The sequence below is a fragment of the Mobula birostris genome, chromosome 26 (assembly GCF_030028105.1).
Source record: "Mobula birostris isolate sMobBir1 chromosome 26, sMobBir1.hap1, whole genome shotgun sequence".
Taxonomy (NCBI): domain Eukaryota; kingdom Metazoa; phylum Chordata; class Chondrichthyes; order Myliobatiformes; family Myliobatidae; genus Mobula; species Mobula birostris.
Genome location: NC_092395.1, coordinates 8,481,753 through 8,625,931, shown reverse-complemented (window position 1 = coordinate 8,625,931; position 144,179 = coordinate 8,481,753). Strand labels below are relative to the sequence as shown.

Genomic DNA, 144,179 nt, shown 5'->3' with positions numbered 1-144,179 from the left:
GTCTATGTATATAAGCAACCTTATGTGTTTTATATATATTGTGTTGTTTTGTGCTGCATCAGATTTGGAGTAACAACTATTTTGTTCTCCTTTACACTTGAGTACTGGAAATGACATTAAACAATTTTGAATTGAATTGAAAGAAGAGTACATGGTTAATGGCAGAATTCTTGGCAGAGTGGAGGAACAGAGGGATCTTCGGAATCATGTCCACAGATCCCTCAAAGTTGACGTGCAAGTTGATAGAGTGGTTAAGAAGGCGCGTGGTTGTGGGCCTTTGTTAGTCGGGGGATTGGGTTCAAGAGCCACAGAGTAATGTTGCAGCTCTATAAAACTCAGGTTAGACCACACTTAGAGTATCGCGATCAGTTCTGGTTGCCTCACTATAGGAAGGATGTGGATGTTTCAGAGATGGTGCAGGGGAGATTTATTAGAATGCTGCCGGGATTAGAGAGGATGTCTTATGCCGATAGGTTGAATGAGCTAGGGATTTTCTCTTTGGAGAGGGGGATGAGAGGTGACTTGATAGAGCTGTACAAGATGATAAGAGGCATAGATCAAGTGGATAGCCAGAGATTTCTCCCCAGGGCAAAAATGACTAACATGAGAGGCACAATTTTAAGGTGATTGGAGGGAAGTATAGGGGGGATTCAGAGGTAAGGATTTTTACTCAGAGAGTGGTGGTTGCGGGAAACATGGTGGAGGTTGAGGCGGATATGTTAGGGACATGTAAGACTCTCTTAGATAAGCACATAGATGATAGAAAAATGGAGGGCAATGCAGGAAGGAAGAGTTAGATTGATCTTAGTGTAGGTTAAAAGGTCGGCATAACATTATGGGCCGAAGAGCCTGAACTGTGCTGTAGTGTTCTTTTGGGTGGCACGGCAGTGTAGTGGCTAGCACAACGCTTTACAGTACCAGCAATCCGATTTCAATTCCCGCCTCTGCCTGTAAGGAGTTTGTACGTTCTCCCCGTGACCATGTGGGTTTCCTCCGGGTGCTCCGGTTTCCTCCCACAATCCAAAGATGTACCGGCTGGTAGGTTAATTGGTCATTGTAAATTGTCCCGTCATTAGGCTAAGGTTAAGTCAGGGTTTGGAGGGTGACATGGCTTGAAGGGCCAATAGGGCCTGTTCTGTGTTGTATTTCACGAGGGGATTCAGAATTTCACAAAGTTTCTATTGAATCAATAACTGTATAGAGCATAGAAACCTACAGCACATGACAGGTCCTTCAGCACACAATGTTGTGCTGGCCATGTAACCTACTCTAGAGACTGCCTCGAATTTCCCTACCGCATAGCCCTCTATTTTTCTAAGCTCCATGTACCTACCTATCTAAGAGTCTCTTAAAATACCCTATTGTTTCCGCCTCTGCCACCATCGCCGGCAGTACACTTCACCCACGCACCACACTCTGTGTGAAAAACTTACTTCCTGACACCACCCACCCACCCCCATACCTACTCCAGGCACTGTATAAAAGTTGACAATTTTAAACTGCAACTTCAGAACAGTTGAGTGACTGGCTGAGCTATTCTTGTTATCCACAAGTAAATGAACAGTGATTGAGGAATGAGTGCAAGTTGTTGGAGTCCCGTTTATCGATGATGACGGTAACTTCATACACTCAGTGTTCTTGTACTTACTAATGACTAGAGCTGTTATCAGGTGACCCATCACAGTGATCTGACTAAAGGTGGGGAACTGGGCCCGACACTGGTATCTTCCCGAGTGTTTAATGTGAACTGGAGATATCTGAAGTAAGGAAGTCAATGTACCAGACCCAAAATACAAAATCGTCTTGGTCCGATTTGCAAATTCATCCAAATGAAGCAATGTCGTACAGCCGTTAAATGTCTGCTTGCACCAGTACAACCTGGGTTTCGAGGAATTCTTCTCACAGTAGGTGGCGTTGCATTGGAAAGAAAGGACACCGCCTTCCACTGCGTAAACTGTGGATCTTGAGTAATTGAGCCTCAGTTGACATCTGCTGGGACTCTGACCTAAAAATGGGAACAAACAAAAGTAGTAAAGATTGCATAATTAATGGAATATAAATTAGGTTGGCTACAATGGTTGTAATATTTACTACATATTGCTTAGTTCAGTGAAGCAGTAAAGTTGACTGAAACCTCCACGTCCCCAACCATCAGTACTTCCTCAGTTCCTGTCAGTCACCTTATATACAGACACTCCTGTATCTAGCATCACTTCATGGATAAACAACCAATATATATAAGCTATCTTAGGTATCTATATTTATTCTGTTTTATAATTATTATTGTGTTTTTAATCTTTTTGTGCTGAATTGGATCCAGATTAACAATTATTTCATTCTCCTTTACACTTGTGTACTGGAAATAACATTAAACAATCTTGAATCTTGAACCTTGAAAATGTTACCTTGACTTAAAAACTTAAGATTGTAGAAATTATTATGTGTCCATGAGCACTACCTCATTATTTCACTTCTTTTTTTTTGTAATTTATAGTATTTTCTTTAGGTCTTACACTGTACTGCTGCCACAAAACAACAAATCTCTCTACATGGATACAGCAGGGTATTATAGTTGTTAGTGTAACACTCATTCGTAAGGCCAGTGATGTTGTGGGGATGGAACTGGACTCTCTGATGGTGGTGTCTGAAAAGAGGATGCTGTCCAAGTTGCATGCCATCTTGGACAATGTCTCCCATCCACTACATAATGTACTGGGTGGGCACAGGAGTACATTCAGCCAGAGACTCATTCCACCGAGATGCAACACAGAGCGTCATAGGAAGTCATTCCTGCCTGTGGCCATCAAACTTTACAACTCCTCCCTTGGAGGGTCAGACACCCTGAGCTAATAGGCTGGTCCTGGACTTATTTCATAATTTACTGGCATAATTTACATATTACTATTTAACTATTTATGGTTTTATTACTATTTAATTATTTATGGTGCAACTGTAATGAAAACCAATTTCCCCCAGGATCAATAAAGTATGACTATGACTATGACTGTGACTATGACTATGACTATGACTATGACTATGACTATTGCCTCCACAGCAACCCGGTTCAATTCCCACCACTGCCTGTAAGGAGTTTGTACATTCTCCCTGTAACCATATGGGTTTCCTCCAGGTATTCTGGTTTCCTCCCACAGTCCAAGGAAGTACACGTTAGGAGGTTGATTGGTCATAGAAGTATAATTGACAGAGCGAGCTCATTGGCCTGAAAGGGTTACTGTGTTGTATCTCTAAGTGCCAATGGTAATAAATCTGATTCTGAAGGTTGAAAACTTTAGTTTTCTATTATTGTCTGTAGGGCATTTTAAATACAATTTTTATTTCCTTTGGATAAATATCAGAGAAATCAGCAAATGTCAGCAGAGGATGGTCAGTATATGGAACAATCTGCCAGAATGAATTGGTTGAGGGCAGGTACAATAACAATATATAAGAGACATTCTGACAGGAACACGGATAGGAAGGGTTGCAGGGGTTCTCAGCCTGGGGTCCATGGACCCCTTGGCTAATGGCTGGGTTGGGAGACTGACACATCGGGACAGTGGGCAGTATGAACTGCTGTCGGAAGAAGGCCTCTGTTTTCTCTCTCTCTCTTTCTCTCTCTCCCTTTCGACAGTAAGTGTAACATTGGAACACTGAGTTGCTGGTCTCTGCTCTCATTGCTGCAGGGGAACAAATTCTCTCTCCCTTCATGGAGAGAGACAGCGTGTCTAAGATACGGAGGTGCTGGGTTATGGACAGTAGTTTTCGATGGACGAGATCATGGTCTATGGGGGCCTTGTTATTGCTTGTACGGTGGGGGGGGGGTCGAGGCTTCTACTGCTGCTTGTGCAAGAGGACGCTGAGGGGAGTACAGGGCTTTGATGTTTTTATCATTCATTCTACGCGGTTTCCTGTCTCGTGGATGTCTGTGAAGAGTACGAATTTCAGGTTGTATACTGTATACATTCTCTGATATTAGATTGAACCTCTGAACCATTTGAACCCGTGGTTTAGAGTGATACGGGCCAAATATGGGCAGATGGGACTAGCTTGGGTGGGCACTTGGTTGGCATGAACCAGATGGGCTGAAAGGCCTGTATCTGTGCTGTGTGATTCTGTCTCTAAACGAATCCTTTGGAGAAGTGATTCTGCAAATCTGGAAAACCGTGGAGTGAACATTGTGTATTTGTTTCTTCAAATGACATCTGATGCTATGTTTGTCACTAAAATCAATAAACTTGCTTATAAAGGGGCAAGGAATTTAAAAATTTAGATGAAGGAGGGAAAGATTACTCATTAATAAATGTTCTGAAAATGGGAGAGGTATAAAAACATTTGCTTGGCTCACATTTCAATGTACATGCACGATTTGGATGAGGTTGCAAAGGCAAATACACTTAGTGACTATTTTATTAGGTACCTCCTGTACCTAATAAAGTGGCCACTGAGTGTATGCTCATGGTCTTCTGCTGCTGTAGCCCGTCCACTTCAAGGTTCAATGTGTTGTGCATTCAGAGATGCTCTTCTGCACACCACTGTTGTAATGTGTGGTTATTTGAGTTACTGTCGCCTTCCTGTCAGCTTGAACCAGTCTGGCCATTCTCCTTCGACCTCTCTCATTGACAAGGCGTTTTCACCCACAGAACTGCTGCACTCTGGATTTTGTTTTTTGTTTTTCACACCCTTTTCAGTAAACTCTAGAGACTGTTGTGTGTGAAAATCCCAGGAGATCAACAGTTTGGGCCACCCTATCATCTGGCACCAACAATCATTCCATCGTCAAAGACACTTAGATTTTTTCCCCATTCTGATGTTTGGTCTGAACAACAACCAGATTTCTTGTCCATGTCTGCATGTTGTTATGCATTGAGTTGCTGCCACACAATTGGCTGATTAGATATTTGCATTAATGAACAGGTGTACCTAATTAAGTGGATCTGAATATATACTCAGTGGTCAATGGGAACCCCCATTTTCATCATTACTGGTGATTTTAACCAGGTTATCCTCAAGAGTCACACACAAAATGCTGAAGGAACTCAGCAGGTAAGGCAGCATCTATGGTAATGAATAAACAGTCAACATTTCGGGTTGAGACCCTTCATCAGGACTGGAAAGAAAGGGGAAAGATGCCAGAATAAAAAGATGGGGGAAGGGGAAAGAGGACAAGCTAAAAGGTGATGGGTGAAGCCAAGTGGGTGGGAAAGGTGAAGGGTTGGGAATCTGATAAGAGAGGAGAGAATGGGAAGGAGGGGGGCACCAGAGGGAGGTGATAGGCAGGTGAAAAGAGCTAGGAGGACAGAATGGGGAATAAAAGAAGAGGGCAGGGGAAGGGAAATAATTTTTTACCGGAGGGAGAGATCAATGTTCATGCCATCAGGTTGGAGGCTACCCAGACAGAATATAAGGTGTTGCTCCTCCACCCTGAGGGTGGCCTCATCATAGCACAAGAGGTGGCCATGAACCAACATGTTGGAACAGGAATAGAAATGGGAATTTAAATGTTTGGCCATTCCTGGCCTTGGAGTTTCTGTTTTTGGTGGATGGAGTACAGGTGCTTGACAAAGCGATCCCCCAATTTACGACGGGTCTCACCAATATAGAGGAGACCACATCGGGACCACTGGATACAATAGATGACTCCAACAGATTTGCAGGTGAAGGGTTGCCTCACCTGGAAGGACTGCTTGAATCAGAATTAAGTTTATTGTCACTGGCATGTGTCGTGAAATTTGTTAACTTAGCAGCAGCAGTACAATGCAATACATAATAATACAGAAAGAAAAAAATTAAAAAGAAATAAATCAATTACAGTATATGTATATTGAATAGATTAAAAATAGCGCAAAAACAGAAATAATATATATTTTAAAAAAAGAAGTGAGGTTCATGGGGTCAATGTCCATTTAGGAATCGGATGGCAAAAGGGAAGAAGCTGTTCCTGAATCAATGAGTGTCTGCCTTTTGGTTTCTGTACCTCCTTCCTGATGGTAACAGTGAGAAGAGGGCGTGCCCTGGGTCGGGGGTCTTTAATAATGAATGTTTCCTTTCTGAGGCACTGCTCCCTGAAGATGTTTTGGTTACTAAGGAGGCTAGTAACTAAGATGGAACTGACTAATTTTAAAACTTTCTGTAGCTTCTTTCGATCTGGTGTAGCAGCCTCCCCCACCCCCATTCCAGACAGTGATGCAGCCAGTCAGAATGCTCTCTATGGTACATCTGTCGATGTTTTCGGGTGTTTTCGGTGACAAATCAAATCTCCTCAAACTCCTAATGAAGTATAGCCATTGTCCTGCCTTCTCTATAGCTGTATCGATATGTTGGGACCAGGTTAGATCCTCAGCGATTTTGACACCCAGGAACTTGAAATCGCTCATTCTCTCCACTTCTGATCCCTCTATGAGGATTGGTTTGTGTTCCCTCATCTTACCCTTCCTGAAGTCCACAATCAGCTCTTTCATCCCGCTGACACTGAGTGCCAGGTTGTTGCTGCGACACCACTCAACTAGCTGGTATATCTCGCTCCTGTACGCCCCCTCATCTTCATCTGAGATTCTACCAACAATGGTTGTATCATCAGCAAATTTATAGGTGGCATTTGAGCTGCACCCCGGCACACAGTCATGGGTATAGAGAGAGTAGAGCAGTGGGCTAAGCACACATCCCTGAGGTGCACCAGTGTTGATCGTCGGCGAGGAGGAGATATTATCACCAATCCACACAAATTGTGGTCTTCCAGTTAGAAAGTCAAGAATTCTTTTGCAGGGAAAGGCACAGAAACCCTGAAAGATTGGGGCCCTGAATGGAGGTGAGGGAGGAGATGAATGGCCAGCTGTAGAACTTTGACCATTTACAGAGTTAAGTGCCTGGAGGGAGATTAGTGGGAAGGGTTGATTGGACAAGGGAATCACGGAGGGAGCGATGCCTGTAGAAAGCAGAGAATTGGGAGGAGGAAAAGATGTGTTTGGTGGTAGGATCCCTTTAGAGATGGCAGAAGTTGTGGAGAATGGAGAATGATGTGTTGGATGTGGAGACTGTTGGGTGGTAGGTTAGGACAAGAAGAACTCTATCCTCATTAAAGCAGTGGGAAGACAGGATGAGGGTGGATGTCCGGGAAAGGGAGGAGATGCAGGTGAGGGCAACGTCAATGATGGAGGAAGGGAAACCCTGTTCTTTGAAGAAGGAGAACATCTCTGATGTTTTGGAAAGGAGAGCCTCATGCTAGGAACAGATGGGTCAGAGACATAGGAAATGGGAAAAAAAGAATAGCATTTTTATAGGAGACAGGGTGGGAAGAAGTATAGTCATGATAGCTGTGAGAATCTGTAGGCTTATAAAAGATGTCAGAAGACACTTCATCTCGAGAGATGAAGCCAGAGAGATTGGGAAAGGGGAGGGAGGCATCACAAATGAATTTAAGGGCAGGGTGGAAATTGGAGGGAAGGTTGATGACATTGATGAGCTCAGCGTGGGTGCATGAAGCAACACCAATGTAGTCGTCAATGCAGCAAAGGAAGAGCTGGGGAGCATTACCAGGGAAGGCTTGGAATGGACTGTTCTTCAAGAGTGTTTCCTGTCTCACTAATCACCCTTGAACATTGCCACACAACCAAAGGTGTCTACTGAGCCATCCTCTGTTCACACTTCGGCATATCAGACAACCATGCTGTGTACTTTCTCTTTGCATAGCGAAAGAAGCTGAAACAGGAGTATCTAGTTCAGAAAGCTGATCTGTGCTGGTCCAGTTTAGAATGTTTGTTCAGTGTTGATTGCCTGACCAGAGGAATAATATCTAAGTCATAGACACACTAAAGGGGTTCTTTAAACTGATGCAAGTGTCTATGAGTGAAGAATGGGGTGATTGCAGCTATTGTCAATTAAAGAGGAAAGACAGAAGATTTTCCAGTGATAAAAATTGTACACGTTTTTGATAGATGAAATGTTACTTGGAATTTTTAATTATACGTGGAAATGGCTATAAAAGTTTTATGGCTCTTACAGAGAACAAGTGCAGATGCAATTGATAAGTGGTCTTGACTTGACCTGTATTATTTTATGATTCTCTGAGTGTTCAGATTATGTCTAATCCAATTTTTCATGAAGTTTCTTTGCTATAAAACACTCAGATAACTGCACTTATGAAGAAAAACACAAATTAACCAGGTGTAATATTTGTTCTTCATCAATAAATAAATGTAGACAACACAATAATTTTCATTTATCATTCATGTAACATTAGAGCTCAAAGTTAAAAGTAAATTTATTACCAAATACAACCCTGAGATTCATTTTCTTGTGGGCATACTCAATAAATTTATAGAATAATAGCCATAACAGAATCAATGAACGATGGTCTAACTTGGGCAGAAGACAGCAAACTCTGTGAGTACAAAAAGAAGAAATAATAATAATAAAAAATAATAATAAAAAATAAGCAATTAAAAATCAAGAACACCAGATGAAAAGTCATTGAAAATGAGTCCGTTGGTTGTGTACAAGTAACATTACTTATGTTACATGAATGATCATGCAGGCCATTTTCTCTTCTCATTGTTATCAAGAAGAAGATACAGAAACCTTCGGATCCACACCACCAGGATCAGGAACAGTTATTATCCTACAACCATCAGGCTCCTGAACCAGTGTGGATATCATCACTCATCTCAACTCTGAACTGATTTCACCGCCTATGGACACGCTTTCAACGTCTTTACAACTTTTGTTCTCAGCTTAATTGATTTATTTGTGTTTTTATTTATTATCTATTTATCAATCTATTAATTAATTACAATTGTTCTCTTGTATTTGTCCAGTTTCTTTCTTTTGCACACTGGTTGTGTTTCTGTCTTTGTGCGTAGTTTTTCATTAATTCCATTGTGTTTTAATGTTCTACTGTGAATGCCTAGAAGAAGTGAATCTCAAGATCATATATGGTGACATATTGTATATGTACTTTGATAATTCAAACTTTGAGCTTTTAAACTAGTACATAATTGTTTGCATGCCAGTTCTTACCCATAATTAGAAAGATTATCCTAACATCAAACAGAACAGGACAAGTTACAATTAGACATTAATCCAAAGAACACGGGCGTATTGTGTTGAATGACGTTCAATGCTGTAATTTTTATGATTTTCTACATTTTAATCAACTTATGAATACATACATGGTGTTCAGGGTTAAACAAGGTATTGACCAATATAAAAATGCTCTTACCTCGTACCATGTGCATCCACCAAATAATTAATAAAACTATCATAAGAGATATTCTTCCACTTTGTAGATGCAGAAGGGCCATCTCTAATTGGGTTTAGAATACTAGCTATAAGTAAAGCAGACACACAAGATCTGTTGGTCCTACTTTCATCTCAAATGTCAAGAAATGGCCAGCAGGATGTGGTTTTTTTTTTTGAAAAGAACTGTGACCAATATTCTCTAATTATCAGATGAAGCAATATGACTTTTTCATTTTTCCATTTAATTTTTAATTGACGTGTTATTTACTAATTTCTTCAGAAATAAGTCAAAGGTTGTTATGTATATACTTTTAAATTCCACTGCAGAGTTATATTCTGAAGTATAGAAAATGTAGCAAAAAATGTTGATTATTGCACTAATGATGGTGTTTACTAAAAGCTATGAGTAACAATAGCATAATGATCTTTGACTACCCCAGTATATCTTAGTGTCTTCAAACCTGGTATGGAAACACCAACGCCCTTGAATGAAAAATCCTACAAAAAGTAGTGAATGTGGCCCAGTCCATCACATTTATATGAAACGTTGTGGCAGGAAAGCAGTATCCATCATCAGGGACCCCCACCACGCAGGCCATGCTCTCTCCTCGCTGCTGCCATCAGGAAGAGGGTACAGAGCAACACGCTGGAGGAACTCAGCAGGTCGGGCAGCATCTTGTGGAAACGATCAGTCAACATTTCGGGCCGGAACCCTTCGTCAGGACGTGCTGAGTTCCTCCAGCGTTTTCTGAGTGTTGCTTTGACCCCAGCATCTGCAGAGTATTTTGTTTAGGAGGAGGGTACAGGAGCCTCAGGACTCACACAACCAGGTTTAGGAACAGTTGTCAACCCTCAACCATCAGACTCACTTTCAAGGTCTTTTCATCTCATTTTATTGACATTTATTGCTTATTTATCATTGTTGCTGCTTCTTTTTGGTATTTGCACAGTTTGGTGTCTGCATTTTAATGATACACTTGTAAGAATCAGAATCAGGTTAATATCACCGGCATATATCATGAAATATGTTGTTTTGTAGCAGCAGTACAATGCAACTTATAATAAAAAAACTATGAATTTCAATAAGAAATATATAATTAAATTATTAGTGCAAAAAGAGAGCAGAAAAGAAAGAAATACTGAGGTCGTTCATTCAGAGATCTGATGGCAGAGAAGGGGATTAATGTAAACATGGGACAAAATTTCAGTTATTTCCATGATAAACCTTCATTCTACCACAATATTTGTGTCAATCAAACATGCAAGTGGCTGATAGTTTGACTAGATATCAAGCAGAGATCCTTTTCACCAGATCCCTGTCGAATTTGAAAGTGTTCAGCCTTAAGTGCCAGCCAGTTCTATTTACCAAGAGAGCTCTCATTCATGATCTTGACTGCAGATTACATATCACCATAGGCTGATGGTAATCACACTTGTAGGAATCAGAATTGGGTTTAATACCACTAGCATATGTCATGCAAGTTGTTGTTTTGCTGCAGCAGTACATTTCAATAAGTATTAAAATCTATAAAATACAATCCTTTATAAGAGAGCAAAAAAAACAAAATAGTGAGTTAGTGTAGATGGTGTAATGCATGGATCTATTTCTTCTAAAGCAATGACCACCTCACCCCCACTCTTCCCCCCTGCACTATGTATGATCTGTTGTCTATTCATGCACATTGCTCTGTCTCTGTCTCTGTCTCTAAGAAAGCCAAAGGACCTGTGAGTCATTGTGAAAGGCACGCTAAATTTCAAGTGAAAATAACGTGGCGATGGCTTCATTCGGGAAAGTTGATGAATTTGATGGTGCTAATGAAGGCTGGGAGTCGTATATCGAGAGGGTTGGACTGTATTGTAACGCAAACAATGTGGAGGAGTGAAAGAAAGCTCCTGCACTTAGCTTAATGGGTGCTAGGACAATGCAACCCAGCAACACCTGAAAAGCCAGCAAGCAAGATATCTGGTGAAATTGTTACAATTTTATAAAAATCACTTGAGCCCAAAACCACTGGTAATAACTGAAAGATTCAGATTTTACAAAAAGGAACCAGTCAACAGATAAAAAGCTTTCTAAATACAGTGCAAAAATGCACAAACTTTCCCAGTACTGTGACTTTAGAGATGGACTTTCTGATGCATTGTATGTGACATGCACAGTCAAAGCACTCAAATGAGGGTACTGGCAGAAAGAGACCTAACCTTAGAACGGGCATTGACCATTGCAATATCATTAGAGACTGTGGCAAAGGGTGCAGCTGAACTACAGAAAAGGAGGTTAGAATGTGAAATGCACAAAATGTCCCTGAATGGTCCAAAGAGCCAAAATGTTATGATGTGGCAATCCCTCAAGGAAAAGTCTGCAGAAAGTGTCACAGACAAGGCCACATAGATCATCACAGCTTGTCACAGCAGACAGCCAGCCACTCTAGTGTTGTTTGGTTGATGTTGAGCAGGTCAGTGGCAGCTAAATCAGGTGGGAGTGGGCAGTTGAGCAGAACGTGTTCAATGTTCTGCACCCTTTCGCCACACTCACAGGATTCGCTGGTCTTTAAACCCCACTTCACCATATTGTCTCCTGTCCTACAAACTCCCGCTCTCGCTCTGTTGAGAGTGCACCACTTCTGTCTGTCAAGCAGTGCCCCGTCTGGTAACATATCTGTGGGGTCTTGAGCTGTATTGTTTGGTGGGGTTCTGGCTTCTGTTTGTTGCCAGAGGTCAATCCTCTATGTTTGGGGGGATGTTCTGTGCGGTAGTTCCTCCGCTGTAGCAAAACTTTTCCTCAATTTTAGGCGGTTGGGAACTGGCACATGATGATGTAGTGGGTGCCGTGGATCCGAGTTCTGTTTACCTTTTTCAATTTTTGTTGTAGTGTGTCTTCAGATCTCTGGGGGAGCAATGCCTGCAAGTCTGTAAATGATGTTAGTGGGTGTGGAGCGCAGTGTGCCCGTGATTATTCCGCAGGCTTGTTAAGCAGTGGGTCTATTTTCTTCGCATGGGTTGATCTGCCCCACACAGGTGCACAGTATTCTGCAGGTGCATAGCAGAGTGCTAGGGCAGTTGATCTAAGTGTGTGAGCATTAGCTCCCCATTTCGTGCCTGCTAATTTTTTCAAGAGAGAATTGTGAGAGCCAACTTTCCCTCGGAGTTTTTGGATGTGGGTGGCAAATGAGAGCCTCCTATCCAGTGTCACACCCAGGCCACATAGAGATAGTGTGTAACTGGAGCAGATCACAAAGTCATTTGGATCACAATAGATGTGTCTGGTGTAAAACTGAAAATGGAGCTGGATACAATGTCAGCTTTGTCCATAATTCCGGAGGCTGACTACAACAGACTGTTTTCCAAGATACCACTAGACTGGCACTTAATGAAAGCTCTCAGTACGGCAGCTCTCAACAGGCAATAGCAGCCCAAATGTTAGTGCTAACCAGAGACTGGCATGGCTGCTTAATGCTAATATTACATTTAGAGAAGATTTATTGTTCAATTTCTGAATCTCGTCAAGACTTTCAAACATTGTTGGGACCTTTTCTGAATTATTTTCAAAACCTTCTTCAATTTGTTGTTTTAATTCAGATGTTGGCTATTATTATTTTTTATTATATGAGAAGGTATTTTACCTTTTTTCTCCTTAATAAACAGCTTCGGTCTTGGTATGTGTTAGATTATTTTTTTGTAATAAATTAGTATATTTCAATATAACTTTTGATTAACTTACATGAATACAGGGTAATGAGATTGTTATTGAGATTGTTATTGTTAAGGAGGACATAAATAATCTTCCAGAAATAGTAGGGGACAGAGGGTCCAGTGAGATGGAGGAACTGAGCGAAATACATGTTAGTAGGGAAGTGGTGTTAGGCAAATTGAAGGGATTGAAGGCAGATAAATCCCCAGGGCCAGATGGTCTGCATCCTAGAGTGCTTAAGGAAGTAGCCCAAGAAATAGTGGATGCATTAGTGATAATTTTTCAAAACTCCTTAGATTCTGGACTAGTTCCTGAGGATTGGAGGGTGGCTAATGTAACCCCACTTTTTAAAAAAAGAGGGAGAGAGAAACCGGGAAATTATAGACCGGTTAGCCTAACATTGGTGGTGGGGAAACTGCTGGAGTCAGTTATCAAAGATGTGATAACAGCACATTTGGAAAGCGGTGAAATCATCGGACAAAGTCAGCATGGATTTGTGAAAGGAAAATCATGTCTGACGAATCTCACAGAATTTTTTGAGGATGTAACTAGTAGAGTGGATAGGGGAGAACCAATGGATGTGGTATATTTGGATTTTCAAAAGGCTTTTGACAAGGTCCCACACAGGAGATTAGTGTGCAAACTTAAAGTACACGGTATTGGGGGTAAGGTATTGATGTGGATGGAAAATTGGTTAGCAGACAGGAAGCAAAGAGTGGGAATAAACGGGACCTTTTCAGAATGGCAGGCGGTGACTAGTGGGGTACCGCAAAGCTCAGTGCTGGGACCCCAGTTGTTTACAATATATATTAATGACTTGGATGAGGGAATTAAATGCAGCACCTCCAAGTTTGCGGATGACACGAAGCTGGGTGGCAGTGTTAGCTGTGAGGAGGATGCTAAGAGGATGCAGAGTGACTTGGATAGGTTGGGTGAGTGGGCAAATTCATGGCAGATGCAATTTAATGTGGATAAATGTGAAGTTATCCACTTTGGTGGCAAAAATAGGAAAACAGATTATTATCTGAATGGTGGCCGATTAGGAAAAGGGGAGGTGCAACGAGACCTGGGTGTCATTATACACCAGTCATTGAAAGTGGGCATGCAGGTACAGCAGGCGGTGAAAAAGACGAATGGTGTGCTAGCATTTATAGCGAGAGGATTCGAGTACAGGATCAGGGAGGTACTACTGCAGTTGTACAAGGCCTTGGTGAGACCACACGTGGAGTATTGTGTGCAGTTTTGGTCCCCTAATCTGAGGAAAGACATCCTTGCCATAGAGGGAGTACAAAGAAGGTTCACCAGATTGATTCCTGGGATGGCAGGACTTTCATATGAAGAAAGATTGGATGAACTGGGCTTGTACTCGTTGGAATTTAGAAGATTGAGGGGGGATCTGATTGAAACGTATAAAATCCTAAAGGGATTGGACAGGCTAGATGCAGGAAGATTGTTCCTGATGTTGGGGAAGTCCAGAACAAGGGGTCACAGTTTGAGGATAAAGGGGAAGCCTTTTAGGACCGAGATTAGGAAAAACTTCTTCACACAGAGAGTGGTGAATCTATGGAATTCTCTGCCACAGGAAACAGTTGAGGCCAGTTCATTGGCTATATTTAAGAGGGAGTTAGATATGGCCCTTGTGGCTACAGGGATCAGGGGGTATGGAGGGAAGGCTGGGGCAGGGTTCTGAGTTGGATGATCAGCCATGATCATAATAAATGGCGGTGCAGGCTCGAAGGGCCAAATGGCCTACTCCTGCACCTATTTTCTATGTTTCTATGTTTCTATTATGGATAGATATGTGAGGATTTCAAAGTGAGCATCAACTCGGTGCTGCGTACTGTGCAGTATCACCTGCCACGAATAGAAGACATTTTTGCGTCTTTGACAGGTGGGGAGAGGTTTTCAAAGATTGACTTGTCACAAGCCTATCTGCAAATGGAGATTGAGGATTCAATCAGGAAGTTCCTCACAATCAACACACACAAGGGACTGTTCCAATATAATGGTCTTGTTTTTGGTGTCACATCAGCTCCAGCAGTTTGGCAGAGACCAATGGACCAAGTGTTCCAAGATATCCCAGGAACACAGCGTTACCTTGATGACATCATTGTGACTGTCAAGAATGAAGAAGAGCACCTCCAAAACCTTGGTAAAGTGTTTACCAGGCTGAGCAAGTATGGTCTGTGCACAAAGAGAGAGAAATGTGAGTTTCTCTAGAGTGAAATCTCATATTGTGGACATGTCATTGACAAGCAGGGCTTACATAAGTCACAAGGGAAGATTGAAGCAGTGCTACAGGCACCCACACCAGAAAATGTGTCACAACTCCGGTCATACTTGGGCCTTGTAATCTACTACAACTGGTCTCTCCCAAACATTGCTACAGTGCTGCCTCCATTGAACACACCGTTACAGACAGGAGCAAAGTGGGAATGGTCAGAAAGACATGAAAAAGCATTCAAGGAAACAAAGAGACTAATAATGTCGGATGATCTGCTCACCCATTATGACCATTCCCTGCCTATCAATCTGGTGCGCGATGTGTTCCCTTATGGCCTTGAAGCTATTTTGTCACACATTATGAAAGATGGATGTGAACCCCTGACTGCATTTGCTTCAATATCGCTGATGAGTGCAGAACGCATCTACACACAGATCGAGCAAGAGGCCCTTAGTCTAATATGGGGAATAAAGAAGTTCCACTACTACCTCTACAGACAAAAGTTGACGCTAGTGACAGATCACCAGCCCATTGTTGTCCATTTCAATCCCAGGAAGGGAATTCCGGTGATGACTGCAACCTGTTTACAACACTGGGCACTCTTCCTAGGGGCCCACTCTTATGACATTGAGTTCAAGGGCACCAAATAACTCAGTCACACTGATGGCTTGTAACGTCTTCTACTCTTGGCAACTGAAGGAAAAGAAGTCTTCATACCGTGGCCCCACAGGAGTATTCCACACAGCATTAGTAGATCAGTTGCCAACAGCAAATTCTGAGATACAAAGGGAAACAAGGAATGACCTGACATTGTCAAAAGTCTGTGACATCAGCATGCAAGGATGGCCAACTCGTGGTAACCCTGTTTTCAGAGTTCTCAGTGAGAATTGTCAGTATGTCAAAGAACGCTGATGTGTGGATCTCAGGTTGTGGTTCCCGCTAAGCTGTGCACCAGAGTGTTAGAGAATCTGCATGAAGGACACGGGTACAGTCAAGACGAACAGTCTCGCACGGAACTATGTGTGGTGGCCAGGAATAGATAAATAGGTTGAAGACTTGGCCAGAAGCTGTTCGGGATACTATTGCACGATCAGCAACAATGAATATATAATTGAGTCAGGTTTTATAAACAAACAAACATTTATTAAACTCTGCTCAACAATAGCGAAAAAAAATAAATAAACGACTAACTTAACCGGAAGTTAACTGCTATATGGCAACTCTGGAACAGTTCTTAAAGTGGTAAATTCGAACACAGTCTTAAAATGGTAAATTCGAAAGTCCAAGTGATTTACACAGTCAATAAGGAGTGACTTCTCTGGAAACAGATTTCTTCGAAGACATGACATTACTGCTGATTCTCCAAAGGATTCATGATGAAAGAAATAAAATGGCTTAAAGGAACTGTCCTTTCCCTGGCGAGTAGACACTGCACAAACTTCCCTGCTCTTGCAGGAGTTATCTCAGATGCATGTCACTATTTCTGAACGAAGACTCAATAAGGTCTATCCTTTAGAAAACCACCAAACGACTCCAACTTTATTCACTTCGTTCTTCACTCTCCAATCCTGGACTGTAAAGTAAAAATTATAGATGCAACACACAAAACAGGCAGGAATTGGCAAAACTGCAAGCACCAATCTTTGCACCTTAAAATAGAAAGTAAAACTCTGTTTTAAAATGAAACTGCGTCATGAGACAAATGTGCAGCATAATGGAATAACTGACGAACTAAAGAAAAGCCTGCATAACAACAGGGGTTTCCCGTTATATTCCTGTTGAGAACAGGTCATCATGTGACCTCACACTGGTGGGAAAATTACATCTTGTGACCTCCACAGACCATTACATCGTGCTCACAAGACACTCTATTACATCATGGTCATAAGACAGTCACACCATACCCGTGAGGTATGTAACAACACCAAAAAGTTCAAAATGCACCCCCCACAGGCACTGTTACACCCATGGGAGTGGCCATCTTCACCATGGCAAAGTCTATGTATTGACTTTGCTGGGCCATTCATGGACTCCATGCTTCTGACTGCTGTGGAAGCTCATTCGAAGTGGCTGGAGGCCAATGAAGCCAACCACCTCAGCAAAGACGGTCTTCGCTCTGAAGACTATCTTCACCAGAAATGGCTTACCAGAACAAATTGTGAGTGACAACGGACCCCAGTACACATCAGAAGAATTCTGACTGTTCATGAAGAAAAATGGCATCAGACATTTCAAGTCAGCTCCTTGCCACCCAGCAACAAATGGGTTAATGGAACGCTTTATTCAAATAGTCAAAAATCCATTAAAGTGATGGACAAGGAGGACATTTCTCCACAGCACAAGGTGAACAATTTCCTTTTTGTATATCGGAACTCTGTTCGTGCGACAACAAATCAAACACCTGCAATGCTGTTCATGAACCAGAATCTGAGATCTGGCTTAGACCTCCTGAAACCAGAGATACAGAGGGAAGTGCAGAATAAACAGTTCAGTCAGTCATCAAGTGAAGCAGTAAGGAGCTTCAAGATTGGACAGGAAATCCTAACGCATGATTACCAAGAAGACAAGTGGACACCCGGTAGGATAGCGACAAGAACTGAACCACTGGCGTACCACAGTGGATGTTGGAGATCAGACGTGGAGATATCATGTGGACCAGATACTGGATGCTCAGGTGAAGAACACATCTGAGTCGACTGCATCCAACAAGACAGACACATTACAGTCACCAGACCTGCCTCTCAGTGATGATCGCGTCACTGATGGCAATATGACACCGGAAACCGAGAATGCTGTCTTAGGTAAGACACCTGCCAAACCCAATGTCCCTCCACAGGTCCAGAGGCACGACGAGAACATTATTGTTGACAAGACACCTGCCAAACCTGATGCCACCCCACATGTCCAGAGGCGCTATCCTGAAAGAAACAGAACACCACACAAAAGACTGAACCTTTAGAACTGTGAAGTTAGTTAGTTATGGACTGTTAATGTTCTCCCCCCCCCCCCTCTCCCCCCCCCCCCCTCTCCCCCCCCCTCTCCCCCCCCTCTCCCCCCCCCTCTCCCCCCCCCTCTCCCCCCCCCTCTCCCCCCCCCTCTCCCCCCCCCTCTCCCCCCCCCTCTCCCCCCCCCTCTCCCCCCCCCCGTTAAAGCCATCTCCCGCATGCGTGTTTTTACTTTAATTGATAGGTAGTTTTACTTTAATTGATAGGTAGTTGTGCACACACACAACAGATAGATACATTGTCCAATCAAACACTTGAGATACTCCATACGGCGTCACCAAAAAAAAACAACCAACCTTGATGCTTGTTTCAAATCTCTCTCCAGTTATCATCCGCATACAACTTGTAGCACTAGGGGTCTCAATACACTCGGACACTGCTATACTACAATAAGGAATGGCTATTATTCCATATCCAGACCACCCTCCAGGAAATATGATCACCTGCCTGTCCTTCTCCTACCTGCATACATGCAGAGGTCAATGCCCTTGTGCAGAAAATCCTCCAAAACGTCCTCATGGTCTTCCCGTATCTCTTCATGCCCTGACCAATCAAGAATCTATCAACCTCTGCCTTAAATATACATAAAGATTTATCTGTGGGAAAGAATTCCATAGATTAACTGCTAAAGAAATTCCTCCTCATCTCCGTTCTAAAAGGACGCTCCTCTATTCTGAGGCTATGTTCTCTGGTCTTAGACTCTCCCACCATAGAAAACATGCTCTCCTCATCCACTCTGTCAAGGCCTTTCACCGTTCAATAGGTTTCAATGAGATACTCCCTCATTCTTCTGAATTCCAGTGAATACAGGCCCAGAGCCATCAAACACTTTCCATGTGACATGTTGTTCAAACCTGGAATCATTGTCGTGAACCTTGTTTGAATCCTCTCCAGTTTCAGTAAATCCTTTCTAAGGGGCACAAAACTGCTCACGAGACACCGTGAGGACTAACCAGTGCTTAATAAAGCCTCAACATTACATCCTTGCTTTAATATTCTACAACTCATGCATTGATGAAGGGTCTTGGTCTAAAATACTGACTGTTTACTCTTTTCCATAGATGCTGCCTGGCCTGCTGAGTTCCTCCAGGATTTTGTGTGTGTTGCTTAGTCCATAAGACATAGGATCAGAATTAGGCCATTCAGCCATCAAGTGTGCTCTGCCATTTCATCATGGGTGATCTGATTCCCTTCAGTCCCAATCTCCTGCCTTCTCTCCATAGCCTTTCACACCCTGAATAATCAGGAACCTATCAACCTCTGCCTTCAATGTATCCAGTGATGTGGCCTACGTAGTCGCCTGTAGCAACGAATTCCACAGATTCACCAAGAAATTCCTCCTCAGCTCTGTTCTAAATGGTGTATTAATATGCCAGATCTCTTAAAATCCCAGGAGTGGGTTTCAAATCCACTCTCCTCTCCTATCAGATTCCTTCTTCTCCAGCCCTAGACCTTTCCCACTCACCCGGCTTCACCTACCACATTCTAGCTATCCTCCTTCCCCTCCCCACACCTTTTTATTCTGGCATCCTCTGCCTTCCTTTCCAGCCCTGAAGAAGGGTCTCAGGACTGAGTCCTTCCAGCACTTTGTGTGTGTTGCAGTCGAAGGCATAACTTTAAGGTGAGAAGGGGAAAGTTTAAAGATGTATGAGGTAAATTTTTCTTTCACAACCACTCCCCCCCACCCCCAGCGTACACATACTGAGCAAGGAAAACACTGGCGGTGGAGGTAGGCCTGTGGAAATCGTAGGAAGGCACATGATCCGTGCAGGGAATGGAGATACATGGATCATGTGGCAGGCAGAGAGCTCAGGGTCAGAATCACTGACATACATGAAAGTTGGTGTTTCGTGGCGCCAGTACAGTGCAAAACAAAAACTGCACGCATTACACCTGTACACTTCAAATTATGTACACCTGTAAAACTGCACCTGTACACCTCATTTATGCAAATATCAAATCAGCCAATCATGTGGCAGCAACTCAATGCATAAGAGCATGTAGGCATGGTCAAGAGGTTCAGTTGTTGTTCAGACCAAACATCAGAATGGGGAAGAAACGTGATCTAAGTGACTTTAACTATGGAATGATTGTTGGTGACAGACGAGGTGGTTTGAGTATCTCAGAAACTGCTGATCTCTTGGGAATTTTCACGCACAACAGTCTAGAGCAGGAGATCCCAACTTTTTTTAATGCCGTGAACCAAGACCATTCACTGAGGGGGGCAAGGACCTCAGGTTGGGAACCCCTGCTCCAGAGTTTACAGAGAATGGTGCATGAAACAAAAAACATCCAGTGAGCAGCAGTTCTGTGGGTGAAAACGCCTTGTTAATGAGAGAGGTCAGAGGAGAATGGCCAGACCAGTTCAAACTGACAGGAAGGCAACACTAACTCAAATAACTGAACGTACAAAATGTCAGGCCTTAAAGGGGATGGGCTACAGCAGCAGAAGACAATGAACAGTCACCGAGTGGCCACTTTATTAGGCACAGAAGATGCCTAAAAGAGTGGCCACAGAGTGTTCATTACAATAAATAGTTCAAAGGAGCATCTCATGGACCATTCAGAAATGTGAATGTTTGAGGGGAAGAAACTGTTCCTAAAATGTTGAGTGTGTGCATTCAGGCTCCCGTACCTCCTTTCCAATGAGAAGAGCCATGTCCCAGTTGGTGAGGGCCCTAATTTGTCATTGTGGGTGGTGCCTACAGGAATGGACCCCTCGGCCCACAACATTTCAAAGTTTAAAGTAAGTGTCTTATCAAGGTACATACAGCACATCACCATATACAACCCTGAGATTCATTTTCTTGTGGGCATTCACAATAAAGGGAAAGAAACAGCACGGAATCAGTGAAAAACTGCGCACAAGATGGACAAACAAACGATGTGAAAATACTGTATAAAATAAAAATCATGCAAAATAATAACTAAATAAGCAATAAATATCATGAACTAGAACTTGAGATGAACAGCCTTTGAACGTAAATCCATTGGTTGTGGCTTTAGTCCCAGTAGCTTTCTCTAGTTTTATTTCTTTTTGAATGTTAATGACTCAAATTTCCTAACATTTTTAGTACTTGTTTGTGCTTTCTTTTATGACATTCAGAAACATTTGTTTTAAAAAATCCTGCTATTTGCTTACTTCCCATTAGCATTTTTCAGTCTCTGAATGTGCAGACCAAAATTTACTTTTGTTGATCATTTATGTTTGGAAATACCTGCAGTTACTCAATATGTTTTGCTTGTTTGCTCGTGTTCTATTTTCCCCATCAAAGGATATCCTTTTTGAAACCAAAAATAAGACTACTTCCTCTCCTCCCACCCCCCCCCCCCCCGCACTTCCTTCCAAATCTTCAGGATCACTATTTTTGATTTACAATATTTTAAGCCAGTACCATTTAAAAATTAATCCTAATTTCTTCTATCTCAGTATTTCCCACGTGGTTATACAGCACAGAAACAGCTCTTCTTCCCATCTGGACCATGCTGACTAAGATGCACCTTCCAAGCCACAAGATTGTCCCATTAACTAATCTTCTAAACTTTTTCAATCCATCCAGCTGTCTTTTAAAAAGTTAATGTACCTGCTTCAACCACTTCCTCTGGCAGCTCAGTCCTCATACCCTCTGCCCTCAGTATGAAAAAAAACGTTGCTTCTCAAGTTCCTCTTAAATGTTTCCCCTTTCACCTTAAATCTATGCTCTGAAGTTCTTGATTCTCCAGCCCTGGGAGAAAGATTATGTGCATTTTCCCTTTCTGTTCCTTTTATAATTTTATACACCCCTATAAGATCACGTCTCAGTCTCCTACACTCCAAGGAATAAAGTCCAACCGTGCTAACTCTCGCTATAAACTCAGTCCTTCAAGACCTGGCAGTATCTGGATCAATTTTTTCTGAACTCTTTACAGTTTAATAACATTTCCCCAGAGCAGAACAATGAAAACTGAACACAACACTCCAAATGTGCCCTCACCAGTGTTTTGTAGAACCGCTCCATGACTTCAGGATTTTATACTCAATGCCCTGACTTATTGTGCCAAAAGCCGCCTTCACCACCCTGTCCATCTGTTCCAGAATATTCCTTCCCTGGAGGCCTGCCGTTCACTATAAAGTTCTACCTCGATCTGATTACGAGATCCCATCATCAGCGAGTCCTGAGTTTGAGGGTTGGAGTTTGGGGTCCTGCATCAACGAGCCCTGGTGGCGATACCGGAGGTCAACCAGAAGTCCAGAAGTTGAAGCCCAAAGGTCCAAAAGGTGTGTGAGTACCCATGACCACCGGACGCCTGGAGGGAGCCTGTCCCGGGGTTGGAAGACTGTGTGTGTGTGTGTGTGAGTGAGTGAGTGTGGGTGTAAGTGTGTGTGTGAGTGGGTGCAAGTGTGTGTGTGAGTGGGTGCAAGTGTGTGTGTGTATGTGAATGGGTGTAAGTGTGTATGTGAATGGGTGTGTGAGTGAGTGTAAGTGTGAATGGGTGTAAGGGAGGAAAGAGGTTGATCTGCTGTTGATTTTTACCACTTTAATGTCCTTACTCAATCTTCTCTGCACCTTAAACTCATTTACCTCTTGCCTGATTATGGAGCATCAGACCTGAAATATTTACTCTTTCTGTCTTCATAGGCAATGTCTGAACTGACCATCTTCCAGGCATTTTAACAGGTTTCCTGTACACCATTACAACTCCAGCTATATTAAGAATTTAAATTATTGCTATTGCTTATTGATCTTCAGGTTCCTCCTTAAGGTTGTCATAGCCAGGGTGGGGGGTGTGGGGGAGGTGGTAGTGGCAATAAGCTCCCACTACCTATTAAATGCTCCCAGTGGCGTGCATCTCAAACAGCCTCTGACAACCAGGTCCAGCTCCTGGCTTCCATGTGTAGCTTAGCTACTAAACCCTGGCGGAACTGTTTCTACTGACAGGAGAAGAGTCAAAGGCAGGTTACTGACACCTTAAAACCAATCACTTCAGGCAGATGGGGCTCGTCAGTTGTGGGTGGCAGCTCATCTAGGAGAAAGAAAACTCTGATCTCAATCGTCCAGGGCCTTGCAACTATACCCACTCGGAGGAAGACTTTGGGAGTAAACCCTGAGGAAAAATCCAGAGCTAGAATCCCTAAGGCAGTACTTCATTCTGTTCAACACTGAGTGGCAGCTCCTGAGACAAACTGAATTGGTCTTTGCCGTCCCTTCGGCTTGCTCTCCATATCATACTGGCTTGACTCACATCTGACAGCTTGGATGCAACATCCATGATCAAGTCCGGCCAACAGTGTCCTACTATTGATCTTCATCATCCAATTTTCCGATTTACTTCAGTGAACTCATTCTCATATCTCCATAAGCTTCACATTTAAGCGTAGTTTCAGAATTAATCAAATGACTTTTAAGCAATGTGAAAGTCCACACAATCAGTATCACTTTTTTCTGACTAATTTCTTTACTAATAACCCGTTCTCATAGTGTGCAAGCCCAGATCTAAAATATATACCTATTTCCTTATAACGAATACATGACATAAAAGGCAGACATGCTCTTAGCTGCTCAGGGTAACTTTATAAAAGCTAAATTGGAAAGTCACAAGTCACAAGATCACAAGACAAAGGAGCAGAAGTAGGCCATTCGGCCCATCGAGTCTGCTCTGCCACTCCTCCATGAGCTAAACTATTCTCCCATCTAGTTCCAATTTCCGGCTTTTTCCCCATATCCCTTGATACTCTGACTAATTAGATACCTATCAATCTCCTCTTTAAACACTCTCAATGATCAGGCCTCCATAGCTGTATGTGGCAACGAATTCCACAAATCCACGACCCTCTGGCTAAAAAAATTTCTCCTCATCTGTTTTAAATGGATACCTTCTAATTCTAAGACTCTGGCCTCTTGTCCTGGACTCACCCACCAAGGGAAACAGCCTTTCCGCATCTACTCTGTCCAACCCTTTCAACATTCAAAATTTTTCTGAGATCTCCTCTCATTCTTCCATACTCTAATGAATACAATCCAAGAGCCGACAAATGCTTCTCATATGTTAGCCCCTGCATTCCAGGAATCATCCTCGTAAATCTTCTCTGAACTCTCTCCAACATCAGAACATCCCTTCTAAGATAGGGGGCCCAAAACTGCACACAGTATTCCAAATGAGGTCTCCCCAGTGCCCCATAGAGCCTCATCAACACCTCCTTACTCTTGTACACTATTCCTCTTGAAATGAATGCCAACATAGCATTCGCTTTCCTTACCGCCGATCCACCTTGGTGGTTAACCTTTAGGGTATCCTGCACGAGGACCCCCAAGTCTCTTTTCACTTCCTATTTTTGAGTTTTCTCCCCATGCAAATAATAATCTGTCCAATTATTTCTTCTTTCAAAATGTACAACTGCCATTTCTTTGCCCACTCTCCTAAACTGACCAAGTCTCTCTGCAACCTTTCCATTTTTTCAACACTTCCTGCTCATCCACCTATCTTGGTGTCATCCACAAATTTAGCCACAAAACCATTTAATCCATAATCTAAATCATTGATATACATTGTAAAAAGAAGTGGCCCCAACACCGACCCCTGTGGAACACCACTAGTAACCGGCAACCAGTCAGAATAGGATCCCTTTATTCCCACCCTTTGCTTTCTGCCTATCAGCCAATGCTCCACCCATTCCAATATCTTCCCTGTAATTCCATGGGCTCTCATCTTATTAAGCAGCCTCTTATGCGGCACCTTATCGAAGGCCTTTTGAAAATCCAAATACACAACATCCACAGCCTCTCCCTTGTCAATCTTATTTGAGATTACCTCAAAAAAATTCCAATGGGTTGGTGAGGCAGGATCTTCCCTTCATGAAACCACGCTGGCTTGGGCCTATCTTGAAATGCTTATCAAGTTCTTGAAACGAGGGTTGAGCATCAAGGCCTATTTATTTAGAGATACTGTGCAGAACAGGCCCTTCGGCCCACCAATTTGATCCTAGCCTAATCATGGGACAACTTACAATGACCAATTACTCTACTGACCAGTACGTCTTTGGACTGTGGGAGAAAATCAGAGCACCCAGATGAAACCCACACGCACATGGGAAAGATCGTGCAAGCTCCTTCCGGAGGATGCCAGATTTGAACTCTGAACTCCGACGCCCCGAGCTGTAATAGTGTAGTGCTTTTCTGGACACAGTCATGTTTCTGACATTTTAATGCAAGCTTCCTATCCTGATTCAAACTGCAGTAGCACGAATAACTGAATGTTTTTAATGGCATCCAAGGTTAGGCACCGGATTTTGGAAGACAGTAGCCTACAAATAAAATATCAAGCACAAAGGACCCTGAATGTCCCTGCACAATGTCCTGCTCTCCTTGTTCTGTTGATAATTATTAAGTCTGTTCACATGTTCACATTTATTTAAGTTTGATTGTTGACATTTGTGCATGTGACCATTCTGCTAATTAGACCATAAGACAAAGGAGCAGAATGAAGCTATTCAGCCTATCGCCTCTGCTCCGTCATTTGATGTCCTGACCGATCAGGAAATTATCAATTTTCGCTTTAAGTATACCCACGGTTTTGGCCTCCACAGCAGTCTGTGGCAGAGTATTCCACAGATTCACCACTCTCTGGCCAAAAAAAAAAATCTCCTTACCTCTGTTCAAAAGAGTTGCTCCTTAATTCTGAGACTGTGCCCTCTAGTTCTGGACACCCTCACCACAGGAAACATCCCCTCCACATCCACCCTATCTGGTCGTTTCAACATTCGGTAGGTTTCAGTGAGATGCCCACGCATTCTTCTAAATTCCAGTGAGTACAGGCCCAAAGCTGCCAAACACTCCTCATGTTAACCCCTTCCTTCCCAGAATCATCCTCCTGAACCTCCTCTGGACTCCCTCCAATGACAACACATCCTTTCAGAGATATGGGGCCCAAAACTGTTGAGAATACTCCAAGTGTGGCCTGACTAGTGTCTTATAAAGTCTCAGCATTATCTCCTTGATTTTATATTCTAATCCCCTTGAAGTGAATGCCAACATTGAATTTGCCTTCTTTACCACAGACTCAACCTGTAAATTAACCTTCTGGGAGTCTTGCACGAGGACTCCTAAGTCCCTTTGCACCTCTGATGTTTGACTTTTCTTTCCATTTAGATAATAGTCTACACTTTTGTTACTTTTCCCAAATTGCATTATCACACATTTCCCAACACTGTATTCCATCTGCTAATTTTTTTGCCCTTTTTTCCAATTTGTCTAAGTCCTGCTGCAATCACATTGCTTCCTCAGCACTACCTACCCCTCCACCTATCTTTGTATCATGTGCAAACTTTGCCACAAAGCCATCAATTCCATTATCCAGATCACTGACAAACAATGTTGAGGTCCCAATACTGACTCCTGAGAAAAAATGAGGAATGCCACTAGTCACTGGCAGCCAACCAGAAAATGCCCCCTTTACTCCCACTCACTGCCTCCAGCCTTCAGCCATTCCTCTATCCATGCTAGTACCTTTCCTGTAATGCCATAGGATTTTATCTTGTTAAGGAGCCTCATGTGATGCATCTTATCAAATGCCTTCTGAAGATCCAAGTAAATGACATCCACTGCCTCCCCTTTGTCCACCCTACTTGTTTCTTCCTCGAAGAACTCTTAACAGATTTGTCAGGTAAGATTTTCCTTTACGGAAACCATGCTGACTTTTACTTATTTTATCATTGTTCTCCAAGTACCCCAAGATCTCATCCTTAATAATGGACTCCAACACTTGCCCAACCACTGAGGTTAGGCTAACTGGTATATAATTTCCTTTCTTTTGCCTTCCTCCATTCTTAAAAAGTGAAGTGACATTTGCAATTTTCCAGTCCTCCGGAACCATGCCAGAATCAAATGATTCTTGAAAGATCATGACCAATACATCTGCTGTCTCTTCAGCAACCTCCTTCAGAACTCTGGGATGTAGTCCATCTGGTCCAGGTGACTCATCCACCATAAGACTTTTCAGTGTGCCTAGCACGCTTTCCTCTGCAATAGCAACAGCACTCACTTGTGCTCCCTGACACTCACGGACCTCTGGCACACTGCTAGTGTCTTCCACAGTAAAGACAGATTCAAAGTACCCCATTAAGTTCATCTGCCATTTCTTTGTCCTCCATTACTACCTCACCAGCATCATTTTCCAGTGGTCCAATATCAACTCTCACCTCCCTTTTACTCTTCATATAAGTGAAAAATCTTTTAGTATCTTGCTTTATATTATTGGCTAGTTTGCCCTCATATTTCATCTTTTCCCTTCTTATGGCTTTTTAGTTGCTTTTTGTTGTATTTTAAAAACTTCCCAATCGTCCAACTTCCACTCACTTTTGGTACATTATATGCCCTTTCCTTGGCTTTTATGCAGTTCAGAACTTTCCTTGTCAGCCACAGTTGTCTACCCTTGCCATTTGAGAACAACTTCTTGTGTGGGACATAACTATCCTGTGCCTTGTGAACTATTCCCAGAAACTTCAGCCTCCTCTGCTCTGCCATTATCCCCACCAGTATCCTCCTCCAATCCACCTCCTCTCTCATGCCTCTGTAATACCCTTTATTCCATTGCGATACTGATACATTTGACTTATGCTACTCCCTCTCAAAATGCAGTATGAAATCAATCATATTATGATTACTGCCTCCTAAGGGTTCCTTTACCTTAAGTTCCCTAATAAAATCTGGATTATTACACAACACTCAATCTAAGACAGCTTTACCCCAAGTAGGCTCTAGCATAAGCTGCCTAAAATGCCATCTTGTAGGCATTCAACAAATTCCCTTTTGCATGCCAGACCAACCTGATTTTCCCAAATCCTTGCATATTGTAGTCTCCAGTTACAATTGTGACATTACCCTTAATATATGCCCTTTCCAGCTCCCTATGCAATCTCAACCCCATATTTTGGCTACTATTTGGAGGCCTATATGTGATTCCCATAAGTTTTTTTTCACCCTTGCAATTGTTGATTGCTCATGGCTAATTGCACTATTGCATTGTAAATTGGTGTTTGCTATTGTGTTGTCTGTTATGGTATTGTCCTGTGTTTTATGCTTCACACTGAATCACAATCAATTCTGTTATGTTTCTCATATTGGCAATAAAGCAATTCTAACAAGAAAATCTGCAGATGCTGGATATCCAAGCAACACACACAAAATGCTGGAGGAACATCTATGGGAAAAACAGTAAACCGTTGATGTTTCGAGCCAAGACCGTTCATCAGGACTGGAAAAAAAGATTGGAGGTCAGAGTAAGAAGGTGGGGGGAGGTGTGGAAGTACAAGGTGGTAGATGACAAGTGAAACCGGGACAGAGGGAGGGGTTGAAGCAAAGAGCTGGTAAGCTGATAGGTGAAGGAGATAAAGGGTTGGAGAGGGTAGAGGACCACAGAAGAAAGGGAAGGGGGAAGAGCACCAAAGGGAAGTGATGGGCAGATCAGGAGATAAGGTGAGGAAGGGGAACAGGAATGGCAGAATGGTGAAGGATGGAGGAGGATGACATTACCAGAGGGCAGCAGCTATGGAATAAAGTACAGTCACGGTTTCAGGCTGAACCCTTAGGCAGGACTGGAGAAAAAAAGCTGAGGAGTAGATTTGATAAGTGAAATTTGGAGGGAGAGGGATGAAGCAAAGAGCTAAGAAGTTGATTGGTGAAAGAGATAGAAGGCCATGAATGAAAGAAGAAAGGGGAGGGGTGGAGCACCAGAGGGAGGCAATGGGTGGGCAAGGAGATATGAAAGAGGGACAAGGGGATGGGAAATAGTGAAGGGGGAGGGAGGTGGAGGCATTATTGGAAGTTTGAGAAATTGATGTTCATGCCATCAGGTTGGAGGCTACCCAAACGGAATAAAAGGTGTTGTTCCTTCAACCCAAGTGTGTCCTTATCCCGACAGTGAAGGAGGCCATGGATGGACATATCGGAAAGGGAATGGGAAGTGGAATTAAAATGGGTGGCCTCTGGGAGATTCCATTTGTTCTGGCAAACGGTCTCCCAACCTACGATGGGTCTTACCGATATACAACAGGAGGCCACACCAGCAGCACCGAACACAGTACATGACCCCAACAGACTCACAGGTGAAGCGTCACCTCACCTGGAAGGACTGTTTGGCACCCTGAATGGTAGTGAGGGAGGGGTGTAGCACTTGTTCTGCTTGCAAGGATAAGTGCCAGGAGGACGTTTAGTGGGGAGGGATGAATGGACAAGGGAGTTGCGTAGGGAGCGATTCCTGCAGAAAACTAGAAAGTGGGGAGGAGGGAAAGATGTGCTTGGTGGGATCCACTGGAGATGGCAGAAATTTCTGAGAATTATGTGCTGGACGTGGAGGCTGGTGGGGTGGTAGGTGAGGACAAAAGAAACCCTATCCCTGGTAGGGTAGCAGGAGGATGGGGTAAGAGCAGACATGCTTGAAGCAGAAGAGAAGTGGTTGAGACAGTGTTGATGATGAGGGAAGGGAAGCCTCTTTCTTTAAAAAAGGAGGACATCTCCTTTGTTCTAGAATGAAAAGCCTCACCCTGGGAGCAGATGCAGCAGAGACGGAAGGAACTGAGAGAAGGGGATGGTATTTTTTCAAGTAGCAGGGTGGAAAGAGGTATAGTCCAGGTTGCTTTGAGAGTCCGTTGGTTTATAATAGACATAAGTGGATAAGCGTTCTCTGGAGACAGAGACAGCTAGATCAAGAAAGGGAAGGGAAATTTGAGGGACAGGTTGAAGTTGGAGGCATGGGCGCAGGAAGCAGCACCAATGCAGTCATCGTTGTAGTGTAGCAAAAGTGTGGGACGGTTACCACTGTGAGTCTGTTGGGGTGATATACTGTGTTCAGTGCTCCCGGTGTGGCCTGATGTAGATTGAGAGACCACTTTGCTGGGCATGTCAGACCGCCAGCAGGTGGCAAGAGTGGGCTCCCTCACCTGTGTACTAAGTCCCCGTTCTTTACTCTCTGTATACCCATGACTGTGTTGCCACCCACAGCTCCAATCTGCTCATTAAATTTGCTGACAACACTACACTGATTGGCCTAATCTCAAATAATAATGAGGCAGCCGACAGAAAAGTCATCACCATGGCAGAATGGTGTCAAGAAAACAACCTCGCCCTCAATGTCATAAAAACAAAACTGCTGGTTGTGAACTACAGGAGGAATGGAGACAGGCTAACTCCCATTGACCTCAATGGATCTGGGGTTGAGAGGGTGATCAGCTTTAAGTACCTTGGCATACACACCACAGAGGATCTCACGTGGTGGTCTGTGCATACCAGCTGTGTGGTGAAAAAGGCACAACAGCACCTCTTTCACCTCAGACGGTTGAAGAAGTTTGGTATGGGTCCTCAGACCCTAAGAACTTTCTATAGGGGCACAATTGAGAGTATCCTGACTAGCTGCATCACTGCCTGGAATGGAAATTGTACTTCCCTCAATCGCAGGACTCTGCAGAGAGTGGTGCAGACAGCCCATCGCATTTGTAGATATTTACAAAGACAGGTGTGTAAATAGGGCCCGAAGGATTATTGGGGACCCCAGTCACCCCAACCACAAACTGTTCCAGCTGCTACCATCCGGAAAACGGTACCGCAGCATAAAAGCCAGGACCAACAGGCTCCGGGACAGCTTCTTCCACCAGGCCATCAGAATGATTAATTCAAGCTGACACAACTGTATTTCTATTTTACATTGACTATCAGATTTCAGGATCATTGGGACCTCTTCTGAAGCAGGTGGGACCTGTACAAGAGAGACGGGTTACACTTGAACCACAGGGGGACCAATATCCTTTCAGGGAGGTTTGTTAGTGCTATTGGGGAGGCTTTAAACTAGATTTGCAGGGAGATGGGAACCAGAGTGCCAGAGCTGACAGTGTGTCTGGGGTGAAAATAAATGATGTTGAAAGTTTAAGCAAATCCGCTGATAGAAAAATCTTCTGAGGTGTATATATTTCAATGCTAGGAGTATTGCAGGGAAGGCAGATGAGTTGAGGGCGTGGATTGACACGCGGAATTATGATGTTGTAGCAATTAGTGAAACTTGGCTACAGGAGGGGCAGGACTGGCAGCTTAATATTCCAGGGCTCCGATGTTGCAGATGTGATCAAGGCAGAGGAATGAAAAGTGGGGGAGTAGCATTGCTTGTTAGGGAAAATATTACAGCAGTGCTCAGGCAGGACAGAGTAGAGGGCTTGTCTACTGAGTCCTTATGGGTGGAGCTGAGAAACAGGAAAGGTATGGCCACATTAGTGGAATTGTATTACAGACCACCCAATAGTCAACGAGACTTGGAAGAGCAAATCTGCAGAGAGATAGCAGGCAACTGCAGGAAACATAAAGTTGTGGTGGTAGGGGATTTTAATTTTCCATACATTGATTGGGATACTGTTAGGGGGTCTAGATGGTTTAGAGTTTGTAAAATGTGTTCAGGAAAGTTTTCTAAATCAGTATATAGAGGGACCAACTAGAGGGGATGCAATATTGGATCTCCTGTTAGGAAATGGATTAGGGCAAGTGACAGAAGTCTGTGTAGGGGAGCACTTTGGTTCCAGTGATCATAACACCATTAGTTTCAATTTGATCATGGACAAGGATAGATCTGGTCCTAGGGTTGAGGTTCTGAACTGGAAGAAGGCCAAATTTGAAGAAATGAGAAAGGATCTAAAAAGCGTGGATTGGGACAGGTTGTTCTCTGCCATGGATGTGATTGGTAGGTGGGAAGCCTTCAAAGGGGAAATTTTGAGAGTGCAGAGTTTGTATGTTCCAGTCAGGATTAAAGGCAAATTGAATAGGAATAAGGAACCTTGGTTCTCAAGGGATATTGCAACTCTGATAAAGAAGAGGGAGTTGTATGAAATGTATAGGAAACGGGGTAAATCAGGTGCTTGAGTATAAGAAGTGCAAGAAAATACTTAAGAAAGAAATCAGGAGGGCAAAAAGAAGACATGAGGTTGCCTTGGCAGTCAAAGTGAAGGATAATCTAAAGAGCTTTTACAAGTATATTAAGAGCAAAAGGATTGTAAGGGATAAAATTGGTCCTCTTGAAGATCAGAGTGGTCGGCTTTGTGCAGAACCAAAGGAAATGGGGGAGATCTTAAATAGGTTTTTTGCATCTGTATTTACTAAGGAAGCTGGCATGAAATCTATGGAATTGAGGGAATCAAGTAGTGAGACCATGGAAACTGTAGATTGAAAAGGAGGAGGTGCTTGCTGTCTTGAGGAAAATTAAAGTGGATAAATCCCCGGGACCTGACAGAGTGTTCCCCCGGACCTTGAAGGAGACTAGTGTTGAAATTGCGGGGGCCCTGGCAGAAATATTTAAAATGTCACTGTCTACGGGTGAAGTGCCGGAGGATTGGAGAGTGGCTCATGTTGTTCCGTTGTTTAAAAAAAGGATCGAAAAGTAATCCAGGAAATTATAGGCCGGTGAGTTTAACGTCAGTAGTAGGTAAGTTATTGGAGGGAGTACTAAGAGACAGAATCTACAAGCATTTGGATAGACAGGGGCTTATTAGGGAGAGTCAAAATGGCTTTGTGCATGGTAGGTCATGTTTGACCAATCTGTTGGAGTTTTTTTGAGGAGGTCACCAGGAAAGTGGATGAAAGGAAGGCAGTGGATATTGTCTACATGGACTTCAGTAAGGCCTTTGACAAGGTCCTGCAATGGGAGGTTAGTTAGGAAAATTCAGTCGCTAGGTATACATGGAGAGGTGGTAAATTGGATTAGACATTGGATCAGCAAGTTTGCTGATGATACAAAGATTGGAGGTGTAGTAGACAGTGAGGAAGGTTTTCACAGCCTGCAGAGGGACTTGGACCAGCTGGAAAAATGGCAGATGGAGTTTAATACTGACAAGTGTGAGGTATTGCACATTGGAAGGACAAACCAACGTAGAACATACAGGGTTAATGGTAAGGCACTGAGGAGTGCAGTGGAACAGAGGGATCTGGGAATACAGATACAAAATTCCCTAAAAGTGTCGTCACAGGTAGATAAGGTCGTAAAGAGAGCTTTTGGTACATTGGGCTTTATTAATCGTAGTATTGAGTATAAGAGCTGGAATGTTATGAGGAGGTTGTATAAAGCATTGGTGAGGCCGAATCTGGAGTATTGTGTTCAGTTTTGGTCACCAAATTACAGGAAGGATATAAATAAGGTTGAAAGAGTGCAGAGAAAGTTTACAAGAATGTTGCCGGGGCTTGAGAAACTCAGTTACAGAGAAAGGTTGAATAGGTTAGGACTTTATTCCCTGGAGCGTAGAAGAATGAGGGGAGATTTGATAGAGGTATATAAAATTATAATGGGTATAGATAGAGTGAATGCAAGCAGGCTTTTTCCACTGAGGCAAGGGGAGAAAAAAACCAGAGGACATGGGTTAAGGGTGAGGGGGGAAAAGTTTAAAGGGAACATTAGGGGGCACTTCTTCACACAGAGAGTGGTGGGAGTATGGAATGAGCTGCCAGAAGAGGTGGTAAATGCGGGTTCTTTTTTAAACATTTAAGAATAAATTGGACAGATACATGGATGGGAGGTGTATGGACGTATATGGTCCATGTGCAGGTCAGTGGGACTAGGCAGAAAATGGTTCGGCACAGCCAAGAAGGGCCAAAGGGCCTGTTTCTGTGCTGTAGTTTCTATGGTTCTATCCTGTTGTACATAATATTTATTATAAATTACTATAAATTGCACATTCAGATGGAGACGTAATGGAAAGATTTTTACTCCTCATATATATGAAAAGGTATAAGTAATAAAGTCAATTCAATTCAATGCTACAGCTCCATCTGCCAGAACAAGCAGGATCTCCCAGTGGTCACCCATTTTAATTCCACTTCCCATCCATGTCGGGATAAGGCCACACTTAGGTTGGAGGAGCACCACCTTGTATTCTGCTTGGGTAGCCTCTAGCTTGATGGCATGAACATTGATTTCTCAAACTTCCAGTAATGCCTCCACCCCGCCTCCCCTTCACCATTTTCCATCTCTCATGTTATCTCCTTGTCCACCCATTGCCTCAGTCTGGTACTCTCTGCCCCCCCCCCCCCTTTCTTCCATGGCCTTCTGTCTTTTGCAACTTCCTAGATCTTTGCTTCATCCTTCCCCCTCCAAGTTTCACCTATCGCCTGGTGCTTCTGTCTCCCCTCCCCTTACCTTTTTCTCCTCCAGTCCTGCCGAAGGCTTTCGGCCTAAATGTTGACTGTACTCTTTTCCATAGATGCTGCCTGGCCTGCCGAGTTCCTCCAGCACTTTGACTGTATTGCTCAGATTTCCAACATCTGCAGATTTTCTCGTTTGTGAAATGAATCTCAGGGTTGTATATGGGGACACATATGTACTTTGACTAAAAAGTTTAAATAGGGAGGCACAAAGTTCAAAGTAACACTGTGGTTAGTGTAAAGCTTTACAGCGCCAATTGAAAAAAATTGAGGTACGATTCCCATCGCTGTCTGTAAGGAGCTTGTACATTCTCTCTGTGACTGCGTGGGTTTCCTCCAAAATTCCAAAGATGTCTGGGTTATGGTTAGTAAGCTATGGCTGTGCTGTCTTGGTGCCGGAAGCAAGGTGGCCCTTGTGGACTGCCCCGCACATCCTTCCTGCAATCGATGCATTTCACTGTATGTTTCAATGTGGAAAAAATAAAAGTTAATCCCTCTGTTAAAAATCTACTTTCAAGGATTTAAGAAACATCCAGTGCAGTGAAAAATAGACAAAAGTGCCTGAAAAAAGCAGAAGGCAGGACAGATTTTACATTTTTATTGGTTTATCGACACAAAAGATACAGCAGCTCATCAATTTTTCTCCAAGAGGGAATGTTTATAGTAAATTATTTTAAACACGTTGTTCAAAATCCTAGAATAAACACACAGAATTCTACAAGAGTATTTTACATGCTAATCTGACAGTTTTGACCATCAAACAAAACACCACTATTTGAGGAATAAACACTGAAGAAAGACAAATTGAAAGTAAATGTTCAGTCTCTGGACACAGGCTGGCAGACTACTTTGGGTTCAATGCTGTTTGCACAGCATCACTACAGTTCAACTCTTGAGGAATGCAGTTATCAATTTGAAATACACAAATCAAGTTCAATACACTCTAAGAGTCTGAATATTTAAATGTCCACTGGTCTCAGTAACCAGTATATAATACACATGGCTGCATTATGGGATCAGGGTGAAACTGTGTTGGTAGCGGCCAAAAGGAAACAAAAAAAAACGAACACGCAATCAGAATGTCTAACTGCAAATGATTGTGGAGATAAATAATGCACATGCCTTGTGGTATGTAGTTCATGCTTTCAAGGAAGAACATAATACAATTCTAGTGTGATTTACAACTGCTCAGCAGCTTTCTGTTAATGTCTGCTTCAGTTCGTCTAGTAGATTTCCAAGAAGAGTGGAATCGCTGCATTTCCCATCCACAGAGATAGAGTTTTCACCCTATAAAAAATGAAATTGCAATTCTTCAGTACAAATGCAGACCAGTTAATTCACACCCCAGTGAAGTACTTGATAAAGCCCACTTTTCAAATTCAATTTCATAACAGCTTCTCAGTATACAGAAAGGTGTCAGAAGAAGGTTGGCAATATTACAAAGGATCCCACCCACCCTGCTCATGGACTGTTTGTTCCATTCCCATCAGGACAAAGGCTAGAGCATATCTACTCCAACTCCACCTGTGAAAGGAGGGAGAGCTGGGCATGGGGCTAACAAAACCATCCTGTGAAAAACCCAGCTCTACAGAAATGCCAACAGAAGCTCCAAAGTTCTCACCCCTGGGAGAGGAAGGATCTGTGAAGTATGTTACACCTGAGGATAACTTGAAAGACTGGGCCAGGATAGAGGACTCTGGGCGAGCTGCTGTTGGCAGCCTATGCCCCAGTAGCAGGTAATGGGCTTAAGCAAGCATGCACTCCAGGACCACCAGACTCATAAACAGTTGTTTTCCCCCAAGCCATCAAGCTGATCAACACCTCTTCGCATTAACCTGCCTCAACACCACTACATCCACATCAACCTCTCCTCTGCACAGCTCCTCAGCACTATCATTTTATACTAACACTTCACACCTCATGCCTACACTGATACTGTCCTATCGTATTTTTATCAGCCCTGCTGCTACCTAGAAGAGTTCCTCTTGCCAAGAATCATTTAATCACTTTATCACTTCCCGTCAAGTGTCACCCTATGTTCAGATATCTTTGCTACCTTATATATAGATGGCCATACTCAGACAAGTACTTGTATATTGTGTTTTGTAGCATTGCTTTATATTTTATCTTTTTTTGTTTTTTAGGCTTATTGTGATGTTATTATATTGCATCAGATCGGAGTAACAATCATTTTGTTCTCCTTTGTACTCGTGCACTGAACAATAGACAATAGGTGCAGGAGTAGGCCATTCAGCCCTCCGAGCCAGCACCGCCATTCACTGTGATCATGGCTGATCATCCACAATCAGTACCCTTCTCCTGCCTTCTCCCCATATCCCCTTCACTCCGCTATCTTTACGAGCTCTATCTAACTCTTTTTTGAAAGAATCCAGAACAATGACATTAAACAGTCTTGAATATTCGGCAATACACAAAATGCTGGAGAAACTCAGCAGGCCAGACAGCATCTATGGAAAAGAGTAAATCAAATCCTGACCAAGGGTCTCGGCCCCGAAACATCCACTGTTTACCCTTGTCCATAGTTGCTGCCTGGCCCGCTGAATTCTTCCAGCATTGTGTGTGCGTTGCCTGGATTTCCAGCATCTGCAGATTTTCTCTTGTTTGTGATCGAACCTTTTGCACATTGGCTGTTTGTCTGCCCTGTTGGGTAAGGTCTTTCATTGATTCTATACGGGTCTTGTACTTACTGTATGCAAAAAAAATGAATCTCAGGGTTGTATATGGTGACATATAAGTACTTAGATAATAAATTTACTTTGAAATCCCAAGCTCCTGAATTAAGCCAGAAATTGCAATTACACTACTATCCTCAGCAATTAGAATGAAATGTTAACATTTGTCACTGCTGAATGAACTAATGAGACAATTAATTTCAGATCTACTCATGTATGCTTGTTCACCTGTGCACAATCTTAGGTTTCTATGATCGCATCTAGACCGCCAAAGCGTTATCAAGTCAGAGGAGGGAGAACCTCAGGCAATATGGATTGATATATGGTACCTACAGCCTTTCACTGGCAGACAACTGTCAGTGTCTGCAGAATAGCTGTCTCATAGGCAGATGATCTGCCATAGCTCATCTCACACAGGCTTCCAAGGAGGAATGATAAGACAACATCTGTTAACAATGGAATAAACTCTGGACTTAATTCTTATGAAGTAGAAAGGAGAGGAAAGCAACCCAAACGATTACACAAACTATAAAATATTGATTTGAATTACCTGTTCCATGCTCTCAAAACACACATCCGATTTGGTGACTTTCAGTGGGGGGGGGGGGGTCTTAAAATTTTTAAACCAAATGGATCTTTATTACCATATTAACAATGTCTACCTAATCCCAAAAAATACTAACATCTTTGAGCACAAGGACTATGCAGTTACTGAAGCAACTATGAATGTAGGGCTCTAGGGAGTGTAATACAATGGAAGGACTTTGGAATACGAGCCTTCATCTTTGGCCCTTTACCTTTTCCACCTGTCACCTCCCAGGTTCTCATTTCATTCCCCTACTTGTTCGTACATCCACTCATCTTCTTTCTTTGGCTTCTTGCCCCTTCCTTTCCATTCCTAATGAAGGGTCTCAGCCCAAAACAGCCACTCTTCATTCCCTTCCATTCCACTGCCCAACCTGCTGAGTTTCTCCAGCATTTTGTATGCTTTACGTGGAATACAAGTGCATAAATTGTTGAAAGTACATCTCAGTGATGAAAAAGGACCTTAATTATCGGAGTTGGGACACTACATTGCATTACATACAAATTGTTGTTGACTTGTACTTGGAATAACATGTACAGTTTAGGTCATCCTGTTGTAGGCAAGGTGTGATTAAACTGGAAACAGTGCAGAAAAGATTTACCAGGATATTGCCAGGACCAAAAGGCCTGAATCATAGGAAGAGGTTGGTCAGGCCGGATCTTTACTCCTTGGAATGTAGGAGAATAAGGTGTGACCTTACAAAAAAGTTTAAAATTATAAGACAGAGATATGAAGGATGGTCACAGTCTTTTCTGCAGGGTATGGGAGTTCAGAACTAGGGGGCTTAGTTTTAAGGTGAAAGGGGAAAGATTTAAAAGTGCCCCGAGGGCTAAGTTTTTCCATAAAGGGACATGGCTAGAGCATGGACCAATACCATTAAGCGAGGTTAAGCCCCAGGTTGGGAACCCTTGGCTTAGAGGATATGGGCTAAATGCAGAAAATTTGAACTAGGTGGTTGGGCACAGTGGACTGGTTTGGCAGTAGGGCCTGTATCCGTGCTAGGTTGCTCTGTGACTTTAAATAAAAAGGTGGGTCTATTCTGGAGCGAAGTTTGAAACTGTGCGTGCTTTCCAGTTTTAACCTTATTCTCAACCAACGTATGGGAAACAAAGCAATAAGGTCACCCTGCAACAAGCAAAGTAAACATCTATGAGAGATGCAAAATGGAAAAAAAAGATTGTTAGAGAGTTTTGAATGTTCCCACACCTCAAAGCAAGTACCTAATTCACATAGCCAACTTAAATGGGACAAAATGATCAGATTACAATGATGGCATCACAGGCTGGTTTTCAATAGCTGGTGGGGGTTAGGTAATGCTTATATCACAATTTTCCTGTTATTGATTCATACTCACCATTTTCACCAAAAGACACATGTGATGACCCTGGATGGAACGACTATACATAGACGCACATGAATTGATACGTTCCACAACTAAAAGAATGCAAAAGAAACATTTTACTGTCAAACTCTCCTGTTTTTAGACAAAATATGAGGTGTCTTTATAAAGTAGGGAATAGTAAACTTAAAGGAATTATTATTGTAGAAATTTATTACATAACTTAGGGAGACTAAAAGATACTGTGGGTAGTCACAACAAGTGAATATTGTTGTATTGGGATAATTGGAACCGCTCTTTATTGTAACCTAAACTTCCACAACCGTATTTAACCAAGATATCACATTCTTCAGAAGATAATGAACCACATCACATCCAGATAACAGCCTGAAGACTTTGTACACCAATAAAAAAAAAATGAATCAATAAAGCTAAAACCTGATCACTTTTCCTGTGATTAAACTGTAGACATTTTCCACTTTGGTGAAATAAGGTGCTGATGATCTTGAAAAACATCAATACAAGGACAATTTGAATGATGAAAGAGTGAGTGTGAGAGATCAACTTCCAAATGAGAACAGTTATCCCTTTCATTAAATAACAGGTCCCTGACTAAAGATTTGTTGGCAAGTGCATTTTGAGTGCTCATTTTCTGCACTATCTGCAAGGTAACATATTTCTGGCAAAATTCTTGCAAATATACAAGAAGCATGTTCTGGCCAGAATTTTAAGATGACTTTTACAATCATTTGGAACAGTGTCCAAACTTGGTTACATAAAACTATCAGTGTAACTATTATTAATGAATTGCTAGTATCTGAAGTAGAATTGAAAGATGATGCTTTGAATGCAAATAGATCAGTAAAACTGAGAAAAGAACTTCGGTCTTCACTGCTTTGGGAAGAATGAGAATTCAGTTTCACAGGAAATTAACAATATGCCAGCTTCATGCAAAGGGTTATGTTCAACCCACTACACAAGCCTTAGAATTACCTACTCTGATGATGAGTCTTTCTGTGACAATTGTCACGTTATGCATTATGAAGACTAAAAGTAAGGATGAGTTTCTATTGTATCATACAAAAGATGCACTAGATTCAAACAATTTCAATGGGAACCAGCATTTGGGCATAACAGATACAACACTGCATACGTGTCAAGTTCACGTATTATTGAAATCAAAAAAGAGCTAGCAAGAGAATGCATGAGGAGAGAAAAGGTTCAAGTTAAAACGTTAATCCAAAAACACTTTGTCCACTTGAAAGAAACTGATGACAGAGAACAGCATTCAACCAGTATGATCCTTGCTTCTTTCACAATGTTAAACAGGGAATAAGAGAGCGTTTTCTATGGGCCTAGAATGCTCTTCGGTGACTTGGAATGGGTATTTCATGCAGCTATTATTTCTATTCAGTGAATTTCCAGCCAACTCCGACAGTACTACGTCAGCTGTAAATGGGTCATGCACATTCAAATGATTCTCAAGTGGTTGCGAGGAAGCTCAAGAAACAAATCCAAACTAAGAAATACAAAAGTACCAGAGAAGTGGTGATGAAAGCAAATCTTTGCCAGAAGTAGTTGAAATGAAATACTGATTCTGTCCACTTTGATTGAACTCATCTTTAGTTCACCAGACTCCAGCAATTTTGCAAAGGCGTCACTGCAAAAGAGGAAGCATTTTAGAAACACAAATCAAACCAGAGACTAAGGAATAACATTTCTATTGGTACGAAACTCAGTGTTGCAATGCTGTGTTCATTCCACACTAACATATGGAAGCAAATGTTGGACAATATCAAAGCAAAATGAGGGAAAACTTGAGGCTACAGAAATGTGGTTTTTGAGAAGGATGATGACGATATCACGGAAGGACAGAGTAACAAATGAGGAAGTGCCGTGTAAAGCCGGAATAAGAGAGCTGAACTCAATCAGGAAACAGCAGCTGGAATTTCTGGGACATGTACTGAAGAAAGAGAAGCTCGAACATCTTGCAGCTATAGGACAGCACATGACGTTCATAAGTTACATCAAGGGATGGACAGGCAAAAGTTTTGAAGAGTTTATTAGAACTTCTCAGATTAAAGACAGATGGAAAACCATGATCACCCACATCATACGAATGGGAATATAATGATGTTGATGAATCAAGAATCAGAAAAGAATCACACAGCAATACTAAGGCACACACATTTTCAGTAACAGACCGTGAATTAAAAAACATTTTATACACATCTCAAACATTCCCAACAACCAGTCTAATCAGGAGAATGTTTCTACTTTGAGTTTATTTACACTTAACTCAGTTTGCAATTACCCATGTTACTAGAAACAATATGCCCAGCAGATTTTGCTTGCATAGTCTGAATTATATTTAAAACACAATGCAGGAATATCTGGGAGTTCTTGAATTCTCTGGTTGCTGGCAAAGATGGCAAAATTTGTTGCCCATCTTTAGTAATTAATTTAGTACGTTGGTAGGCAAGAAGGCATCTTCTTGAAAAATAATCACCTTCTGCACTTTTACATTGGACATTGAGAGTCAATTAGATTGTGAAATTGAAGGAGATGAGGGGGTTCCAGGTTCCCTTTCTAAAGGATTGCAATCAACCATGTAGGCTGTTACAAAACAAAAACTCCAATGGTACAAGGGGTACCTTCCTCCCGTTTGTTTAGAAGCTCAGAATTAGAATCAGTTTATTGTCCATATTTCATAGGATGTGAGATTTGTTACATTAAAGCAGCAGTACAGATGTGACTCATCAGCTGTGGTTGGCTGACCATCTAGAAGGAAACCTCTGATCTCCAGCCTCTGCTGCCTTGTGGCTATATCCACTCTTGGGGAAGGCCTAGGGAGTAAACCCTGAAGAACAATACTGAGCTGGAATTCCTAAGGCAGTCTATGATGAGTTCAACGCTGCTGGTGCCAAACTGCATCAGTCTCTGCCGTTCCATTGGTTCATTGGATGCGTGGAGAGGGGGAGCTTGCTACACGAGCAACAGTTTGCTCTCCATAGATGCTTGCGTACCTAGACAGCCAGGACACAATAACCATGGTCAACCCTAACCACTGGAGGGCCTCATCACAATGCAAAGACATGCAATTACTATAAGTTACAAAAAAAAGCAAATAGTGCAAAAAGAGTATCTACTCATTGGATTTATAATTTCTTGGCATTGCTTGCTCTCCAACATGACTGTCACACAGCACTGCTACGTTTGCAAGCAAACCCAGTTGATGCAAATAATCCCTGCTTATTTTGATAATCAACTCTAAAAGTTTAAGTTATTGATATGAACAGTTGTTTTAATGTTGTGCCCTTAAATTACAAGTTTGGAAGTGCAAAAGTTTGAAAGTTTCCACTTAATTGTTTTCATTCTAAGACCCTTTGCAAAGTCTTGTAAGTTTTTGCAAATTAAGCACAGTTATTCAACAAATTAAACAGTTTAATCTGTTTGATTTTTTATATTAACTAAGAACTCTCAAAATTGACTCGAGAAATGTTGGACTCATTGAAATGCCAGAGATGCCAAATCATGACTATTTTGGATAGATTTTCCAGATGCGTTAGGAGTTAAACTAGAAAGATTGATAAGGAAGTTCTCATTGAGCCACGGTTTAACACAATACATCGTTTTTCACAATTGACCAAATTTGATAGTTTTACACATTTCCTGTTAAAACCAGAGTATATATGCCATCATATCATTAATTGGAGGAGTTAATGATCCAGGATGAATACATATTGATTTGTATAAAATAACAAATGGAAACAAAAGTTAGTATGTATGACCAAACATTCAAGGGATCTTTGAGGCTGCCCATTGGTCAAGGTCGACCATGGATGTTGTGTTTCTACTGTCTACATAAGCAAGCTAGGGCAGTATGATACGGAGAGCATTGCCTATGCAGCAGGCTTCCCCCCCACGCAGCTGATGAATCCAAGACCGATGCAGAGACTGATACAGTTTGGCACCAGCGACATCAGAGGAGTTGTCAGTCAGTGTTGAATTCAATGTAGGGCTGCCACAGGGAATCCGGCTTTGGATTTTTCCCCCAGTTTACTCCCAAAGCCTTCTCCATGAGCAAGTATAATCATAAGCCAGCGGAGGTTAGAGATCAAAAGCTCAACAATTCTGACACTGCACCTAGATCACACTTTTACCATATAGGAAAGATAACTAATTGGTACTGTACATCCATCAGACATCTGGCCAAGTAGTAGGAGTTCTGAGTGGTGGATAGACCTTAACCAGGGTATCACAGAGCACCACAATAGCCATTCATAGTTTGTCTGCTATTAAAAGCTTATATAAAAAAAACAGTACTTTGCAATAGTCTTGTGTGTATATAAATAATTAGGATGAAGTAATAATTTTATGTGCTGCACTGTACCGCTGCTGTTTAAAAAAAAACAAATTTCATGACATACGAGAGTGTTGATAACCTTGATTCTGATATGGGTCTCTACTGTGGACTGGGAGTGGGAAAGGAGGCAGGGAGAAGGGAACCATGACTGAGAAAAGGAGAAGGGAGAGGGGAGGGAGTAGGAAGCACCAGAGAGACATAGGTAAGGTTTGTTTGTTTTTGTTTACATATACGCAGTTGTGGGTGCTTGGAATGCACTGGCAGAGGTAGCAATAAAAGCAGATACATTGGGGACATCTAAGAGACTTTTAGGCACGTGGTTGAAAGAAAAATGGAGGGCTATCTAGGAGGGAAGGGAAGGGTTATATTAACTCTAGCATAGGTTAAAAGGTTGGCACATTGCTGTATTGTTCTATGTATTGAGGTACAACAATGGATTGAGATAGTACAAGGGACAGCAAATTACAGAATGCACAATAAAGTGTTGCAGTTACAGAGAATACAAATAAAGTTAAATAATTAGCAGTAAAATACATTATCTATCAAATTAGCAACTGCGTTCAAATGAACTAGGTCACCATCGTATGTTAAAGGCGAGATGTGAATTGCATCCAGACTCTCTCCAGCACGTCACTGCTCCACTGCTGGGGTCAATGCAGTGAGGCAGACAGACAGCCAGCTGCACGGGTATCTGACCTCTAGCCTTTCATTGTACACAAGCTGATCAGCAAATATTTATTTATTTAGAGGCAGAGCACTAAACAGACCTTTCCAGCCCAAAGAGCCACATTACCCAGCAACCCAACTATTAACTCTAGTTTAGTCACACGACAATTTACAAAGACCTATTAACCTACAAACTGATAGGTATCTGAACTGTGGGAGGAAACAGCAGCATCTGGAGGAAACCATGCAGTAATGAGGGAAACTTTCAAGCTCCTTTGAGACTGCGCTGGAATTGAAATCCGAACTCTGGCACCTGAGCTCTAATAGCATCGTGTTGCTACTCTACCATGGCGCCCACTAACAGCTGACTTCACACTAACAAAATCACTATAATAGCTGATGGTTCCAGATGGAACTGCCGGCCACCAGTCCACATGTTATTAAACGGCAACTAAATTAGACTTTACTCTGTGATGGCAGAAGTTCAGATCCTCTGAAATTCACATAAAATGGAACCGTCCCATTAAAGCTGAAAAGTTTGAAAACTAACCTATAACAAGGCGTCGTGATCATGTACGAAGTGCAAGTGAAGTGCAACTTAAAATCCAGTTTTTCATGAGAAGATCCATCATCTGTCTGGAAAGAAAAGGTAATATAAAAGGCTGAACAACACCCACAAGAAATACAGAAATGAAAATGAGCTGTTGATTGAACTTACTTTGACTATAAATGTAAGCGTTCCTTTCAGCTTCTGCGGCATGACAATGCTTTCCACAGTAAACACAAACCGAGCTTCATTTGAAACATCTTCAGAAACAAATTGCAATAGGTTAGTTTTCATAAAATATAGAACAATACAGACCTTTCAACCTACTTCACAATTAATCTAACCCTTCCATTCCACACAGCCCACCATTTTTCTTTCATCTCTATGTCTTAAGTTGCTTAAACATCCCTAAAGTACATGCCTCTACCACCATTCCTGGCAGCGTGTTCCACACTCCCATCCATCACTCCAAAAAAAAAAAATCTACCTTCGACTACCTCCCTATATTTCCCTCAAATCCCCTTAAAATTATGCTCTCTCACATTGTCTATTTCCAACCTTGCTGGCTGTCCACTCTATGTCTCTTATCATAGATACTTCCAAAGAAGCAGTAGTAAATGTAACTGAATAATGATCATTTCATGCACATGCATCAAGTACAACAAATATATATTAAGTGACGCACACAAAATGCTGGAGGAAGACAGCAGCTCAAGGAGCATCTATGGAGAGGAATAAAGAGTTGATATTTCTGGCCAAAACCCTTCATCAGTCCTGCCTGACCTGCTTAGATCCCCCAGCAATTTGTGTATTACTCTGGATTTCCAGCATTGGCAGAATCTCATGTTTATATGCTTAAGCGATCTCAGAATTTAAGAAGAAACAAAGCATCGTCTTGCATGCATTCAGCATGCACACTGTTCCACTACTTTAAAGTGATACAGATTGCTGCCCCTTTTCATTTATTGAGATATAGCAAGAACAGGCCCCTCTCGCTTTCCGAGCTGCGCTGTCCAGCAATTCCCAATGTAACCCTAGCCTAATTAATCACAGGACAATTTACAATGACCACTTAACCTACCAACTAGTATACCTTTGGACTGTGGGAGAAACCACAGCACCTGGAGGAAACTCACATGGTCACAGAGAACGTACTAACTCCGTACAGACGGCAGCTGGAATTGAACCTGGGTCGCAGATACTGTAAACCACTGAGCTAACCATGGTGCTACTGTGCCACCCTGTGGTGTGTGGACTCCTTCACAGGCGCAATGAGTACAAAAAGTGTATGACAACAAATTAACGATGGACTGTAACTGATGTGGTTTTGTATTGCTATGTTTGTACTCTATTCTTGGTTGGTGCAGCTGTAACGAAAGCCAATTCCCCTCGGGATCAATAAAGTATGTCTATCTAATGCGACACCAAATCCTGTGGATTCTGGTGACGGCAATATGGATCTATACAGTGCCTGTGAAAAGTATTCACCCCCGCTTGGAAGTGTTCATGTTTTATTGTTCTACAATATTAAATCAGGGAATTTAATTCGGCTTTTTTGACACTGATCAACAAAAAAAATACTTTCATGTCAAAGTGAAAACAGATCTCGACAAAGTGATCTAAATTAATTACAAATATAAAACACAAAGTAATTGACTGCATAAGTATTCACCCCTTCAACTCAGTATTTAGTAGATGCATCTATGGCAGCAATTACAGCCTTGAGTCTGTGTGGGTAGGTCTCTATCAGCTTTGCACATCTAGACACTACAATTTTTCCCCATTCTTCCTTACAAAACTGCTCAAGCTCTGCCAGATTGCACGGAGATTGTGAGTGAATAGCCCTTTACAAGTCCAGCCACAAATTTCCAATTGGATTGAGGTGTCAATTCTGGCTTGGCCACTCCAGGACATTAACCTTGTCATTTTTAAGCCATTTCTGTGTAGCTTTGCTTTTAAGCTTGGGGTCATTGTCTTGCTGGAAAATAAATCTTCTCCTAAGTCGCAGTTCTCTTGCAGACTACATCAGGTTTTCCTCCAGGATTTCCCTGTATTTTGCTGCATTCATTTTATCCTCTACCTTCACAAGCCTTCCACGGGCTGCTGCAGTGAAGCATCCTCACAGCATGATGCAGCCACCACCATGCTTCACAGTGGGGATGGTGCGTTTTTGATTACGTGCAGTTTGGCTAATGCTAAACATAGCACTTATTCTGATGGCCAAAAAGCTCAATTTTGGTTTCATCAGACCATAGAATCTTCTTCCATCTGACTTTGGTCTCCCACATGCCTTCTGGTCTCTTTGCAACTCTCCCATAAAGCTGCGACTGGTGAAGCACCAAAGCAACAGGTGTTGTAAGCTCAGTCTCTCCCATCTCAGCTACTGAATCTTGTGACTCCTCCAGAGTTGTCATAGGTCTCTTGGTGGCCTCCCTCACTCGTCCCCTTCTTGCACGATCACTCAGTTTTTGAGGACGGCCTGCTCCAGTCAGATTTACAGCTGTGCCAGATTCTTTCCATTTCCTGATGATTGACTTAACTGTTCTCAGGGGATATTCAGTGACTTGGAAATTTTCTTGTATCCATCTCCTGACTTGTGCTTTTCAATAACCTTTTCACGGAGTTGCTTAGAGTGTTCTTTTGTCTTCATGGTGTAGTTTTTGCCAGGATACTGATTCACCAGCATTTGGACCTTCCAGATACAGGTGCATTTTTACTACAATCAATTGAAACAACTTGACTGCACACAAATGATCTCTATTTAACTAATTAAGTGACTTCTAAAACCAATTGGATGCTCCAGTGATGATTTGGTGTGTCATACTAAAGGGGGCAAATACTTATGCAATCAATTATTTTGTGTTTTATATTTGTAATTAATTTAGATCACTTTGTCGAGATCTGTTTTCACTTTGACGTGGAAGTATTTTTCTGTTGATCAGTGCCACAAAAAAAGCAATATTAAATTCACTGTGATTTAATGTTGTAAGACAATCAAACATGAAAACTTCGGGGGGGGGGGGAGGGGGAGACGAATACTTTTTACAGGCACTGTAAATCTTGCCTTGGTGAGACAGGTGGGTAAGCAGTTTGCGAAATGGTACACCTCTTATACTGAGCATGGGTTCGAGGTCTCCTATGCCATTCTAGGAATCAGTAAGGATGTTACGTTTTTATTTCTGTCCAAGTGGTTTCGAGAATATGCCTGAATGATTTCCTTTGCCCTCCTTGTAATTTTGTCCTGTGGCAAACTTTGGAAAAGTGTGTTTGCCGCAGAAAATTTGAAATTGGTACGGCATTCACGTAAAAGAATTGATCCAAGTAATGACAGGCATGTGAAAACATCTGAACAAATACAGAAAATAAAACCCCACAACTGAGAAATATTCTAAAAAGAAACCAGAACGTTCAAGGCATTGATCAGTCTATAACTATAAGCCCTCTCCCTCCCAGCAGAGATAACAAACCATTAACTGTCTTCTCTCCATGTTCTTGACTGAGATGATTTCCAGCACTTATCATTTTTCCAGCAACTGCAGAATTTTATTTATTTTTAAAGTTCTTAGCAAAGATCAGTTTCCTAATATTGTCTATTCTTTTTTTATTTAGAGATATATCACTTGTGCCAACAGGCTCTGGGACAGCTTCTTCCACCAGGCCATCAGACTGATTAACTCATCGCTGATTACTATGATAGCAAATTGCACATTTAGAGAGAGACGTAACATAAAGATTTTTACTCCTCATGTATGTGAAGGGAGTGAGAAATAAAGTCAATTCAATTCAAAACAGCAGTGTAATAGGCCTTTCTGGCACAACCCAATTACACCTACGTGTCCAATTAACCTACTAGCCCCTGTCTTCAGAGTGTTTCTTTAGAATGCAGGGAGGAAACCAGGGCACACGGAGGAAACCCACATGGTCACGGGGAGAACATACAAACCTTTTTTTCTCCATAATTATTGACTGGGATGATTTTCAGCCCTTACAGACTGCGGTGAGAATTGAACTTGGTCGCTGGTGCATGCCACCCCTCTTCTGGAGGCATTTACAGTGGTTTTGCAGCACAGTAAAATCCAGAAGCAAACAAAATTACTCATCACTGCACTTTAATGAAGTGTCTTACCAGGTGGAAGTTGAAATGGAACTGATATACCATCATGTATGGAGGACCCTTCTGGTCGGATCAGCTTAGTGTTTAGAGAATCTAAAACATTAAAGTCCATCGACTTGAGATAACCATTACTTTGGTTTTCAAAGATGACTGATACAACCACTTGACTTCCATCTTGAAGATTTCCTTGAATATCATACATCTAGCAAAAAAAGTTAAAAGAAAATATCATGTATGAAGTACTTTTGGAAAAAATTATTATATTTTATACCCTAGCTAACCGCCCCTGGTATTGCAATGAAGGAATCCAAGACAAAATATAGTACATGGGTCAAAAAGAACAGATGTGAAAGGGAGGGGAAAAACTGGGCACATAATTGCAGAGAAAGATAGCTAAGTTTGACTCGTGTGACCTTAACCTGTTCTGCAGTGTGACATAACACTTCAAAAATTTATCCCATAAACCAAAAATTACAAATATTCTTTAAAAAGGTCATTCATTGCATTAGAGCTGGATGACAACTGTACAACTCAAGACAAAAATATTCATACATGGAAAGTGTCAGAAGTGTAAAACGGTATGAATGAAGAGTGACATTCAAAATGCTGGAGTTTTATCTCCCTTCATAGATGCCACCTGACCTGTTGAGTTCCTCCAGCATTTTGTGTTTATTATTTTGGATTTCCAGCATCTACAGAATCTCGTGTTTATGAATGAACTGAAATTACCTGCACTACATACAATAAGATTCAAAACTTTGTTCAAAAACAAAATATGATACTACAAAAAACATACATTGTACAAAAGAACTGAATAATGGCACTCACCATTTTTACATAGGAATTTTCTGCAAGGAGGGAGTAACTGGACATTGGCTGTAAAATATTGAAAACATCACAAGAAATTATTATACAAAGTATATGAAAAGGAAGTATCCCACTATTACCCAACACAGCAGCAGGTGCTGGAAAAGTATTAAATTGGGCAACCCCTTGCTCAACACAAACACAATAAGCCAATGGTACTCCCGAATGTCATACACTTCCTGAGAGGAGAAATCCAGTAAATAAAAAACACAGATGGGAACTGGCAAAGCAACTAAGAAAATTAATCTCTGACCACCACAGGTAATAAAAACTATTACCTGGAATCACATAAGGCTTGCTTTACCTGAGAGAAATACAGAAAACCAATTTTTCATGGGTCCACAATTTCCATTGCATAGAAATGCTCAACTACTCAATCTCAGAAGCTTGACCCTCTATCTTCCTTAAACTTGATTAATAATGATTTTACACAAATACAATTTTTTTTAGTTAGACACAAGTACAAATTTCTCTCCTCTTCCACACTTCTTTTATTTCCCACTCTTCTCACCTGCCTATCCTCCTCCTGGGTCCCCTCCTCCTTCCCTTCCTCCTATGGTCCACTCTCTGCTCCTATCAGATTTCTTCCTCTTCAGCCCTTTGTCTTTCCTACCTACCTGACTTCACCTATCATCCGCTAGCTATCTTTCTTACCCTCCCCCATTTTTTTTTGTTATTCTGGTGCCTTCCCCCTTCCTTCTCAATCCTGAAGAAGGGTTTCAGCCTGAAACATGAATATTCATTCATTTCCATAGGTGTTGACTGACCTGCTGAATTCCTTCAGCATTTTATGTGTGCACGATCAAGCAATCCACAAATCAATACTTCAACAATATACAAGTTATTTTAATCTACCTGAGTAATTATAAACTGGAAGTTTGGCTTTGCTGTTTGTACTCCTTCTAAAGCTCTAAATGTTGTCTGCCCTGTGTGACAACCAACAAAGGATTCATTACTCTAACCGAGGATTCACCAGGAACAAAATAGCATACTTTAATACACAGTGAAAAGCCCTCTTCTGTTCAGTCGTTGCTTCAAAGCTAGATGTAGCTCTGTGAACCTTTAGATACTGCACCAATTCAAAGTTGACATTACTCTTCAATCACTAACGTTCTCTGATTGAAAATGACAGGTAAAAGTAGATCTTCAAAATACTTCAGAACTATTGAGTTTGTCATGACAATACTTCTATGACACTCTCTAACAGGATAATATAAAATGTGAAAGCATATCAAGACTAAAATATTCAAAGTTAACAAGATGTTGAAAGGACAGGAGTTAAGATAAACTAGGATTATTTTCTACAGAGCAGAGAATGCTGAGAATGAATATAGATAATATTAGAGACTGGCAGAATAAATAAGAAAGATGTATCTTTTAAATCAGCTGAGTGTACATAAATAAGAGCTTATAGATTTAAATATAAATAGAAGACACGGAAAAGTTATTTCATCCAGAGGGTAATAAAGAACTAAAAATTGCTGCTCAAACTGCTGTTTGGCAAACTGGTATGGATTGAAGATTAAAATGTTCAATAGCTACTTTAAGAGTTGTGACCTGCAGACATGTTGGGCCAAATGGACTGAGTCAGAAACTTTCTGGCTGTGAGAGTCAACCACAGTCATGGTGATGTGAATCTAATTTGCTCATGCATTAAAGCAGAGGCATCAGTGAACTACTTCACAAATTATGACCACTTGTGAAGATTATTTTGCTCCTTTTCTGTGAGAAGTTTGCTAAATTTCATCTACATGGTGGATATTTTTTCTCTTATATCCAATATATTCTTTTTGATTTTTTTTAAAATTCAAGCATTGAACAGAGAAGGAAATCCATGAAGGTCTACATAGATCATTAAAGACAAGTCAAATTACTTATGCATACAGATCCCCCCTCTTAATGTGGCTCAGATTATTTGGATAAGATTAGTTTGAATGGGGGGGGGGGGGAGAGAAGAGTTGAGGTGAGGAACAATCCAGCCTTATCCTGTATTAATGTACAAATTAACTTACTGGTAAGGGCTCATCGTCTAAGCTGCCATTCTGGACAGATTCTGGGGCCTCTTCGCCACTGTGATGTTTCTTTTTCTGTGATTTCTTTTCCTCTTTTGATTTCTCTTTCTTATGTTTCTTCTTCTTGTGCTTTGATGATTTCTAAAGCAATCAGAAAATTTTAATGCAGCCTGCTTAACTGAAACCCAACACAGGAAATTTAAATATCGGTTAACTATATTTCTGAATTTGTGCGATAGAGATTTACTTATAATGCAAACACAACTGTTTTAAGAAGGTGGAACTAAAGTATCACTCAACTGTTTTTCTACTGCACTTTGTAAATAATTAGAGAAAAATTAAATTCCTGCTGGTGGTGCTGTTGAGCCAAGAGAAACTATTGTGGTTACCTACCTCACCTACTGAACCCGATCCAACTGTGACACAATCACCATCCTCAAGTCACTGCATTCATACACTAACATTTTGGCAAACTGATTATAGTGTAATATAGTCAAAATAATTCCAATTAAGTGGTATCTTCTCCACTCAGATACAGTCCCAGAATTTGCTTTAAAACCCTAACAATAACTTCACACTGAATCTTAGCAAAACCAAGGGATTCAATGTGGACTTCAGGAAGGAAAAGTTGGGAGAACACACACCAGTCCTCATTGAGGGTTTAGGGTGGAAAGGGTGAGCAGCTGCAAGTTCCTGGGTGTCAATACCTTGCAACCATTACAGCTAGTGCATTCCAGATTGTAAATTCCGACTGGAGAAAAAGCATTATCCTAGATCAGGTACTTTTGAACCTGGAGAAATACACACAACTGCTAAAAGAAAAACTCTTTTAAGGTCTTGCACCTGGCATATCAACTCTATTTCTCTTTTTTACTGTTGCAGATTTCCAGCATCTACAGTTTTCTTTTAATTGCTTGTTAGATTAGCCAGCCAATGCTAATGAATTATGACAGCTCTTGACGTGAAACTGAAGTGTCATATTAACAATGAATATGTATTTACTAAAACAAAATTAGTTCTAATTTTTAAAAATAACCTATACTTCAAAATAATTATCTAACATTTAAAAACAAGACAGGAACATTTTAAGAAATTTGGAGCTCAACTAAGCACCAGGTGCTTTAAATTTGAATTATTTTGCATAGAATAGGATATTTTAAACAGCTGCTTATTAATATACAAATGTGCGTACACTTGAATCAACAACTGTTTTGAAACCAACAGCTTTCAAAAGGAACCTGACTCGATAAAAGAGTCAGTGGACACTAAAAAAAAATTAAGTTACATAACTTAATAAGGTTATTAAAGATGGAATGATGAATTCTAACATTGCCAAATGCACTCAGTGGCCACTTTATTAGGGATACCTATATACCGCTTGTTAATGCAAAGATGTAATCACCCAATCATATGGCGGCAACTCAATGCATAGAAGCATGTTACATGGTCTAGTTGTTCAAACCAAACATCAGAATGGGGATGAAATGTGATCTAATTGATTTTGACCGTGGAATGATTGTTGGTGCCAGGCGGGGTGGTCTGAGTATCTCAGAAACTGCTGATCCCCTGGGATTTTCTTGCACAACAGTCTCTGGAGCAGAAGTTCCCTACCTGGGGTCCATGGACCCCTCAGTTAGTGGGATTCATGGCATTTAAAAAAAAAGGTAGGGAACCCCAGCACTAGAGTTTATAGAAAATAGTGTGTGAAAAACAAAGAAACATCCAGTGAACAGTACTTCTATAGGCAAAAAGCCAGTGCGAGAGAGGCCAGAGCAGAATGGCCAGACTGGTTCAAGCTGACAATAGGAAGGCAACAGTATCTCAAATAACCACGCGTTACAGCAGTGGTTTGCTACAACATAGCGAATCTTGCAGGCTAGAGCAGCAGAAGGCCACAAATAAACACTCACTAGCTATTTTATCAGGTAAAGGCAGTATTGAATAGTGTGGCCACTGAGTGTAGACCACAGGGAAGCTAACTGCAACAAAATTGTTGAAGGATTTACAGCAGCAAATAGTGGAATAGCAACAATGTAGAATTTCTGAGTAGAAACTTTACGCCTACTGAACCTCAGGGACAGAGATTACTTATCTTGTACTAAAAGCATAAGCGTGAATTGCAAAATTATTTTTTATACATTGAAACTTACTGCTTCTTCCTCTTTTTCCTTTGCTTCTGATATTTCTTGGATTTCAGGTGCCTCTTCACTTTTAAGTGATTCTGTCTGTAAAACATCAAGAATTTTTCAACTGCTGAACTTTATCTAATTATCTACAACTTCAGTTCTTCAAAGAAACAACTAACCCAATCTGCAAATGGAATCCTAAATCTACTCTAAATTGATATCATAAGTAAATAAAATCATAAGATTGGCATGCAGAATAGTGACTTGGTATCCAGAAATATGCTACAAAAACAAGCTGAGAAAGCTGAACATGTGCAGGAGCTTCGACTACAGATAGGGATTTCTATACCCCTCCCATCCATGCACCTATCTAAATTTTTCTTAAGTGTTGAAATTAAACCTGCATTCACCACTCTTGGTAGCTCATTCCACACTCTCACCATCACCCTCATTCCCCTTAAACATTTCAACCTCACCCTTAACCCATGAACTCTAGTTCTGGTCTCACCCAACCTCAGTGGAAAAAGCCTGATTGCATTTACCCTATCTATGCTCCTCATAATTACTGTAATTTGGTATGCCATAATTTTGTAGCCTCAGAAAACGTTGAATCATAGGACATTTACAACACATTAACTTTGTTTATGGAGATTAGAAAAGGTGCCAAATGTAACAATTTTGTTTTAAGTGCATGGTTCTACAGCCAGTTTCAATGTTGTATTGAAATGTAATAACTGAATGCGTTGCAGGATTGATTGTCTGGAAGAAATCAGCCTCTCACATCAGAGTCCAGGAGTTCCTGATGGTGTTCAGCATGGTTCCAATGAACAGCTGAAACCATCATCAGTAACAATCCAGCAGATTGTATGTGAGAAAGTATTATTATGGTGTTGATCATTTATGAACTATGTACAGTGTGGTGTGGTACGTTAGCTTAATTTTTACAATTATGTCAAACCCAGGACCATCAGACTCAAAAGCATTCCTCTCCTCTCCTATCACATTCCCTCCTCTCCAGCCCTTTATCTTTCCTACCTACCTGCCTTCTAGCTCTCCTCCTTCCTGTCCCCTCACCAATTTTTATTCTGGCGCCTTCCCAGTCCTGAAGCAGAGTCTTGGCCCAATACATCGACTGTTTACTCATTTCCAAAAATGCTGCCTGACCTGCAAGTTCCTCTAGCATTTAGTGTGTGTTGCTTTGGATTTCCAACATCTATGGACTTTCTTGTGTTTAAGACTCAAAAGCAGTTACTTTCCCCAAGCAGCAAGACCGATCTATACCTCCACCCACTAACTCACTGGTCCATTACCACCAATCACCACACTTCATCATTTCCTGTCTGTCACCTTATGTACAAACACATCCCAATTCCATGGATTTGCTGGGACCAGAGTCGTATATATGGCTGTACCTAGCGTCACTTTACCTACACATTATCAATGTACAGTATGTCACCTTACTGTAGTTTATAACAGAGTAGGAAGTTTGTGATTCATGCCTGATCCAATCAACAAATTAAACCTGTTATCAATGGGTTGAAAATTTGTTACAAGTAACTCTAGAAACACACGCTGACATGGTTAAGAAGTGAATTAACCTTGCGTTCACTAACCTGTGACTTGCTTTGTACTGGAGCATTAGACAGCCAGAAGTCAAGATCTGATCCCTGAAGTTAAAAAAAAGTTCAGCCATCAAAATTTCTGATAATGAAATATGCAAATCAAACAGGCTTCAATTATCAAGAGACTGTGCTACAAATCAATGTATGAATCCCTTCACTGACTTTTCATCTCTAACACACCACTAATTTATAATTTAAAGGCACTTATCACATTTATCAAGAAAATGTTCTGTGGTGGTATCAGATGGGGAGGTGGCAGGAGAATTTCTTCTCCCTCCTTGATCTGTACTGATGACCACAACTGCCCATGGCAAAGTCTCCACAGTTGTCCAGATCACAGGAACTGTCCTCACTTGGTTCTAACTCTTTCATATGCAACAACAGATTACAGCTGTAATGTCCTGGTTCACAATTTTACTGCCATGCTGTACTGCATTCTAGCAGTTCTGTATAAGAGCAGTCTGTTCTGCTTTCACCTTGTTTGGGTTACCATTGAAGATAAGGCATGCTTAGGAATGTGTGTCATCCAATTAGGATGGTGGAACTGGGAGAAGGTTCCAGAGAACACTAGAGGGAGTTTTTGTGAGGGGCATGAAAGTTGGTCTTGGTCTTTGCTCGGCAGGAGATGAAGAGAGAAGACGCTGAAGAGAACCGTTTGTAGGAGTTGATCCGGTAGGAAAACGCGATTTGATGGAGCCAAGGTGCAGGAGTCTGCTGAGGAGTGGTGCATATGGCTTTTGGAAGACTTGAGCTCCAACCTGTGCATATTTGTCCATTTAATTACAATGGGCCCTTTTTATTTTTTTCTTTCTTTTCATTACTAACCCTTTTAGTTAATGTTCACATATATATTTCTTTATAATTGTATGCAGTGTTATTTCCTGCGAAGCGCTGTAACAGGGCAGTAAATCACACAGCATTCACACAAATCGGGGCTTGGGTGGGTGATACATCCCAGTCCCACGGATCAGGCAGGACCAGAGTCATATATACCCTAGACATATGAAGCCAGAGAAAGGTGGGTTTTCTCGGTGCTAATGTCTGGTGGCTGTTAGCGAAGGGCTCACTAGCCATTTCTAGAGACATGTAGAAAAAGATGGTTTCACAGCCTTACTAGAAATGGCTTTCTTCAAAGTCTCTGGAGTTGCTCACAGGTCTACTGTTAACTATTTCCTCTTCCTCAATCCCTCAGTAACATGAAGTCAGCCTCCACATGTACACCAACAGCTCTTTCCATCACTCTCTCTGTAATCTCTCTACCTTTGTTGAAGATATCATCCAGTTATGCAATAACTTTCTGTTGTATTCCGGCAACCAATACCATGTTGTTCTCTCAGCACTGAGCCAGTGCATTTAATTAACCATTATGGTTCAAGCACCATTTTGTCTTTCTATTCCTCAATAGCTCATTCATATCTTTGTGACCACCTATACTTACTTCTGTGGGTTTTTCTTCTTCTTTTGGTGTTGGCGCAATAATTTCTTCAGGCTCAACATGTTCATTCTCTGGATTTTCATAAGACTTTTTATGTTTTTTGCTAACTTTCTCTTTACTTTTCTGTAGCAAGAGAACAGAAAGCACACAATCACTAGTGAAGACTCGTCCAGTTTCTCCTCTCCCTGACAGTCGGCCAGGCTCTAACTGATCAACAGAAGTGTGACCCTAAGATACCCTTTGTGCTGCTCGAGTTGAAAACCTAGGTTAGATTTAAACATTTAATCAAGTAAAGCTTATTCAACAAATACTAGTGATCTGTTGCAAAATTTCTTGATGCCAAACATAACCAGCTGTTTTAAAAATTATTCAACTTTGAAGCATTTCAGGATAGCTTCTGTAAGCTATCTTATGGATTAATAAACAATCTTATGCACTTTTATTTTTTAAAAATTGTGTTCTTAATCTTATTGAGTGTTTTTTTGTGTTGCATCAGATCTGGAGTAACAATTATTTCATTTTCCTTTATATCTGTGTACTGACAGTGACATTAAACAATACTGAATCTTAAATTTTACATTGAGATATGTCAATACACAAGACAATTATTTCTAGTGAAGACAGTCTGGCTGTGCAAAAATTTGTAACAAACTACACAGGGAAAGAAGTTTATAAGGTTTTCAGGAGTACTGGTAAAATTGGCTGATTCTTTAACTGTAGTTCCTGACCACACAAAGACCTAACGAGAGTAATTGTTAAAAGAGAAATCTCACTGCTATTAAAATAGAATCATTCAGCATGAATTAATTCTTCAGTTTGCTAAAAGGAAATGGGGACTTCAGAGCTGTTTAAAAGAATGCCTCAGAATCTCATGCTTCATTAAGTAGCCTTTAGTGCTCTAACACACATAATCTGTAAAACCTGAGAAACACTCATTTAAGTTCATGTCCAAGACAGCAGAACGGAGCTTAAAGTAGCAAATTTACACACTAGAATTAAGATTCAGTTTCTGTAGTAAATGATATCTTGTAGTAAGTTTAAAACCTTATTTCATGCTTAAAGGTTTTATTGAAATGCTAGTTAAAGTATAGAAGACAGGCACAACTTTGTTGACAATTTTAATTCATTCAGCATTTAATATTTTAGGTCATTATCACAGGATAAGTTCTGGGTAAAACTCTTCCCTTCTACTTTCCAGTGATGGCTTAGATAGTATTGTTGGCCAGCTGGCAGTTCCATGAAACATCACTGACTAGCTTCAGTGACTGGGCCAGCTTCAAACATACCCTATGCACACACTCAATGTCTTAGGAACAGTTCCTTCCCTTCCACTATCAGATTTCTGAATGGGCAATGAACCAACCTACTAACACTACCTCAATATTTTTGCTCTCTTTTCGCACTACTAATTTAATTTCATATATATATATTTCTAATTGTAACATGTAGTACATTTTATGTCTTTCACTGTACTACTACCACGAAACAACAAATTTCACAACATATGTCAGTGATATTAAACATCACTCCAGCCACTGAGCTAAAATGGGGGACAAAGATCAATAAATTCACTGTAAAACTGGAACTAACATTTTATATTTACATTCGTCCAAGTGAATCCACTTTAAGATTCAGAGAATCTATCTTTTAAGCTATTTCTGAAATAGCACCTTATCCACTGGAAGGGGCCAGCAGATTTCATAACTATTTAAAGCATTAAGCAATTTGAACTTACCCTTTTCTCCTTATCTTTCTTTTCTTTCTTTGCCTTCTTCGGAGGTTTTTTGGGTTTTTCCTCTACCGGAGCAGCTTCAACTTCTGGTGATTTCTTTTCAGTTACTCGGTGTGTCCTCACAGGCAGTTTTTCATTATCTGTCAAAGGCCTTTAAAAAAAATATTAAGATTTATAATTAACTATTAAAAACAACAATTCTGCATATCATTTACAGAACAAGTGAACTCAAATCGTAAAATCCAAGATAATTCTTGCAAGTTAGTATGGTAAGATAATTCTCAGCAAACGTACAATCACAATGGTTGTCTCTGTTGAAATAAATTGGCCAATATATAGTGCCTCTAAAAAGTATTCCCCCCCCCCACCCCGCAAGTTTTCATGTTTTATTGTTTTATAACATTGAATCACAGTGGACTAAATTTGGCTTTTTTGACACTGATCAACAGAAAAAGACTCTTTTGTGTCTAAATGAAACCAAAATTTCTACAAATTGGTTGAAATTTATTACAATTATTAAACACAAAATAATTGACTGCATAATTACTCACTCCCTTCAAGTCAGTATGTAGTAGATGTGCCTTTGTCAGCAATTACAACCTTGAGTTTGTGTGGATAGGTCTCTATCAGCTTTAAACATCTGGATACTGCTATTTTTCCCAATCCTTTACAAAACTGCTCAAGCTCTGTCAGATTGCATGGGGATCGTGAATGGACAGCCCTTTCAAGTCCAGCCACAAATACTCAAATGGATTGAGGTCTGGACTCTGACTTGGCCACTCCAGGACGTTCACTTTGTTCTTTTTAAGCCATTCCTGTGTAGCTTTGGATTTATGCTTGGGTTTATTATCTTGCTGGAACACAAATCTTCTCCCAAGTTGCAGTTCTCTTGCAGACCGCATCAGGTTTTCCTCCAGGATTTCTCTCTACGTTGCTGCATTCATTTTATCCTCTACCTTCACAAGCCTTCCAGGGCCGGCTGCAGTGAAGCATCCCCACAGTATGGAGTCCCCACCATGCTTCCCAGTAGTGATGGTGTGCTTGGCTTATGCCAAACATAGCACATAGTCTGATGGCCAAAAAGCTCAATTTGGGTTTTATCAGGCCATAAAGAGTTCTTCCAGCTGACTTCAGAGTCTCCATACATGCTTTCTGGCAAACTCTATTCAAGACTTCATGTGAGATTTTCTCCGCTCCCAAACAGTGGCTTTCCTTTTGCCACTCTCCCATAAAGCTGCGGCTGGTGAAGCACCCGGGCAACAGTTGTTGTATGTTCAGACTCTCCCATCTCGGCCATTGAAGCCTGTAACTCCGCCAGAGTCATCATAGGTCTCCTGGTGGCCTCCCTCACTAGTTCGCTTCTTGCACAGTTACTCAGTTTTTGAGGATGGCCTGCTCTAGGCAGATTTACAGCTGTGCTATATTCTTTCCATTTCTTGATGATGGACTTATCTGCACTCCAAGCGATATTCAGTAACTTTGGAAATTTTCTTGTATCTATCTGTTGGCATGTGCTTTTCAATAATCTTTTTGTGGAGTTGCTTGGAGTGTTCTTTTGTCTTCATGGTGTAGTTTTTGCCAGGATACTGCCTTGCCAACAGTTGGATCCTCCAGATACAGTTGTATTTTTACTACAATCAATTAAAATACCTTGACTGCACATAGGTGCTCTCCATTATGTGACAAATTATGTGATTTCTAAAACCAACTGGCTGCACACCAGTGATGATTTGGTATGTCATATAACAGGGGGTGAATAGTTATGCAATCAATTATTTTGTAATTAATTTAGATTGCTTTTTAGAGATCTGTTTTCATTTTGATATGAAAGAGTCTTTTTCTGTTGATCAGTGACAAAAAGAAAAGTCAAATTAAATCCACTGTGACTTAATGTTGTAAAACAATAAACCATGAAACCTTCTGGGCGGGGGTGAATTCTTTATATAGCCACTGTATGTCTGTACGTATCTTTGACAATATAACTTTGATGGAAGGCTAATTTTAAAAACAATACAAAATACAATCAAAATTAACAAACATGAAAGCTACCAGACAATAGAAAATATCAAGCAACTTGTTAGTGTGCATGCAATCAGACAAATAATGCACGACATCCACAAATTTTGAAGGTAGAATGCTGAGAAGAGTTTATCAAACTTGGAGGAAGTATGAAACCACAAGCTGAATTATGAAAACACATCAATATTGCACAGTCAGAACACCAACATGCTTAGTCTATAAAGAACAGAATAGGAATTAACCAAGCCTTTTATTGATTATTCAAATGCAAGTAATAACTCGTTACTGTATGACTATAAGCACAATACAAATTGTCTATCTTAGATTTTGTGAGGCACAATGAGAAAAGTCAAAAAACAAAAAAAAATTTAACTAATTTATAAATGTAGTTTTCAAAGGTAAGTTAACTGCACGGCATATGCCCATACCAAAGCTGTGTTTAACCCTTTGACCACTGAAATTGTAAACGTGGACATGTCAAGAGTTGTCCAAAACTAACGACACTTGTCATTAGCTCTTCAATAAAAGAAACAATTTTTTTTCATATTTTGTACATTACGGTCTTGATATCAAAGGGTTAAATGTTTAAAAACTGTTAAATCCATCTTCAACTTAAACTGATTTGTACAAGATGACGAATAAGTTTTAAACACATTTTCATGTTTTACATACCTTCCTTTTTTCATAGGTTTTAGACTTTTGTTGGGACACAAAGAAGGTGGTTGTGCAAGCAGCAGAAAGAATGACAGAAAGAATGACAGGAAAATATGGAGTGGCATATTAAATGTATAGAGGAAGAGAGAGGGAGAGAAAAAAAAGTCACAGAACTATTAAACAGCCATAAATGTGACATTCACTTTGGATCAATTATAGAACTTATCATTGATGCTATAAAGTGTTATGTTGCCATAACACATTCAGCTGTCACTGTACTTGCATTACAAATCAATTATTTATGAACACTGGCTCTAACTCCAAGAGGTGTAATTTTTCAATAACCGATTCTATATTAAGATTGAGGTGCGTGGAGAAGTTTGGGGGCAGGGGTGGGTGAAGGAAAGGGGGGAATACTGAGAAACTTATTGTGTCAAATCCTTAATGGGCATTCACATACCTCACAAGTTAAATGATCCATTTGATATTAAAAAGTCTGACATTAAAAATGACCACAAATACAAACATATTCCGAGGTCAATTTATGTTTGCAAAATTTGGTAAATCAACAATTTTCTCAATTTTGATACTAGTGCTGATCAATACATTTTCTTCAATATTTACATATTTTACTAAATACTGCTCATGTACTTTGCAATTTCTTATTTGGCAAAGATTTGATGATGCTGCACACCCTGGGGATTACTGACCTAAATGTAAAAGAGGAGGGGGTTAAGAGCAAAAAGAAATAGAAAGTCAGCTCATGTGACTCATTTGATACAACACCAGACAGCCAGTTCCAAGATGTAAACATGGCCATTCAAAACTCTGTTGCAAGCTATATAGCAGCAAGAAAGGGAAATACTGAGCAAGAAAGGAAAACAATAGACAGAGAACCAGATCCAAAGAGGTCAGAGAGAAATTGATGTAAAATAACAGCTTTTCTCATGAATTTAAACTAGTACAAATTTCACTTTTCTTAAAATATGAAATAACTCACTGCAAAAAAAAAAATGCTGGCTGAATTTATTTCAGTGCACAGACATTGAGAACAAAGTTAGCAAATATTCAAATTCAGGCTAATTATACAACTACGGCCAGAGTAATCAAGAATGGCCTCAAATTTCACTGGACCAAGGATCTATCCTGGGCCCAACATATCGATGTAGCACAAAGAAGGCTATATTTCATTAGGAGTTTGAGGAACTTTAGTATGTTACCAAGCTCACACATTTCTACAGATACACCGTGGAGAATATTCTAACTGGCTGCGTCACCGTCTGGTAGGGTGGGGGCTTCTGCACAGGATCAAAATAAGCTGCAGAGTTGTAAACTTATTTAGCTCCATCGTGGGCACTATCCTGCATAGTATCCAGAAGATCCTCAAGGAGTGATGCCTCAAAAAGTTGGCATCCATCATTAACGACCCCCATCACCCAGTATATGCCCTGTTCCCATTGCTACCATTAGGGAGGTGGTACAGGAGCCTGAAGGCACACTCAACAATTCAGGAACAGCTTCTTCCCCTCTGCCATCCGAATTCTGAATGGACACTGAACTGATGAACTCTACCTCACTCTTTACTTCCAATTTTTTTAACTACTTAGTAGAGGCAAAAAACTGAATTACAGTAAATAAAACTAGATATATGCACAAATACTTACCGTAATTCACAGATTTTCCCTCTATTAGGTATTGCATTGTACTGTTGCCAAAAAGACATGCTGGTGATACTAAACCTGATTCTCAACCATTAATAATTTCCATTACATTCCTTAAACATCAGTAGAAAAGAATACCAAGCTTCAAAATTAAGCATTTCTTGGCTTTGTGATAATTTTGACAAAATAAAATCAATGTATACTCACTTATCTAAATCAATATCCAATGCTCTGTATGGATCATTAGGATCTTTGTCATCATCCTCATCACTTGGCAAGGCATTCTAAAAACACACAAAAATCACTGAGAATCAACCTTTGGCAGTAAAAAGATTGTTTGAAAGGTAATAAAAAAATGTTCTAAACTTTACTTTGTCATTCAATATCCCAGTTTTAGCTATTTCACCCTAGAAATATTAAACATTAATGAGGCCCAACCAGCCACATTGCTGTCAATTTATACAATTTAGCTTTTTGGCTTGAATTAAACCTCAATTAAATTCAAGATCCACTACAGCAGTACACCCTCAAGACTTCATTAAAATTACCACAAGAAGTTTAACTCAGCAATGTACGTTTGTACATTGAATGTGAGTCAGTGTGCTGACAACATTAAAAGTGCAACCACAGGGTACACCATGGACATGTGATAAACTACCATTAAAAAAAAACTATCAGTGTAACTTATACTTAAATTAAAACGGAGCCTAGTGATTATCATGATGCTATTACAACTTGGGGTGTTGGAGTTTGGAGTTCAATTCTAGCACCTTTTGTAAGGAGTCTGTAATGTGTCCCTGTGGGTTTCCTCCAGGTGCTGATTTCCTCCCACAATCCATTTACTAAGCGGCTAGTAGGCTAATTGGTCATAAATTGTCCTGTGATTAGGCTAGAGTTACACGCTGTGTGGCAAGGCTCACTGGGCTGGAAGGTTCTGTGCTGCGCTAAGTCTCCAAATAAATAATGTTTTCCCATTGGGAGATTTTAGGCCCAATTTATTAGCATGTTTTGTACAAACTAAATTCTATCCAATCATTGTAGAGTGACAGGACAGTCAACCAGTTAAATCTAACCATTTTTGACAGCAAAAGATACTAAATGAGAAGTTTTAAAGACGAACCTCAGGCATTTCCTCTGTGATAATATCAACATGATGAACTGGAGCAATATCTTCATCACTTTCTGTATGAAGTGAATCATGACGACGTTTGCCTTTCTTGTCTTTTTTGTCTCTCTTTTGTTTCTTTTTCTTTTTCTCTCTATCCCGTTTCTGCTGCTGTCTACGCTCTTCTTCCAGTTTAAGATACTGATCTGACAAAGGCATTCCTGTGCACATTAACACAACGTAGATCACTATATCTAAACATACTACACATAACTGCCTTCAGAGAATTTAAGGGAAAAAGTAAATAAGTTAAATCATAAGACATTTTCATCTCTAATGTGCCAACCTGAAACATTCACAGCATATTATTAACACAAGAGATTCTATAGATGCTGGAAGTCCAGAGTAACACACCCAAAATCCCGGAGAAATTCAGCAGGTCAGGTACGATGAAGGCTGTTCATTCCTCTCCATAAATGCTGCCTGACCTGCTGAGTTAGTCCAGCATTTTGCGAGTGTTACAGCACATTATCTGATATTGAAACTTTCTCAAATAATATACAACTGTTTGGCTATATTAATTAAGAGTGTAAAATAACATATACTCTGGCTAAAAACAGGTCACTCTCTGCCACTCCACCTACACCCCAGGGATCTATGATCTTGCACTAATTTTTCTTTTTAATTCTGTCAACAAGCTCCCAGACTTGGTAACTATAGTTTGACAAACAGAATAGCAATTCATGGAGCTGATGTTCGCCTCAAACAAACAAATTTACCTTATGCTAACATTCAGCTATAAATGTATAGTCTTAAAGGAAAATTAGCTCAACTAGACTTCTTCCACTTTGACTGTGTAGGCAAGAAATTTGGGATTGAAAAACCATCAATTACTGTAACAAATATAAACTATCTTATATTCACTAAATGGACAGGAGAAACGGAGAACTAATAGCTGCATCAATTACCTGGTACTCTCAATGGCACCGTAAGATCAATCTGCACCACAGGTATGTGTTCCACCCCACTAGCATCCTGGTAATTCTGAAAATAAAACATAACATATTAATCTTGATTCTCACCTTTGTGGTTTACAAGTTCCTGTATTTTAAAATACTGCCATAAATAGAAAAGCATATATTCATTAACTGTGATATTTTCTTCTTGTAACTCATGTGTAGCAATACTCTGGAACTGATCAATATTTTAATTCAAGCTCGCTTAGCATTTTTATCTTTTAAAGATCAAAATTTCCAATAGCTAGAAGAGACAGCTGACGCTGCATCATAAGACAAGACATTGGAGCAAATTTAGGCCACTCGGTGCATCGAGTCTGCTCCACCATTCCATCATGGCTGATTTATTTTCCCTCTCAACCCCATTCCCCGTAACTTTTGATGGCCTGACTAATCAAGAACCTACTTAAGCCTGCACTTTAAATACATCCAGTGACTTGGCCTGCACAGCAGTCTATGGGAATGAATTCCAGATTCACCTCCCTCTGGCTTAAAAAAAAAAATTCCTTCTCAGTTCTGTTCTAAAGTGATGCCCTTCTATTCTGAGGCTGTTCCCTTTGGTCCTAGACTCTTCCACTGCTGGAAACCTCCTCTACACAACCACTCTACCTAGGCCTTTCAATATTCGTAGGTTCCAATGAGATTCCCCTAAACTCCAGTGAACACAGACCCAGACCATCAAATGCTCCTCATACATTAACTCATCTCATGCATTACTGAAGCATACATTCATGTGCTTTTTTGTTGCAATCCTTCCTCTTCCCCCACCCCCACCACCCACTTAATCCCACAGTCTCCCAAACTATTTTCTAATCCTTGATTTAGTTTCTGATAACATTTTGTCCCAAATTGCAGGTCCCTTTTGCTGGAATTTACACACTGAACTAGTCTGTTAATAAGTACAAATCACGGTCACAGGACTGAAAAGAAAATGCAGCAGAAATAAAATTATAACATGCTCAACTCACCTTCTGAGGAGATGGCGAACTTTTGATGTAAAATGGATTATTTGCCTGTTCTTGTTTTCTTACTTCTCGCCTCTAGGATGAGAAAAATTACTTCATATATTGTATTTTATTTGAAGCTTCCTGTTGCGCTAACAATTCCTGAACCTCCGAACTACACAGGTACTGGCTCTGACAGCAGCGGATCTAAATACTGGAACCTAAGCAAATACTTATTTGCAATTTAGTTATGCTGCGCTAACTTTTCCATCAAAGTGGATTTTCGAAAAGCAGTTCAGGAAAATGGAGCACCCTTCCTATAATAAAGCAAATGCCTTAGTAATACGTCATCAGAACCAAGTGTTACAGGGAGAGATTGGGCAGATTATAAATAATGAAGCATTGAATTATGACAGATGCAATAATATGGTTTAGTTACAGCATTTCACGATGCAAATGCCTTACAACGATCATCTATATAAAGGATTTAGACAAGCCCAATTATTGAGCAGTAATTCACTGAATGCCTACTTGCTACATCCTTTCTGAAAATGCAAGAATGTATTACTTTTATAAGATTACTTTTAAGGGTAAATTAAGAACAGAATCTCTGTAACACAAGAGATTTTATAGAAGCTGGAAATCCAGAACCACACACACAAAAAAAATGCTGGAGGAACTCAACAGGTCAAGCAGCATCAATGGAATTGAATGAACGGTTGACGTTTTGGGCTGAGATCCTTCATTAGACTTCCTTGAGAGTCCTGATGAAGGGTCTCGGCCCAAAATGTTGACTGTTTATTCATTTCTATAGATGCTGCCTGACCTGCTGACCTCCTCCAGCATTTTAAGTGTTACTTTTATCTGTTCTTTGTTTACCCATCCAGCACATCCTTGTCTGTAAGGAGCTTGTACGTTCTTCCCATGACTGTTCAGGGTTCCTCCGGGTGCTCCGATTTCCTCCTACAGTCCAAAGACGTACTGGTTGGTAGGTTAATTGGTCATTGTAAGTTGTCCAGTGATTAGGCTAGGGTTACATCAGGGGATTGCTGGGTGATGCAGCTTGTAGGGTCAGAAGGGCCTATTCTGCCTTGTATCTCAATAGGTAAAATAAACTAAAACTGTAGGATAAAACTTTTGGGAAGAGGAAGACTAAGAAACTATAGACTTAAAATTTAGCAATTTACAAATAGGAGTCAACAAGCTCTCATTAATATGCTTGTCAAATACTATTTTGGTTTTCATCTGTGCTGACCTATGCCTGGTGATTGTGTGATTTTTCAAGTGCACTATTATCACATCTAAAAATAGAAACTGCTATTTTCTATTTTACTGATTATGTAGATAAAATTAGGGATTGAAACTCAGTGAGAGGTCAAATTGGAATTGCCTGAAGGAATTACCAGACAAATCAGATGGCTTAGTAATGAAATTCAAATAAAAGCTTAATGAGACACACTTTAGTTGAACAGTTAAGAGCTAAAAGAGATTCTTGGATGATAATTGTCAGGCTTTTGCACACATATTGTTGCCAAGTGGCAGAGAAATAAAGCAGTGCTATCAACTGGCACATGAAAGGAAGAAAGGAGTGAAGTGCTATAGACGTAGATCATAAAGCAGAACTTGCCAGAAATGTTCAGTAAGTCAGGGAGCATCTGTAGACAGAGAAGTTCTGGCCTTTCATCAGAACTGACCAAGTCTTGCACAAACTGGATATTTGAAATTTTTGAACCCAATGTGAAGCTCCAAGGGTTGTAATATGCCAAGTCAGATGAATGAGATGCTACTTCAAGCTCTGAATGCTTCTTTATAAAAAATGCCAAAGGGTGGGAATAGGTAAGAGAATTAAAATGACAGGCAACTGGAAGCTTAACATCATCTTTATGGAGGAGAGGATTAATGTAATTTGAGGCTTGATTTATGTCAAGCTTCAAGTTACCTGACAGTGGTTGGTTTAAAAATAAGGCACTGATATCCAAAAGCACGCCAGTCCTGTACTGTATGCAAGTTTGGGTCCAAATTAATTGAGTGAAGGAGAGCTGGTGGGATGGTAACCATGCAGAGGAGGGATTACAGAGTGCTAAATTGTGAAGTAAAATCTCAGTTTATCAGCAATGCATTTTCTGGTAATCCTTAGTTAACTGCTGACTCATTTGATGTGGCCTAGAGAAAAACTAACCAGAACAATTCTATGATAAGGAAACATTTCTGCAGCATCCTGTTAAAATACAAGTCTACAGAACCAATGAAAATGACCTTGTTGATGTGGTTATCAGCTTTAATCTGAAGACAAGGGGTAAAATGCTAGATGATTTTAACTCCTTCAGTTTACCATACCAACCACAGCTTACTTTTGAACAAAATTTTGGAATAAATTAGGACAAAAGCATTGCTTCTATGCAGTAGGGAGTAAAGAAATAATTTATGGTTTTCAAGAGAAGGCCTGTCCTCAATTTTAGATCAGAAAGGGACCAACATGTGTTAGAAACTAACCTCTCTTTGGGTTCACAAGGCTGTGCTTGACGAGGACATATACAGAGGAATCAGTTCCTTTGTAGCTTCCAATCTGGTGGCATTAACATTGATTTCTCTAACTTCCAGTAATTTTCCCTCCTCCTCTTCCTTTTTCCATTCTCGCTCCTCTCTTACCCTTTCTCACCTACCCATTACCTCCCCCAGTACTCCTCCTCATTCCCTTTCTCCTATGTTCCACAGTTCTCTCAGATTTCTTCCTCTTCAGCCCTGTATGACTTTCACCTATTATACTTCATACTTTATTGTCTCCAAACAATTGGTACTAGAACGTACAATCATCACAGCGATATTTGATTCTGCGCTTCACACTCCCTGGATTACAAATATTAAATATTAAAAATAGTTAAAATTAGTAAATATTAAAAATTTAAATTATAAATCATAAATAGAAAATAGAAAAATGGGAAATAAGGTAGTGCAAAAAAAACCGAGGGGCAGGTCCGGATATTTGGAGGGTACGGCCCAGATCCGGGTCAGGATCTGTTTAGCAGTCTTATCACAGTTGGAAAGAAGCTGTTCCCAAATCTGGCTGTCCAAGTCTTCAAGCTCCTGAGCCCTCTCCCAGAGGGAAGAGGGACAAAAAATGTGTTGGCTGGGTGGGTCGTGTCCTTGATTAACTTGGCAGCACTGCTCCGACAGCATGCGGTGTAAAGTGAGTCCAAGGACGGAAGATTGGTTTGTGTGATGTGCTGCGCATTATTATCTCCCCTTCCTCCACCTACCCTCTTACCCGGTCTCACTTGTCACCTGCCAGTTTGTACTTCCTCCCTCCCCCCCTTGTTATTCTGGCTTCTGCCTCCTTTCTTTCCAATCCTGATGAAGGGTCTCAGCTTGAAACATCAACTGTCCATTCCCCTCCATAGATCTTGCCTGACTTGCTGAATTCCTCCAGTATTTTCTGTGTGCTGTTCTAGATATCTTGTATCTACAGAATCACACGCTTCGAATTCTGATAAACTTTTTTTGGTGTTCTTTCTATCTGAGCACTGAAGTGAATAATATGGCTGACTGTGTGTAGATAACTAAACCACATGAATTTGACCAACACTGGTGTAATTTTGGATCATTAATCTTTGGAAATATGATGTTGGACAGTTCAGCGGAATCCAGGGTCAATGGTTTCTTTTCATACGTTGAAGCTAAAAATTACCCTAGCAAGCTCGTCTTCATCTAATTCTGGTTGTCGTTGCCTGATGCTTCTTTGTTCCTCATCATGGAAGATAGTTTTCTTAGTGTTTTCATCATCTGAAGAGCTTTCTGAAGGTGCTTCATTAATCCAAGCATCAAGATCCAACCTGAAGAGAAGAAGATGACAAAGTCACTTCCATTAGGAGCCTACATATTTGTCTTGTCATCCACGGCATAAGTACAAACTCTTAAGTTTCTCAATGGCTTCCTTATATCTGGAAGGTAGCTGCACCTACACATACACTCAATGGCTGTTTTTTTTTAAAAAAGGCACAGGAGTCTTGTTTTTAAATTGGTTCTATTGGGTTTCTTTGTTTTGTGGCTGCCTGTAAAGAGACAAAACTCAAGATTGTATATAGTATACATACTTCGAACTTTGAATTGCTGTAGCCCATCTACTTCAAGGTTCGTTGTATTGTGCATTCAGAGATGCTCTTCTGCACACCACTGTTTTAAAGCAGGATTACTTGAGTTACTGTTGCGTTCCTGTCAGCTTGAACCATTCTGGCTATTCTCCTCTGACCTCTCTCATAAACAAGACATTTTCACCCATAGAACTGTAAACTCTAGAGACTGTTCTGCATTAAAATCCTAGACCAGCAGTTTCTGAGCTACTCAAACCACCCCACCTGGTACCAACAATCATCCCACAGTCAAACTCACTTTGATCACATTTCTTTCCCATTCTGATATTTGGTCTGAACAACTGAACCTCTTGACCATGTCTGCATGTCTTTATGCACTGAGTTGCTGTCACATAATTGGCTTCGTAGATATTAGCATTAATGAGCATGTGCACAGGTATACCTAATAAAAAGGCCACTGAATGTCTATTACCACAATAACACAAGTCTGTGGAAGAATGAGCATCCAATTTTTTCCAAGGGCATTCTGTAGTTCCTCTAGAATTTCTGGCTGCTTAATCATTTTTCTCTAACAAGCAGGGAACCTGGTCTTGTTGCAAATTCAACACAAATGTCAACAGATGGACTATTAAAAGTATCCTGACTGGTTGCATCATGTCTGGTATGGCAATTCAAATGCACAGGAATGCAAGAAACTACAGAGAATAGTGGACTCTACCCAATATGTCATGGGAATATCCTTCTCCACCATTGATCGAATCAACAGGAGGAACTGCCTCAACAAGGCAACATTATGAAAGATGCCCACTACCCGGGCCATGCCATCATTTTGCAATCAGCATTGGGCAGGAGGTACAGAAATCTGAAGTCTCATGCCACCACGTTCTAGAACAGACCCTTCCTTCCAACTATTCCATTCTTGAATCAACTGGTACAACCCTGATCAACTCCAGTGTCTATTATTTATGTTGATAAAAATAGACAGACAATAAGAAAAGGAAAAATATTACATAAATTATTTCAGGTGTTTATTTACCACAATTGGAGATAAGGCTGTTTTGTCATTAGAGTTGATAACATTTAGCAATGCTTACCAATAGGCAAAAAAAAACATTAACTTAGATTCTTATTTGTCACCATCATGAAAACTGTTAGTATTAGTTGTTTGAAAGTGGATGAACCTTTATATTTTGACAACAAGATAGACACCCATATATGAATAAGCTAGACTAACATACAGAATTCAGCCATGGACAGTAACAAGCCGGGCTGTGAAAGGAGAAGGGTTGGATGTAGTGCCAGCAACCCCATTTGCACAAGAAACCCAGAGCTACAGAAACAACAACAGAAGCTCCAAAGACCTCACCCTTGGGAGAAGGAGGACACACCAAGATGGTCTGCACCTGGGAAAACTTGAAAGACTGGCCCAGGACAGATGACTTTGTTGAGCTGTTGTTGGCGGCCTATGCCCCAGTAGGGATGATCAGCTTAAGAAGTAGAAAATTAATAAAATTTGCTGCTCAGAAAAAGTAAAATAAAGGTAATTTGACTGACAGCCCCATTTGGCCAATTTCACAGTATCACTTACATTAATAAACAATGGAACACAGAGTTCATAAGAACAGAAAAAGCTGGAAAATATGCAGCACATCAGGTATCATTTGTTGGGTGGAGGTTTTGCAGGGGAAATCACCCAAGCCACATCTAAATGTTCTTCACTCCTGAAAATGCCATGGTACCTCTGTCCTGGTCACCTCTCTGAGCAAAGTGGCTGTATTTCATGCAAGATTAGGTAACGAGGACACGCAGGTCTATTTCAGTGTGTCATCAGTGGATGCCCATGGTGCACTCCCTCTGAAAGGGATCACTGCACACATCTTGGCTGAACTCCTTCCAACGCAAGGATGGACTTATACCCAGCCTTGTCAGTTAAGTCAGAAGTGATTTTAAACTTGACCACGAAATATGACAAATGTTCGGTTGACACTACATTTGTTGAGCTACAAAGGAATGGCAGCTTTTAAACAGGGAAAGATGTTAATCAATAATTCTCTACTCCAGTAGTTCGTGCTTCTGTTGCAGAGTCTATTAAGTGAAACATTAATTCATATATTTAGAAAATGAAAATAATAGCTTCATTTGATGTCCCAATTGTAATTCAGTTTCCATCAATAAACAATCATTCATTTATAAAACAGAAAACGTCACAACTATAGAAAGCTTATTCCTTAAACTGATGCAGAGAATACAAGTGCTTTTCAAATAGTGAAAATAAAAAAGGTTTACTTACCCATCCGGCAGTGGGACTTTCTTCTGTGCCTTAGGAGCCACAGGGTTAAGTTCTCCAGCAAATAAGGCCATGACTTCTTCTGCTACAGGGATATCTTTAGCTTGAAGCTTCTGTATGTATTTTATCAGCTGGAGAATACATGAAGCCTGAAGAAAAAAGTCAATAATCAGCAGAGATGTCAGTAATCAGTAAGGACAGCAAAGCTTTGAATCTGCTGTCAATTGAAACTAAAGATGAAAAACAGTCTCTTGATCACAAACAGGAGCTGAGATTTCTACCTGCAATTCCTGCGTCATAAGGCAACCTCAGACCTCTATTCTTTTGAACTATATTTGTAGAAAGTGCTTTTTACAGACTTAGCTCAAGCTCTCAGGATTTCTCAGCTTGAGCGAGAACTGAAATCAATTTCGAGCTTTAGGGAGGCTGAATGTTTCCTGGAAAATATATGTAGCATGAGATGGCCTTGCCACAGTTAAAGAGAGCTTACGGGAAGAAGTGGGTGGCCATCTGAAAGGGCTGGAAGCCATGGATGGAGAAAGAATCATAAATGCGCATACCACTCTCAGTACTATGCATTAGAGACTAATAGAAGTGATAAGAAGGCAGGTCCATAAGACCAATGTACTGGAGTAAATAAATCCGCCATGGTTGAATAGTGGAGCAGAGTCAATGGGCTAAATAGACTAATTCTGCTCCTATGTCTTATGCTGTAACATGTAAGGTGTTAATAGAGTATGGTATTCATCATCATTTATTATATGCCAGGTTGTATGATTTGGGCAATCATGGTCTTTGACCGTGATTGTTCTTGGCAAATTTTTTCCCCCCTCAGAATTGGTTTGCCATTGCCTTCTTTACAAAACGGGTGACCCACAGGCTAGTGGAGAGAAGGAGCGCCTTACACCTCCTTTGGCAGAGACACATCTCCGTCCTGCCACCCAATTCATATTTACACTATCTTATAGACCTACTTAGCGAAAGACAGAAGATTTGTACATATGATTTTAGAATTGCCTAGAAATTTACAACAAGGTATCACAGCAAGTCTATTGATCAAAATGCTTATTTAAAATTAATTGTACATCTTTGGAAGTAGATTATGTTGACATGTTGATGACACCAGCTCTTCCCAGCACATGAACACCTATAAGAACAAATTCATGCATTTCAGCAGAACTGCATATTAAACTCCATAGAATTAAGGGTGTACTTAGTGTGTGAATAGTTTTGCCTGGAACTATGATAATTCATGTTGCCAAAAGCTATTATACAGTTTTCACAGATTTCTTGAGGTTGAAGGTGGTGACTGAGACCAAGGGAGAAATTAGACAAGTGACTAATTGGTTAATTTTCTATTTTGCCATGACTGTGTTTAAAATAACTGAATAAATGCATTAAACCGATCACAGAATGTATCCTATCAGGATGCATCACAGCTCGGTATGGCAACGCTCTGCACGTAACCACAAGAAACTGCAGAGTTGCGGATACAGCCCAGCACATCACGGAAACCAGCATCCTTCCATGGACTTTACAGTTCTTGCTACCTCAGTAAAGCAGCTAACATAATCAAAAACCTCACCTCATCAGACTTCCTCTCTTTCCACTCCCATCGGGCAGAAGATACAAAAGTCCAAAAGCCACTAGACTCAAAGAAAGCTTCTATCCTGCTGTTATAAGACAATTGAATGGTCCTCTAGTATGATAAATTGGACTCTTGCCCTCACAATTTATGTTATGGCCCTACACCTTTTTGTCTACCTGCACGGCACTTTCTCTGTAACTAACACTTCATTCTGCATTCATTTATTGTTTTCCCTTATACTACCTCAATGCACTATCGTAATGAAAATATCTCTATCGATAGTATGCAAGACAAGTTTTTCATCTCAGCACAGGTGAATTTATCAATTTCTATCAACTTCAATGAGCAATATGATGGTAAAATAATACATGCCAGGTACTTGCTGAACACTTCTCATTAACAAAACGATTCTAATATTTACCATAAGATGTTAATATATCGGCAATGTTCGGAAATCATCTGGAGCTGAAGATTTTATGTCAACATGACAATAAGACTTCATTTATTTTACAAACAGTTAAATTTATTTCAACTTAGGATTGTTAAAACTTAATGAAGTAAAAGTTTGGAGGTTTAATGTCCAGATTTCAGGACTGAAAGGCTTGTCATATGAAAAGCGTTTGATGACTCTAGGTCTGTACTCACTGGAATTCAGAAGAATGAGGGGTGACCTCATTGAAACCTATTGAATGGTTAAAGGCCTTGATAGAGTGAATGTGGAAAGGATATTGCCTATGGTGGGAGAGTCTTAAGACCAGAGGACATAGACTCAGAATACAGGGGCGTCCTTTTAAAACAGAGATGAAGAAGAGTTTCTTTAGTCACAGAGTGATGAATATATGGAATTTGTTGCCACAGGCGGTTGTGGAGACAAAGTCTTTAAGTATATTTAAGGTACAGGTTGATACATTCTTGATTGGTCAGGGCATGAAGGGATACGGGGAGAAGGCAGGAGAGAGGGGCTGAGAGGGAAAATAGATTAGCCACGATGAAATGGCAGAGCAGACTCGATGGAGCAAATGGCCTGTTTCTGTTCCTATATCTTATGGTCTAAAACATCAATAGTACTGCATATTGCCTTAGAATTACTAAATAATGGGCTAAATTTTATTCCATCTGTCAGAGTTCCATTTAACCAGCAATTTTTGCTGTTATTCAATGTAGATGTCAGCGAAGGAATGGTTAGAGTCTGAATGAAATATTATTAGGGACCAAAATGCCTTTGAACAATGATCAGAAATTTACATGAGAAAGAAGATAAAAAAGCTTTGTTACCTGCATGAGATGGGAAAATTATTATTATTATGATACAGCAAGGTAACAGGCCCTTCTGGCCCAATGAGTCCACATTGCCCATTTACACCCATGTGACCAATAAACCCTTTAATCTGTACACCTTTGGAACGTGGAAGGAAAACGGAGCACCTGGAGGAAGTCTACACTGTCACGGCAAGGAAGTACAAACTCCTTACAGACAGCAGCAGAGTTGGACCTGGGTCGCTGACACTGTAATACTGTTGTGATAACTACACTCTTCCAGTGGTTACTAATTTGGTGCTGGGTGAAAAGCAGAAGACCCAAAGTCAGTCCAAATAACTCGAATCAGATTTATAATGGCAAGAATGTAACAAAGACACTATAGGAATGGGCACAGGACGATTACAAAGTCTACAGTGAAACTGTAAAAAGAAATGCTGCTCACGTACCCGCTCCTGCACTTCAAGATCTGCATTCTGAACAAACTGGGGTAGCTTGTCAATCAGCATCTGTGTTATTTCCTCAGCAGCTTCCTTGTCTCCTGCTTGCTCGTGCTGCTGTAATATTGATGCATACAACTTTGCGGCATTCTGCACGTAAACGGCCTGTATGTGTCCTGGCAGTGTTGTGACTTTGGACTTCAGCATAGCTTCCAGGGTTTGATTAGGCTCCTGAAGATGTCTGGTAAACACACGCACAAGTTAAAATCTCACAAGTAGTTTCTCGCAGCTAAAATGATACAATGGAGGTTAAATTGAATGCTGTCTGACTGATTGAAACCTTATAGTTGTTAATCAGAGATAAAAATACTTGAGGCACAGGTTAACCATGATACGATTGGATGGCACAACAAACTTAGAGGTCAAATGACTATTCCAAGTCCAATGGCCCTGTCATACAAGTTTTGTTAAATAAAAGTTGTAAGATTCCAGCCTTAAAAACCCAGCAGTGTATTTTATAAAATGAACCTGTGTAGTTCTCAGGGGCACTGGTTTACAAAACAATACTGCTCCAAATTCATCAATGACATTTAATCAAGTCTGCAGACAGCTGAAGAGGGAGGATTTAACAGATTTATTCCTACAGTTCTGATTGAAAAAGCTCCAAACCTGGGCCTCTGTACCTCCCTCTGCAACTGGATCCTTGACTTCCTAAATGGAAGATCACAATCTTTATGGATTGGAAATAACATCTCCACATCGTTGATAATCCACACTGGTGCATGTCAAGGTTGTGTGCTCAGCCCACTGCTCTACTCTCCCTACACTCTTGACTGCGCAGCTAGGCACAGCTCAAATGCCATCTATAGATTTGCCGACAACGCAACTATTGTTGGCAGAATTTCAGATGGTGACGAGAGGGCATACAGGAGAAAGATGTATCAGCTTTTTGAGTGGTGTTGCAGCAACAACCTTAAACTCTACGTCAGTAAGACAAAAGAACTGATTGTGGAATTCTGAAAGAGTAAGACATGGGAACACACACCAGCCCTCATATAGGGATCAGAAGTGGAGAGAGTGAGCATTTCAAATTCCTGGGTGTCAATATCTCCGAGGATCTAACCTGGGGCCAACATATATCGATGCAGCTACAAAGAAGGCAGTGGCTACACTTCATTAGGAGTTTGAGAAGACACTTGCACATTTCTACAGATGTACATTCTGGCTGCTTCATCAAGTGGTATTGGTGGGGTGGGGGGGGGGGGGGGCTACTGCACAGGATCGAAATAAAGCTGCAGAGAGATGTAAACTTAGTCAGCTCTATCATGGTAGTGTCCAGGACACCTTCAAGGGACAATGCCTCAAAAACTCAGCATCCATCCTCAAGGACCTCCATCACCCAGGAAATGCCCTGTTCTCATTTCTACCAACAGGAAAGAGGTACATTTGAAGGTACGTACTCAATGATTCAAGAACATCATCTTTCCCTCGGCCATCTGATTTCTGAATTGACACTGAGCCTATGAACACTATCTCACTACTTCTATTTATTTTTTTAAATTTTGCACTACTTATCTAATATTTACATACACACATATATATTAAATAGTTAAATTAGTACCGTGTGTGTGTGTATATATATATATATATTTATAAATACACACAAAAATATATATATTTCTTTTTACTGTAATTCATTTTTCCCCTCGATTATTACATATTGCATTGTACTGCTGCCACAAAAATCAAATTCCATGAAATATGCTAGCGATATTAAACCTGATTCTGTAATGTTGAAATACTAAATTTATGCAGAGGAGGGAATTCTAAGGATTGGATATTACTGCTAGGGGAGAGCACTAAGCAATTCATGATCCCAGGATCACAATGTACTGGAGGCTTAAAATGCTACTTAAAATTTTGTATCTTCCATCATAGAAATACATCTTCTATGTTATCTAGTAATGCTATCTTAAGTTTCCTTAAGTACATTAGGCAGTACTTACTCTGAAAATTCACCACAAATCCACGCAGAAGCATATAGAACTTCACAAATTCCATTCCTTTGCATATTGCCAGCAAGTAGATGGGCATTATCTAACAACATAGCCATCTGGGACACTGCAAATGCTCGGATGGCCTTTACCCGAATAGCTACATCAAGCATTTGCGCCGCAATTAGATGGCCATGTCGTGTTCCTTCCAGTCGAGTCAGTTCAACCAAAATGCTGATGTACCTGTGATATAAAAAAGCTTCAGTAGATAACAAAAATTTTGGAGTAAAAATATGATTGAATTAAAAAAAACATTGGCACATACTGTATCAGTATAAGACTGAAATATGTGTTTGTTAAACAAAATCAATCAAATTGCATTTTAAGGTGGCTAAGAACTTACCATTCAAAATTAGTGATGTATTGATAGTTGGATTGACTACATATGTCAATGATTTTTGTCAGGAGTTCATCTCTATACGTTGTACCCTCTGCTTTATCTACATGAATCATTAATTTTTTAACAATTTCCATCAAATTCTTCTTAGAAACCTACAACATTGGAGTTAATAAAACAAAATTTAAATGCAAATGAGCTTACTTGTAAGTTTTCCAAATCACAATGCACTCACTGGTTAATATCCAACGTTAAGCTAAAGTACAATCTTTATAAAAGAGAAATACATTGCTTTTATTTGCACTTCTTTAAGTCTATGTGCTCTGGTTTTTCCTTACACTGGTTAGCAAAATAGCCACCCACTCCAAACTAGTGGATCAAGCAGCAATACACAATTCAGATTTAGAAACAACAAAAAAAACCCCAGAAAATTGGATTGGGGTCCAAGTCAACCCACAATTATATAAAACATTAATAAAAGTAGGGTTTTCTGCAATTATTCACAATTCAGATATACTACTTTTCCACAAGACATAGGAACAGAAATAGGCCATGCAGTCCATAAAGTCTACTCTGCCATTCCATCATGGTTGATTTCTTATCCCTCTTAACCCCATTATATAAGACCAATTGACATAGGAGCAAAATTAGGCCATTTAGCTTTTTAGTGGATTAAAATACATAGGTGTAATTCTTGAAAATATAAACAATAGTTTTACTTGTAAGGTTAATTAAGGACAAGTTAGGTATACAAATAGTCACCACTGGATTAATGAGAACGTCAAGCAAAAATTTAAATTGTGCTGTACTTTGTGCAACATATAATTAAGTATTAAAATTTGTTTTTAAAAGCTGTATCTACACAATAGAAAGAAGACTTATGTTTTCAGTTGCACGCTAACTGAACTGTTTAGAGTTAGAATACATTCAATAATGGGATAGTGAGAAATGATAATTTAGCTCAAAATGTTGATGACTTCCAGTAAGCTTATTAATGCTTGGGAGGGTTAATAGCAATGTAGGCTGCAAGCGTATAACTGCACAACATCCCTTCAAAGAACTCAAACCTTACCATAAACAGAAATGTACGCCATCTATAATAGCCTAATATTATCTTATCAGGCTGTATGGAACAACCAATATTTACAAGAACTACTTGTTCTAGGCTCTGTATAAACAGCTGTGTTGAAGCACGAAACATGCACTTAAGTTGAAATGCACTGGCAAGCTCAAGATCTTTCACGATATATCATTTAAGGAACCAAGATTAGCTCAGCGCAACACATTCCTATTAGACCTTGCCACAAGAATTATTTTAAGTTCCAGTTTTTCAATTATGCCCTTGTCTTGAAAAGTATCTCTTTCTGTTAGGTACTGTGCTACAAGTCATTTTTCAACCATAAGATAGCATAGCCATTATGGAACAACTTTAATCACTATAAAATGTTTTGGATCAACTGAGTGACTACTCAGAAGGTTGTAGAGATTAAGAAACATGTAACAGTTTGGTGAAATTTTCATATGCTTCATTGAGAAAGTGACCAAAAAGATGGTAGATTACCATTCCATACAGAAGATCTAGAGCTCGGAGTCGTATAGATTCATCCTTGTCATCTAAACACTGCAAGATTAGATCCTTGTGGGACTGTACAGACTTTGGATGAGTCTTCAAAATTTTCGACATAGCCAGCAAACCCAGATACTTCACTGCAGAATAGTTCAGAATCTTTGGCAATTTGTCACAATACTTAAAAAAAAATATATATAAACACCATATGCAAAAATCAATGCTCATCTACACCAATAGTTACAAATGCTCAGGATTCTTGAAATTCTACTTAAACAGAATTGACTGGATAAGGAATCAATGTTCAAAGCACTGCTTTTAAACTTAAAAATCATTTGCACTAGATTACATTTGAAAACCAATGGCTGGATCAGTAGTTAAGAGTAGGGAAAGTAAACATCTCCTCTCCAGGTTGAGGGTCAGCACGTGACTACACCAGAATAACACTAATGTTACCCGACTATGGGCCCTATTGAAAATGAAGCACATAGCCCTAGAAATGCACAGCTACAGTAGACTTCAAGTCAGCTGAAGACAACTTACAAAATTTCAAAGAATGTAAGAAATTAATCACAAATAGGTGTGTTGAGCCACCTTCACCATTCATTAAGATCAAAGCTGTCGTTGTACCACAGAGCCACTTTCCTGTATTAGTCTCAAATTATCCAAATCCTTAATATTCAAAAAATAATCAATCTATTTCAATTGAGCCCAACGACTAAGCCTACTCATCCCTTAGTTAAAAGATTTCCTCTCTTCTCAATACTTAAGTCTACCTCTTATTCTGACTCTATGATCCCTGTTTATAGACTCCTCAGCTAGGGGGTAACATATTCCCTGCATCCAGACTTCATGCCCTTGAGACAGAAACTGTTTACATGAGATTTAATTCCACTAAATTTCAATGAATACAGGCCTAGTCTACTTACGAGACTATAAGACATAGAAATGCAATTAAGCCATTCAGCCCAATGAGTCTGTTCCACCATTCTCTCTCAACCCCAATCACCTACCCTCTTCCCATAACCTTAAATGCCCTTACCAATTAAGTACTAATCAAGAACCTATCAAACTCCATTTTAAATATATCCAATGACTTGGCCTTCACAGCTGTTTGTGGCAATGAATTTCACAGATTCACCAGCCTCAGGGTAAAGAAATTCCTCCTCATTTCTGTTCTGAAGGGATGTCCCTTTATTATGGGATTATGCCCTCAGGTCCTTGACTCTCCCACTATCGGAGATGGAGATATATATATCAGAACAATTTTTGTGTATTGTTACTAGGAGAGGATATGAGTGCATAAATAACTGCAATCATGTAGAGCCTTGGAAGAGACTGTCTGAGGTACCTGTACAGTTTAGGCACATTTTTAATGGAATTGGTTGAAAACTTAGAACTTCAAACTAGGAATAAATATATAACTACCTACTTACAGTTTTGGTCAGAATCTTCAATGAGAATTCGCAACTTCTGCACGCAAAGCTGAGGAGAAAAAAAACCTAATTTGTAGGGATAACGAAGAAAACCTCAAGTGTTCATAACAATAACGGAGAAAGGCGTAGCAATAACAATAACACTATCAAAAATAACTTTTTACACAGTATTATTACACATGGTGCCATGGTAGCGCAGTGGTTAGCGTTACATCGTGGAGGTCCCAGTGTTTGGAATTCAATTGCAGTGCTGTTCTATAAGAAATTTGTATGTTCTTCCTGTGGAATGTGTGGGCTTTCTCTGGGTTTCCTCCCACAGTCCAATTGTTCATTGTAAATTGTTCCGTGATTAGGTTACAGTTATTTGGGTTTGTCGGGGATTGCTGGGGCAGTGTGGCACAAAAGGTCAGAAGGGGCCACTCCGTACTGTATTGCTAAATAAAATAAGAATAAATTATTATGATCACCACTCCAATGAAAATATCATAAACTGATGGAATGTAACACTTCAGTATTTAAATATGTTTAAGTTATATTTACACTGAAAATATTTTATATTGAAAATGTAATTTAAATACTAAATTATATTTTCAATATAAAATCAATGAAAATATATTCCTTGATTAAAACTAAAAAAAACTCAAAGGCAAAAATGAACCCCGTCAAACAGAACCCAGACAAAATAATGGAAAATATAATAGATGATACCATAGAGAAAACGTGGTACCTGGATGCTGGCGCTGTGGTTCGGCATTCCAGAAGAGAGAGAGATAAGAACTGTAGAAGCAAGAAAATATTAGCCTCAACTTTGATAAACATTTTATTGACAGAAAATAAATTTAATAGGGCCTCTTAATACTTCAGATCAGAAGATTGTCAGGCCATCTGACCTGCTTCAAACTATGACAATTATTTAGTATATACCATTTGACTAATTGGGATGATCTTAATTCAATAGTGCGTAAATTTAAGTTATGAAATCTTCAATCCCAAGAACATTAATGGGATTTTACAACAGAGAAGTTTAGCTGGGCCCAGGCTATCTCAATGAATAACTCTCATTTCACTACTTTTTAGTTCTTAATCATAGCATTTGTGCTCCAGTTGCAGGCATATTGATAAATAGCAACACTTAACCAGCCTTTTCTAATTTTTCTAATCACCACCCATTGTAATGAATAGTCAAAATTTCTCCACTCTGATTCCTGAAGATTTTAGTATCTTAATAGGGGATCTAGTAGGTATTAAAAGGTTAGAAGATGAAAATAAAAAATTGCAGGTGCTAGAAATCTGAAACAAAAACAGAAAATGCTGGGGAAAAAACTAATGAAGCAGCATCTTCATAAACAGTCAATGATTCAGCATTCAGAAGGATTAGAAGCTATGTTAAGGTCAAATAGGGAAATGGGCTGTAAGTAGTCTAACACTACCTATAACACCTGAAATATGGAATTATTGGTGTAGATATGAAGCATATAGCAGTGGCCTAAACACAGTTATTATGGTGATGAATGCTGATAGCTAACTGTTTAAGCATCGTCTTAAAACCAGTAATGCTTGAGATCACCACAGATACTAAAAACAAGAGTGGAGGGTTCACAGGAATAATAATAATAATAATAATAATAATAGGCATGCGTTAATCTCGTGAGACCATGGATTTGCGCCTTGGAAGGTTTCCAGGGCGCAGGCCTGGGCAAGGTTGTATGGAAGACCGGCAGTTGCCCATGTTGCAAGTCTCCCCTCTCCACGCCACCAATGTTGTCCAAGGGAAGGGCATTAGGACCCATACAGCTTGGCACCAGTGTCATCGCAGAGCAATGTGTGGTTAAGTGCCTTGCTCAAGGACACAACACGCTGCCTTAGCCAAGGCTCGAACCAGCGACCTTCAGATCACTAGACGAACGCCTTAACCACTTGACCACGCGGCAACACAAACAGAACAGCCATTACAAGTGAGAGGTGGACTCCTGACATTCTTATAACTATAATCATATATATTGCCAACTATAGTTGTCAAACACTGGTGCAGACCGAATTTAGATGGAAAAACTGAACATTCCTGGCTAAAATTCTGCTGTTTGTCTTCAGACAGCCTAAGGAATTAAAAGATGGCACACTATCCAAAAGAAAATCTCCAACAGGATTGCACTTCAATTATGCTTACTTTTTTTGAAAAAAATTTCAAGTAACTTTGGTCAGTATACAAATATTAAAATTGGCAAAAATTTCTTCCCACCTCTGCTAACGAATTCTACAACTATTTATCAAAACTAATCAACATATTCAAAAACTATAAAGATAATGGATTTTCACAGAAATGAAACAACTAGCTCATTTTTGAATTATCAATACATTATGGAATTTTTGCAGCATAACTGTGATAATTTTGATTTTAATCTATTTATCTTCAAGTTTCCTGGCTTAGAGCAATTCATCACACTTGTGTTTTTGTCTTAATGACAGGATATTGTTTTTCAAGAAACATTCTTTTAGTTGTATCCCTCCGTGCCTGATAATATTTTGGCAGTTCTGAACAATTTTATACTTAAAAACAGAAAAATATCTTAAAGGTTGCCAATTTTATGGAACAGATGAAATGTAAACAACTACTTTTCTAACAGATTATTACCTTAAACCTTTTTTTTAAAAAACAGTTTTGCATTAAAAACCAAATAGACTGCTGATTACCAGAAGGATGTTACCTGCTATCACGGTGTTCACACATTCATACAAAAGGGACATGGCTGAGGTACTGCAAGACAGAAAATAGAATGCAATTTATGTTGAACTGTTAATTTTGCAGCACAATGGCAATTTTAGCTGGTATCTGAAATATTCCCTCTTGGTTACTGCACTTGTTGTCATATGGCCTGCTGGCCACTTGTAAGATCACCTTATTAAGAATGTGCAAGTTTCTCTTTGTATTGAAAAGCTAATATGTTTTCCCACACTCTGGCAAGTTCAAGGTAGTAAGATACCTCTCTTCCATGTTATGCTCACCTTTTTATCTCCTGCAAAATATCTCCACCATATGCCATCCACTCTTCCTCAGCCTTACTGTTCAGGTACACCCAGATGTAACTTCGTCTTATTTGCCCACTAGCACTTTAATTACCTCACTTAACTAAATCAATGTTAACTGATCAAGCAACTGAATGACATCATGCATTACGAGTGGATGGTAACAGAATTTTCTGAATCTCACATGGATTTGTAACAGTTTAATGATAATGTTAATATTTAATAAATACATGCATCCCTTTCCTCGGCTCAATATCTGTTACCTCCCCTCCTCAAACCCTTGGCTCAATAATCTTTAAAGATTATTAGACCATAATACACAATAGAATTATGCCATTTGGCTCATTGAGTCTACTGTCAATTCATCATTGCTGACAAGTTTTTCCTCTCAACCCCATTCTGCTGCTTTCTCCCCAAAAGCTTTTACGTCCTTACTAACCAAGAGCCTATTAACCTCAGCTTTAAATATACCCAATGACTTGTAAGCAAATACAGATCAAACTTTGAAAATGAGAGTATTATTGTCTGCATTACATGAAAATAATCTGAATGCTCATTAGCAAAATATCTAGTCGTTTATACCCTGGCATGCTTTTGCAATAACTGTCAAATGTGCTAACAACTGAAAGTAACAGAAAAACCTCAAAAACGTACTCGATAATTCTAAAAATGCACATCAAGTTATCAAGCAACATATAGTTCAGACTTATTTATTTCATTACAAGAACCACTTGTTCATCAAAAACATGCGTTTTTCCCTGTAGGCAGGGAACAGTGAACAAAGTACCAAAAAAATATATGTAGTACACAAAGAGCTTACAATACACTTCTTAAATTACAAAATGTGTCCATTAAAGTAAAACTTCACAGTATTATGTCCAGAGCACTGATGCAAAAAACATTTGCTGAAAATACTATTTACTAACGAACTATATGGATAGGTTTTTGTAACTCATATCCCGAAATGAATACAGATTTTTAAGATCATATGATTAAATCTAATTTTGAGATAACTGGCATTTAAAAATCCTTTTCGCAAATAATTTAATTAGTTAGAAATGTATTGAAATACAATATTTTAGGAATTATCATTCACGTTACAAAAGTGTCTGATATCTAATTTTATATTGAACTCTTTGGTATAACTCTTTTGATATAACCCTTTGATCACAAGTCTTAAGATAATTTCTCAAATAGCAAGCCTGTTAAGCAGACTGAACAACGACACTTTCTGAATTCCATGTATTATGAGATAGAACAGTATGCATCTTATCCTGGCATACTCTTGGATGGTAGTGGCTATTTGTTCATTCAAATGGAAAAAGAGAACAGTACATGCCATTACTAACCTGTGTATTAAATTTGTCAGTGGTTCAATGAGCTTCTTCCCCAGCCGTGGCTCAAGTGGGGTAAGAGCTCCAAACTAGCAGAAAAATAAGTATCACTATTAGATAAATTTACACTTATGGTGAGTGTAACTATTATCAAATGCAAACCGATCATCTAACCAAAACTTTTAAACTCGAACAGTAAGGCAGCCTAGTTGGTTTGGCACCCAAAAAACAGCCAGGATCACCATCACAATGCTGAGAAGACCAGAACATACAGTACCGTGCAAAGTCTTAGGCACATATAAATAGCTAGGGGGGTGCCTAAGATTTTTGCACAGTTCAGTATATGGGTTAAAGTAGCAAGGCGGTTGGAAACAGAAATAAGAGAACTTAGCTTTGTATTGGCTCAGCAGTAGTAACTGTTACTTGGTAACTGGAAAGACCAATATTCAGTACTGTGCAAAAGCCTTAGGCACCCTAGCAATATATATGTGCCCAAGACTTTTGCACAGTACTATACCTGAAATATTACTACAAAGAAACCATTGAGTGTTAGTTTAAGGTTCAATACATTTCCTGTGAAATAACTTGCAAATTGCTTTGATGATATTTCCTCCATTTACTGACATTCTGATAGTTTGACACCATCAAGAATGTTATCATATTCATTTCTTTTACCACAGGAGCTTTGCCTGAGCAGACTGTACTCTTAGCATTTCAATTTGACCTCTGCATCATAAACCACTTTTAATGATCTTTCTTGCCATTAACCAAAGTAAATTAAATTACTGTGTAATTGCTGTAACATTAAGTGTCAATTCAACCACAAAAATCAAGAAGCAACCGTGGTGATCTGTCAGAGACAGTCATGTCAGATCTTGAAGAATGTATATGAAAATAATTTTCTGCAGGACCCTCAAGTTTGTAAGAATAATTGCACCTTTTATTTGTGGGACAGTAATCATCTTAATTGTCCATGAAAATCCTGCTTCCAGATTCCTCATTTTAAAATCTAAGATTCCCACATTAACAAATTAAAAAATGCATCTCAATTTACGTTTTTAGTTGTGAGCAGAAAATTCCCAAATTTTTAAACAACTTGCTTCTTGTAAGTAAAACACTACAGACTAATCTTCTACATTTTCTGGTCACAATGTGAAACAAGGGAGCGCAGAAGAATGAGAGGAGGGCTTATAAAAGTATACAAAATGCTCGTAGGCATTTCCCCCCTTAGTTCTGGCAAGGCTAGGATTAGAGGTCATAAGTTTCAGTTGAAAGGTGAAATATCTAAGGGGAATCTGAGGGGAACTTCTTAGATCAGAGGGTGATGTGAGTGTGGAACGAGCTGCCAGCAGAAATGGTAGATACAAGTTCAACTGAAACATTTAGAGAAGTTTGAATGGGTGCATGGATGAGAGAGGCAAGGTGGGCTACGGTCAAGGTGCCGATAGATGGGAATAGGCAGAAGACCAGGCTGAGGGGCCCGTTTCTGTGCTGTGGGACTCTATGGCTAATTATTTCAAACTCTCATCGTCCCATCCTTCTAATAGTTCCATTACATATTCCATTTTAATAATCAGTATTAGTTATAAATTAGGTTATTTCCCTTTACTACTTCAACAGGTGCAGAACAAGATGCTCAATATATACTTGTGTGCCAGCTTATGGCCAAATACAATCTGATATTCGATCCACCGTTAAGAATCAAATGAACACACAGCATCACCATAAACATTTAAAATCTATGCACAACCGGCTCTTAGAGTAAAACTAGGCTAATAGGTCTGATATCTGCCTTTCCTATAAAGTTTTTTTTATGAACTTACAAGTTTAATTATTTTAATGAGGACCCAGTTATTAGTTGATGATGTCATCAGTTTGAAAAACAGTGGAGCCAGAGAAAGGTAATTCTTCGGATTGCGTCGGGCAAGTTCACAGATAACATTTACGGCAGCAGACTGAACACCTGTAGAACAAACAGAGGCGAGAGTCTACACTGGGTGATAAAGTGTAGAATATCTAGAACCTTTGGCCTCTCCCCTGCTAATGTGATAATTCAGCATACGGTACATTTGTGCAGCTTAACTTCATTGATACTACTTTCTATTTACAATTTCAATTAGTAAGTTTAAAAGTGTGTAATACAAAAGCAGTGCAAAAATTACTACTAGTTAATATTTGGGAGTAGGGGACACCAAGCACAGTTTGTGAGATATTATAGATCAATCCAAACTTCAATACAACTCTTAGCTAAAATATATGATTCAACACTTCATGATTTTGACCAAATTAACTCAGATCAAAATTCCACTTTGCTCTAATTGAGCCTAAGTTTTAAACAGAGTCAATATTTTCCCTAAGCAAAATAATTCAGCTTTGGATTCTGGAACATATTAGACAGTGGCTTATGTGCCCACAACAGTGTCCATTCAACTAACTTAATCTCCTGAAACATAGTTAAGATTTCTTCACACCAAAAAAATGAATAAGAAATCAACTTATAAATTAATTCCTAGGCTAACTTGTGCAACCAATTAGACTGTATTTGCTAATGGTCTATAAAAACAACTGACCAGAATCTGGATCCTCCAGTTTCTCCTTAAGGCGTGGGAAGGCAGGTCGCAGGGATTCCGGATATTTGAGGAACACCTTGTACATGATAAGCACAGCTTTCTTTCTAATGTAAGGCTTTGTGTGAGACATCTGTGGATCAAAGTAGCTGTTAGTGTACAACTATAAATGCAGAGATCCAAAAAGGGACCCTTCTCAAGCCCAAGTTTCAAATCTAAAAGAACTCACCAACGTCATAATGTCATTTGCCAAATCCCTGGCAAGATCTGGAGTAACAAAACAGGATAAACCTGTCAAAGCAACGCCTGTATCATACTGATTCGGGCTGCTGAGATCCTGTGTGTACAATTATATAAAAAAAAATTCCAATTAGAATTAAGAGTGACATTATCCATAGCACAGCAAAATTAACCCCATTAAAAAAAAATGAAAATCCATTTATCAACCTTCTGTCAACTTGCCTTACGAATCTGATTTGTTGTTAACATGATTACATCAGTTCCTTCATAAAAACACTGAGAGGCTGCCAAATACCCTATTCTCTGCAAAAAGGAAAAATATACACAGTTAACAGAATCCAATGTAAAAATCTCTATGCATTTCACATTAAAGTACAAGTCAGCATAAGCAAAACAAAGTACACATTACACTGCATATTCACAGTGGAAAAATGAAAGGTTAGAAACCAGATACAAATAAAAAGGAAAATTAGATCAGAGAGGGGGATTCTTCAACCAAGTGCTCATCCAAATTGGATCAGATTTAGTTTCTGTACTCAATCAGAATAAAGAGTCAATTTCAAACAAATAGGCAAGTACCTTTTCATATTCATTACCAACTTTGGGAGGTGAAAGGGTGGGATTGTGAATCAGAAGTAAAAACACAGGTTGTTCCAGCTGTTTAAAAGTGATTTAGAAAGACATATGAACATGCAAGAAATAGAGGGATATGGCCCATGTACAGGCAATGTACAGTTTAAATTTGCACTCTTGTCAAAGGACATTGTGGGCCAAATCTAACCCCACCTATAGAATTGACAATAACCATAGACTCAAATAACAAGTTCTAGCTATTGAAGGCTACAGTGGGGCTACAAAGTTTGAGAGCCCTGTAGAATTGTCTCTATTTCTGCATAAATACAAACGTTTGTATGACTTAAAATGTAATCAGAGCGTCATGTCCTAAAACTAAATAAAGAGAACCCGATTAAATAAATAACACAAAAAACATACTTATTTAGTTATTTATTGTGAAAAATGATCCAATATTACATGTATTTGTTAGAAAAAGTATATGAACCACTGGGGTAATGCCTTCTGCAAAGGCTATTTGGAGTGAGGTGTTCCAATCAATGAGATGAGATTGGGGCTGTAGAGGTGCCTTGCCCTATATAAAAAAAAAGACACATAAAGTCAGGTTACTGACAGAGCCTGCTCTTCTCAAGAAAGATCTGTTTATGTGCAGCGTGCCTCGATCAAAACAACTTTCAGAGGACCTTAGAAGAAGAAATGTAGAGATGCGTGAAACTGGAAAAAGCTACAAAAGCATTTCTAAAGACCTGAGTGTTCATCAATCCACAGAAAGAGAAATTGTCTACAAATGGAGGAAACACAGTACTGTTGCTACTCTCCCTAGGGGTGGGCGTCCTGCAAAGATCACACCAAGAGCACAACTTGCAATGCTGAAGGTGTAAAAGAACCCAAGGGTAACAGCAAAAGACCTGCAGAAATCTCTAAAACTTACTAATGTCTCTGTTCATGTGTCCACTATAAGAAAAACACTGACCAAGAATGGTGTTTATGGAAGGACACCACGGAGGAAACCACTGTTCTCCAAAAATAAAAAAAAATGTTGCATTCAAGTTTGCAAAAGACCACCTGGATGTTCTACAATGCTTCTGGGACAATATTCTGTGGACAGATGAGACAAAAGTTCAACTTTTTGGCAGAAATGCACACTGCTATGTTTGGAGGAAAAAGGGCACTGCACACCAACACCTCATCCCAACTACGAAGCATGATGGAAGGAGCATCATGGTTTGGTGCTTCTTTGCTGCCTGAGGCCTGGACAGCTTGCAATTGTTAAGGGACCAATGAATTCAAAAGTGTATAGTGTGTCAAGATGTTTTACATGAGAATGTCAGGGTAGCAGTCCATCACCTGAAGCTTAATAGAAGCCATATAATGCATCAAGAAAATGATCCAAAAGACAAGAGTAAATCAACAATAGAATGGCTTAAAAAAAAAAAAAGAAAATTTGTGTTTTGGAATGGCTGGGCTAAAGTCCTGGCCTTAATCCTACAGAAATGTTGTGAAAGGACCTGAAGCAAGCAGTTCATGCAAGGAAGCCCACCAATATCCCAGAGTTAAAGCATTTTGTAAGGAGGAATGGCCTGAAATTAATCCAAGCTGATGTGCAGAACTGATCATTAGTTTCGGAAATGTTTGGTTGAAGTTATTGCTGTGTTGGGGGGTGGGGGTCCACACCAGCTACTGAAAGCAAATGTGCACGTAATTTTTTCAACAAATACATGTAATATTGGATCATTTTTCTCAATAAATAAATGAACAAGTATAATATGTCAGTGTTATTTATTTAATTGGGTTCTCTATCTAGTTTCAGGACTTGCCTGAAGATCACATCTTGGTATCATATTTATGCAGAAAAAGAAAATTCTACAGAGTTCAGAAATTGTATGTAGTCTACAAGTACAGGACAAACCTTTTTCAAATAAATATTTACAGCTCGATTACAACAACTGAATGTACCAAGAATTAAATGAATGGGGAAAAAGATCAACAAAGGTATCTAAATCCCTCGTGCACAGTATTAGTGATTTTTAAAAAAATTGTGATTATGCATATCAATTTACACAGAAGTCTGAACCATAATTTGAAAAAGCTCCAGACGATAAGTGCAGTTTGACAAATACACACTAAGCAGTAACACCTCCATGTGGTATTTGTGTCAACATCAAGTATAAACTGAAATGAGGCGAATCAATACAAAATCTTCAAATCTCTCAGTGTTTGTATGTTTTAACAAGGAATGAACAGCTGTACAATTAGATCTTTAAAAAAAAATTAGAGGATTGGGATTTCAGGTTGGAATCACATATTCCAAATATTCTGAAAAATAAATGAGTGACAGGAACAAATGGAAAAGAACTTTTAACACAAGTTTTCCAGAACAGACAAATTTAAGCATTTGCTAATATTTATGAACCTTAAGCTGAAATCCTTGCAGGAATAATTTAAGCTTTAGTGATTCATAGCATCTAATTAGCAAGGATTGTAGTTAATATGCATTCATTTACTAAACAGTAGAAATATTAAAAGATGAACCTTCACCTTGAATGTAAACTTTGATGAACTCATTACTTCTATAATATTGAATGCAGCCCAGCTGATGTCATATCCCAGCATCTGCAGCTATTATGGAGCAAAAAGAAACAACTTTAAATATCAACGAACACTAACAATATATTTTCTTAGGTACCAGGATCAAAACTGCACACCGGGGTCTTAAAGACCAATACTTCCATATAAGTAGTGTGAGTAGAAATGGATCCATCAAGTCTGGCATGCCACATAATAGAATCATGGCTAATCTATGCTGGCTTCTATTCCTCCTCTGTGCCATTTCTCCACATCCTCTATTGATTGATGAAAAATTTATCCATACTCATAGTCATACTTTATTAATCCCGGGGGAAAATTGTTTCCCCCGGGATTATCCATCTTCATTTTAAATAGCTCTAATGATACAGGTTCTGCTATCTGCTGGCCAGATAACTCCAGAAACTCTCAAACTCTAAGAGAAGGAATTTCTACGTAGCCTCTTACTTTGCAGTTATGTCCCCTTGTAAAGGAGTCTTTCATTCCATGACTGAGAACACCCTAAATCTACTCTGTAAGATCTTACTAGAATTTAATATATTTAGAGTTACAGAGCAATACAGCACAGAACCAAGCCTTTTGGCCATATTGCACATGCCGATCTATTATTCTGCTCAGTTTGAACAACCAGCACTCGGGACCATTGGCCTCCGTACCCCTCCCATCCGTGTACTTATCCACATTTCTCTTAGGTGTTGAACTCAAACCCACATCTTCAGCCGGCAGCTAATTCCACACTCTCACCACTCTTCTGAGTGAAGTTTCCCCTCAGGTTCTCCATTTTACCTTGCACCCTTAACCTATAATGTCTAGTTCTTGTCTCAGTAGTAAAGAGCCTGCTTGCATTTACTGTATCTACACACTTCAATTTTGAACAGAATCACACCTCATTCCTCTGAACTCCGTGGATAAAGGCCCAGATTTGGTCTTTCTTAGAAGGAATCCCAGGAATTAGCCCAGTGAACCTCCTTTGTACAGCCAACAATGCTACTGTCTATTTTTAGGCCATATTCCAGGTGAGGCCTCACCAACACCCTGTAGAATTGCAACAAAAGCTCCTTATTTCTACAGTCCAACCCCTTTTCAATGAGGGCCAAAATACTGTTTGCTTTTTTAACTAGAATCAGATTTAATATCATTGCCATATGTTGTGAAATCGGTTGTTTTGCTGCAGTAATACATTGCAATACATAGTAAAAAAAAGCTATAAATTATAAAAAGTATACAAAAAAGAAAATTATAGTAAAAAGAAATAGTAGTGTCCATGTGTTCAACTACTAGTTGATCTTGCCTGCTAGTTTTTTGCGATTCATGCACTACAACAGTTAGATCCCTTAGTACTTGTCTTTCTCCAATTTGATAATAATCTGCCTTTTGAATTCTCTTACCGAACTTCGTGATCTCTAATTTCCCCACATTAAATTCTACTTGCCAGTCTTTTTTGCACTCATTCAATCTGACTATACCCCACTGCAGAAACATAGTCCTTCGATCCACTTTAGTATCTGCAGCAAATCTGGAAACCTTGCATACTATTCCTTCCTTCAGGTCATAATGTAATTATTGAACTGCAGGCAAAGAATTAATCCAAGGTACTCACCAGTTACCTCTGATCTAAGGACCCATTTATTCCAACTCTGTTTTCTATGTGACAGCAAGTTTTCAATCCATTTTAGCTTACTTCTTTCAATATCATGAGCTTTTGATTTACACACTAACTTCCTATCCAGATCTTGTCAAATGTCTCTCGGAAATCTCAATTCACTATATTTACAGATTCTCCTTTATCAATACTCCACTGTATCCTCAAAGAATTCCAGCAAATTTGCCCAATCATATACCTTTTGTAAGCTTAGGTTGTTGACACTTTTCTAAATGATTAACTATTTTCTCCTTAATTATTGATTCTGGCATCCTGTCAGAAACCGAACAGAGAATAGCACAGCACAAGACAGGCCTTTTGGCATGTAGTTCCCTGCCTTCCGTCCATCTCCTTTCCATTCTGAACAAGAGAGTCACATTGGCTGTTTTCCAATCTTAAGGTACCTTCCCAGAATTTAGCAAGCAAGGAAAAATTTCAACCAATGTGTCCAGTGTATCTGCAGTCACTTCCTTTAAAACCTGGTGTACAATCTGTCACATCCATTAAGAGCACAAGACATACAAGCAGAATTAGGCAAATGGACCCATTGATCATGATTGATTTAGACCATAGGACATAGGAGCTGAATTTGGTCACTTGGCTGGTCCTTTCTCCCCCTCCTCAGCCCCACTCCCCGGCCTTCTCCCTGTAACCTTTCATGCTATGTCCAATTAAGAACCTATCAAGCTCTGCCTTAAATACACCCAATGACCTGGCCTCCACAGCAGCCTGTGGTAATAAATTCCACAAATTCACCACTCTCTGGCTAAAGGAATTTCTCTGCATCTCTGTTTTAAATGGACACCCCTCTATCCTGAGGCTGTGTCCTTTTGTCCTAGACTCTCCCACCATGGGAAACATCCTTTCCATATCTACTCTATCTAGGCCTCAATGAGACCCCTCCCCCACCATCCTTCTAAATTCCAGCAAGTACAAACACAGACCTATCAAACATTCCTTGTATGATAACCCTTTCATTCCTGGAATCATCCTTGTGAACCTCCCCTGAACCCTCGCCAATACTACTACATCTTTTCTTAGATAGGGTACCCAAAACTGTTCACGATACTCAGCATCACATCCATGCTCTTGTATTCTAGACCTCTTGAAGTGAATGCTAACATTGCATTTGCCTTCCTCACCACCAACTCTACCTGCAAGTTAACCTTTAAGGTGTTCTGCACAAGCACTCACAAGTCCCTTTACATCTCAGATTTTTGGATTTTCTCGGTTTAGAAAATGGTCCACACATTTATTTCTACTACCAAAGTACATGTCCATGTATTTTCCAACACTGCATTTTATTTGCCATTTTCTTGCCCTTTCTCTTAATCTGTCCCAGTCCTTCTGCCTGTTTCCTCAACATTACCTGCCCCTCAACCAATCTTGGCAACAGAGCCATCTGTTCCATCATCTACAACACAAAATAATCTGCAGATGCTGGGGTCAAAGCAACACTCACAACACGCTGGAGGAACTCAGCAGGTCGGGCAGCATCCATGGAAACGATGAGTCAACGTTTCAGGCCAGAACCAAAAATCCTGACGAAGGGTTCTGGCCTGAAACGTTGACTCATCATTTCCACGGATGCTGCCTGACCTGCTGAGTTCCTCTAGCGTGTTGTGAGTATTCCGTCATCTAAATCACTGATATACAGCACAAAACAAAGCAGTCCCAACACTGACCCCTGTGGAACACCACTAGTCACTGGCAGCCAACTAGAAAGGGCCCTTTTATTCCCACTTTCTGCCTCCTACCAATCAGCCAATGCTCTAACCATACCAGTAACTTTCCTGTAATACCATGGGGTCTTCACTTGGTAAGCAGTCTCATGTGTGGCACCTTGTCAAAGGCTTTCTGAAAGTACAAATATATTGTACAACATCCACTGCATCCCCTTTATCTATCCTATGTGTCACCTGTTCAAAGAATTCCAACAGGTTCAGGCAAGGTTTTCCCTTATGACTTCGTCCCATCTTGTCCTGTGTCACCAAGTACTCCATCACCTCATCCTTAACAATTGACTCTAACATCTTCCCAACCACTGAGGTCAGGCTAATTGGTCTACAATTTCCTTTCTGCTGCCTGCCTCCTTTCTTAAAGAGTGGAGTGACATTTGCAATTTTCCATGCCAGACTCCAATGACATTTGAAAGATCATTACTTATGCCTCCACAATCTCTACCACTATCTTTCAGAACCTTAGGGTGCAGTTCATCTGGTCTGGATGACTTACGTACCCTTGTGCCTTTCAGCTCTTTGAGCACCTTCTCCCTTGTAATAGGAACTGCGCTCACTTCTCTTCCCTCACACCTTCAACATCTGGCACACTGTTAGTGTCTTCCACAGTGAAGACTGATGTAAAATACTCATTTATCTACCATTTGTTATCCCTCTCAACCCCATTCTCCTGCCTTCACACACACCCTCTGACACCTTTACTAATTAAAAACCTATCAATCTCTGCTTTAAAGATATAACCAATGACTTAGCCCCCCTGAGTTCTTCTAGTCCTTTTATGCTTTTTAAGTGGGATTTTGAAAGTTTTCTGATAAATTAGTCCATCAATATCTCAGGAATATTAGCAATCTTTTCCATGGCAAAGATTGATGCAAAAATTTATTCAACGTATCTGCCATTTCTTTACTGTACAATTCAACAACTTTGTTCTGTACAGGCCCCATATTTAACTCCTCCCACTATTATATATACATAAAAACTTTCACTATTTTCATACTACATGCAAGTTTTCTCTAAAAATTCATTTCTTGCTTCCTATGAGCTTTTAAGTCTTCTGCCAAAATGCCCCAGTTCTCGATTCTACCACTAGCCCTTGCCAATTTTTATATGCAACTTTTCAATTTAACATTTTGTACTCCTTTGTTAATGTTAGATTGCCTCTCTTTCTCATGGAATCCTTTTGATTGGGATAAACTCTTATGAGTATTAAGAGATCAGCTGTTTGAATATTTGCCTTGTTTGTTTGCTATTGACTCATTTACTCAATCTATAGACAACTACTCCCTTATTCCAATATAATTCAGCTTACTTACCACAACCAGCATTTTCAATTTATGTTGACCTTCAAAGTGCAATTGGAATTCTATCTTATGGTCACTATCCTCTGATAGATCTTTCACCAAAAGATCCCTCATAACCCTTCTTCATTACACAAGACCAAAAGTAAAATAGTTCCATAATATACTGCTCTTTAATGCATTCCATAAATTCTCCTTCAATGGTATGCTTGTCAGTTTGGTTTTCCAAGTCAATAAATAGACTAAAACCTACCATAATTGCAGTTTCCTTGAAACATTACCTTGATATTCCCTGTTTATGCTTTGACATGTTAAGTAGTCACATTTTGGGGCTCTACAGACTACACCCACCTCTGTCATTCTTCCTCTGGTCGTCATCATTTCAACACAAACCTATTCCATGTCACTATCCACTGTCATTATATCACAACTTAACACCACTTATATGCCCTTTGATTAAAATACCATATCATCTCCTTTCTCCGTTCTTTTGAAACAGTGCACAACCTGGAATAATGAAAAGCCTAGATAGAGTGGATGTGGAGAGGATGCTTCCTATAGTGGGGGAATCGAGGACCAGAGGGTGCAGCCTCAGAATAGAGGGATGTCCTTTTAGACGAGAGATGAGGAGGAATTTCTTTAGTCAGAGGGGTGGCGAATCTGTGGAATTCAGTACCACAAATGGCTGTGAAGGCCAATCGTCAGGCATATTTAAAGCAGAGATTGATAAGTTCTTGATTAGTCAGGCCGTCGAAGGTTATAGGGAGAAGGCAGGAGAATGGGGTTGAGAGGGATAATTAATCAGCTATGATAGAAGGGTGGAGCAGACTCCATGGGCCAAAGGGCGTAAATCTGCTTCTATGTCTTATGGTCTTACACTGAACACCCAGACCCCTTTAATGTGCCTGTAATAGTTTTTAAATCATATTCAAAAATTGTTACGTTTTCAATTTATCTTTCTAAAAATGCTATTTAGATTCAAATAAAGTAGTTTTGATTTTTTATTATTTACATTTTTGTACTCCAACCACAATATTTCAGAAAACATCCAAACTTCATATTAATGTATGTAATCCAGCATACCAACATGTTTATGTATACCATTTAATCTCCCCCAGGATCTAACTCTTCCCTCCCACATAGCCCTCCATTTTTCTTTCATTCACATGTCTATCTAATAGTCTCATAAATGTACCTGCCTCTACTACTATCCCTGGCACCTACCTCTCTGTGTTAAAAACTTCCCTCTGACATCCCTCATTCATTTCTACTTGTTCACTGTAAACTGGGTGCATACATCTGTGCTGATTACTAAGTACCAGAGTGGGCCACTCTCATTCTTATAAACATCTTATAAGTTTAGGGTGCAGTTATTTTATAATTACAGAAGTAAATTGCAAATTAATTGGGAGGAGTGATGTGGAGCTTAAAGAGAGGGTGAAGGGCAGACAGCTATGAAGGCCAAGTCATTGGGTATATTTGAAGCAAAGGTTGATAGGTTTTTGATTAGTAAGGCCGTCAAAGGCTATAAGAAGAAGACAGATGAACATGATTGAGAGGGATAATAAATCAGCCATGATGGAATTGCGGAGCGGATTCAATAGGCTGAATGGCCTATTTCTGCTCCTATGTCTTACAGTCTATGGTCTTATGGGTAATTATTGAGTGCCTCACAAGGCAGCTGCAGAACTGAGGATAAACCAAACCCACTATAATGCTCTAAGCTTCAACATTTGTAAAGACCATGTGACTGAAAGTTACAAATTATTCCAGTTGGATTAAATCTTTCAATATAATTTAATTTTATTTAACTCAAATATAATTCCAATTGATGACATTTTGTACTTACATATGCAAGTTTGATGACTGCATTGGCTTTGACTGCAATGTTGTCCTGCTTGAGCTCCTGCTTTATTTCATCAATACATTGTGAAATATACTTGGCCTGTAAACAAGAACAATCACATTCAATACTTGATTGAAATTATTATAAACGAGCATTTTGAAAATAAAACCAGGTAAGCTATAATTGTTATTTTAGATGCACAAAAATTATAAAATGATTCACTAACACCAGTGAATAATCCCACAACTATTTATATAAACTGTCTAAATGCGTACCTCAAAGCAAACAGGAATTTAAAATAATAGGTATTTAAAAACAGAGAAGGCGTAATGAAATTATTGATCCAAATTTCAGAGCAAAGGTCACTATAAAATGTTAATTCTCTCTTTCCTAAGATGCTGTTAAACTTACTTCTAGCATTTTGTTTTCATTAAAAAATTGATATCAAGTTACAGCCAACGGTTAAAAGGGCACCATCATAGCATGTTGCACTAGTAAACAATCCTAAGTTTAATTTCCCTGACTTCATAATGCAACAATTGAAGATTTTCAGTCCACTATTACTGGAATTCTCCAGATTATGCTCCAGAATAAATTCCATTATTATTAAAACCTATCTGCAGATATCAAATTTTAATTATAATGGGGAAATTAAAAAAAGGGGGGGGGCAGACCTTATATTTGTAATTCTTCCTCTTCTCATTTCAACTGAAACAAGGAAGGTCACCTAACAAGACAAAAAACTGAAGTGTTCACCCTATTCACTTCAGCCTTGTGGTCAAACTATTCAGTCAATGACCATAGTGCAAGGAGAAATATCTAGTGAACTTATATCAAAAGAGGAAGTGAAGGTTTGCTTTGAGGTGCAGATCTGAAAAATAAAAATGGAATATACTAAAGGATTTACATGAACGTACTGTTTGTTTATTATGTGCCATGTCGTATGACATGGATTATCATGGTCTTTCCACGACCATGATTATTCATGGCAATTTTTTCTTCAGAAGTGGTTTGCTGGGCAGTGTCTACACAAAACAGGCGACTCCAGCCATAATGGATACTCTTCAGAGATTGTCTGCCTGGTGCTAGTGGTTGCATAACCAGGGCATGTGACATCCACCAGCTGCTCCCATGGATTCACGTGACCCAGATCGGTGGGGGAGGGGGGAGGGGGGGTTAAGCTAGTGCTACACCTTACCCAAGGGTGACCTGCAGTCTAGCAGAGGGAAGGACTGTCTTACATCTCCCTGGTAGAGACATATCTCTACCAAACACACTGTAAACTGAAGGAATAGGCCAATCAATTCCCTGAGCTTACTGTGCTATTCAAACTTACTGTAATTCAACCATACATATTTATACATCCAAACGAAACTGGTTCTCCAGACCAAAATGCACAATACAGTAAATATAAATCACACACATAACATATAAGGTAATAATTCAGAAATAAATTAATAATAAAGTACATATATGATATGTTAAAAAGTTAACAGTAAACAACTGGTACTTCATACATGATGAGACCTGGTGGTGGCAGGGAGTTCAGTAGCACTGAACCCATGGTTGATCCATTCGTGGTCTCATTGTTTGTATGTAATATATTATAGCTTAAATATGAAAGACCAAAGTTATACAGTGTTCTGCATTTAGCCTCACCAACCCCCTGTAAAGGGGCATCAAAGCTTTTAATTTATATTCCTTGCTATAAATCCAGCAATCCAAAGGCTTTCCAGTTTCTTCCTACAGCTGCATTCTAACTACTTATGCTTCTTGCAACAGGATTCCCATTTGGCTTTTTATCACAGTATCTCGGAACGCTTTTTAAAAAAATGGGAAAAACATTCATAAAAATAACATGATACATCCTCTGAGGGATAATTCTTTGATGTTCTTTCATTTAGGAACTTTTCCAATTATAACTTTCACTAATCTACATAACTTCTACATTAACTTTGAAAAGTAGATGACTCAGGAAGTTTAAGAGAAATTCTCTATAAAGACTGGAAGATTACAAACTATTTCCAGTTTGCTTTATACGAAGACACTACATACCAGAAGTTGAAATTGTCGTCAATACTCTAAGGTTGGAAAGAATTTAAATGCTCAAACTATAGTTATTTGTTCCCCCTTCACAATCTCTTGTCCTCGTATGTTGAAAATTTCACTCAAAATACAACCTCAAATGATGTTTTGTTGGTAGGCTGAACTACATTTGTGGGAAAAGCACACAAAGGCAACAATTATTTAATTTGTCCATTTCTTTTAAATTATGGGTGATGCTACATTAGAGGGGATTTTTTTTGAACATGTTTTATCTTTAGAGGATCAGTGAAGCTTTATTTTTCCTTCCTGTATACTTACCAGGCACAGTTCACCAATGATAAAATTTATGTTGGGTAGTCCAGCTATAGTCATTTGGAGTAAGATATAATTTTAGTTTGAATAGTTAATCCTTTTCTGATTTCATAAACTACTGTTCCACAACTTACAATTACCATGCACAGCTTTAATCCAGTAGTTAAAAATAATCAATTTTAGCATACTGCCACGAAAAAATTTTTAGTGGGTTGTTTCTCATTAACTGGGAACTGTCAAGCAAACTTGCGGGAAGATGTTCACTGACTGGCAATGTAGCCACGGGCAAGAATGAGATAGAGAAAACACTAAGTGTACATTGTAAATTAGTGGGTAAGGTGTTCTTCCTTCATGGCCTAACAGAGGCAAAAATAGAGAATGTTTCCTTACAAGTCACTACCTCCACAACAAAGGTTGGATAGATGAAGATGTAAATTGGTGTCTTGGGCATTCTTCCTTCATGGCCTAACAGAGACAAAAACAGAGAATATTTCCGTACAAGCCTATATCTCTGCAACAAGGATTGGATAAATGAAGATGGAAACACACACAAAACGCTGGGGAATTCAGCAGGTCAGGCAGCATCCACAGTAATGAATAAAACAGTCAGTTTCAGGCCAAGACCCTTCTTCAGGCCTGGAAGGGAAGGGGAAGATGCCAGAATAAAATACTGGGGGAGGGGATGGGGGAATAGCTTGAAGGTTTCAGGTGAAACCAGTTGGGGAGGAAAGATACAGGGCTGGACAGGAAGGCATCTGATAGAGGGGAGAATGGATCATGGGTGAAAGGGAAGGAGGAGAGGACTCAGGGTAGGTAATGGGCAGGTGAAAAGATGTAAGAGCCCAGAGTGGGGCACAGAAGGAAGGGGTAGGGTTTCTTTTTAAACTGGAAGAAGAAATTGATATTTACACCATCAGGTTGGAGGCCTCCCAGATGGAATATAAAGTGTTGCTCTTCCACACTGAGGGTGGCTTCATTTTGGCGCAAGAGGAGGCCATGGACCAATATGACAGAATGAGAATGGATACTAATTTGATACTTCACTTTCTTTTGGTATAATCAAAGGGTGCATTATATGTACTCTATACAAAGTTTAAAGGGAAGTTGAGTATGATTATGCACCTGGAAGCACAATTGGATCAAAATGATTCTAAGCAATTTTTATTGTCAGTTTTCAGTCATAGTTGGAAGGTTTTGTAGGAACAATGAGAACAGGCATTATAACATCGAGAGCACAATGCTGCAGCTTGTAGTCTTGCTGCCTCCGGTGACCTGAGTTCAAATCCGCACATTCTCCATGACTGCTGATGGGGTGGGTTGAAGCAAAAATGGGGAGATTTTTTTTTAAAATCAAGAATGTAAATGGGTGTTGGATGGTTAGTACAACATTGTAGGCTGGACACCATTTCTGCGCTGATAAGAGGCTCAGTACAGGACCAAAACAAGGAGATGGTAGCACAGAACTGCAGCACAAAGCACTATGTATCTAGAAAACTTGGGAAAGATGGGTATTCAGTAATCAGCCTTTATGCCGAGGAATAAGAACACGAGACATAGGAGCACAATTAGGCAATTCAGCCCATTGAGTCTTCTCTGCAATCCATCAAGGCTGATTTATTATCCCTTAACCCCATCCTCCTGACTTCTCCCTGGAACCTTTGATACCCTTAGTAATCGAGAACTTATCAACCTCTGCTTTAAATATACCCAATACCGCACCCAGTAGACTGCAGCAAATGTTTTTCAGTCCCACATTAACAGGGTACAAAATCATTCGGTCTCTGCATGAATTAGACTGGCGCTCAGTCATGTGGAGTTTAAAGGTACCCAACATACCCGCAGGACTGAAAGACAATACTGACATTTTTTTCAGCTTTGAACAGCAATTTCTGCCAGGGCGAATTAGAACTACAAGTGCTGGAAATCAGAAACATGAATAGAAGATGCTGGAAGCACTCTGTGGGTCAGGCAAAATCTGTGGTAAGAGTTAACATGAGGTCTCAGGGCCTTAATCAGAATTTCAGAAAAATTGGCTTCAATGAACAATCTTGCACCATATTCTCTCAGCCAGCAACAATACCACACATCATTCAGCTTCTCTTGATCTCCACATTATCAATGGCATTCCGTTGTCCCCTCCACTCTTCCAGCTTCTCTGCAATTGAAACATTTTTACTTTTGACCATTCTGACGAAGCTGTAGAAGCGTGGGCATGCTACGTTGTTGCTGGAATGTGTGGTGACACTTGCAGGCTGCCCCCAAGTATGTCGGTTGTTTACACAAATGCCACATTTCAATGTAACGGATGATAAATAAATCTGAAAATGAAGCTAACTGTGTTTCTCTCCAGTCATGCTTGATCATTCTTAGCATTTTTGTTTTCACTTTTCATTCTGAGCAAATTCAAATGATCTAGACTTGTGATGTCCTGGCAGGGAATCCTAATAAACAAAATGAAAAGAGATGAGCAATGCTAGTAAGCCTGAAACAACCTCATTCACTAATTCAAGGTTCAAGATTGTTTAATGTAATATCTAATACATAAGTGTAAAGGAGAAAGAACTCATTGTTACTCCAGATCTGATGCCACACAAAAGAAACACTGTAAGATAAAGACTACAATAGACATGAATACATATGATAGCTTATATACACAGATTGATTATTTGCTCATAAAATGACACCAGGCAGAGGAATATCTGTACATAAGGTGAATGACAGGAAAAGATAAAGTAGTTGTGGTTGGAATTAGTACAGATTATTGGGAACCAGCTCCCCATAACCTGTAACAGAAGTAGTACAGTGGCTACTTCAGGAAAAAACTGTAGCAGATGTACAAATCATCCATTTTAATTTCATACAGCCATTGTGCAAAATTTAAGTGTAACTTCCATTACACTTGACCCACAGTAACAACACTAAAACTGCTCTGCTTAGGAACACTGTTGAGTTCTGCGTTAAAGATAACGTGTAACCTTTGTATGTCTGTCTGTGACAAAAGCTATGTGCATAATTTAAAAATAATGAGTGAATCCTACTTCAACATTTTAAAATCTCATCTTAAAAGCCTGCATTCTTGAAAGTAAATCATTGACATTTTACAGCTAGTTAATGAAATTTACAGCTAGTTAAGACAATTATTTTTGCCTTGCTATCTCATGCTCAGCACAAACATAACCCAAAACTGAAGACAAAACTCTAAAGCTATGCACACCAAACTTTTAAAATTGGAAATGGTAGGAATCAAAAATGTCTCAAACATTGCACACTGTTTTTGCAGCACCGTCTCTGACTTAGCATTTACATTAAGAATTCTGTCCCAATACATTTCCCTGATCCATTATTTTAATCCATCATTGATCTCAAAGTATAAACAGGCTTGTGTTTCTAACTACAAAATTATTTCTCCATATTCAGTCAACAACTACACACAAGATCTTTCCCTCAACTTGTCTAAAGAGGCCTAAACTTACTGGTTTCATCTTCACCAACACATTTCTGGATTGTCTTGTCCTACTTACCTAGCCTATTTGATAGAGAAATGTAGCAATGCAATTCAAAGTAAATACAAGCCACCATATACAATCCTGAGATTCATTTTCTCATGGACATATTCAGCAAATCTATAGAATAATAACTATATATTTTGAGTATATACCTCAAGAACGGTTGAAAAGAGATAAATATTTAACGCATATACTGCTGGTGGCTGGCAAAAAGACCCTTACCAGGAAATGGTTATCACTGGAGAGCCCAACTTTAAAATGTATGGATGGAAATTACAATGGAATTTACAAAATGGAGAAGATAACAGCATCTGTTAATCATAAGTTGGAACAATTTTATTCATGCTGGGAAAAATGGTTTAACTACATAACACCTCATAGGCCTGACTTTATTCTCACAAGTCAATGAATAATGTTGTTTTAAAAAAAAAATCACTCCCTACTTTGTACATAGTTTTCTTCTTTCGATTGTTCTTTCTTTCATCTTTCTATAAATATGGAAATGTTTGTTTGATGAACTTCAATAAAAAATAAATTACAAAAAAAAACTAACAGGATCAATGAATGATCAACCAAAGTGCAGGAGGCAACGAACTGTGCAAATGCAAATATAAATAAATAATAATAATGAGAACATGAAATAACAAGATAAATAGTCGTTAAGGTGAGATCATTGGTTGTAGAAACATCTCAATGGAAAGCCAAGTGAGTGTAGTTATCCCCTTTGTTCAGGAGCTTGATAGCTGTGTGGTAGTCACTGATCTCGAATCAAGCTGCAACTGTTAGGATCTGATCCAGTTCAGAGCCATCTATTTGATTAAATTAGATCCTCATCCCACTGACTAGTTTCACCCAATTTTCTACACATGACCAAAAAGAAATCAAGGTACATGTTATATCAACAGAATTACTGCTATCCTGGTCATACATTCCCAATAAATCATATTATTAAAGATGCAAGAACCAAGTTTCAAGAATAAATAGTGGAAAAATTTAATCAACTATAACCTAATTCTGCTCCTCCTCATCCTCACTTCGATAAATCAAGTCACAAAGCCCTTGTTGTAATACAACTAATTCTTGAGCAAATGGGTAAGTCAATGGCCCCCCATTTTACTTCTCCTCACCATTCACTCACTTTAAGGAACATTAGTTTCAGCACCACTATCAGCTTGAAGAACACTACTCTGAACTAAAACTACTTCTGCAGCAATTAAACTGAAGCAATTCATATCTTCTGGCCAAGAAATATTTCCAACCAAGCCTTGCTCTTTCAGTGTCATCAAGAGGGCATGGCCATAATCATCATGAGAAAACACTGGAGATGGTGAGAAGAGAGGACAACTCTATCATCAAGACAGCACTTCATAGGACCCCTGAAGGGTGAAGGAAATGTGAGACCTAAGACAGCGTGGCATTGTACAATAGAGGCCGAAATGAGAACGCTAAACATCACCTGGGGCACAATATAGAATTTGGCCAAGGACAATTCTTATACCACTTCAAGAAGTTTAATTTTCACAATAGAACTCCAAATTCCAAAATTAAACTCCAGTTTACTTCAATTCTAATACACAGTCATCACTGTCACGAGAAACTGATGGTAAAGTTCCAATAGCCTGAGCTAAGCCAACAGAAGAGCCTACATTACAACTGGATACTGATGCAATCATTTCCAATCTGTCAAATTCAAAGTTCAAGTAAATTTATTATCAAAGGATGTATATGCCAACATATGCAACCCTCAGATTCCCTTTCTTGGGGGCCATTCATAATAAAGAAACACAATAGAATCAATGAAAAACTGCACACAAAGGCAGACAAATGACCAACATGCAAAAGATGACAAATTGTGCACATACAAAAAAGAAAAATAATAATAAGAAATATGTAATAAATATTGAGAACATGACCTTAGAGTCCTTGAAATCAAGTCCATAGGAAGTGGATTGAGCACAGTATTCAGAGGCATACTGTGATCAATCCATACCTTTAAAAAAAATGGAAGTCAGTTCACATGTAGAAGACTGCATTAATTCAAACTGCTAATATGAATAAACTATCGAATACTTTCTGAATTTTAGCCATATCACATGCACTATGATAAAGTGTAAAATGCATGCTACATTTCAAAATACGTGCAGCTGTGTGTACTGAGTGTAATAAAGTTGTTGGCTCCACAGGTGTATCAGTAACAGAACTGACCACTTCTTTGATTTTAGTTTGAAGTTGTTTGCTAAATTTTTTCAATTGAATACTGGAATAATCCCTGACGGACGCATGCAGTACTTGGCATTGCCTGGTGCAATTCTACCTAATTCTAAACAGACTCTCCAGATGACAAATTTGACTTGAATTACTACCCAATTCTCGTAATCTTGTACATATACAAGGTAAAAATACACTATTTTGTAACCACCATATGTAATGAATATTTCTATGATTCATTAAAAAAGCCCATCATCCTAGCAGAATATAATAAGCAGTTACAATTAAATAGCTCATTAAATCCCAATCCCTCTCATCGGAATAAAATTGCACTATACTGGCAAAAAAAAATCAACATCTCTCAGTCTTTTGGAAAAGGAATGCTTGCTGTTAGCATAAGTATAATCCAAAAGAAAGAACTCCAATCAGTCACTGAAGGTAACTACCAAATTAATCTTCCATTGGGAGTTCTATGGAATTTTAAGGAGAAGAGGAACTTAGTAGGTCAAGCAGCATCCATGGAGGGAAATGGGCTGTTAACACTTAGGTTAGGACTCTTCACTAGAACACAAGGAATTTAGTTTCCTTTCGTAAAACAATGAAATCACACGATAGTAAGCTTGCACACTTCACATAACAAAGAAAAACTGATCAAGAAAAGGCTAAAAATACAAGTCGAGAAGGAACACAGAAGAACTGAAGCTCAGGAAAGAAATGGAACCTGGAAAATATACCCTGAAACTCATTGTGGAGCAAACTTAAAAGGGAAAAAAAAGTCCTTCTCCCATTTCTATGTGTTATTTTCCTGTGAAATTTTACTAATTCAAATCATTAAGAATTCTTAGATTAAGCCATACAATTCAATTTAGGAACCATTTCTTTATTAATAACTTGCCACGTAATTGAAAACTAGTCCTATCATCAGCTGGAAGTTGCAGCAAACTGTTAAACTTCACTATTCCTATATTTAAAAATAAACTCAAGTGGCACATGGAGAAAATATCTAATGGTTTAAACAATTTAATGTAATTTTTGCTACAAATTTGAGAATGAAAATATGGTATCTGTTCATCCAGGACAACCAAATAATTACAATTCAAAATTACTCTCTGGAAAATTGAAAACTTTATGCTTCAAATGAACCAAATAGAAAAATATTGACTGTATGTACATGTTTGACATTTTGGAATAGCTTCTGCTGGATACCTATCATCTCCTAAAGGAAAATGCTTTCAAAAATTAGTTGATATTGTTTGAAATAAAATATGCCTAACTATTCTGTCTCTGATGCCTGGACATCAATCTGAAACATTAACTGTAAATCATACAAGATCTATGCAGACAGGAATAATGAGATTTGCCTGAAATTTCATACTTTATTTCATCTTTTCAGCATCTGATTTTTTTTAATTTTAGACTGAAGCTGTTTGCAAGTGAAATGGCAGCAGATTGGTTTGAGTGTTTATTTCACATGTGTTAAACAGTTATAATCAGAGGATATTCAGTTAATATAGGATCTGTTGACACAAGAACCAGCCTTCAAACTATTTTTTAATGTATTGACACTTCCAAGTAGAAATTGGTTTTGAAATCGGTTTTGAAATCTCAAGGTGCAGATGTGCAAATAAAGACCATGCTGTATGGTAAACAGAAGTTGTTTGTCACAGCAGAGAACGACTTGATACAAGTGGCTAGGTAATTCATCACTTTCCAAAGTTTAAAATAAATGTATTGTCAAAGTACATATATGTCACCATATACTACCCCAAGATTCATGTTCATGCAGGCATTCACAATAAATACAATAAACTCAAAAGAATCAATGAAAAACTGCACACAACTATACAAGGGCAGACAACCAATGTGCAAAAGACAACGAATTGTGCAAACACAAAATAAAAAAGGGAAAAGAAACACAAAGCACGGTGAATTCTGGTTAATTGGACTATCTCTTTATTTGGGACAACTCTTAAACAACAAAAATTCATCAAGAAAATAGCCAGAATTCCCTTCGTTTATTTGGTACACTATGTTGTTTAACTGCAGCAGAGGCTGTTGCTGAACAATTTCTAACTAGTACCAGACATGTGCACTTCTGTGGCTGTTAATTTTTAAATGGTTGCATTCAAAAAGCAGTGATTTTTGTCACTGATAGTTGGCGGGAAATAAGCAGTAAGCCAATTTAGAACTGTTTTGCCCACTGATTTCAAACATTGTGTTTTTAAGATGCCAGAAATGGCTGGGAGTGAAAATGAGGCAATTTCACTACTTCAACAAGTTAGGAACTACAAAGAATTTCAAGGTATTGACAATCATCTTGAATGCTACAATGGAAATGAATATCTGGAGAATGTATTTGTCGACAGCATTGTATGAAGGCAGTTCATTATCTGCACTAGGTGTTTGCACTGATTTTGTTCATTTATAGTCAATCAAAAGAATGCACCGGCATACACTGGATGAATTCCTCCTGCAATAGCAATTAGGAACTAATACAGATTTATAGTATTGTAATAGTATTGACAGTGTTCTAATTTGCTCTACATTTCATTTAAATACGTAATTTCTTACTCAGTTTAAGCAGAAGTCTGCTGTTCATCTTTACAGTAGAGGAGGCCGTTGCCCTCCTTTTTTAAAGAAAGGGGCTTCCATTCCTCCACCATCAACTCTGCTCTCAAACACATCTCCCCCATTTCACGCACATCTGCTCTCACTTCATCCTCCCACCACCCCACTAGGAATAGGGTTCCCCTTGTCCTCACCTACTACCCCACCAGCCTCTGGGTCCAACATACAATTCTCTGTAACTTCCGCCACCTCCAACGGGATCCCACCACTAAGCACACCTTTCCCTCCCCCCCTCTGCTTTCCACAGGGATCGCTCCCCCCGCGACTCCCTTGTCCATTCGTTCCCCCCCCCATCCCTCCCCACCGATCTCCCTCCTGGCACTTATCCTTGTAAGCGGAACAAGTGCTACACATGCGCTTACACTTCCTCCCTCACCACCATTCAGGGCCCCAGACAGTCCTTCCAGGTGAGGCGACATTTCACCTGTGAGTCAGCTGGGGTGATATACTGCGTCCGGTGCTCCCGATGTGGCCTTCTATATATTGGCGAGGCCTAACGCAGACTGGGAAATCGTTTCGCTGAACACCTATGTTCTGTCCGCCAGAGAAAGCAGGATCTCCCAGTAGCCACACATTTTAATTCCATGTCCCATTCCCATTCTGGTATGTCTATCCATGGCCTCCTCTACTGTAAAGATGAAGCCACACTCAGGTTGGAGGAACAACACCTTATATTCCGTCTGGGTAGCCTCCAACCTGATGGCATGAACATTGACTTCTCAAACTTCTGCTAATGCCCCACCTCCCCCCCGTACCCCATCCGTTATTTATTTATATACACATTCTTTTTCTCTCTCCGTCCCTCTCACTATACTCCTTGCCCATCCTCTGGGCTTTTCCCACCCCTCCCCCTTTTCTTTCTCCCTAGGCCTCCTGTCCCATGATCCTCTCATATCCCTTTTGCCAATCAACTGTCCAGCTCTTGGTTCCATCCCTCCCCCTCCTGTCTTCTCCTATCATTTCGGATCTCCCCCTCCCGCTTTCAAATCTCTTACTACTTTCAGTTTGTCCTGACGAAGGGTCTTGGCCCGAAACGTCGACTGTACCTCTTCCTAGTGATGCTGCCTGGCCTGCTGCGTTCACCAGCAACTTTTATGTGTGTTGCTTGAAATTCCAGCATCTGCAGATTTCCTTGCGTTTGCGTTTTTAAATGCAGACTAATGATAGATTAATAAATGGTTTCAGAATTCGAATCACAAGATTTTTTAAAAGAGGTTTCACACTGCCCACTTCGCTATTCCGGCACACAAAAGGTAGATGTGATAATATGCGATGGCTGTCAACTGTCTGTTAGGTACTGGCATAGTTTTATATATTGTTTTTAAATCTCTACCAAAGGAGGTGCAAGGTGCTCCTTCCCTCCACAGGCCTGCAGATTACCCTTGGGCAAGGTGTAGCACCTGCTTAGCCCCTTGATCAGAGTCACATGAAGCCATGGGAGCAGGCTGTATGAGCAGCTGGTGTATATCGCAAGTCCTGGCTATGCCACCACTGACATCAGGTAGACAATCTCTGAAAATATTGATAATGGCTGGGGTCTCCTGTCTTGTAAAAACACTGCCCAGAAGGTATTGATAAACCACTTCAGTAGAAAAATTTGCCAAGAATGATCATGGTCATGGATAGAGAAAAGAGTAAGAATAAGGCAAGGACAGATGAAAGATCATGATCGCTCATGTCATATGACACAGCACATAATGATGATGATGGTGACAATGACATTTGAGTTGAGAAGATTTCTCCATTCGATCTCTCCTGCCCAGTTCCATCCACAACTGGGTGACTTTTCAATGACAACAATTAAATGACATTTCAATTTTATAAAATAATGGGTAAAACTGAGCAAAACCTGGAATAGTTCAGCAAATTCTGGAAAGATGCTATCAGCGGGCTGTTAAAATGACAAAGTGCTATTTGTCCAACAGAACCAGAAAAAGCCAAAATTGAAATAATGTTGTTTTTCCAACATTAACATTTAAATGAGATTGATAGCTCATTTCCTTGAAAGGAACTCATATTATCCACTACTTGCAAATTCAATGAAACCTGTCGTATCAACAGGTGGGAATCTAAGATAAGTTTTCAAAGATATTAACCAGACATTATTTTACCTGAAACTTATCATTTTGTAGCTTCAACATCAAAATTCATTTCCGTTGCTAAGGCACAAGTTTGACTACCAAAGCATGACATACATAAAAAGTCTTACTGATCCTGATTTAACCAAAAATTCTCAGTTTAACAGATTGGAATAGGAAGCAGACAGACACGTGTATCACCTAAAATTTGAAAAAGTTAATTGATTATGCCATGCTGTGATTTTAAAGTCTACCATAAAATATAACTGATTGCCTCCATTTTCTAGAATATGCATCTTCTACCATTCTACACTGGAATTACTTCACTAACGGATGAAATTCATCAAAAAATCATTATCACATAACAGATCAAGGTAAAAGAATTTGGAGCTAAATTATTGATTAAGTTACATGGCTTCAAACTGAGAAAGAAACTATTCGCGTACCATATGTACTAAGGATGCTCAAGACACAAGTTCCTTTCTAAATATGACAAGAAACATTAACTGAATATATTGCATTTTGTACACTGTTTTTCATCTAAAAATTTATCAATTTTTATCTTTAGCTACCAGTTTTAACATGACAGAATTCACTATATATCAATAGAAGAGTTAGATGACAAAATGCACAGGGATTATAGTCAGATTTTTGAAACTTTAGAAAAGCTCAGTTTGTTTGACTAACCAGATAAACTGTTTGTTACAAGAGGTTCCTGTATTTATTTACTACTAGTATATTTGAGTTTTGATAAAAGACCAAATTAATCACATGAAACAATTTTTATGACTAAAACTACTTGACTCAGTATTTACTTTTCAACCATTCATAAACAATATATTCTGCTTATTGCTTCATAGTATTTGGGTGAAGACAGCATGGATTTGCCACCAACTACAAACTTCCAAGTTCTCGAGTAAGGAATGGAAAATTATATTGGAGCTTTGTACAGCTCCTCTCAAGATTGGTGAAAGAATGAAAGGAGAAATTATAAACCCACAATCTGACTGTGTAAGTTCTTGAAGAATTTAGGATAGAGTGATTGAACATGCTGAAACCAGTTAACTGATCAAAAAGATCATCTTGATTCTGTGAAGGGTAGATCATTTTTTTTGAAGGGAACATCTACAGATTGTAGTAAAACAATAAAAAAAAACTGATGACATTGTAAGAACCAACATTCAGCAGCAGTAGCATTGTTGAACATCCCAAGGAAGAGCATGAAGCAAAGTTTCAAATGTATCTTAGACAGAGTGACTCATTTCCTGCATTCCCAAACATCATTTACCACTTGCCATACATCTCCAACTGAGGAGTTTTAAATCATTCAAGACAAAGCAAAGTGGCACTCAACACCCTCCATCAGAAAACTATAGTTCAGATGTATGGTAAAATTTAATGCACTAACACTTTCTAAACCCAGACCACCAAAAAGTTCAGAGAACTAGCACAAAGGATGCATAGCAATGCACTTATCTGTAAGTTCACCAAGCTTGGGATACACTATACATTACAAATGGAAAAACTAAATCAATTGTTAATTTTAAAGTTTTGGATACACTTCTCTTATCCAGAAGAATAAGGGCAATGATTAATCTAAAGATATGTCATAACCACTTGCACGGAAGGTATAGGAGCCTTAGGTCCCACACCTCCAGCTTCATGAACAGTTATTACCTTTCAACTAATAGGCCCCTCAACCAGCATGGATATCTTTACTCACCACAACACTAACTGATTTTACAACTTATGGACTCACTTTCAAGGACTCTACAACTCCTGTTTTCAATATTATATATTACTTATTTATTCATTATTATTATTTTTTGTTCTGCACAATTTGTCTTTTTTTGCACATTGTTTGTCCCTACGTGTAGTTTTTCACTGATTCTACTGTGTTTCTTTGTATCTATTCCAAATGCCTGCAAGAATATGAATCTTAGGGTAGTGTATACAAGTGACGTAATAAATTTACTTTGAGCTTCAATTCCATGAATAATATGAGGTTTAGGGAGTACTCCCAATAATATATTCTAACTTGCAATGCAAATACCGAAAATAATTAAACTGACAGCAGGTCAGGACATATTAAGACGACTGAAGTCTAGTTCAATAGACTTTACTAAACATAAAAACTTAGTACAGATTGAGTACCTCTTATCCGAAACGCTAGGGGCCAGGAGTGTTTTAGATTTTGGATTTTTTGGGATTTTGGAATAGCTTGGGATCGCTATCATTTCCAACTCTGAATTTAAGTGCTACTGCTAAGCAGTCTTTGTCTTACACTTGTTCATCACACATATTTAACAGTAAAACTTATTACATATTAATATAATGTTAATATAATATGTGCAGGGTGACAAAAGCAGCATCGAGAGAATACCTGAATCAGCTGTTGAATATCAGCTGGCTTTCAGTTTCCACCTACAATGCCGTGTTTGATTACAGGGTTACAGTACACTGTACATGTATTTTAATTTTTCTTTGGTTTTATGTAAGGTATGAAAACAATCAACATTGTAGACTTGTTATGGTGTTAAAAATTTTCATCATGATGACCTTCGCAAACTCTGAATTTCTGTTGCTTTATGATCAGCAGACAATTTATCACCACAAATCTCAAAAAAATTAATGCCGTATCTTTCCTTAAATTTCTGTGACTAGTCCGCAGAAAATTCACAATTATCGTTAATTTTCAGTTCATCCTGACAAATCCTGTTTCATGATCAGCATACTGTTACGTGGCATATGTTCACTTTGATGCTGACATATTCAGTCTTTCAACACAATTGAGATCTTTTCTCACATTGTGCAGTGTTTTTCTATTTTTCATTAACTTCTGTCCATTACACACAAGATCACTTCTCAGAACATTCTGGATTGCATAGCCTGGGAACCTTCCCAGTGTCTTGGGGAATTTTCCAGTTGTGATGTTATGTCAGTGCTCAAAAAAATTTTCCGACTTCAGAATTTCGGATAGGGCACTCCACCTATACTTTGAACTAGCCTTTAATCATCCTAAGTTTTTAATCATGAGATTTCAGGCAATTCGAAGGACAGCACTGGACCCAAAAATAGACTTCCTTCAAGATATTGCAACAGGAAGAAAAAGTTTGGTACCAGCCTGGGGATTTGTAGTGTACACTGTGGAATGGAGCAATGGACATACAAGACTCTGAGTACGTTTAAATACAAAGTCTGACACCCTAAATTTTACTCTATTGGAAAGAAGGAAAATAATCAAGAATGGAACGGAGGAAGCAGAGCTTTGGAAGAGCTCAAGGTTACAAAAGCCAGTAACTGTTGCCAAGAGTGATAACAATGCATAAGAAAAATTTCCTAGTATATGGAGAGTTCTGAGTATGGACACTGATGATGTCTGCAAAGAAACTGACAAGCTCAGAAGCTTGACAATTTGACCATTGTATTCAGTCTAACAGAAAAAGTAGATTAGAGGTTGATGGAACGTCCATGAGTGGTTGAAAAAAAAGAGCTCGTTAAGTTGACGTGAAAAATTGCCAGGATGGCAGGGGAGGAGGAGAAATTTATTCTCATGTGGAATAAACTCAAGGGAAATTCAATCACTATTTTAAAGAAAAAAAAATGGTTCTAATTTACCTACCCCCTTCCAAAAAGGCTTAACTACAAAAGTAACTGATAAATCTAGAATTTAGACAGAGATTAAGATGTGCTCATTTTATTTTGATGACTAAAAACAAATCAAGTGTAAAACTAAAATCTTTCTAAATATTTTGCATGTTGTGTTTTAAGTTACTTTCCAACTCGTGGATTCAATTACAAATTGTTTCCAGTTTTAAATTTCCTAAAAAAAAGACGTGGGATCAATGTTATTTAGTTATAAGAAATGCACTTTGACTAAACCACCTTCTGTACAAAATTTTATAACGTATTGGACAAATTAGGGAGTAGGCATCTTCTATCAGCAGTGAATGGGAAAACTAACTTTCGCTCTTTGGCAGCCCCTCAGGATTAAGGATGGCTGCCTCTATTCCATTCCATGGGTACTCAGATGGCTAATGCCAATATGGGAACTACAAACTTCATTAAAGTTTGGACAAAAGGTTGGCAGTTTAGAATGTGTTGTATTTCAGTAGTTTATGTAGACACAGTGTTCCCACAATCAATGCCTTTGGTTCTCAATACTAGGCAAAATCAATCAGTAGAAATATTACACTTCAAGGCGGCTTTGAGAGTATATTTGACTACTGCCCATGTCCACCTGCAATCCCTTGCTGTGACAGAGCACAGAGGAGTATTTGTTTCGTGAATTTTACGTCAGACAAGAGAACAATGAGGCCTGCGTTTTAGAGTTGAATGAGTTAGGACTTCAGCCTTGATAAATATTAAGACCATAGACCATAAGACCATAAGACAAAGGAGAAGTCGGCCATTCGGCCCATTGAGTCTGCTCCTCCATTTTATCATGAGCTGATCCATTCTCCCATTTAGTCCCACTCCCCCGCCTTCTCACCATAACCTTTGATGCCCTGGCTACTCAGATACCTATCAATCTCTGCCTTAAATACACCCAATGACTTGGCCTCCACTGCTGCCCGTGGCAACAAATTCCATAGATTCACCACCCTCTGACTAAAAAAATTTCTTCGCATTAACAGGCAGCTTTGTTGAGAATCAACTCCTGAGACACAGGAAGCAGTTACGTTTTCCCAGATTCATCATTGACCTTAATTGTTAAATGGCGTTGTTGTAGTAAAGTGGAGGTTGGGACAGAACCTTTGTACTGCAGGCATTAGGTACGACACTCATTTGACTGAATGCCTTAATGAACTCAATGAATAACGATTGGTTGACCTCCAAAATCCAAACTCCAGTAGATAAGCTTTATTCAAACAGAAAACTTATTGGAGGTGGGTTAGAATAATGCAGTGCCAAACCTGGGAAAATTATTGTAATCCTGCTTGACATCAATCTTCACTGAGATTGAGTCTATTGTGAACTTGACATGGCTCATATGACATCCCACCCCCTCCCAGTCTCTCAGTGGGATGATAACATAACCCACTAGATCAGGAAAGAAGTCATGAGGTCTTCTAAGTGCTTGGATCAGGAAAGATCCATGAGGTCTTATTTGCTAGTCTGATTAAACAAGATGTCAGTTATGCCACACACATACACACAAAATGTTGGAGGAACTTAGCAGGTTACGCAGCATCTTCACGGATACTGCCTGAACTGCTGAGTTTCTCTGGCATTTTGTGTGTGAGATCTGGATTTCCAGCATCTGTCGGATCTCTTATATTAGTTATGCAAAGTCTGGGCTCAAAATCAGAATTGCTTCATTCAGATCATCTTGTCTTAATCCCTCCTTGAGAATCATTCCATGCCAGATTTTCCATGCCTCCTCTGATACCAGGATTGAGTAGGAGGAACAGCTTCTCTCCCTCCGAGATGCAAACTAGGATCTTCTCTTTGTTTGAAAGGAAGCCTCCCTCGGCCACATCCTTAACTTCCAAGGCTGTAGCTACTTACCAATGACTGCAGCAGACTGGTTCTGCATTAGAGCAAGACTGACACATTCATTATGGCAAAACTCAAGCTTGTGAAAACATTGGCCCTCTTTCAGAATGCTTGCACATATGGTATACTCACTGCTTTGTTCTCAAAGATCCTTCTGCCTGTAATGTTAACGGTTTCCTATTATGTTTCAGATTTTCAACATCTGCATTTTTGGATTGCCTTTACTTTCAGTTCTGCTTCCAAGTTCTACTTCCTCAAGTTCTAGAATTATCAGGCTTCGGAAAGCGGAATATGACTCCGCAGAAGTTATACTGCCATTATGAAGCAAGACTCCAGTACACATGGTCTAAAGCAGGAGCTGGATCGAGAAACTATGAACGATCAAGGCCCTGAAAAAGTACTTGAACAACAGGATAAAATGTGTCATATTTAAAATATATGGTTAAGAAGTCCATCTTCAATTTAAAAGCTCATCATGGATTCTAATCCTGCTTCAAGAAGTTAAAATTGAACCCAAGTACATCAGATCAGAACACCAACTGAAAAGTACAGTAATGTTATGATTTTGCATCAGTAATACAGAGCGCTGGACAAATGACCTACCTAGTTCAGAGTTCAAATCCCACCATAGCAACTTGGGAGTGTCATTATTTGAATAAATAGAAACTTAGGTTAGAAAGCAAATAGCAATAACGGTGATTACAAAATGGTCATATTAATGCCCTTTAGGAAAGTAATTTAGCCTATAATTAAATCCAAATAGTCATTTTTCCAGATACAACTGTAAAGCCAGAGTGATTCTTATTACACCAGAGGGTGGCCATTTGGCCCTTCTTCTGAAGTGAGACAATGTAATCAATCAGTAACATATGGAGACAAACTGTAAGATACAGTGTAGTCCCCAACTTACATTCTCCAAGTGGCAGCTGAAAATTACTGCAACCCGTGGACAGGATAAGGTGTAAGTGTCCACTGCTATGTATTAGCGACTCTCGCGGTCAAAACAGATTTGATGAGTCAGGTTGTCAATTTGCTTATCAGCACATATGCAATGACATGGAAGTAATGGTGTAACAGCACTCCTGAAGTAGTTTCCTAAGTGCCTTTAGAGAGCATGGAGTCATGATGTCAAATGAATTTAAATGGTTTTCAATGCAGTACAACGTTTTATTATAAAGAAGTAGAAGTTCAAAGTCAATCAGAATCAGACTTAGTATCGCTGGTGTTTGTGGTGAAATTTGTTGTTTTGAGACAGCAACTACAGTACATAATTTTAAAAACACTATAAATTACAATAAAAACATATATAACAATCAAATTAAATGTGCAGTGCAAAAAAGAGAAGAAAAATAGTGAGGTAGTATATATGGGTTCACTGTACATTTAGAAATCTGATGGCAGAGGGGAAGAAGCTGTTCCTAAAACACCGAGTGTGTCCCCTCATGGTCCTGAACCTCCTCCTTGATGGTAGCATTAAGAAGAAAGCATCATGGTATCCAAGCATTTTGTCTGGCTGTAGAAAACCAATGAGCACTGAGTATTTACATTTAACAGCACAAACTAGGGTGTGAACTGCTGCACTCCAAGACTCCTCTATCCCCTTATTGTCCCCAACACCAGCCTTAACTACATTTTTAATTTATTTACAAATATCCAATGGAGGACTAGGAAGAACTTTTAGCTTGTGTTGAAGTGGATGCATGCACCTTCAAAAACATGAATGAAGTTTAAATGCAGCAGCCCACTATTTTCATTTTGGAATCTTAAACTCAAAGATTCCATTGGATAAGCCCATCACAGGTAACTTAACATCTTGTCTTTTGAGATTAATTCAATTCTATTAAAATATACCTATTCACACAGTTTGCCTAGAAACAAATATTTGAGAATCCAGCTTTAATTTGAATTGGACTCTGCAGTTTCATGGAAATCCCAAATATTCCAATGCATCCTGCAAAAAGTACTCTTGTATAATAAACACAAGAACCTCAAAAGATCAAAGGTCGATCTTTATTTCTCTTCCACTTCCTGTTCCACCTTCACTGTCCAATTCATTAGCTTATTAGCAAAAAGACACTTTCATTCTAGCATTCATAAATCTTTTAAAACTTAATTTAATTCACAAATCCCTAGTTCCCAAAATAAATTTCATTTACACTACTGTGAAATGTTCTCATCCCCCGATAAAACATTTCCTTTAAAGTTACATAGAGCAGAGGGAAAAAAGGACAACATCTGATCTATGAAACCAATCTCATACATTGTGCCAGCTACCTATAAATTCAGGAAGTCAGGTAGCATCTACAGAGAACAAACAGTACTCCTTCCCCTCTCCCTGCATAATTCTGGTTTCTTCCCTTTCCAGTCCTGAAGAAGGGTCTCTGTCTAAATTGTCCACTGTTCATTTCCCTTCATAGATGCTGCCCGTCTTGCTGAGTCTCTCCAGCATTCTGAGCGCTTTGCTCAAGATTTCCAGCATCTGCAGAATCTCGTGTCTATAAACTCACATCTTCAATCACTGCCACAAAAATCTCAGAGGAGAAATAATAAGGGTTAAAACAAAAAGCTACAAAGTAAAGTTGTTCCAGAAGTTACTAAGTTAAAAAGTCTGCTTAAGAGTTTCAAGCTTCATCTAAATTGTTCCAGCTACAGTACTTGGTTAACTTTTTTTTGGACCTAACAATCAAGAAATACTAGCAGATTGTTATAACCTTACTTGATGTGCATACTTGGCAAACATAAGAAATAGCAAGAACAGACCACTCAGCCCATTAAGTCAGTTCTACCATTCATAAAGATCTTACCTATTCTTCCAACTCAACATCTTTTCCTGCACTATCCCCACATCCCTTCATTACCTCACATAACCAGAAAGCTATCACAATTTCTCAGGGTAGTGTTTGGTGACATATGTACTTTGATAATAAATTTTGCTTCAAACTTCCTGAGTAGGAAGTTTCTAAAGCTCAATGAAAAAAAATTCCAGTGCTAACAATGCTCTCCTCCTTCTTGATTCTCTGACCCGTCTCTTGGCTACTCAGCCAAGGTAAACATTATCTCTGTCAAACTGTGCAAGTATTATAGTAAATTTCAATGGGATTTTCTATAATCTATGTAAACCTCAGCCTCCAAAAAGACCACAACATTGCCATAGAGTTTGGAGGCTTGTGTGCCTCAATGACCCGGACAGTTATATTGGCTGGAGTCAGGGCTTTATGCTTTGGCTCTTTGGTAGGGTCACCCATACCAAACAGGTCAAAGGGTAGAGGTCAGACTCAGAGTGGTCCACTGGTCCTCCATTCAGCTCAAGATTAACAACCCTGATTGGTAAAACAAAATTGTTACGGAAACAGTAATGAAGAATCCTTCTACATCTGAGTGTGGCGGTATTCCTGAGTCTCCATCCGAAACTTGCATGACTGACAGTAGTGAAAACTGAGCTACTGATACGATGAAAGAAGCCCTGAACACCGCCAGGGATGGAGGACCTTCATTGCCACCCTAAACAGCAGCGACATAAGGGGCAGTAGAGTAGATCTAAATTTTAGAGGATACAGTGCTAGTTCACATTCATATAGCATACCATCATCCTTAGAAGCTGTGACCAATCTATCAAATTTTTAATGCAATCCCTCTTCAGTAAATATATCCTTTTTAAAGTAGGAAGACTAAAACTGTACTCAATACTCCAGGTGCTGTTTCAACTGGGCCTCACAAAACTGTAATACTTCCATACTTGTATATTCAAATTACCTTGAAATAGAGACTAACTGCTATCTACATCCCAATCAATTATACTTGTATGCTGTCTTTTAGCATCTTTTGTATAAGAACACACAGTTTTCTTAGAATATCAACACTATCTAATCTATCATCATGTATGTAACAGAATTTTTCTGGTTTGTGGACCAAAGTGGATGACCTCTTTTTTTTAACACATTATATTTGATCTGCTAACACACACAAAATGCTGGAGGAACTCAGCATCTATGGAGGGGAATAAAAAGCCAACGTTTTTGGGCAAGACCCTTCATCAGGACTGACTATTCTTGTCAAAGTCTTGGCTCTGAAGTATTTGACAGGTTCCTTGACTTTCTCCACCAAAACATACAAAAGTGGTTGTTTAATTCCTCTGCCATTTCCTTCTCTCCATTAAAAATCCTCTTGCAGCACTGAGAGACTTACAGTTGCCCTTGTTTGTCTTCTGAGATCTTAGTTTTGTCATATGCTCTTACCAATCTTGTCAACTCCCTCCCCCAAGAAAAATCAATTCCTTAGAAATCAAAGCCATGTTCTAAACTGCTGTCAGTTCTCAGGCCTAATGCTAACTCTTAACAACTTTCTAAAGCTTCCTTCCATCATTTATTGCTATCTTTCTCACCGTGGATAACTTTTCCTTTTGGATTTCAGTGTTTGTTTTACAATGTTGTACATTTTCAATTCTAGTCACTGCCTGTCCAAACCTTTCAACACATATTCCCAAAGATGACACAAAGATCTTAAATTATAAATATTCTGTTCATCACTTTATATCAACTAACATCTGAAATACGACCTCATGAACAGTAGAGTGAGCACAAAGGTGGCTGACAAGATGAATTGGAGCTGTGTTAGACTTGCTGGATTAGACTTCATTGAGCTTGCAAAAAATAAATTATTTAGTTAATTTTGAGAAGTGTCTCTCGAGTTTTAAAGCAAATAATGTAAAACAAAGCAATTTTTGATGGGCATGGTGAATGAGATTAATTTAACTGGCAGGTGGAACAAATAGAAAATCAGCATAGAGGAATTAATTGAATGATTCAATTTCACTAGGAAAAAATACTCATGCCACACCTAGTCAAGGATCTACAGAAGCAAAATGTTTTACATTTATATTTTCCAGCGTACAGCGTTTATTGCCACCTTCATTTTTGTTTGCACACCTAACAACTGAACCTGTAGCCTTAATAAGTTGAAATGCCATGGACGGAAAGTTAACATTACACCATTTGAAGGAGTTGAAAACTCTCCCAAGTCCTGTTTTATTAAATGCAATAAAACACTCCTGTGCTCTGGGTGAGGTAAGAGAGAATACAGAATTTGAGCACACATATGTCCCCCGCACGATCAGGTTACCAGATGCCAGTGTGTCAGCAAAAGCATCAGCTGACGGCCCAAAACTCCCTTGCCGACCGAGCTGTCAGTTTGCCCGATTTCAGTGCAACTTGAAAGCAAACGGGGGTTGGGAAGCAGTAAGATGACCCTAACACGCTGCCAGTTTGTGAGGAGCCGTAGCAGAAGCACAGAACCCGGGAGAGGGAGGCAACCCGAGCCCGGGGCCTGAGGGGCCGGCCAGGCCTGCCATGCATGCACTCCCTCCCTCCCCTTCTCCAAGCTGCGGGACGTGGCAGCCGAACTCACCTCGTCATCCTTGTGGTTTCTGATGCCGCGCACCAGGTCCTGCAGGTTCTTATCAAACATTCGGTCAATGCTGCCTTTCACGATCTTCAGAGCCATCCTGGCCCTTGCTTCTTGCTCGCCGTGAGGGGAGGAGAGAGAAAAAATCCAGCTCCGGGGTGGGAGGTGGGAGATGCTGACTTACACCATGCCCGGATTCTTGGCGCTCCCCCGTGGATCCGTGAGCGCAGAGGGAGGGTGGCGAGCGGCTGGCGTGCACTACTGTGCCGGAGCCGCGCTCACCTTCGCACCGGGCGGCGGAGAGAGAGAAAATGGCGACGGGCGGGCCGGAGTCAGGTGACCGACTGCGGGACGGGAAGATGGCAGAGGGGAGGGAGGCCTAGGCTCTCCTTCCCTCCCTCTCTCTCTCACACACACCGCCGGGTGGGGAGCAACACCTTCTCCGCGACGTGGAGCTTCGGAGATTTCACTGACCCCTCCCGCACGGTGTTGGTGAGGCCCCGTTTCAGTTATTGTGGTTTCCGTTTTAGGGCCGGGGAAGAAACGCAGAGGGGATGGAGGGAGGTTGAGCAGGGTGAGATTTTATACTTTGGAGTGCAGCAGAATGAGAGGCATTCTTATAGATGTTTAAAAAATCATGAGGGAGATCTGGAGGTGTGTGGAATCAAGAGGAGCGATCTCACAGAGTGCATAAAATAACGAGGGCTGATCTTAGAGGTGTATAAAATGATGCGATGATCTGGGTATGTATAAAATCACAAGGCATGATCTTATCAAGGTGTATAAAATCTCAAGACCATAAGATATAGGAACAGAATTAGATCATTTGGCCCATCGAGTCTACTCTGTTATTTCATCATGGCTGATCCAATTTTCCTCTCTGCCCCAACTTCTTGCCTTCTCCCCGTATCCCTTCATGCCCTGACCAATCAAGAATCTATTAACCTCTGACTTAAAAATGCATAAAGAATTTCCCAGCAACACACATAAAAGTTGCTGGTGAACGCAGCAGGCCAGGCAGCATCTGTAGGAAGAGGTACAGTCGACGTTTCAGGCTGAGACCCTTCGTCAGGACTAACTGAAGGAAGAGTTAGTAAGAGATTTGAAAGTGGGAGGGGGAGATCCAAAATGATAGGAGAAGACAGGAGGGGGAGGGATGGAGCCAAGAGCTGGGCAGGTGATAGGCAAAAGGGATATGAGAGGGTCATGGGACAGGAGGTCCCGGGAGAAAGAAAGACGTTGGGGGGGGGGACCCAGAGGATGGGCAAGGGGTATAGTGAGAGGGACAGAGGGAGAAAAAGGAGAGAGAGAAAAAGAATGTGTGTATATAAATAAATAACGGATGGGGTATGAGGGGGAGGTGGGGCATTAGCGGAAGTTAGAGAAGTCAATGTTCATGCCATCAGGTTGGAGGCTACCCAGACAGAATATAAGGTGTTGTTCCTCCAACCTGAGTGTGGCTTCATCTTTACAGTAGAGGAGGCCGTGGATAGACATGTCAGAATGGGAATGGGATGTGGAATTAAAATGTGTGGCCACTGGGAGATCCTGTTTTCTCTGCCGGACGGAGCGTAGGTGTTCAGCAAAGCGGTCTCCCAGTCTGTGTCGGGTCTCGCCAATATATAGAAGCCACATCGGGAGCACCGGAGGCAGTATATCACCCCAGCCGACTCACAGGTGAAATGTCGCCTCACCTGGAAGGATGTCTACTATAAGCCTACTGACTCTCACAGCTATCTGGACTATTCCTCTTCTCACCCTGTCTCTTGCAAAAATGCCATCCCCTTCTCACAATTCCTCCGTCTCCGCCGCATCTGCTCTCAGGATGAGGCTTTTCATTCCAGGATGAGGGAGATGTCCTTTTTTAAAGAAAGGGGCTTCTCTTCCTCCACTATCAACTCTGCTCTCAAACGCATCTCCCCCATTTCACGCACATCTGCTCTCACTCCATCCTCCCGCCACCCCACCAGGAATAGGGTTTCTCTGGTCCTCACCTACCACCCCACCAGCCTCCAGGTCCAACATATTATTCTCCGTAACTTCCGCCACCTCCAATGGGATCCCACCACTAAGCACATCTTTCCCTCCCCCCCCCCTGCTTTCCGCAGGGGTCGCTCCCTACGCGACTCCCTTGTCCATTCGTCCCCCCCATCCCTCCCCACTGATCTCCCTCCTGGCACTTATCCTTGTAAGCGGAACAAGTGCTACACATGCCCTTATACTTCCTCCCTTACCACCATTCAGGGCCCCAGACAGTCCTTCCAGGTAAGGCGACACTTCACCTGTGAGTCGGCTGGGGTGATATACTGCGTCCGGTGCTCCCGATGTGGCCTTCTATATATTGGCGAGACCCGACGCAGACTGGGAGACCGCTTTGCTGAACACCTACGCTCTGTACGCCAGAGAAAGCAGGATCTCCCAGTGGCCACACATTTTAATTCCACATCCCATTCCCATTCTGACATGTCTATCCACAGCATCCTCTACTGTAAAGATGAAGCCACACTCAGGTTGGAGGAACAACACCTTATATTCCGTCTGGGTAGCCTCCAACCTGATGGCATGAACATTGACTTCTCTAACTTCTGCTAATGCCCCACCTCCCCCTCGTACCCCATCCATTATTTATTTATATACACACATTCTTTCTCTCTCTCTCTCTCCTTTTTCTCCCTCTGTCCCTCTCACTATACCCCTTGCCCATCCTCTGGGTCCCCCCCCCTTGTCTTTTTCCCCGGACCTCCTGTCCCATGATCCTCTCATATCCCTTTTGTCAATCACCTGTCCAGCTCTTGGCTCCATCCCTCCCCCTCCTGTCTTCTCCTATCATTTTGGATCTCCCCCTCCCCCTCTCACTTTCAAATCTCTTACTAACTCTTCCTTCAGTTAGTCCTGACGAAGGGTCTCGGCCTGAAACGTCGACTGTACCTCTTCCTAGAGATGTTGCCTGGCCTGCTGCGTTCACCAGCAACTTTGATGTGTGTTGCTTGAATTTCCAGCATCCACAGAATTCCTGTTGCTTGCATCATTTTTGTGAACCTTCTTTGAACCCTCTTCAGTTTCAGCACATCCTTTCTAAGATAAGGAACTCAAACCTGCTCACAATACCGCCTCACTAGTGCTTTATAGAGTTTTAACATTACACCTTTGCTTTTACATTCTAGTCTTCTTGAAATGAAAGTTAATGTTGCATTTGCCTTCCTCACCGCAGACTCAACCCGCAAATTAACCTTTAGGGAATCCTCTACAAAGACTCCCAAGTTTTTTGCGCCCCAGTTTTTTGTATTTTCTCTCCATTTAGAAAATAGTCTGCCCCTTCATTTCTTTTCTCATAGTGCATGACTATATTCTTCCCGACACTGTATTAAATCTGCCATTTCTTTGCCCATTTTCCTAATCTGTCTAAGTCCTTCTGTAACCTCTCTACTTCCTCAAAACTATCTGCCCCTTCAGCTATCTTCATATCATCTACAAACTTTGCAACAAAGCTATCAATTCCATCACCTAAATCAGCGGTCTCCAACCACCGGGCCGCAAAGCATGTGCTACCAGGCCACGAGGAAACGATATGAGTCAGCTGCACCTTTCCTCATTCCCTGTCACGCACTGTTGAACTTGAACATAGGGTTGCCAACTGAACCGTATTTGCCAGGACATCCCGTACATCGGGCTAAATTGGTTTGTCCCATACGGGACCGCCCTTGTCCTATATTTCCCCCGCTAAAATGACGTAAAGCGAGGAAGCAATTACCATTAATTTATATGGGAGAAATTTTTGAGCGTTCCCAGACCCAAAAAATAACCTACCAAATCATACCAAATAACACATAAAACCGAAAATAACACTAATATAGTAAAAGCAGGAATTATTTGATAAATACACAGCCTATATAAAGAAGAAATTATGTATGTACAGTATAGTCGGGAAGATTAAGCCAAAACCGATTTGTGGAAAAAAATCTACATTTACACGCATGCACACACAGGTGTCCGCGCAAGGCTTCATGGTCATGGTAGTCTTTCCTGGGGTAAACACAAGTGTCCCGGGATTTGACTGCTACTTTTCTCCCTTATTTGGGAGTGAGAAAGTTGGCAACCCTAACTGTAAAAGACATGTTGAGGTGAGTTTCACCCTACTTGAACAAACCCCTCCCCACCAGTCGGCCGGTCCACAAAAATATTGTCAATATTAAACCGGTCCGCGGTGCAAAAAAGGTTGGGGACCCTGATCTAAATCATTGACATAGCATAAAAAGAATCAGTCTCAACACAGACCCCTGTGGAACACCAATAGTCACCTGCAGCCAGCCCAGAAAGACTCCATTTATTTCCACTTTTTGCCTCCTGCCAATCAGCCACTGCTTTATCCATGCTAGAATCTTTCCTGTAATACCAGGGGCTTGTAGCTTGTTAAGCAGTCTCATGTGTAGCACCTTGTTAAAAGCCTTCTGAAAATCCAAGTACAGCATTAACCGATTCTCCTTTATCTATTCAGCTTGTTATTTCTTCAAAGAATTCCAACAGGTTTGTCAGGCAAGATTTTCCCTTGAGGAAACCATACTGACTAAGGCCTATTTTATCATCAGAATCAGGATCAGGTTTATTATCACAGGCATGTGCCGTTCAATGCCAGACATAATATAGAAGAGAAAAAAAATTAAAAATAAATAAGTAAATCAATTACAGTATATGTATATTGAATAGATTAAAAACGTGCAAAAACAGAAATACTGTATATTAAAGAAGTGAGGTAGTGTCCAAGGGTTCAATATCCATTTATGAATCGGATGGCAGAGGGGAAGAAGCTGTTCCTGAATTGCAGAGTGTGTGCCTTCAGGCTTCTGTACCTCCTATCAGTGAGAAAAGGGCATGCCCTGGGTGCTGAAGGTCCTTAATAATGGATGTTGTCTTTCTGAGACACCGCTCCCTGAAGATGTCCTGGGTACTTTGTAGGCTAGTACCCAAGATGGGGCTGTCTAGATTTATAACCTTCTGCAGCTCCTTTCGGTCCTGTGCAGTAGCCCCTCCATACCAGACAGTGACGCAGCCTGTCAGAATGCTCTCCATGGTACATCTATAGAAGTTTTTGAGTATATTTATTGACATGCCAAATCTCTTCAAATTCCTAATGAAGTATAGCCATTGTCTTGCCTTCTTTATAAATACATCAATATGTTGGGACCAGGTCAGGTCCTCAGAGATCTTGACACCCAGGAACTTGAAACTGCTCACTCTCTCCGCTTCCGATCCCTCTATGAGGATTGGTATGTGTTCCTTTGACTTACCCTTCCTGAAGTCCACAATCAGCTCTTTTGTCTTACTGACGTTGAGTGCCAGGTTGTTGCTGCGGCACCACTCCACTAGTTGGCATATCTCACTCCTGTACGCCCTCTCGTCACCACCTGAGATTCTACCAACAATAGTTGTATCATCAGCAAATTTATAGATGGTATTTGAGCTATGCCTAGTCACACAGTAATGTGTATATAGAGAGTCGAGCAGTGGGCTAAGCACACATCCCTGAGGTGCGCCAATGTTGATCGTCAACGAGGAGGATGTGTTATCACCGATCCACACAGTTTGTGGTCTTCTGGTTAGGAAGTTCAGGATCCAATTGCAGAGGGAGGTACAGTGTCCCCGGTTCTGTAACTTCTCAATTAGGGTTGTGGGATGTTGATATTAAATGCTGAGGTATAATCGATGAACAGCATCCTGACATAGGTGTTTGTGTTGTCCAGATGGTCTAAAACCCTGTGGAGAGCCATTGATATTGTGTCTGCCATTGACCTATTGTGGTGCTCGGCAAATTGCAATGGGTCCAGGTCCTTGTTGAGGCGGGAGTTCAGTCTTGTCATGACCAACCTCTCAAAGCATTTCATCACTGTAGATGTGAGTGCTACCGGGTGATAGTCATTGAGGCAGCCCACATTATTCTTCTTAGGCACTGGTATAATTGTTGCCTTTTCGAAGCAAGTGGGAATTTCTGCCTGTAGCAGTGAGAAGTTGAAAATGTCCTTGAATACTCCCACTTTTTGGTTGGCACAGGTTTCCAGAGCCTTACCAGGTACTCCATCTGGACCTTCCACCCTGTGAGGTTTCACTCTCTTTAAAGACAACCTAACATCGGCCTCTGAAACAGAGATCACAGGGTCATCAGGTGCAGCAGGGATCTTCACAGCTGTAGTTATGTTCTCCCTTTCAAAGCAGGCCTAGAAGGCGTTGAGTTCATCTGGTAGTGAAGCATCACTGCCATTCAAGCTATTGGGTTTCGCTTTGTAGCAAGTAAGGTCTTGCAAATCCTGCCAGAGTTGCTGGGCATCCGATGTCGCCTCCAATCTCGTTCGAAATTGTCTCTTTGCCCTTAAAATAACCCTCGCAAATGCCTCCAAGTACACTGAGACTGTATCCTTAATAATTAACTCCAACATTTGCTCAACCACTAAAGTCAGACTAACTGGCCTATAGTTTCCTTCCTTCTGCCTCTCTCCCTTCTTGAAGAGTGGAGTGGCATTTTCAATTTTCCAGTCTTCTAGAACCATTCCAGAATCTAGTGATTCTTAAAAGATCATTACTAATGCCTCCTTAATCTCTTCAGCCACCTCTTTCAGAACTCTGGAGTGTATACCATCTGGACCAGGAGACCTATCCATTTCAGACCTTACAGTTTTCCAAGAACCTTCTCTCTAGTTATGGTAACTTCACACACTTCATGTCCCCTGACCCCTGGAACTTCCACTATACTGCTAGTATCTTCTGCAGTGAAGACTGATACAATACTTACTCAGTTCATCCGCTTTCCTTGTCCCTCATTATTACCTCTCCAGCATCATTTTTCAGCAGTCCAATATCCACTCTCGCCTCTCTTTTACGCTTTATGTATCTGAAGAAACTATTGGCATCCTCTTTAATATTATTGGCTAGCTTACTTCTGTATTTCATATAAACATAGAAAGCCTTCAGCACAATACAGGCCCTTCGGCCCACAATGCTGTGTCGGGCATGTACTTACTTTAGAAATTACCTAGGGTTACTCATAGCCCTCTATTTTTCTAAGCTCCATGTACCTATCCAGGAGTCTCTTAAAAAACCCTATTGTATCTGCCTCCACCACTGTTGCCGGCAGCCCATTCCACACATTTACTACTCTCTGCGTAAAAAACCTACCCCTGACATCTCCTCTCTACCTGCTTCCAAGCACCTTAAAACTGTGCCCTCTTGCGTTAGCCATTTCAGCCCTGGGAAAAAGCCTCTGACTATCCACACGATCAATGCCTCTCATCGTCTTATACACCTCTATCAGGTCATTTCTCATCCTCTGTCGCTCCAAGGAGAAAAGGCTAAGTTCACTCAACCTATTCTCATAAGGCATGCTCCCAAATCCAGGCAACATCCTTGTTAATCTCTTCTGCACCCTTTCTATAGTTTCCACATTCTTCCTGTAGTGAGGTGACCAGAACTAAGCACAGTACTCTAACCAGAGTACTGGGTCTGACCAGGGTCCTATAAAGCTGTAACATTACCTCTTGGCTCTTGAACTCAATTCCATGGTTGATGAAGGCCAATACACTGTTTGCCTTCTTAACCAGACAGTTAACCAGCACAACAGCTTTGAGTGTCCTATGGACTCAGACCCCAAGATCCCTCTGATCCTCCACACTGCCAAGAGTCTTACCATTAATACTATATTCTGCCATCACATTTGATCTACCAAATGAACTACCTCTCACTTATCTGGGTTGAACTCCATCTACCACTTCTCAGCCCAGTTTTGCATCCTATCGATGTCCCGCTGTAACCTCTGACAGCCCTCCACACTATCCACAACACCCCCAACCTTTGTGTCTTCAGCAAATTTGCTAACCCATACCTCCACTTCCTCATCCAGGTCACTTATAAAAATCACAAAGAGAAGGGGTCCTAGAACAGATTCCTGAGGCACACCAATGGTCACTGACCTCCATGCAGAATATGACCCATCTACAATAATTCTTTGTCTTCTGTGGGCAAGCCAATTTTGTATACACAAGGCAAGGTCCCCTTGAATCCCATGCCTCCTTACTTTTTCAGTAAGCCTTGAATGAGGTACCTTATCAAAAGCCTTGCTGAAATCCATCTACACTACATCTACTGCTCTACCTTCATCAATGTGTTTAGTCACATCCTCAAAAAATTCAATCAGGCTTGTTAAGGCACGACTTGCCTTTGACAAAGCCATGCTGACTATTCCTAATCATATTATGCCTCTCCAAATATTCATAAGTCCTGCCTCTCAGGATCTTCTCCATCAACTTACCAACTCACTGGTCTATAATTTCCAGGGCTATTTCTACTCCCTTTCTTGAATAACAACACATGCAACCCTCCAATTCTCCGGAATCTTTCCCGTCCCCATTGATGATGCAAAGATCATTGCTAGAGGCTCTGCAATCTCCTCCCTCGCCTCCCACAGTAGCCTGGGGTATATCTCGTCTGGTCCTGGTGACTTATCCAACTTGATGCTTTCCAAAAGCTCCAGCACATCCTCTCTCTTAATGTCTATATACTCAAGCTTTCCAGTCTGCTCTAAGTCATCCCTACAATCGCCAAGGTGCTTTTCTGTTCATCTTTATCTTCTTAATGACTTTTTTAGTTGCCTTCTGTTGGTTTTTAAAAGCTTCCCAAACCTCTAGCTTCCCACTAAGTTTTGCTCTATTATATGCTTTCTCTTTGGTTTTGACTTCTCTTGTTAGTCAGGGTTGTGTCATTTTTTCTTTAGAATCCTTCTTCCCCTTTGGGATGTATATATCCTGTGCCTTCCGAATTGCTTCCAGAAATTCCAGCCATTGCTGCTCTGCCGTCATCCTTGTCAGTATTCTTTTCCAATTAATTCTGCCAGCTCCTCTCTCATGCCTCTGTAATCCCTTTACTCCCCTGTAATACTGATACATCCAACTTTAGCTTCTGCTTCTCAAATTTCAGGGTGAATTTGATCATATTATGATCACTTCCCCTAAGGGTTCTTTTACCTTAAAGTCTCTAGGTTTATTGCACAAAACACAATCCAGAAAAACTGATCCCTTAGTGAGCTCAACCACTAAGCTGCTCTAAAAAGCCATCTTGGAGGCACTCTAGAAATTCCCTTTCCTGGAATCCAGCACCAACCTGATTCTCCCAATCTACCTGCATATTGAAGTCCCCCATGACTATCGTAACATTGCCCTTTTCTATCTCCTGTTGCATTTTGTAGGCCACATCCTTACATATCACCACATACTGTATACATATCACCACATACTGTATGGTGATATGTATACAATTCCCATCAGCGTCTTTTTACCCTTGCAGTTCCTTAGCTCTATCCACAGTAGTTCAACACCTTCTGACCCTTTGTCTGAGGTCTTATCAACATCTGCCTCCATAAACTCTCCGCTAACTGTTGTGGTACTCTGGTTCCCATCCCCCTGCAACTCTAAGTTAAATCCCACTGTGCAGCATTAACCAACCTTCCTGCTAGGATATTAGGCCCTTTCCAGTTCAGCAGCAAACCATCCGGTCTGTACAGGTCCCACTTTCCCCGGAAAAGAGTCCAATGATCCAAAAATCTTATGAGCTCCCTCCTACGTCAACTCCTTAACCATATATTGAACTGTATAATCGTCTTCATTCTGGCCTCACTAGTGTTTGGCATGGGTAGCAATTCTGAGATCCCAATCCTCTAATTTAGCACCTAACTCCCTGAACTCCCAATGCAGAACCTCGTAACTCATCCTACCCATGTCATTGGTACCTACATGGACCACGACTTCTGGCTGTTCACCCTCCTAATTAAGAAGGACTTGATCCGAGATATCCTGGACCCTGGCACCCGGAAGGCAATATATCATCCAGGAATCTCGTCCTTGCCCACAGAACCTCCTGTCCAGTCTCCTAACTAATGGTTTTCCTGTCACCGCAGCGTGCTTCTTCTCCCCCTACCCCTTCTCTCTGAGTCACAGAGGCAGACTCAGTGCCAGGCACCCAACCACTGTAACTCTCCTCCATTAGGTCATCCCTTCCCCCCCACTTCTGACAGTATCCAAAGTGTTGTTGGAGGGATGGCCACAGGGGTACACAGCACTGACTCCTTAACCCCTTTCCGCTTCCTAACTGTCACCCTGTTTCCTGTGTGCTGCGCCTTGGGTATAATTACCTCTCTCTATGTCCTATCTATCACCTCTTCAGCCTCCCGAATGATCCTGTGATCATCCAGATCCAGCTCCAACTCCTTAACGCGGTTTGTGAGAAGCTGCACTTCTCGCAGTTGTAGTCGTCAGGGACACTGGAGGTCTCCCTGCCTTCCACAAGAGGAGCATTCCACTCTACTACCTGTCATCCCTACTGCCCTAGCTGAGCAGATATAAAGAAGCGAATGAAAAATAACTGAGCTTTTCTTTCCCCTGCTTTATCTGAGTGAAGCCTCGAAGAGCTAAAGCCTTAAGATCACCACTCTGTCCACTCAGATGACTGCTGCTGTGCTTGCCCCAGCTTTCCTTTAATTTGCTCTTACTAATCAATCACAAGCGCCAATTGGTCACTGGTTAAATCTCTATTACGCTGTCGCGAGGTATAGCGTGTCATGAGGGACAATCTCATAGAAGTACATAAAAACATGAGGGCTGATCTTATAGAGGTGCATAAAATCACGAAGGTCGATCTTAAAGAGATGTATAAATTATGAGGGGCAATCTCATGAAGCTGCATAAAATCATGAGAGCTGATCATATAGAGGGCTATAAAATCATAAGGGGTGATCATATAGAGGGGCATAAAATCATGAGGTCTGATCTTATAGAGGTGCATAAAAACAGGGCTGATCTTATAGAAGTGCATTAAATCACAAGAGGCAATGTTTTAGAAGTGCATAAAATCGTGAAAGCTGATCTTATCCAAGTGTATAAGTGTTGAGGGAGTGTATAAAATCACAAGACGTGATCCTATTAAGATGTATAAAATCATGAGGGGTGCAGATAGGTGAATACACACAGTCTTTTTCCAGCACTTCAGATGCTCTAATTTGGAGCAACCAACGCTCTGCTTGAAGAGCTGAATGGGTTGAGCAGTGTCTGGGTGGGAGAAGAATTTGTCAATGTTTCGTGTTGAAACACTGCATGGGGACCTTTTCCCCACAGTGTTGGGGAAGTGAGAACTTGAGGGCATGGGTTTAAGGGGAGAGGGGAGAGATTTAACAGTTACAAGAAATAGGCCACAGCCCTTTGTGCATACTCCACCATTCTATAAGATACTACTCCTCAACTCTCTATCGTCTGATTCCCATATCCTCTGGTACTCCTAGCATCACTTAAAGTGGGGTAGCTGAATGACAGAATAGGTCTGAACTTTAGAACCACTGTTCCCTCTAAGCTGCATGGGTGCATAGTTGTGCAGTAACTGAAATGCTCCCGTGCACATAGCCTTTGTTGCCGCACAGCTAGAATTTTCTTTTATATAATGTTAATACAGTTCTGAAATTATGCTAGTATTATTTTGAAATCAAAGTTGATGTAATTGTGAACTACCCTGTAATTAATTATATGTTAACAGATATAATCCTTAAATATTCTAAATAATAATCATACCACAATCTGTACTTGGAAATACTTTAGAGTTTCAACATAGTTACTTGGTCAGTCTTTCAAGTTACAACACTTTTACAAATTGTAACAAGAAACACAGAATGAAAGTCAGTAGCTTACTGTTAATAAACTGCAGGCTTACTGAACGCCAATGCTGTCTATTCAAAACATTTTACTTTTGCTGTTGTGCCTGTCAGTTGTTTTAACTGCCTGACATCACTTACTTGTGAGTTGTGGTTTGTTTTTGTTTGATGCACATGTTACAAAAAGAAGGACATTTAAAGTGCCGTGCAGTTTTCAGACCATGCAAAAAAACTTCCTGCTTCCTCCACATAGCTGTAAAAAAAACTTAAGGGAACATTGTTTAAAACCCAAACTTGTGATATGTTAAGTGCCACTAGTTCATTTTCCAAACATGAGGACAGGAACAGGATATTTTATTTATGTAAAACCTGATATAACAATAACATGCCATCAAAGGAGTATTACCGTATGTAACACTCAACATCACAGCCATAGCAGTTATCGTAATACTTTACAGTGGCATATCACCAAACGAGGTCAATCCCCAATGCTGTCTGGAGGGAATTTGTATATTCTCTCTATTACCGCATGAACTTCCTTCGGGTGCTCTGGTTTCATTCCACATTCCGAAGGCATACAGGTTAGGGTTAGTAAATTGTCGGCATGCTATGTTGGTGCTGAAACTTAACGGGCTGCCCCCAGCACATCTCCATGTTGGTCAATAACACAAAAAAGATACATTTTACTGTATGCTTTGATGTATATGTGACAGATAAAGCTGATCTTTATAACAGGATAGCAAGTCAGATATTCAAAGGTTAGGTTTTGATCGAAAGGGCCATTCTAAGAAGGAATGTCAGGTGAAGAGGCAGAAAAATTGAACTCTGTATTTTGGTAACTGATGGTACACTTTACAATTACATTTGTATATAATCAGAATTGAAAAACATGCAAAGTATTTCGCATGATTAAGAGGGTGGAGGATATTGGAGAAATAGGCCAGTCCTGATGTTGGTCCAAAATGTCAACTGTTTATTCCTCTCCATGGATGTTGCCTGATTTGCTGAGTTCCTTCAGCATTTTGTGTGTGTTACTCTGGAATAGGGAAAGGTGAGGCCTTGGAACAATTTAAAAGTAAGGCTGAGAAGTTTCTTATTAACTATTAACTATATGTGGCTAATTGCTTTATATTTTGTTACAACATCCAGGAAGAGAATCTCTGTACATCTCAGCAGATTTGTTTTACTAAAGGGAGTGCAGCAATTTGTTTGAACCCACGTGGATTTGAAATATCTGCAGGAACTACTTGAAATAGAAGAATTTGCTTTTAACATGAAGTTAATCCTCTTGTTTTTGTGAATAGTAACGGATGAAATTAAGGTTGGGTTGAGCATCTAAGATGAACTAAGATAAGTATCTATGGAAATAAGAGCAAGAGTAGACCATTTGGCCCTTCTGGCCTGTTCTGCCATTCATCAAGGTCTTTGCTGATCTCTACCTCAAAGCCATTTTTCTGTTCTGCCCCATATCCCCTGGTTCCATTAATCTTCAGAAATCCATGTACCTTTGTTCTCAGTGAATTTGAAGATAACGCTCCAGTGGATCTACCCATTACTGGGTAGATGCCAGTGTTGTAGCTTGGCTAGTGGCATAGCAAGTTCTGGAGCACAAGTTGATAGACAGATGACGGAAGGGAGGAAGAGTGGGAATCACATCAAAAGCTGGGAAATGATAGGTGGAAATGATAAAAATCTGAAGGTGATCGAATCTGATCAAAATCAAAATCAGGTTTCCTATCACTGACATACACTCAGTGGCCACTTTATTAAGTACACCTTTACACCTGCTCATTAATGCAAATATCTGATCAGCCAAACATAGGGCAGCAACACAATGCATAAAAGCATGCAGACATGGTCAAGAGGTTCAGCTGTTGTTCAGGCTAAACCAGAATGGGGAAGAAATGTGATCTAAGCAACTTTGACCATGGAATGATTGTTGATACCACACAGGGTGGGTTGAGCACCTCAGAAACTGCTGGTCTCCTGGACAACAGTCTTCCAGAGTTTACAGAGAATGGTGCAAAAAACAAACAACATCTGGGAAGCGGCAGCTCTGTGGGCAAAAAATGCCTTATTGAGATAGGTCAGGGGAGAATAGCTGACAGGAAGGCGACAGTAAGTCAAATATCCACGCTTTACAATAGCGATGTACAAAAGATCATCTCCAAACACACATCACATCAAACCTTGAGGTGGATGGGCTACAGCAGCAGAAGACCAAGAACGTACAGTACACTCAGAGGTTAACTTTATTCGATACAGGAGGTACCTAATAAAGTGGCCACTGAGTGTATGCTGCCTCCAAGAGAGATCATAGGGTTGCCCCATGCTGTGGAGATTTACACAAGTGTGTTATTTTCCCCCTTAAAGTGTGCATAAACGGCATTGAGCTTTCCAGGATGGTTTGGGATTGAAGAGGATTATAGACCAGGAAGTAAAGGAAGGGGAACCGGTGTTAGGAGTGTGGGTAATGGGCAGGTGGAGTTGGTGAGGGAGGGGAGGAAGCACTTTGTGTGTTGCACCAGGTTCCAGCATCTGCAGTCTCTTTGTGTCTACACAACACTCCAAAGTGCAGATTCACCTTAATCTATTATAATTGCAATAACGTTTTATACAAACAACCACTTCCATTTGCTACCAAAGCAGAAGATTTTTCTTACCTTGATAATATCCTTCTAAAATCCCCTGGGATATCTTTCAGCATTTCACACATTTAGAGATAGAAATTATTATCGCCATTTTAGTATCTTGTCTCCCAATTTTGAACCTCATGAAATATGTATCTTGGGCAGTATTTTCCAATCTTTCAGACTCTATGAGAATATATAATCTAGGTTCAGTCCTAATGGATCAATTATATAACAGGTATTAGGAGGAATGGTTAGCATTCCTTATGTGACTCAAATCTACTAAGTAATTTTTTTGATGTTTAGCCATTAATTTTAATAAAGCTATCTCATTCTTCAGTTTAATTCATACCATGTGACAGAATAATCATCGTCTAAAGACAGAAAAATGCATATCAATTTCTATATAGCCTTCATAATAAAAATGTTTTCTGTACAAATCTTGTATAACTCTGCAAGGCTGCATATTTTGGTTTGTTGGAATGGTCTGTTGTATGTACAAGAAAATTATCTCAAATTCATATTTATTATCAATGTACTCATATGTCATCAAACACGTCAACAAATTCAGATATCTTGGCAGCCTAATAACAAGTGATGGCAGGTGCAACACAGAGATCAAATATAGAATAGCAATGGCGAAACAAGCTTTCCAAAAACTGAAGACCATATTAACAGACAGAAAGATGAGCATGTACACTAAAAACAGAATACTGCAGTGCTACATTTATTCTATCCTGACTTTTGGAAGTGAATGCTAGACCATTTCCCCAGCAATGGAAAAGAGACTAGAAGCAGCTAAATTATGGTTCTACAGGAGAATGTTAAAAATATCATGGACCATACACACATCAAATGAAGAAGTTCTCAGAAGAGCCCAAGCAGTTCGATCACTCATACCAACAATAAGAGAAAGACAACTCAGGTTCCTAGGACACGTCATGCGGAAAGATGAACTAGAAAAACCCATACTCTCTGGAAAGATCGAGGGGAGCAAACCTAGAGGAAGACGTCGGCTTTATGTATATCAAAAGCCTAGCCAGATGGCTACACATTGAGGAAATGAAAGTTATCCAAAGAATGAGGGATAGATCTATATGGAAAACCATGGTCACCAACGTCTGCATCGGATATGGTACCTAGACAGACAGACTTATATGTCACCATATACTCCCCTGAAATTCATTTTCTTGCAGGGATTCTCAGTAGAGCAAAGAAATACAACAGAGTCAATGAAAAACTACACACAAAGACTGACCAACAACCAACGTGCAGAAGAAGACAAACTGTGCAAATTAAAACAAAAAAAAATTCAATCAATCAATCATACTGAGAACGTGAGTTGTAGAGTCCATGAAAGGGAGTCCATAGGTTGTGGAATCTGTTCAGTGTTGAGATGAGCAAAGTTACCCACGGTGGTTCTGGAGCCTGATTGTTAAAGGGTAATAAATGTTCCTGAACCTGGTGGTGTGGGTCCTAAACTCCTGTACCTCCCGCCCGATGAAAGCAGTGAGAAGAGACCTCTGGATGCTGGGGGTCTTTATGATGGATGCAATTTTCTAGTGGCAGCACTCCATAGAAATGTACGCAATGATAGGGAGAGCTTTACCTGTGATGAACTGGGCAGTATCCACCAGCTTGTAAGCTTTTCTGTTCCTGGGGACGGGTGTTTCTGTACCAGGCTGTGATGCAACCAGTCAGGACAGTCTCCACTGTACATCTATAGAAGTTGGTCAGTTTTAGATGACATGCCAAATCTCCGCAAACTTCTCAGAAAGCAGAGGCGCTGCTGTGCTTCTTTGAAATGACACTTGCGTGCTGGTCCCAGGACAGATCCACTGATATAATAACACCAAGGAATTTAAAGTTACTGACCCTCTCCACCTCCCGTCCTCAACTGAGCACAGGCTCATGGAGCCCGACTTCTTCCTCCTGTAGTCAATATTCTTCTTCTTGGTTTTGCCGATGTTGAGTGAGAAGTTATTGATGTGGCACCACTCAACCAGATTTTCAATCTCCCTCCTAATATTCTGGTTTGTTAGAATGGTCTGTACAAGAGAACTATCTAGCAGAACCTCTAAAGAATAATTGCAGTCTTTAAAGTAATCACTGTTGTGCTTTTGAGTTTGTATCCGGTGATATCTCAAAATATTTTTTCAAATCTTGTATGAACATCAGGAGGAATAACATAGACTGCAAATGTAAGAGAGAGGAAACAGTTTTGGGTTGCAATTAATCGTTCCTCAGCATGTGACTGATTTAGGACGTATCCTAGGAAGAATATATGAATGCATAAAAATCCTCTTATTCTCTTTCCGCAGCCCCATAATGATTAACATAAGCCCAAAGCACATGCGAGCAGAATTAGGCCATTCAATTCATCAAGTCTAAGTCTGCTCTGCCATTCCATCATGGCTAATTTATTATCCCTCCCAAACCCATTCTCCTGCCTACTTCCCATAACCTATGACAGCCTGACTAATCAAGAACTTATCAACAAACAAGAGGAAGTGTAGAGATGCTGGAAATCTAAGCAACACACACAAAATGCTGGAGGAACTCAGCAGGCCAGACAGCATCTGTGGAAAAGACTACAGTCGACGTTTTGGGCCGAGACCCTTCAGCAGGACTGGAGAAAAATAGATGAGAAGAAGAGTTAAAAGATTGGGGGGGGGGAAGGGAGAAATACAAGGTGATAGGTGAAACCGAGAGGGGGAGGGGTGAATTAAAGAGCGGGAAGTTGATTGGTGAAAGAGATACAGGGCTGGAGAAGGGGGAATCTAATAGGGGAGGACAGAAGGCCCTGGAAGGAAGAAAAGGGGGGAGAGCACAGGAGATGGGCAGGCAAGGAGATAAGGTAAGAAAGGGAAAAGGGGATGGAGAATGGTGAAAGTGTGGGGGCCATTACTGGAGGTTGGAGAACTCAATGTTCATGCCATCAGGTTGGAGGCTACCCAGACGAAATATAAGGTGGTGTTCCTCCAACCTGAGTGTGGCCTCTTTGCAACAGTGGAGGAGGCTATGGATGGACATATTGGAATGAGAATGGGAAGTGGAATTAAAATGGGTGGCCACTGGAAAATCCCACTTTTTCTCAGTGAAGCAGCCTTCCAATCTACGTCAGGTCTCAGTGATATACAGGGGGCCACACTGGGAGGACTGGATACAGTATATGATCCCAACAGACTCACAGGTGAAGTGTAGCCTCACTTGGAAGGATTGGGACCCTGAATGGTAGTAAGGGAGGAAGTGTTGGGGCACTTGTTCCACTTGAAAGGATAAATGCCAGAAGGGAGATCAGTGGGGAGGGACAAATGGAGAAAGGAGTCATGTAGAGAGTGATTCCTGCAAAAAGCAGAAAGTTGGGAGGGAAAGATGTGCTTGGTGGTGGGATCTCATTGGAGATGGCGGAAGTTGTGGAGTATTATGTGCTGGACATGGAGGCTGGTGGGGTGGTAGGTGAGGACAAGAGGAACCCTATTCCTGGTAGAGCGGCGGGAGGACGGGGTGAGAGCAGGCATGCATGAAATGGAAAAGATGCAGTTGAGGGCAGCTTTGATGGTGGAGGAAAAGAAGCCCTTTCTTTGAAGAAGGAGGACATCTCCTTCGTTATGGAATGAAAAGCCCCATCCTGAGAGCAGGTGCTGTTGAGACGGAAGAATTGAGAGAAGGGGATGACATTTTTATAGGTAACAGGATGGGGAGAGGTATAGTCTAGGTAGCTGTGAGGGTCTATGGGTTTATAACAGACATCAGTAGATAAGCTGTCTCCAAGGCAGAGAGATGGAGAAAGGGGAGGGAGGTGTTGTAAACGGACCAGGTAAATTTGAGGGTAGAGTGGAAGCTGGAGGCAAAGTGGATAAAGTCAATGAGCTTTGCATTGGTGCAGGAGGCAGCACCAATGCGGCTGTCGATATAGCATAGGAAAAGTGGGGCGGCCACCAGTGTAGGTTTGGAACATAGATTGTCCCACATAGCCAAGAAACAGACGGGCATAGCTGGGACCCATGCGAGAGCCCATGGCTACACCTTTTGTTTGAAGGAAGTGAGAGGAGCCAAAGGAGAAATTATTAAGAGTGAGGACAAGTTCCGCTAAATGGAGCAGAGTGGTGGTGGAGCGGAACTGGTTGGGTCTGGTGTCCAGAAAGAAACAAAGAGTTTTGAGGTCTTCCTGCTGGGAGATGGAGGTGTACAGGTACTGGTCATCCATAGTAAAAATAAGATGATGGGGGCCTATCAATCTCCACTTTAAATATATCCAATAACTATAGGAAACATCCTCTCCACATCCACTCAAATTTCAATATTCCATGAGAGTACTGCTGGTGAAGTTCAAAGAACAAAGGCCCTGTTACACCATGTAAGTTATTATCGTACTTTAGGATTTAGCAAAGAATATACACTTAGTGGCCACTTTATTAGGTACAGGGGTGGAGGCCGGGTATGGTCTTTTGCTGCTATGGCCCATCTACTTCAAAGTTTGATGTGTTGTGCATTCAGCGATGCTCTTCTGTACACCCCTCAAAGTTCAAAGTAAAAGTTATTATCAAAATACATACATGTCACCACATACAACCCTGAGATTCTTTTTCTGCCAGCATTTTTAGCAAAGCTATAAACAATAATGTAATGTGTGGTTACTTGAGTTACTGTTGGCTTCCTATCAGCTTGAACCAGTCCGGCCATTGCCTGAATTCTCTCCTTAACAAGATGTTTTCACCCGCAGAACTGTCTCTCACTGAATGACTTTTTTTTGTTCTGTGCACCACTCTCTGTAAACTCTGGAGACTGTTATATGTGCAAATCCCAATCAGACTGTCTGAGATAGCCACCCTGTCTTGCACCCAAAATCATTCTATGATCAAAGACACTTCAATCACATTTTTCCCCATTCTGATGTTTCGTCTGAACAACAACTGAACCTCATGACCATGCCTGCGTGCTTTTATGTATTGAGTTACCACTACATGATTGGCTGATTAGATATTTGCATGAACGAGCAGGTGTACCTAATAAAGTAGCTACTGAGAGTACATCTCAGTAAGAAACAAATTAACAACTGCAGACACATGACTGACAGAAGGTAACCATCTAGGACAGAGGTTCCCAACCTGGGATCCATGGACCCCTTGCTTAATGGTAATGGTCCATGGCATAAAAAAGGTTGGAAACCATTGATCTGGGGTGTTTTTCCATTGCAATTATTATCAAGTGACTTGAGGGAAAATGTGCTTTGTCTCGCAATAAATGGATACTGTTGCCTTGATTATCAGGTGAGATGGAGGCTGCGACATCAAAAAGAGCAAACAAGATGCTGGAGGAACTTAGCAGGTCAGAGACTCATAACACTACAGCTCAGAAGCAGGTCCTTCAGCCCATCTAATCCATGCTGGCCTGGTGCTCTGCCTAGTCCCATCTACCTGCACCCAGACATAGCTTTCTATACCTCTCACATCCATGGACTGTCTCTATCCAAACTTCTCTTCAATGTTACAATTAAACCTGCATCTATGACTTATGCTGGCTGCTCGTTCCACACTCTGAGTAAAGTAATTCCCATCAGATTCACCTTAAAGATTTTACCTTTCACCCTTAACCTATGACCTCTCATTATTCCCACCCAACCTGTAGGGAAAAAGCCTGCACGCATTCACTCTATTTATACCCCTCATAATTTTCTATACCTCTATGAGATCTCACCTCATTCTCCTACACTCCAGGTAATAAAATCCTGAAATATTCAACCTATGGTCCTTAAATCCATGTAAATCATCTTTGCACTCTTTCAATCTTATTGATACCGTTCTTGTAGGTAGGTGACCACAAAACTGTACTTTATACTCTAAATATGGCCTCACCAATTTCTTACCCTGGCTAGTGGCGCAGTGACATCAGCACCAGACTCCGGAGCGAAGGTTCCCGAGTTCGAAGCCAGTCGGGCCAATCCCAGGAATGCTTTCCATCCCTGCCGGGTTGAGTGTTGAGCTTGTAAAAAAAAATGCTGTGGGAAGGACGTGGGGGACCACTCACAGATTCTTTCCTCCAAGACAACCACTTGAAAAAGTGGTCGCCGAGGCTCTGACAGAGTATGGAACACAAAACAAAGTCATATACAACTTCAACATAAAATTCCAACTCTAGTACCTTAATTTATGAAGGACAATGTGCTAGAAGCTCTCTTTACGAACCTATCTATTCCTTTCAAGGAATTATGGATTTGTATTCCCATATTCTTTTGTTCTATCGCACACCTCAGTGCCCTACCATTCTTGGTGTAATTTGCACCCTGCTTTGTCCTCACAAAGTGCAACATCTCACACTTGTATGTATAGGGCTGGCACAGAAGTGAAGTGGTTAGCACAACGCTTTACAGCATCAGCGATCTGGGTTCAATTCCCGCCACTGTCTGTAAGGAGTTTGTACGTTCTCCCCATGACTGTGTGGGTTTCCTCTGGGTGCTCTGGTTTCCTCTCACAGTCCAAAGACATACCAGTTAGTAAGTTATTGGCCCCATGATTAGGCTAGAGTTAAATTGGGAGCTAGCTGGGCAATGCGACTTGAGAGGCTGGAAGGGCCTGTTCTGCACTATATCTCAATAAATATTCCATCTGCTGTTTTTCAGCCAATTTTCTCAGCAGGTGCAGATCACTTTGCAAGTTTGATCTATCTACTATGCTGATCCAGTTTACCATATTATTGTCTAAATCATTAACATACATGATAAACTACAGAGCCAGCACCAATCTCAGTGGCACACCACTAGTGACAGGCCCCCAATCAGGGGGACAACCATCTACTGACACTCTCTACCTTCTCCAGCTAAGCCAATGTTGAATCCGATTGTTTACTTCATCCTGAATGCCAAGTTGTACAGTGCAGAATATAAGCAATCTTTCAGTGATAACTGAATTGTTATGACAATGTGGAATTTCATGCCTTTCTACTTGCATTAGACTTAGATTATGAGGACACACAGTCCTCTTTTATTGTCATTTAGTAATGCATGTATTAAGAAATGATACAATGTTTTTCCAGAATGATATCACAGAGACACAAGACAAACCAAGACTGAAAAACTGACAAAAACCACATAATTATAACATATAGTTACAACAGTGCAAAGCAATACCGTAATTTGATAAGAACAGACCATGGGCACGGTTCAGTAAAATCACAGCATAATCTTGCAGCATAGACTTGTAGCATAATCTTGTTTTGACAAACTATTTGCTTGTCTCAAAAATGTTCAGATTTTATGCCTTTGGGCAATTCAAAACTTGTTCCCATTTGATAGCTCCTGGTGTAACAGAAGAATCAGGAATCTTACCACAATTCAATAGAAGGCAGCATTTCTATTTGAGTTAGAGATCATTCTTCAAAACAGTTATCTTGGCTCTCTGTAATGATAGCTGGAATATAAACAGGGTGGCGCAGTAGAATAGCACTTAGTGCTATGTCAGTAACCTGGGTTCAGTTCCTGCCACTGTCGGTAGGGCGTTTGTACGTTCTCCCTGTGATTACGTGCATTTCGTTCAGGTGCTTTGGTTTCCTCCCTCAGTCGAAAGATGCAGAGTACAGTGCAATAGTCTTAGGCACATATGTATAGCTAAGGTGCCTAGGACTTTTGCTCAGTTCTGTATTTGTCAACATGGAGTGGAGAGCGAGTGTGTAAATCTGGTGGGAGCAAAGGATATAGGGAGTGGTGAGGGTGGAGCACCGCTGGAGGGGTGTGGGACAGGTGGCAGAGGAGTGCCAGGGGCGGTGGGGGGGTGGGTGCAGGCACACCTGGCCCTGAGACACCAGGCAAGGTCATTTGATTCCAAATTGGTTTACTGATCATTACAAAATGTCTCTCTGGTACTTCACACTTCCTCCCTTCTCCCTTCCCCTATTCCCAACCATGATTCCCCTCTCCCTGTCCCCTTCCCACTCCCAGTCCACAATAGAGACCCATATCAGAATCAGCTTTATCATCACACACATGTCATTTTTTGCAGCAGTATAGTCCAATACATAAAATTACTACAATATTGTGCAAAAGTCTTAGGCACCCTAGATATATATATATGTGTGTGTGAGACAAATAAATCTAATCTTCTCCTTTATCTCTTTCAATCTTTTTTAATTTCAAAAATAAAGTTTATTCGTTAGAAGTATATATAAGTACAAAACCATTACATGACTGTTTATATTTGTAGTGTCATTTATAAATTCGTCAGTTCTATACGTTGGATAGTTTTAGCACATGCTGTGTCCCTTGCCATTCAAGTGGCCTCCTGGAACAATGCAAGTTTCAAGTGTTTGAGGGATATTTACCCTGGACTTCGTACATCAATGTCTTGTGCAGAAAGACCCTAAACTGCAGCGCTTCCCCAAAATGCCTTTATGTTGTCTGCCTTCAAATGCTCCTCCTTTGGTTCACATTTACCCCAGTATAATGAAATCAAGCGTGCCTGAGACCTTCCTTCGTACTTTACACCTTACAGTCAAAACTA

General features: G+C 40.2%; 1 protein-coding gene across 2 annotated transcripts; it reads right to left on the bottom strand.

The window, feature by feature from the left end:
* Positions 1–34,879: 34,879 nt before the first annotated feature.
* On the bottom strand, positions 34,880–121,823 carry ap3d1 (adaptor related protein complex 3 subunit delta 1). 2 transcript variants are annotated; one of them, XM_072244615.1, is made up of 33 exons: positions 121,384–121,823; positions 97,707–97,802; positions 91,131–91,211; positions 88,242–88,322; positions 88,009–88,116; positions 87,783–87,912; positions 87,036–87,175; positions 85,228–85,301; positions 83,560–83,609; positions 81,582–81,631; positions 80,855–80,903; positions 79,413–79,558; positions 77,858–78,006; positions 77,467–77,697; positions 75,470–75,701; positions 72,179–72,324; positions 69,486–69,630; positions 65,825–65,896; positions 64,809–64,884; positions 63,856–64,046; positions 62,943–63,019; positions 58,405–58,552; positions 56,673–56,792; positions 55,226–55,279; positions 53,637–53,711; positions 51,487–51,627; positions 49,436–49,483; positions 48,620–48,809; positions 44,665–44,753; positions 44,497–44,582; positions 40,453–40,574; positions 38,930–39,009; positions 34,880–35,583 (listed from the first exon to the last, which is right to left on the bottom strand). In XM_072244615.1, exons 1-33 carry the CDS (start codon positions 121,477–121,479, stop codon positions 35,485–35,487), a joined length of 3,672 nt encoding a protein of 1,223 aa, XP_072100716.1. In that variant the 5' UTR covers positions 121,480–121,823; the 3' UTR covers positions 34,880–35,484. The 2 variants fall into 2 exon arrangements, with proteins under 2 accessions (XP_072100716.1, XP_072100715.1); XM_072244614.1 differs by having other exon boundaries at positions 63,856–64,061; positions 121,384–121,822.
* Positions 121,824–144,179: the final 22,356 nt, after the last annotated feature.

Bases quoted from the DNA above. Each gene is read 5' to 3' on its own strand.
- ap3d1 (XM_072244614.1), bottom strand. From the start codon at position 121,479: ATGGCTCTGAAGATCGTGAAAGGCAGCATTGACCGAATGTTTGATAAG. The intron at 87,176-87,782 runs GTCAGTTGTTTT...TTTGTTCTACAG, and splicing joins ACTGGAGGATCCAGATTCTG to GTGTTCAGTCTGCTGCCGTA. The intron at 63,020-63,855 runs GTTCGTCTTTAA...GTGTGTTTTTAG, and splicing joins TCACAGAGGAAATGCCTGAG to AATGCCTTGCCAAGTGATGA.